This window comes from Gavia stellata, chromosome 2 (assembly GCF_030936135.1).
Source record: "Gavia stellata isolate bGavSte3 chromosome 2, bGavSte3.hap2, whole genome shotgun sequence".
In the NCBI taxonomy this organism is placed as follows: Eukaryota; Metazoa; Chordata; class Aves; order Gaviiformes; family Gaviidae; genus Gavia; species Gavia stellata.
In genome coordinates, this window is record NC_082595.1 from 67,214,529 (window position 1) to 67,345,140 (window position 130,612).

General features: G+C 40.5%; 4 protein-coding genes across 7 annotated transcripts; 3 read left to right on the forward strand and 1 right to left on the reverse strand.

Annotated features, from left to right (window-relative positions):
• The first annotated feature begins 4,764 nt into the window (after positions 1–4,764).
• Positions 4,765–21,854, forward strand: CCNC (cyclin C). The gene is made up of 12 exons (XM_059833114.1): positions 4,765–4,841; positions 5,615–5,721; positions 9,402–9,486; positions 9,730–9,799; positions 11,319–11,370; positions 14,191–14,246; positions 15,532–15,567; positions 17,381–17,472; positions 18,207–18,274; positions 18,558–18,637; positions 20,618–20,736; positions 21,375–21,854. Exons 1-12 carry the CDS (start codon positions 4,810–4,812, stop codon positions 21,427–21,429), a joined length of 852 nt encoding a protein of 283 aa, XP_059689097.1. The 5' UTR covers positions 4,765–4,809; the 3' UTR covers positions 21,430–21,854.
• Positions 21,855–26,181: 4,327 nt separating this feature from the next.
• Positions 26,182–28,574, reverse strand: TSTD3 (thiosulfate sulfurtransferase like domain containing 3). The gene is made up of 3 exons (XM_009810177.2): positions 28,313–28,574; positions 27,930–28,089; positions 26,182–26,582 (listed from the first exon to the last, which is right to left on the reverse strand). The coding sequence occupies exons 1-3, from the start codon at positions 28,572–28,574 to the stop codon at positions 26,519–26,521; spliced, it is 486 nt and encodes a 161-aa protein (XP_009808479.2). The 3' UTR covers positions 26,182–26,518.
• A 5,851-nt stretch (positions 28,575–34,425) lies between these two features.
• Positions 34,426–93,290, forward strand: USP45 (ubiquitin specific peptidase 45). 4 transcript variants are annotated; one of them, XM_059829476.1, is made up of 20 exons: positions 34,426–34,457; positions 42,952–43,061; positions 45,211–45,380; positions 47,004–47,107; positions 47,618–47,718; positions 56,886–57,031; positions 58,315–58,410; positions 60,516–60,646; positions 74,493–74,580; positions 78,278–78,359; positions 79,358–79,449; positions 80,664–80,690; positions 81,505–81,561; positions 82,901–83,044; positions 86,149–86,818; positions 88,534–88,631; positions 89,029–89,115; positions 89,579–89,732; positions 90,911–90,950; positions 91,462–93,290. In XM_059829476.1, exons 2-20 carry the CDS (start codon positions 42,962–42,964, stop codon positions 91,499–91,501), a joined length of 2,427 nt encoding a protein of 808 aa, XP_059685459.1. In that variant the 5' UTR covers positions 34,426–34,457; positions 42,952–42,961; the 3' UTR covers positions 91,502–93,290. The 4 variants fall into 4 exon arrangements, with proteins under 4 accessions (XP_059685459.1, XP_059685446.1, XP_059685453.1 ...); XM_059829463.1 differs by having other exon boundaries at positions 90,911–91,503; XM_059829470.1 differs by lacking the exon at positions 80,664–80,690 and having other exon boundaries at positions 90,911–91,503.
• A 6,095-nt stretch (positions 93,291–99,385) lies between these two features.
• Positions 99,386–127,368, forward strand: PNISR (PNN interacting serine and arginine rich protein). Its single transcript, XM_059833084.1, has 12 exons — positions 99,386–99,451; positions 111,709–111,827; positions 113,105–113,290; positions 116,298–116,521; positions 118,197–118,383; positions 118,683–118,873; positions 119,496–119,633; positions 120,684–120,783; positions 121,490–121,543; positions 122,842–123,012; positions 125,669–126,770; positions 127,014–127,368. The coding sequence occupies exons 2-12, from the start codon at positions 111,740–111,742 to the stop codon at positions 127,042–127,044; spliced, it is 2,472 nt and encodes an 823-aa protein (XP_059689067.1). The 5' UTR covers positions 99,386–99,451; positions 111,709–111,739; the 3' UTR covers positions 127,045–127,368.
• The last annotated feature ends 3,244 nt before the right edge of the window (positions 127,369–130,612 follow it).

The following is a 130,612-nucleotide window of genomic DNA, read 5'->3' on the forward strand; positions in this document are numbered from 1 at the left end:
GATGGGTTTTATTGGGGGGGCAGAGGGGGAAGAGATCAGCGAGAGCTGACAGATAATTTCATCTCACAAATATGACAAAATATAATTTTACCTGCAGGTCCTTGGCTGCGATTTTTTCATCCTATATCTGGATGTCCCTCAGAGCAGCAGCCAGGTCCAAGGCTGAGCAGGAGACATCAGCACACACAGCAGCACTGCACATCTGTTTTATGAAATCTTTGTTTGCCTGTTTTGACAGAAACACACAGAGAGGACATTGTAAATAAAGCGATCCTCCACACAGCTCCTGGAAAAGAAAGGCTGCAAAGCAATGTCAAGGGGAAAAATCTCTGCCCTGTCTGCCCCCCGCCATGCCCCTGCCCGGGAAAGCACCTCCCAGCTGGGCCTCCAGGGAGATGGAGCTGCAGTGGCATCCACGTCTTCCAAGAAACACGGGAAACCGCACATGACCATCAATCTCCCCTGCGCCGTGTAATGCGGCCCCATGGCTCCACACCAGCCACGGAACTCCTGGCCTGGCAACGGGCATCCCCAGCACTCCCCAGTCGAGAGAAGCCCTTGCCCCCTTGCGCAGGGGCTGCTGCAGGGCTGGGACAGACCGCCTGGAGCACCGGGAGCCCCCTGGGTGCCGCGCCACAGGGAGGCTCTCCAGAATGGCGGGATGTCCCGTTGGAGGGCACTGGGAGGGTGGCTGAGCGGGACAATGTGTGTCCCAGGGGGTCTTTGCTTCTCTCTGTCTCTGGGTCTGTGGGGCAGGGAGGGTGTACTCCTCCACAGCTCTGGTACTGGTGTGGTCTGCTGCAGTGCTGTGAAATGGGGTCATGCAATAAGGCCTGTCCTGCCGAGAAAAGGACACCCTGGGAGAGGGGGCTGGCAAGACCCTGCGGTGCCAGGTGCTCCCATTCCAGCAGCGTTGGACAGCCCCTGCGGTGCCAGGTGCAGGGCAAGCAGAGCTGTCCCCTGTGCCCAGTGTGCAGTGGAGCAATGGGATTTATCACAGCTATGGTAAGTCTCCTGCCCAGTCCCTACTAATTATTTCCTGCCATGCTGAGGCATGCAGAACACAAAACCCCAACATCAGGTAACAAAACACAGGTACCAAAGCAGAGCAAGAAAAGGCAAGGGGGCAGGTAGAGATGGATGGTGAAACAAAGAGATACCTGCTTGGTGTGATAAGCAGCAGCATGAGGTCTGCTGCTATTTTGGTTGCTCTAGTATGTTCAGTGAGGCAATGACAGGCTTCTCTGTTGTACAGCAGCTTCTCTCTCTGCTGGCTCCTGGGTGCTGTGCTAAGCTGGGTGTGATGCAGTTGCGGGTGGCTGTGATCCAAAGGCATGTGCTGGCAATCTGGTTCCCCTCTCGATAGCTGTGACATTGAAATAGTGGAATAAGGACTTTCTCCTTTGAGTTTTCACATGCTCAGCAAGGTCTGGACAGTTTTTTGGAAAAAAGTGTCGGGTCAGAGAGCCTCCACAGAAGTCAACCTCTGGAGTCCATCATGTCTCCTTGCACTGGGAAGGGAGAAGTAAAGGAAACACAGCCAGGGTATGCAACTTCTTTCTTCCCTACCTTGCCCCTCACTCTCACTTATAAACAGTGTCTCAAACCTAGACTCTCTCTGATATACCAAGAAAGGTGTCTCATTCCACCAGCAAAGCCATTTAAAACACCACTGTCTCCATCTTATCCCGTGCATCTTCCCTCTCTGCTTCATAGATCCTCATGCATTTCCAGCATCTTAGCTACACCATCAGCAACAGATCACTGCAGAGTCCTGTGGGACTTGGTCTGAAATGCCTTTCAGGAGTACTTGGTCAGTCTAAGGACAACCACTGGGTGCTTCTCACTGCTCCTGCCACCCAGAAATTCTTGGTTTACTGCTTCCAGTCCCCAGCCCCTGCCAGTTTGAAGGCAAAGCCCAAACTAAGCACCCCTTGTATGCTGCAGGGACAGGGAGGGACATTTACAGACCATCTCTGTCATGACAAAATCAAGAAAGCATTCAGGTTCCTCTACACAAACACATATATGAATATGTATATACACCTGTATACCTCTAGGCTCATCTTTGCCTAACACAATGCCAAATATATTAATATATAGATGAATATACGAATATCCGAAAATATACCCAGAACTACGTTAATTACATTCTCAATGAATTTGTTCATTGAATATGTAGACAGTTCCTATGTTAAGTTTTGCTGAATGGAGCCGTTTCCTTGCTTATTGGTGACGGTGGTGCTGGCTGCCTTGCAGGGTATTTACATCTGGCTCTGCAGACAGCCTCTCAGTTCAGGCTGAAGAAACTGAGGGAGATGTTTGACGTGGTGGACAGACATGGAGAGAGTTTGCCCACTGTGAGGAGAAGCCCTAGGGAGCAAGCAGGCTGCTCTTTGCACGGTACGCTGCATGCAGACGGACGAGGCATACTTAAATTTCAGAACAAATAGGTTTTGTCAAACAATGCAAAAAATAGTCCTCATGTGCTCCCAGGTCTTGCCAACTGTTAGCACCAAGCACAACCTTCCCAGCAGGATAAACCAGGAGTCACTTCACCTCGCTGAGGATCTGCCCTGGGGGAGCGCTTCTTGCTGCCGCCATGATCGCTGACAGAAACTCTCCTGACTTTTGTGGGCGCAGGGGTGGGTCTGAACCCCAGCCTGGGTTCATGGTGGAATGGGGAGGCCATGAGGGCTGCAGCTTTCCCATAGCTGCTGCTAGCTGCTGTCTGTCTTGCATCCAGGCAGCCTTCCCCTTTCAGCCCACATTCAGCCCTGAAAACTGGGCTTGCAGGGGGGATGAGTACACACACTCATCCAGGTATAAGACCACACGTGTATGTCTCTGGGCAGAGAAGGAGACGAGCTCCTGATCTAGGTTCTCCCACAGTAGGGTCCTCATTAGAGGTAACCAAGTCAGACTGTCGATTTTGCAGTAGAAGGTGTGGAAATGGGCAACGCAGCTGGGACTGACTTAATCCACTAATTTTATATATGGTGCACGTGGGAGAGGAAGAGACGAATGTAACTTCTGGCATCAGTGAACATGGGTAGAGCTTGCCTTCAAGACCCCAAGAGTTTCACCTTTTTAACATTCTTGGTTAATTAGCAAATTAGGAAATGGTTCTGGAAAGCTGGGGCAATGAAGTGCAAAACCTAATGATTTAGATAGCAGCTTTAATGCAAACATGCTTGGGTGAAATATTAAATCTCATGAAACAAACAGGTCCCTTTTACTGCATCCGTGCTGGCACACCATACACCAGCTTCACATGCCAGGGCCCCGAGGGCACCCACAGCCCTGGCTGTCCCTGCCCACCCCCCGGGGCTCCCCTCACCCTGCCTACGGCCCAGGACCCCATCTCAGCCTGCCGGGGGCCATCAGGTACTGCTACATGCTGCCAAACGGCATTAATGAGCCCCCTCCCCAAATGTGGAGCGGGATTTTAGCCAGCGTGTGACAGGAGCGTGGATACTTGGCCTGTAACGGTGTCAGTCCTGGCAGCCTTGCTCAGTGTCCCTCCTCAGTGGCCGTGCATTCCCAGCCCTGCCAAATGTCAGGCAGGCTTGCTTGCCTGGGAGGTGACGGCTAGTATTCAGCTAGACTCCTTCAGACTTTCTAAATACATCCTTTTTTACTGATCTTGCTGCAAAACTCAGGTGTACTTCCCCTAGTGAGTGCTGCTTGAACAAACGAAGGCACCATTCCTCCCTCCCTCCATACTTACCCTGATGGGAGTGCTGCACCCTGCGGCAGCGCAGGTACCGGGACCCACGGCTCCTGCCTTGATGCACCCTTCCCAGCAGTACATGGATTAATATATTTCAGATCCCACTCAGAAGTCGGGAGCTGTGAGTGTTTTGTATGCCACCGCAGGGAAGACGGTGAAAAGAAAGCTGCAGAGGATTTAGGCCCAGGTTCTTCCTGTTAAACTTAAAAAAAATTGCCTCCAGAGGCTCTTTCCAATGAGGAATATTGCAGCATGGAACAAGCTGAGCCCTGAAACCTTGGGAACAGTAAGGTAAGGGGAAATTTAGGTGAGGTGGAGACAGTGCAAGACAAGTTAAGTGGTCTGTGGTCCCAGTCGAGATCCTACTGGGGGCAGACTGGTACTGAGTTTAGACAGCAGCGGTTTTACACTGAAAGTGGGTAGATTTAGATCAGCTGTAAGGAAGAAATTCTTCACCATGAGGGCGGTGAGGCACTGGGACCGGCTGCCCAGAGAAGCTGTGGACGCTGCGTCATTCGAAGTGTTCAAGGCCAGGTCGGACGGGGCTTTGAGCAACCTGGCCCAGCGCAAGGTGCCCCTGCCCACGGCAGGGGTCTGGACCGGCCGGTCTTTGACGGTCCCTTCCAGCCCAAACCGCTCCGTGTCCCTGCGAAGCGAGCCCCGCGCAGGAAAGCCATGCTAGGCCAGCAGCATCTCACACGCCTCCCGCCACCGCGGCAGCATGGCGCTTGCAGTGTGCCCCTGGGGCCTTCGCACCTCACCACCACAGCGGATGGCTGCGCTCCGGCGGCCTGGCAGGCCGTGTGAGGGCCGAGAGGACGCAGCAGCGGCGCCGTGCCACCGGACCGCTGACGGCTGCCGCCAGCCGGGCCTGCCGGGCCTGCCGGGCCTGCCGGAACCCGCGCGCAGGGGAACGCTTCCCAGAGCGCGTGTTGCCGGCCGGCGGCGGCGGACGCGGGGCGGTGGCGGCGCCCGCGTCCTTCCTGCTGCCGGCGCGGGGGTGGCGGCGCTGGCGCGACGGGGCCGGGGCATCGCGGGCCCGGGCGCCTCCTCCCCTCTCCTCTCCTCTCCTCCCCATGGCCGGGAACTTCTGGCAGAGCTCGCACTAGTGGGTGCCGCGGCCGCGGGGTGGGGGGCGAGGGGGCTGCGGGCCGCCGCCGCGCTTTGTCCATTCATTGCCGGCCCGGGGCGGCGGGGCCGGGGGCGCGGGGCACGGCTCTGTCGGGAGGCGCGGCGGGGGCTGAGGGCAGCGCCGCGGCGCTGGGCTGCGTCTTCCAGCGGCGGCCGGGGCCTGCTCACCGCAGAGCCCTGACGGGAGCCGGGCTGGAGTGCGAGAGCGGCGGGAGCCGGAGGCGGAGCGGTGCCGTGCCAGCCGGCCGGCCTCCCTCCGCCGTGCCTTTCGAAGCGTCGGGGCTCTCCGGGAGAGAAGGCGCGTCCCGGTGTCGGTGCCCGCGCTGCCTCGGTACCGAGCGGTCGAGTGCGGGCGGTTGCAGTCCCTGGGGTGCGAGGCGTTTACCCCCAGCGGCGGGCAGCCGGGGCTGAGCTGCCTGAGAATACCTCGTGCTGAGGGCGCCGAGGTTTAAGTGGGTGCCTGTGGTGTACTGGATATAACGTCAGCCGTGCTGGTAACGGGCAGCGCGTGAGAGCTATACAGCCGGTTTAGTTCGCTGTAGGTGAGGGCTAATCTTGGTCCCTGCTAGTTAGTGCTTTTTCATACCTCTGACTTTGAAAACTCTAGTGAACATTTGCTTGAGAAGATTGTGTGTGGTTTGGTTAAAGGTCGGTAGCCCTCCAGCCCCGACCTGCAGCCTGTAGTCTGTACAGGAGTCACTCCATACAATGTTGACAAAGAGTTGCTGAAATACTTTTCCCTTCCTTTAGTTTACAATGGATTTTGGATAAACAAGATCTGTTGAAGGAACGCCAGAAAGACTTGAAATTTCTGACTGAAGAAGAATATTGGAAACTACAGATATTTTTTACTAATGGTAAAACCGTTTTATTTTTATTTCTGCCATAAGATCTGTACGGTATCTGCCATGTCTAAATGCAAGTTTGAATTGCTTAGAGAATGTAATGTTTTCACTGTGATATTACATACACTTTCACAACCTATTTTAACAAAGAACTGGAATATCAATAACATTGTCATTTGTTAGTTGTATTAACACAATTTTAGGAGAACTTACAGGCAAATTATCTGCATATATAACGTTTTAACCTGCGATGGGATGAAACATAGTACATTTTCTTATTTTCAAGAGGTTCTTACCAAAAACCATAAAAGGAGTAGAAGCAAGCAGAAACTGCTAAGCTAGCATATAAAGGCTCAGTGTCAAGCGTTAATACTCAAACTGGGCTTTTGATGGGCTTTTGGGCTGTGGTAAGTATTTTAGCTGATCCGTGCAGTCCTATTAAACAGCAAAGCTTGGAAACTTGTTATTTGTGTTCAGTACGTTCTTTGAAACCTGCACCACAGCCTGTGTCTTGCCTTGTGACTGATTCCCCACCTTCGGGTGGCTCTCAAATTGTCTGCAGTTTTCTGGGAGCTGTTGGCAGGCAGCCTGTTCTCCCAAAGAGTTTGCGGCTTGTCTGTGAAGACAGGACTTTCTTGATCCTGCAAAGCATTTAACCATATGAATGGCCGCACTGGAGCATATCAGATTACTCAGGCACTTAAACTCTTTTCTGTGCAATTGTTTGCATTTAAAAAAAAAAAATCTCCCTAAGCAAAGCATATTGCTAAGTAGTAATTTGTTTGCAGTCAGCTCCTTAAGTATTTTTCTCAGCAGTCCTTTAAAGTACAGAATGTTTATTTTTTCAGCTATCTGGCCAGATTTGAGACAGAGAAGTTAAGTGACTTTCCCAAGGCCACTGGAAGATCTTATGTCAGTGCTGGAATGATATTCGTGAAAGATACTTATCCCAGCTTCTCTCTTAGTTTAGCTATTTTTATAATAATTGCATATGCTGCAAATCTGATTGCTGTGGATACATCTGTGTTATTGCTTATACGGTACCAGGAAATCAATTCCTGAAATTCCTTGAGGTTAAAACAAAGTGTCATAGCTTCACAATGCAAAAAGAGAAAAGGGGGTGCTGATATTTCTGAAACTGTATTTCTATGCTAATTTTCACTAGTATTAATTTGAATTATGAAATACGCTTTTTTAAATGTTTCACTTCAGTATTTTTCTTGAGTAAACAAAGGCTTACAAAGTAGCCGAGGTGGTTTTAGTTTGTGGTTGTTGGGCTTCTTTTGCTTGGCACTCCTTGCCTCCCCTGAAGGTACAGTGCGTGACCTGCGGCAGCTGGAGAAGAGTTGTGCCAGCATCTCCCTTGTGCATGTAGGAACGCAGCCTACCCTGGAGGCGAGAGTGGTGCTGGGCTTCCACCCCTTCTGTGGCAAAGAGAGGCACCTTCATGGAGAGGACAGTCAGGGGCTGCTCTGTACTGGTGGGAGCTCAGGCAGAGTTTGCCATCTTCAAGCCCTTGATATGTGTTGTATCATCACCTGCCTCTGAGTAGGGACCCTGCTTTGGGTTTATAGAGCCTCCCCCTCTTCTCTCCCACCTCCTGCATTACCTGGGCAGGGATATGAGTCTCAGCCACAGCTTGTCACATTCAGCATGTGTCTGCCCAGGAGATGGTTGTTCCCTAAAGCAACCAGAAAATTGCCTGGAGAGGGGCAGTTTCCTGCTGCCTCCTCATTGGAAAACAAGTGCAATAGATCGCCAACTGATTGTGTGGCCATGCGCAGCTACTCAGAATGTTAATACTGTAGAGAAAGAAAACGATCATCTTCTAAAATAGTTTGAAAAAGGAAATTGATGTTGATTTCTCTCTTTGGATCATGAAGTCTTAATAGAGTTTTTGGTTAAAAGGTACATTAATTGATTTCCCTATCTGGTTTAGGGCAGAAGCTGTAATGTTTGTTTTACAGGCTACTTAAGATACTTGGATTTTTTAAAAAAATTATTTAAAACAAATCACTGAAACCACTTATTTTGTAAACATAAGGGAATAAATAAACCAATAGTTTCTTTTAAAATATTTAAAAAATTGATTACAAGTATTGGACTTTTTCCCAGCATATACAAGCTTCCATTTCATTAAATCTCTCTAGGCTCTTGTCCATTCTTTTTCCCCTAAACCACACTTGATTTTTCTCTGACAGCAGATGGCCTAACCGTTCCTGAAAATCCCATGGGAGTGAGAAACATATTTGGAGAATTTTGTTTAGCTTAATATTTGAATTTTTCTGATGCCCTAGTAGTAGTAGAGCTTTGTAGCCCCATGGTCAAATCAAAGGGAAAATTCCTTTCAAACCTCCCAAGATATGGTGATAAATGTTTTCATATTTGTACAGACATTGCATACTGGGCTTAACCTCCTTTCTGGCAGTATTTGCTTGTCCTACTTTGGCTGGCAAGCTAGTCTCAGTTTGGCTTTCTTCTCTTTAGGAAAAGAGTAATATGACACGGTCGGGGACTTAATGTTGCTTTGGGTAATCATAGTGGGTGACAAATTAGTTACCTTTTACTGTGGGGAAAAAAAAAAAGTTGCCAATCATCAGTGCTGTTCAGGGTGGTTTTCTCCTACGTTTAGCCCTTTTCTAGCCAACAATGTCCTTGATATTTGCATGTTTTAAAATGCTGTGATGTTCATTAAAAGTGAGAGTAGGGTGTACTCTGTTCCCAAGGGATACGGGATAAGAGCATGGAGAAGAAAATCTGGACTTGTGTGCTTAAGTGGAGACTAAGAATTTAGCAATGACTGATAACAGAATTGTTTCCTTTTCCCATCAGTGGTCGCTGTCTTGATCTTGCTGTACATATTTTAAAGTGTATTTTAAATTATTGTTTTGGAGATTTCTGGTGAGGGAGGAAAAAAAGAAGAGGGAGTCTTAACGCAGCCAAGCCTTGCTCAGAATAATGGCTGCAAAGAAGTATGGGAAAAACAACAAGAAATAACCTTATGTTTCACTGTGACATCCTCTATATCCAACTGCTCTTAATCCCAGCTTGATGCCTCTAATTTGCTTGGCACCTTTCCTTTGCCTGGGAGGCCAAACAAGAGCTACCTGCACAGATGACACCAGGGTTGTTTCTTGGCCAACTGGCAGAGGACCACCATGATGGAGCAGCTGACTGCATCCTCTGGTCTCCCACCCCCTATCCCTAGACTAAATATGTCATTTTTTTAACACCTGCTGCCTCTGCCAAATTTAATGACCATGTTTGTGTTGGCAGCTTTAGTTGTTTGAAAAAAACCCATCCATTTTGCATGGCACTGAAAAGGCATAGACATATTTTAAGTGTTTGAATTTGTTTTGTTCTAAAATGGAATACCCAAACTTTACCCTTCTGAGATTTGTGTTGTCATCTTCTTAAAGGTCATACTCACTTTGTACACAATGAAGTCAAGTTACCTTTCCCTTTTTGAAGGTGTCCACAAGCTTCAGGATGCAGTGCTGCTTCTTCACCTGCAGGTCTGTAGGTTTACAGCAACATGTTGTCTCACCAGAACAACGTATCTGAACTGAGGGAGAAGACTGTGCTGCGGCTCCTTAGAATCCCCAGCACTAGTTATGTTTTGAGATCCTTTCCTATTTGGTGTCAAATTGTTGTAAAAACTCAACTCAAGCTTTTGTTCATTTTTTTTTAAGTTATCCAGGCTTTAGGTGAACATCTTAAGTTAAGACAACAAGTTATTGCCACTGCTACAGTCTACTTCAAGAGATTCTATGCCAGGTAGGACTGTTTATTATGATGGTACAAGAATAAAACATTTGCTAGGCACATTTTGGTAGCCCTTTTAAAATGCAGTTCTGTATTAAAAACAGTGCCACTTTTGTTTTCTGGATGGTGTAAAGCTTTTATGCTAATAAAGTTAACTTAAGCTTTGCTTTTTCAAAAGGAAGTGTGGTGCTCTTAATAGATTAATCGTTCTACGTGTATGAAGCAACATATTATAATTTTGTTATAACATTTCAGATATTCCCTAAAAAGTATAGATCCAGTATTAATGGCTCCTACGTGTGTGTTTTTGGCATCCAAAGTAGAGGTATGAAGTATTACAATTTTTTAATGTAAAATTATGTGATGTATGAGAGAGAGAAAACTTTTAGGACTTTTAAATTTTTTGTCATTCTTCATGCTTTGGGGGTTGAAACCTTCTCTTTTTTGTGTAGATTTCTGTAGTGTTTAAGAAAAGGAGACGGAGAAGGCCTTCAAACATGTTATTTAGTATTTGATCTTTCACAATTTTGTCTGAATTACTAACCCTGAAGGGCCTCTGAAAATTGGAAAGAGTATTTTAAATGGCTGTTTCACTGTGATACAGTGTTTACATATTTACATACAATATATCTTAAATTGTGCAGTGTCTCCTTTCTGGTGTGTTTTTCCTTATTTATGTTTACTCAAACTTTAAAACATAATTTGAATTTTTTTCCTAGTAATCCTTTTCCCCTTCATATAGTGAGGGATCCTCAGAGTTTACCACACTTTCATTACTTGAACTAAAAGTATGTTGTAGCTCATACGCTGTCTTTGAGAAACTATCGTAAGGAACTGACCCATTAGGGATAGTGCTGAGAAGGCTCCACACCTCCACCATTAGAAGTCCACTTTGAATGTGGCCAAGAGAGAGCAGCGCCCAGCTGATGCTAATAGTCCTCTGTAATGCAAGAAGTTTTTCAGCTGTTTGAGAAGTGTCTGCATAATGGAAAAAAATCAAATTGGCCAATTTGTGATATGTCAGCACTAATGAATTTTACAGGAGGAACTCAAATACCTAGTGGATGGTAGAAGCAGTCCTACTAAACCAGTGTCTACACGTGATACTGTTGTCTGTACAAATACTGAGATACCTTTCAGTGTTTGGAAGAGATGAAGGAGAGGAGAAAGATGCAGAGTATTGGAGAGAGTGGTTTTTTTTTATCAGCTTGTTAATTAAGCCTTTAAGAAAGTACAGACATAGAGCGTATATATACAGATGTACCTTATATTTGTAGAACAAATACCAGAAGTCTGTGCAGCCTTCCTTACGCTAAAGCTTCTGCAACTTTAGAGGGCAGCTATAGCGGTAATGATGCAGCTATGCACTTCTCTGAAAGAACACTGTATACAGAAAAATTTCAGCTTGCTGACTGCCTCAGCAGAGGAGCTAAGGCTTCATGGAAACATAATTTAAAAAGGTAGTTAATGACAGCTTTCTAAAGGCAGTTTTTTCTCCAAGTGGGTTAAGGAAAAACAACATACCTTCTTGAAGCCCTCTTGTCTATTTTATATGTAGAGTGTTATTAGCTAACTGAGCTTTTGTGGCTTTAGTACCTTTCATAAATGTTTACTATTCCTCACAACTCAAACAACAAAGTAACTAATCAATGAAAAAACTCTTTACCTAAGAGTTTACCCTGGTCAGCTTAAGAAAAAGAAATAGGAAAGAAAAAGGGGTGGGGGGAAAAAAGAAATACTGCATAAAGAAGGCCAGTTTAGTAAGAAGCCGTTATTTTAATTTGATAAGTGTGAGTATATGGTATTTCAAGTGGTTCACCTCATTTACCATTCTTTTTCTTCAGGAATTTGGTGTTGTTTCAAATACAAGGTTGATTTCTGCTGCTACTTCTGTATGTAAGTATTGGTCATTTTCATTATATTGTAGTTAGGTATCTCTATAGGGAGATCAGATGTTTTCTTTGTGGGTTTTTTGTTTGCTTGTTTTTAAAACATAGCTTTTTATCAAGTCCCGGGGGGGGGTGGGGGGGCTTGCATGTTGACTGCTAGGAGCCAGTTAAAGCCATTTAGAATAAATAACTTCTGTTCCTAAATACAGAAACAGAAGGGTCCTTTCTGTATTAGTTTTGGTTGATTCTGGTTGGAGCTTATGCCAAGCATAAATAAAAACAAAGTAATAAAATTAAGCAGTTGAGGTTTATAAACAGTCTCGAGTAGTAAATTGAATTCTGAACTACTCAAAGATGGAATTGGAAACTTAGGGCTTTATTTGTCTGTTTTATAAAAGATACGGCTCCATGGAGGTACCTGTTTTCAGAATTTTTGGTAGGCTGTATACATTCTATTTTTTTTAATCCTTTTTTCCACATCATAAAATTAGTCTTTGCACATGATACTATTTCTAAAAATACATGCAATAAAATCACACTGGAGTTACTTAATTCTCTGTCTTTCCCACTTGCCTTATATTTCCCAGTTCTTGTAACTTGCATCTCATCCATGAAGGTCTTAAAGTGATGGCTTCCTTAGCTGAATGCTATAATTTGACCCAGAAGGTCCAGCTGCTCTCAATAGGCAATTCCTGGCTGTGCTCTTCAAAATGTAGGTCAGTGCTTTCAAAATCCCTCTTAACCGTTGAGGGGACAGGTGACTGGCTGCATCTGTAGCCTCCACATGCAGTAAGTATATCAGTCCATGGGGCTGGCTGTATGACAGTTCCACCACCAGGAACTGAAACACATCTTCAGTGCCAGCACGACCAAGACCAGTACTGGATTTAGCAATAAGAGTTGCTATTTTTACATCAGTAGCATCTCAAAGCACAGACCTATGTGGCAGTTTTGATGCATCAGTGAGAAAGTTAGATGGAGTCTGGTAAATATGCAGTAGACGATTTCATTTAGATTTCTAGTCCTGAGCTGTGCTGTTTCGGAAAATCCCAAGTCTCAGAATCCCACAGAAGATTTCCCCCACAGTTCTTCTTTCAGACCTAGAAGCCCTGCCTGCCCTGATAAGTACTCTGCATTTCATGGAAACGGGGACAAAAAGCAACAGGCTTTCTTCTAGGATTTAATGTATTTTATTCTACCTGGTTTTCCTTTACCAGAGTTCATTGAGTAGCACACAGCAATTTTTTTGGAGGTCTTCATACAAAAGGCAAAAAAAGATGCGCCTAGACAAGTAAAAGAAAGTTAACAAAAGGGGTGACTAGCATAATAGTTGTTGATTGAAAAGGTTTGTTTGCTTTTAGTTAGGTAGAAACAGGAAGTTAGTAATACATGCTTCCTTGAGGAAGATAATCTCAGATTGGTTTCTGGCAACCTCTTCAAAAGCTTTTCGCTCTTTTTCTGCAGCTCACTAGAAGGACAGATCCATACGGTTGTGTCTGCAGCTTGCTTTGTGGGAAAAATGTTTTGTTTTCCTATCTTCCCCCTCAAAGTGGTTTATTTTTTTGCTATGTATCTCTTCAGTTTGCATGCTTCTTGAGAAACCTGTTTTATTCATTCTTCTCTTTCTTGAGATAATTAAAATTTCCAACCAGTAGCCTAATCTTAACTGTCCTACAGCAAATTTTCTAGCAAAGTCCATCATAGGTCTAAATGTTGAAGTCTTTAGTCCAGAGGACTGACACTGTCTTTTCATCAAAATGAATGGTGTACTGATTTTCTGGAAGTAGTATCAATTCATACTATACTGTCTATCATTAATGTAAGGAATATTTCCCACTTCCAGGATGTTAAATGTTACCTGTTTTCCTTGGAGGACAGGGACTTAAAAACACATTTTTAAAGGTTTCACTTGTACAAATCTCAAATCCACATCCTCAAGTGTACTTAAGTTTTTCTTTTCATTCTAATATGAAATCACTCTGTTTTTGCAACTTAACATAATTCGTAACAGTGCACTATTTGTGCCTGTTCTTCTTGTAAAATGCATGAGAATAATTAGGTATCTAAGTCAGGGATCATCATAAGCTAGAAAACTGAGGATATATTTGAACATTCTCTTGGAGGCAAGCGTCTTGAATCATATCATATGCTTAAGCAGATGCTTAGGTGTCTCTCTCAAGGAGAGAAACACCCTTGAAATGTCTGATAATCCAGTGCCTAGGATGTTGATCTGCAGTGTGGTGAATTGACTTCTTGCTGTGAATTTGAGCCTGATTTTTGCATATCCAAAATCTTGACATTGCGGATGTACAAGATCTATCGGCTGAGCTCCCTCACCCTGCCCTTGGTCTTGCTTTTCTAAGACTTCATTACGTGATCTAAAATCTCACCTGTTGAAGGATCAAGCCTGTGTAAAAAATCCCACGTGAAAATTCCATTTGGATTCAGTGTTGGAACTGAGATCCTGAAGAGATCACCAGATTTGGAGTGACATCAGTAGCTCTGTGAATGATAACCTGTGGAAAGTTAGGTGCCCATAAGCTAGTTAGTGGTTAACCAGAAGATTTAATAGTGCCCAAAGCATCAGACAAGTGTCTGGATGAGAGTACCTGTGCAAATCTGGGTTTCAGGTGTATTTCTCTTCGCCTTTTGGGATCTTAAATCTTATAATTTAACTTTTCTCTTTCAAATACAAACCTTTTGTGTTGCAAGCAGTTGTGCTGCCAAATGGATTTGAAGGGCTATATACAGATGAATTAATAGAAAGGGAAAGAAATAGAAGTATTAATTACATAATTTTTAACATACTGATTTCTTTTTACTGTAGTGAAAACTAGGTTTTCATATGCCTTTCCGAAGGAGTTTCCTTATAGGATGAACCATGTAAGTATGCTGTTGGAAATACAACTTGATCAAATAAAAGACAAATAACTGTTAGGAGGAAATCCTATCTTTTAAATTCTAAGAAAGAAATCTTTTCATACTCATATGTCAGGTTGGTCATAATTGGTTTTGGAGAGATTATTGGGAAAGATACTTTTAAAAGTAATAAATCTTACATAATCTCCTTTCCTTAAATTGTTGATGGGAAAGCTATAAAGAGAAGTGACATGACTGGGTGACTGAAATAGTAATTTTTATATAGTGTGATGATAAAAGAGATTTAGCTTTTTTTGAATGTTCTTGTTTACAAATACATTGCTTCAGGGAAGGTAAATAGCCCTTGCACCTGGGATGCTTCCAAGCTTTGCACACAGGAGCAGTTGGCTTACAGAAAGCAGTTTTATTTTTGCCTGTAAAATGTAATGGCTTTTGAAAAATAAGTTTTATTTATTATTTAAAATTCAGATTTACCAGTGGTTTTCAAGGCATTCTCAGTCACAATGCTGAGAAATTTTGTAGTTTTTCCTGAAACCAGTTTTGACCTGTGTTGTAGTATTTTGAAAGTTAAACAGATCTCATTATTTTTAGATCGACTGTAACAAATACTGATTTTTTGTTGGTTTGCTTTTCACCTAATCTAGAAAGCCAAATGATATATCAGAATGTAAAATATCTAAGACCTTGCAACAAAACTGCACTGCTATTTTACAGATAAAGGCAAATGGAAATATATTTCGGAGTATTGCTTTCCTGTAGCTAAGGCAGTCCGGTCTTTTCCTTGATATCACTAACACGTCACTGTCTCTATGGAAAATGAGAGCTGATTTAATTGCTACAATTGGACAGAATATTTCGTATGAAATTAAATCTGAAAATAATTTAAAAGGCCATTTGGCATGTTAGTGGCCTGATAAAGAGCCTCTAATTCTACAAAAGGACTTCTTTATTGCTGTTAAGTGTTTATACACTGGGAACAATTTGCTGCTGCCAGATGTTGAAACAAATCAGACAAGTACTGCTATTGAAGTAGTCTTTAATAGTAAACTTGATCCAAAATGTTTAAATGCATTGTTACTATGACTGGAGTTAAGTTATAATGGTGGTAAGACAATGGCTAATAATAGTTTGATTTTTGTTTGGTTTTGTAGTTTCAGATGAAATGCATTTAGGACTGTTGGAAATATGCGTTGAGAATTCATGTGCATTCATGATGTTAAACTGGATGCCAGATAATTCTGCTGTCTGAAACATGCTGCTGTTTAACTGTGATTTTACTTTTTTGCAGATACTAGAATGTGAATTCTATCTCTTAGAATTAATGGTAGGTGGGTTGTTTTGGTGGTTTGCTTTTTTTTTTTTACTGTTGCCTAAGTTTACTTTTTAACTATGAAGAATATTTTGAATTTTGTGCTATGAAATATGCATTATGCTGTCTGACTGTGTCGTGTCCCCCCCCCCCCCCCCCCCCCCCCTCCAGTTTTTGAATGATGTCCATGCAGGTCTAACATTTACATTTTCAGAAAAAATACTGTAATTACTGTGCTGTCATCTAGGCTGAGTGAGGGCATTCTCGCCTCCTTGCATTGAAGCTGGACTTCTCAACAGGAGGGCAGATTGCGGGAGCAGTGGGGACAGGAGGAGTGTGGATGGCTCTGCATCCTAGTGGTTAGAACACTGTTGGGAAGGGTAAAGCATAAGTTCTGTTTCCAGAACTGCTTCTGTTTTTAAAAGAAAGGTAACTGTATATAAGTCCTGATGCAGAGACTGGGATGTCAGTGTCCTTATTTCCCCAGATGAATGGCCAGTCAAGAGCATAAAGAGTTGTATTCTTTCTATGCCCTCCTCCTCTTGACTAGAAGAATCTGGAGCTGTACCTATACGTTCCAGCTTCAGCAGAAGGTGTGGGTAGTATCCCACTCAGGCTCGTCTGTAACCTGATAATTAATGTAATCTTCTAGGAAGTCAGATGTGGGTTTGAATCCTGTGAGGAAGAAACTGAATTCAGGGCCTCCCATTTTCTGAGATGGTGCTGTAACTGTTAGGCTGTTGGATGAAAGGAGCCTAAAGTGACATTTTCTTCCAGGCACTTTCAATGAAAGGAGCTGCACCTGCTTTTTGTAAGGGTTGCTATCCCATTGCTGTGTTTTCTAGGGCAGCTGAAAGGATGCAGCCCAGGCTTCTTAGAGGGTTTAGGTAAAGTAGTGCCTAATTTCTGCATCTTGGTTGGACTTGGATGGGTTAGTCACCAAGCTTGCTGTACTAGAGTATTTCTGCTCAAGTGCAGAGAAAAGGAGAGAGAAACCAGGGAGGAGCCTAGTGAGTTAGGCAGCAACTGAGAAAGGATATGTTTTGGGAACAGGACACAGAGGAGGTCAGATCAAAGTTTTTGTTTGCGCCTACAGTTGTTATAGCCCCTTTTTAGATACGCTGTTTAGATTTAGTCCTTGATACCTCTGCTATACATGGCAGTAACTCTTGACTTTTGTATACAGGAGTTTTATCACAAGTAACTGCATTTACAAGAAATTACATTTTGGGGATTAACTTATTTTTCCAGTACACTATGCAATATATAGTATATATAATAACTGTCTCGCTTCAATGTTCAGCACGTGTAACTTAATGTGGCTTTTACCTATAGTATTCATACAGTTGGCTGCTTTCAGCAAGCGGGTTATTCCTTCTTGTTTACACCAGCCTAGGCCTGAAAAGAGGGGATTGGAGAGCAGTGAATTTTTTTCTATCTATCTTTCTGTCTGTCTGTCTTTCTCTTTCTAAACCAGTGTCAATTATTTTGGCATGCTTTCCATGTATGGTATTTAGTGACAGACTGTTTTCTGGCAGTGTTTTGTATTTCCAAGTGGGAATTACGGGTTTGTAAGCAAATGAGGTTTCAGTGTGCTGCAGATGTGGCTTTCTCTGTCTCTTAGGGGAAGGACATTGGCAGAGTGGCAACCATGCTATGTAATGGTATTCTAGAGAGAGCACTGCCCTCATTAGAGCACGGTTAGGTGTCAGAATGCTACTTGAAAAAAATAATCAGTAATTGACTTGTAAACCAAATGTTTTTAATATGAACTGACAACACATTCTGCATTGTAATCTAACTTTTATCCTGTTGACATTTTTCCTAGGACTGCTGTTTGATAGTATATCATCCTTACAGACCTTTGCTCCAATATGTGCAAGATATGGGCCAAGAAGACATGCTGCTACCTCTCGCATGGTAATGAAGACAATGATTCATAATAGTGCCTCCTTTCAGCAAGAAAGCAAGTGTTTAACAGTTATGCTTCAAAGGTAGTTAAGCAAAAGCAGGCTTAGCCATATTTGAATACAAAGGGTGCCTTAGTTAACCTGTGCAGGTATGTGTCCCTGACTTAGCTTATTCTGTCTTTAACCCTGTAATGATTTTGCTTTGCAGTGGTCTAATTTTTATTTTTAGACTAGCTCTAATAGCACTGTTTTTTACACTACTGAATGGTGACTATGAGTAGAGGTAATCTTTTTCAATCCATGTTGGCTTTCTGTTGTTTCTTGTCATAGGAGGTAGAAGCAGCATATAGGCGGTTTTTGCTGTGTTAGCAGAACTCTTATTCTTGAACTGTTTCTCAAATACAGAAAGACAGTAAAAATACTACTTTTATGCTTGCCCTTACTTATCTCTGAAACAGATGTAATTATTTTATGGTATACATCAACACCCTCTGCAGAAAGACATTTATGGTACTAAAATAGTGCTTCCAGATAAACTTCTGCTGTGGCTACAAGGAAAAAAAATGAAAAGCTTTAAGAGATTTTTACAACGGAAGAGATCTCTCCCGTTGCTGTTTTGCCCTCCAACCTCACTGCTTCTACCATCTGGGAAACTGACGAAATATTTATAAACTGACAGCAGTTTTTGAAGTCATATAGTCTAAAGGTGAATAGGATGATACTTACAAGTTCTTCTTTGCACAGGAGGATAGTGAATGACACATATAGAACTGATCTTTGTCTGCTGTACCCTCCTTTCATGATAGCTCTAGGTAAGTAACACAAGTAATGTCTCTTGTCGTGTTTAAATGGATGTCTTCTGTGCGCTGTCCCATCAACAAGCATTCCTTATAGTGCCCTCATAAGGTGCTTCAGTTTGTGTTTCATACAGTACTGCCAGTGTAGCCTTGCAACTTAAAAAGTCCTGAAGAAAAATCAGGTAATTAATCCTGTGTTTTCTCTGTTGAACTGTATAGTGTTTATAAAAAATAGAATGCTTCTAACTGTATCAAGAGTGGATCTTTGCTCAATATCCATGTCACCTGATCTTTGCAGCTTGCCTACATGTGGCCTGTGTCGTCCAGCAGAAGGATGCAAGGCAATGGTTTGCTGAGCTATCTGTTGATATGGAAAAGGTACTTTGTTTTTGCCTCATGCCACCTGTTATGGACTGAACAGAAATGGTACTCATGGTTATAAAACTACTGTCTTACATGTCTGCGGTACTGATTTGAACTTCATTCAGTGATCATATGTTAGGCACTGTTGAAATTAGGTATGTCTCTCGGGGATGGAGACAATGTCAGGCCATTCAGTTATCCCCCTGCTCTGAAAGTCAAGACAGAAGCATTGCATAATGGCAAAGTGTTGCTGGTGTTGCCATTGTTCAGATGGAAATATAAACCCAGTATCCTTTGCATTTTCTGCCAGAAAAAGAATTCCCAGTGTTTTTTTCATTCAAGATTGCCAGCATGAGTTTGAGACTTAAATTCTAGTGCATGTGATCTGTGATTTGCCTTTCAGCATTGTGCCTACATACTGTTCTTATTTTCTCCCTATAAATGTACATAGTATGGCAGAGTGTGAAATGTTCTTGACACTTTCAGGATGACCAGGAGTGTGACTTCAGTCAATGTTAAACAGGGGGATGCCAAGATCATTCAGTTGAGTTCCCTGCTATTGCAAATTCCATGTCAAATAATCCCCTTCGTAAATTTATCAGGTTCCAAGGTGCAGTTGTTCTCATACCAATAATATTCTTCATTTTCACTAGTTCCTTTTACTTTTTAGGTTGACTTCTTTAACCTTTGTTTAGCTTCAGCAAGCAAGCCAAACTAGTACTCATACTCCTTGTCACACTGTTTCACTCCGCAAAAATTTTTCAGTCTTTTTTGAAACTGAGTGTCTGGAATTAAATAGCACATTATGGGTGAGACGTACCATTGCCCTCTGTGCCTGTGGTATTGCCCTTTACCCCACTGACGATATCCTGGCATTGTATTTGTATTCCAGGATTTGTCTTCAAATTTAAGTGCAGTGTGGATGCTATGCTGCACCAAGAGCTCTGTGAATTATGTTGTCATGCATGTAAAAGCAGGGTGATAATAAATTGGCAGCAGAGGAGAGCCAACCTATATTTGACAGATAAGGTTACCATAAGCTTGATACTGAACACATTTGAACGTTTACATGTCCTGGTTCTCATGCCAGTGATACAATCTAAGCTTGATTTTTTTACATTGACACCATGGACCTCTTAGCCAACTATGACTTCTGTTTCAAGAATATATATTGTTCTAGCACTTAATCAAAGTCCATATATTAAAAAGAAGAAAGAAGTTGATTTTATTAATTTAGAGAATGATGAAACAAATTAGGAACCAAACATTATCCACCTTTTTTATAGAATATTGCGTTAGAAATTTAAAAGGAAAATTAAGGTAGTTGAGGTGCAGTAGGTAGAAAATGTCCAAACTGGTAGAGAGTGCTTATGCTTCCAGAAGTGGAATATGAAAGTTCAGCAATTCTTATTATACTTCTATAAGAATAGAATAAGAATATAATAAAAATAATAACGAGAAGAATATAATGAATAAGAAGTATTTAGATGCTCCTTGGCTCTTTATTTCTTGGAAGGAAAAAATTCAGACCAATGGTTTTGGGCTTTTATTTTTTCCCTACACTGTGCCTCTGACATGTATAGAACTTTGATAATCATCAATTACTGTATTGGTAATCCATGGTCATCTAGCTGCAATCATGCTGCCAGGTGTCCATATTTTCTCAGTAGCATAGTTACAAGCTGTGACAGTAGTTGCAAATAAATAAATAAAAAGCTATTCAGCTTGCAGGGGAGGAGAAGTGGTATATACAGTCGAACGGGAGGGAAAGTATTCTGTTCAGGCTTCCATTCACAATTAAATCAAAAAACTAATTATAGCAATGGTTCATTGCCAGACCAGATTAAATGTGAGACAGCTCTGTTTATAATATGAAAATTGTGCTGCTTAATTTCAGTTCAGGGCTTGTTTAATTAATTACACACTTAAACTGACTGCGACAAAGATAAAATCACTATTGTGTCTGACCTTAGGATCTCTTTTCTTTCTAATCAGATTTTAGAAATAATCAGGGTTATTCTGAAGCTGTATGAGCAGTGGAAGAACTTTGATGAGAGGAAAGAGATGGCTACTATTCTTAGTAAAATGCCTAAACCAAAACCACCTCCAAACAGGTACTGTACTTACTTGATACACCCGTCGTATGGAAAAACTGGACTACTATTTTAAGAATGAGCAAATGTTTAATTTGAGGTGTAGCATATGGTTTTACAGTGCAGACCTTTCTGTTATAAACAGCCAGTTGGATTGTTCAGGAGCTAGTGAGAAGCAGAACATTTGTTGTTTTATGGAGAGTGTTAATGTGATTAGAAAGTGATCAATACAGCTTAGCAAATGTGAGGAACCATGGTGTGAGGCTGGAACTGGGCCTGCTTGATGTCGTATTTAATTACTGTGATTAAATATCACTGTCGGGAATCTGCACATGCAAATTCCTGTGCACATGTTTCTGTAACGTGAACCTTGATATGTTGACTTCAGAAGTAGGTTCAGCAGGCAGCTGCATGGGGATATATTGAAATTATTATTCAAATAAATACACTAAAGTTATTTATGCACGCTGAGAATAACCTTTGCGTTTTTTATGAAACGGAGCAGAATATCTTAACCTGTTAGTGTAATGTTGAAGTGTTTTCCTTCAAAAGGTTTTTACTACTTTCAGAATACCGTATTTTTAATTAAAAAATGGACAAAAATGTAATAAGATGCTTCTTTTTTGAAGAGAGGTTTTGTTTTTTTTTCTTCCAAACAGTGAAGGAGAACAGGGTCCAAACGGTAGCCAGAACTCTAGTTATAGCCAGTCGTAAGACATTCCAAAGAATTTCTTTATGGACCACTTCGACTCAAGACATCCTGGGATCTTGCCTGTGTTCATGAAATGGACAGAAGGTTTTAGTAACATCTTTGACAAAGAACTTGAAGAATAAATAGCTTGTTTGTGTCAAGCATTTTGAAAGCTTTTTCTCTAAAACTGCATCATTTTCTCTGACGCTGGAGCAAACGTACTAAGATTTTTCAGCGTAAGGAATCAAACATTAAACCAAGCTGCAAAAGATTAACACTATCCACTCAAAACAAATAGTTCATTATTGGTTCTGTTTGCTTTGAGAAAATTGTAACTTGCCATTGAAGTGAACTATTTTTAAAGCGACAGTAACCTGAAGCCTAAGTGTAACTGTATTAATGACCTGTGTTGTCTTCATTTTGTTTGTGACTGAAGGAAGATAGTGCACTAGGTATGTTAGATCTATTCATTACCTTGAGTTTTCTTGATTTTTTTTTTTTTTTTAAGAAATATGGATTCTGTAACAAGTAACACAGCAACCCTTCAGAAACAAAGCCCAGAAGAGCCTGCAAAGAATATTGTTACTGTTTTAATGAAAGCTGCAGGAAAGAAATTAAATTCCTTTTTTGGATTAGAAAAATGCTGTTTTACTCAGTAGATATATGTGGATGTTTTTGCCATGAAGCGTAGTAGCCCAGCTTACCAGAGAAGTGCAATATGTATAGTGATTCTGCAGTTTTCTTAAACATTTCAAGTGTTAGGGATTAAAAAAACACAACATACTATGATTTTTTTTTTTTTCCAAGTAAATGTACTGTATAGTACAATCGGAATACTTCACAATCAAGTACAAATCTGGATATGATTGCTATTTTTTGTGGTGGATTTTTTTTGTACAAAAGATAGACACTGTTAGTCTGCCTTCACTGTTAGTGTGAATTTGTGTGGTTCATTAGGGAGTTTATTTAAGAGGATCAAGCTTTTGGTGAGCTTCATACTGGCTAATTTTAATTGTGATGTTAGGAGCAACTCTTTAGAATAACTGAAATGGGATTCCTTGGTTAAATATGTGCTGGAGAAAATGAGATTCCTTCAAACAGAAGGCCATATCCTGTGTTCCTTACTCAGGCAGATATCCCACTGAAGTCAGGAATTGGCCTAAATCGAATTTCTTGACTTTTTTAGATAACTTTGTTTCTAATTAAGTTCTGTACAACTTAATTTTGAACGATAATGCCGACTTGCCCAAGTATAAAAATTGAATGATAAAGTGCAGTAACATTGTTCTCCTTTTTTTTTTTCCTGAAGCAACACACTTCACTGGTCTGAAATATTGGATGGAAATTCTTGAAAACCCTTGCTCTATGATGCGTCTTGGTTCAAAAAACCTGGCCCCTTAAAAAAAAATATTTTTGCAAATACCTGTCCTTGTAATTGGCTGGTCATTCAGTGAAATAGAACTGAAGTGTCTTTGTGTGTGGCCCATTAGGCTACTAGCATTTATTTCTGTTCAGATTATTTTTGTAAAACATCAGGTGAATAAGCCCAAACCACTTTGAGATAGAAAATATATATGTTTTCGTCTCTACTACTTTTGTTGCCATTTGATCCATACCTTTTATAGACACTTGACTGAGGAAGTGGCATTTGGCTATATGCCTCTGTTTCTTAATGTCTACAACGTGCTATTTGTAATGTGGACTTGGGGAGTAGAAATAAATCAATGCAACTTGACCACTGTGTGGAGTTCTTAAACAGGAACTGTTCTTTAGGTAAACATCAGTCTTCTTGCATATACCACATAATCTGCTAAGAGAGCTAATGTTCTGAAATTAGGGATTTTACACTATTCATGAAGAATTCTGGCTGGAGTGATTAGAAGTTTTCTTGCTGCTCAAGAGCCTTTACAGACTTTATTTCACACTTAAATTACCTATGTGACCTAAACCTCAGAGCTAAAATATCACGCACTTCTTGATGGTAAATAGAAGTATCTTGAGTAATTTCTCTACTGGGGAGATGAGGATAGTTTTATCAGCTCTGATTCCAGTGTGAACAGTGAAAGGCAAAAAAGTGCAGTCAAAGGAACGGGATTCAGTGATGACAGTTATAAAAAGATGTAAATTGGAACAACAGGAGATGGAACGTAATGTGAATTCAACAGCTTTGCTACCAACCAGACAGAAAAAAACCCACCTTTACTGTGCTTCATTTCAAAGGAGAGAAATGCATGAAAATGAGGTACCTTATTAAAAGAGAGGTAGCTGAAAGTGTTCGCAGATTATATGGTTACAGGCGACAGCGGAGTGTCAAAGCAAACACAGGACATCTAAGCCAAAAAGACTTAAGGAAAAACCCAAAAGGAAGCAAACTGAACTGGATCAGACAAGTTTTTTAACTCAAAAAGCATCATTTGAAAAGCAGCTTATAGCCACATAAGGAAGATAGAGAGGAATACACAAAAAGGATCATCAACTTTGATAAGCTACAAATAGTTTGAGAAACACCCTGTAAAAAACTACCAAGGCTAATAAAAACTAATGAAAATAAAAAAAGACATATACAGTGGCTTTCCTATAAAAAAAAATCCACAACTCTTCAGCTCAGAAAAGATAGCAGGGGTCTAGAAAAATCATGAGTGGTGTGAAGACTGATGAGGGGACAACTGTTCATCACTTCTGACAGACAAAGCAGGAGCATCCGATGAAAACAATACATGGCACTTTGAGAAGCAACAAAGGGAAAGACTTCTCACAATGCATTGTTAAACCCCCTGCAGCCTGCTGTGACTGCTGGCAGTTTGTGCTGAAAATTTACAAATACTCAAATCTACCAAGACATGCAAAGCCTGAAGGAAGTATCAAAGCACTCTGAGTTGTAAATGAGAATTATCTGGGAATTGTATCACTACATACATACTTACCCGGTTTTATGCTCTTCCTCAGATGTTTATTACCAGTTGCTGCCAAACAGAAAATAATGGGCTAGACAGATCTTGGAGTGACCCAGTATAACTGTTTGTTGTTTGGTTTTTGTGGCTATTTAGTTTTAGATGTTCCCAACAAACTTTAATGTAACTGGAAAGGGAAGCATTGGCCACTTATGACTAAATTGTGACTAAGTTTAGTTGCTTTGTTCATCTGTATACTGAAGTTTGGTGGCTTGGTCAATACAGCTAGGCATGATTAATTACATGTTTAGCTAAATATTATTAGTGTGTCTCAAATTTTCTATGCATCTGACCTTAATGATCTAGATCCAAAGGCATCATTAGTCCTGGTGAGGCCTGGCATAACGCAGCCAACAGTGGGCTTCAGTTGCCCCTTTGACTATGTGCCCACAGCATTGTGAAACTGACAGTCTAGGTCATGTTAAATACGCAAAATTAATAGATCATAGGATTTGGCTAAATCCAACAAAACTGTTGGCATCTGTTACTCCTCCTGATCCAGCCTATAAAAGACCTTTCAAGAGTAAGATAGTGAGAATTGCAGAGTAATTGACCACAACAAGGTAACACCCATACTCATCCTAGCATTTTAATTTCATCTTACTCCCCTTAATTCATCAGGTAAACTAAACCAGTATTTTGGAAATTTGTCTAAATTCTGTTTAAGTTATTGGGTTTTTTTTTTTATGTATTGGAAATAAAGTATAGCAATAAGACCCCTACAAAGCCAATGATACTTTGAAGAAAAATGCACTCATTACTCACTATTATGACAGCTACACCACAAGGTCTCTAATTATTAGCAAAGATGAGAGAACAGAAACCCCCATAAGATACACCATCAGGGCAGCACAGCTAACACAGCTGGCTGTGCCAACTATGGGAGTTCTCCTCTAGAAACAAATGACTGCAGAGAGGCTGTGGGACTTACTGGAAATCAAATTCTAGTAAGATTAGTTACTTTTCCTCTTCTGTTATCTAAACTCGAAAGGGTATATTTTTTAGGGCCTCTTCTCACCATGCAGATGGCACTGTCAGAATGGAAGAGCTGTAGGATAAGGGCACGTTGCCTGCAATACTGATTAGAGCAGAACCAGAAATTTTAATTCCTTTTTCCAGACATCCTGCAAAGTCCTGAACTTTTGTGCTAGGACTTAAATTTTCTAGAGGCCAAAGCAATTCACCTTTGCTAGTTCCCCTGAACTGCTAACAACATTAAACAACAAACAAAAAAACCCTTTAAAATTATGGCTATGCAAAGTCATAGGTGGGGATGGGATGGGTTGGGTTGGGTTGTTTTTTAAAGTGTAAGACACGCAAATTAATGTACATAAAAGAAGGGAGGGAGTTTAGTAACTTCCTTGGACGCCTCAAATTTTCCAGCCTAACACGATTATATCTCTGTAATAGTAACTTCAAATATAGGCAAGTTCTCACTTAATGCTGAGCTGCTGAAGGAAGAGAAGTTGTTGACTGAATGCTATGGCATTTTGTGCTCAGAAGCAGATCTGCATATAAAAATGGATATATTATTAAAATAAGGAATCACACAACATTTTGAACAGTGAGTGTTCTAGCATCAGGTCAGTTTCCCTTTGTATTTTCTGACCAGTAGTGAAGTTTTGGCCTTACAGTCACATTATACGAACCTAAAAATTTGTACTTGTACTCTTTGATAACACAGCAACTATTTTAAAACTCCAGCTACACATGAAGTATAATAAATCTGTGCTTAGGGCAGTTACCCCAGTTCCATTAGAATATCTGCAGTTTAACTATTCTAAACAAAATACCCAACACAGTTACTTGGGAGAGGATAATTTTATTTGTTCTATCATCATTAGTTTCAACAGTCATAAACTACATCATAGAAAAATCTTAGTAAACATAATAAGGACTTAGGTTCTCTTCACATACTTCCACCAAAAAACATAGCCCAAAGTAAAGGTCGAAAAAACCTAACGTCCTCTGTTCGTGTCATAGTCTACAGATACAATTTAAGCCAAGCAGTTGATATGCATGGCTATTTGAAGGTGAATGTCCATTTACACAAGAAAATAGGAGTGGGCTGTATTCTGGAAGTGGAATGCGCGTAGTTTGAATGCTAAAACCTACAGACCATGCTGAAGCCTTGATGGGGCAAGAATTGGGGTAGTCATCTTCATTTTTTCTCTGGAGGTTCATGTTTTATCCAGTCCTCAAAGCCACCAGCATATTGCTGAACTCTGAAAATATGCAGAAGATACAATGTTAAGGACTCCTCTTGAAAAAGGTATCTAAGAGGACATAGCAAAATACCCCAAACCAACCAACAAAAAAAAAAAAATTAGAGAAAAAAAACATACAGAAATTCTCTACAATCAAATACACTTCTCCCTAGCTTCAATGAGCCAGATTGACATTCCTCGTACTCTAACGCTGCCTGCTTCCATGCAGTGTGTTCTGTAACTCTTTTCTTCCAAATGACACAATGCTGGAGATCAAACATCAAGCAAGTAGTAGTAGCTGGATCAATGAAACAGTTTGCCACTTCTTTTTAAAAAAAGAAGAGAACAGGCTCACTGCGGTGAGAGACTTACATGTTATTATGTCTAATACTTCAGATGTCATCAAATAAACGCAGCACACTGATCTTTACTTCTTGCAAACCTACATGCTCTACAGATCTGGCATAAGCCTGCACAAAACTAAACTCTGGAAAACAAAAACCTCACCATGCAAAACAATACTGACTCCTTCAATTAGACAGCATGAAAAACAGGTAATGGAGGATATTTTGCACTTATTAAAAACAATATATTTATAAAAACAAGAATGTGGTTCCATACTTTTGACTAGAATTACCAGGGATATTCCAGTTCATGAATTGCAGTTCAGCAAAAACATGATCAACCAACCAATTTTTTAAATTTTATCTGCAGTCTTCAAGTCAGCAAGGCACCTTCTGGCACAGGTGTAACAATTCTGCCAACCAAACGCTGCTTTTGCTTTCACTCTATCAATCTCATTGTTGTTGTCGCTATTGCCTTCACTGCTTTACTCCTGGCAAACAATCCAATGCTTTACCGAAAGTGAAGGCGTACTTTGTCAACTGTGACCTGTACAAGTAGAACTGCAATTTAACAAAGGGTGTGGTTTCATAAACTATTTAATCTAATTTATGATTGTACTTCTACCAAAGCAAGCAGTTCTCCACCTTTTCAATCATCCTTTGTCTCAGGAATAGCGCTTATGAAGCTGTATAAGGAAGCAATGTCTTAGCGAGGGAGCCCTAAGAGGCAGAATGACCCTTCAGTGGCAGCATGGTCTTGCAGCAGATTGCGTCACCTGCGGCACACGCGCAGAGCTGCTGAGGGGTTGCTTCACAGGGTGATACACCTCACTTTGCTGGAACACCCAACGGCTTCTTTCAAGGTTCAGTGGAGACAAGAGGACGTGTCTAACTCAAATACCAGTCGTTTCGTTCATATTCCACACATAAATTTTTACCCTCGCCCACAGAAAGCCGAGTACGAGTTCTGCTTCATGGGGGGAGACTGCATTAATCGCATCCTTAAACACACAAGTCATACCTGCTGAAACCCAAGGATGTAGCAAAACTGAGTGCTTGTTTACTTCTTGTTCCTGCCAAACAGGAGAAAACCACAGGGTCTGACTTGGATGGCATCTTTTGATTGTACTGCTCCTTGAACTCCATTGGGTCCATTTGCAGAGCTTCCACTAATTCACCCACTGGGAAATACAGGAAAAAAAAAGTCTTATTTATTCTCCATCGACAAACAGGCTTACACTGTAAGGCTTCCAGTTCCTCTGGAGGAAAAGTTTAGCCTGACAACATACTAGCTGCTGTGTAGCACAGACCCTCTTTGCTCAGTCACCGCCACTTGTCCGCAGACTTGACCATCAAGCAAAAGGGAACACCCAACGTCTCCACGTTGCAGCGTCGATAACTTACGCGGTATGTTGATGGACGCTGGGATTTTTCCAAATCTGTCGATCTCCCACCTCTCCCGCACGTCTATGTGGAGGACGTTGGTCTTCTTCAAGTCTTTGAGCTCTTGGTAGGAAAGGCTTGGCACCCCGCCGGCACAGAGGCTGCGGCTGGTGGCACCCACCGCCCCGGGACCTGACAGAGAGGCGCAGCCCGTGAGCCCAGAGCAAGCCCCCGCTCTCCCGGCCTCTCGGGGAAGGCCACGGCCCCTAATAACGTTTAACATACTCACACACGGCTCCCCTCGGGCGCCGGCAAGCGTCACCCCACCGCCCGCCTTCGGAGAGGCCCAGCCGCCACTCCGCCCCCCGCCTTACCGGGCGCTGCCGCCCTCCACCAGCTGCCGCTCGCCGCCCGCAGGGCCCGCGCCACCGACCACCAGCCCCAGCCCCCGAGCCCCATCAGCCGCCTCCGAAGATGGCGGCCGCCCGCGCCGCCCCTGCCGCTCGCCGGCAGCCTCCCCCCCCCGCCGGCGGGGGAGGAGACGGCTCCTCGGGCGGCACCGCCCTCTCCTCAGAGCGGGGGCCGGGGGGCCTTGGTGCGGCGCTGGGGCTCAGGGAGCACCGCCGGGGGAGCCAGGCTGGGTTAAAAACAATCAGTTTTAATTTATTTTTTTTTTCCCCTTTGTGAATCCACTCAGAGTAATTCCCCAAAACCCCCTCAGTGTTACACCTGAGGAGAAAGGTGATTTTAGCACTGGCCTGCACCTCTTTCACCCTTGCCACTGTCCCCTTCCAGCCACGGGAGCTGTGGTCCAAGGGTAGTAACCGCATCCCTCGCTTCCACACGCTTTTGTTTTGAAAGCTGTCAGTCTTCCAGCCCCAAGGTCTGACGGCCAAGACATGATTTAAGTGGAGAAATGAGGGTCCCGCTGTTCAGCGTGTTTTAAAGCAGTACTCTCTATCTACTACATACCTTTGTAGATATATTATGAACCAGTGGTTCCAGTCTTTAAAGGCAGGTGTGCTGGATCTTTTATCTTCATAAAAGATGCATTTTGAGGAGTATGTTGTTGAATCTTCACTAATGAGAGCTTTCCTTCCCAAAAGGAGAACAAAATATTTCTTGGTACTGTAAAGTGTGACAAATTGAACCTGGCACATATAACTGGTTCACTAGCTGCCCTTCTGCCAGCCTCTCCATATGGCCTCCTTGACTGGCATTTGCAAATTGTCTCTTTGAAGCAGTGTATCTATGTATGAGTTGAAGTTTTATCTGTTTTCCGTTTTCAAAAAGGTATGGGTAGAATGCACTACTTCTAGAAATTATCTTTTCAAGTATAATTTACTGCGGATTTTACCTGTAGTAAAGTAACAACCAGAGTTACTCTCCATTTATTGCATATATCATTGTAAGGACCATAAAGCATGTGATGAGGAGTGTCAGGATACTTTTTGTATGAAATGCATATTCACATGAAGTTGCATTTTTAGACATTAATTTATGGTTTTAGTTTGACCCTTGATCATACATATATACACACAAAGAGAGAACACACTAGCTGCCTTACAGAAATCGGACTAATGCACTAGTCATCCTGTGAAAGACTGCAAGTTTGAAGTCAGAGGAGATCAAGCTAGGAGAACTGCCCCGGTCGGTGAAAAGGTGAGACGCAGCACATTCAGTTCTCCTCTCGCCTTCATGGCCCTGTCATCCAGCACTCACTCAACCCCTCCTCAGCAGCCTTCTTCATTTCACTTCTTGGGACTCTCTCTCCATTTCACCTCTTCTTCATTTCACTCCCTCTCTATTTGTGCCCAGCCTCCCACACTCATCCCCAGTGGTGACGTTTCCCAGCTGATTACCCAGCCGCATTTACCCTTGCACATCCGTTATCCTCATCTTCTCATTTGACTGAAGCCTTCATTGATCGAAGAAATGTTTCACACACCTAGGCTTTCATCAAGTCTTACTGCCTTTCTGATTTTTTTTGTTACTGCATCTTCTTCTATCATCTGGGTTTTTTTTCCCCACAAACTTTTCAGCCTTCCCACAGTATTCTTTACCATGCTTTACTATTTGCTTTTGGCCTTCCCTCTCTGCTTTCTCTTTTCTTTCTTTCAAGCCTCTGATTGCTGATGCTCTTTGTGCGTCTTTTGTCTTTGCCCTTGACCCTTCATTTTCTCTCATTACCAAACCCCAGGCATGATTCAATCTCAACATTGGCTTTCTTTGCCTCTGCTTTTGCGTTGTTGAGTGCCTCCGGAGGAAAGCTGCGAACCTGGCTGATTTCTGTGACAAATCTCTTTTCCTAGCATGCAACTCTAGTTTATATCCCATTTTTCCCAACACAACAGGAACCTGTGCATAAAGCCTGCTGTCCTCAGTCTCTGCACAGAATTCAAACCATTTCCTTTGGGAAACATTTTCTCACCTCATCTTTTCCACCTCCTGTGCTTGCCTTCCCGTTCTGCCAGTGCCCTGATATTCCACCTTTTCCAGATATTTCTGTTCTTCTCTCCTGTGCTAAATGAATGTATTCCCCTTCACATCACACTATCCCCCTTTCATGGATGTTCACTTCTCCTTCCTTCTCTTTAACCTTTTAATCTAGTTATTGCTCTTGCAGTGCAGTAATTATCTGATCTCTCCTGTGCCAAGGAGGAAGAACCCACTTCTCAATCCAATTTCTTTCAGATTATTGTCCCATATTCTTTCTCCCTTTCACATATAGACTCCATGAACATGGCGTTCACAACCCATGTCTGGGGCTCCCCTGTTACATGGTCTGCAGTTGGCCTGCAGATCTTTGTGCTCAGTTGTTGCCACTGTCATTGAAGTGCCTAAAGAATTCCTCCTGCCTAAATCAAATCCTGCTTAATATCAACCTCCTTCAACAATACTCTTCTTGAGTACTCTTCTCCTTGAATACCGTGTTCAGTTTTGGGCCTCTCACTACAAGGTCATTGAGGTGCTGCAGCGTGTCCAGCGAAGGGCGACGAAGCTGGTGAAGAGTCTGGAGCACAAGCCTTATGAGGAGTGGTTGAGAGAGCTGGGGTTGTTTAGCCTGGAGAAGAGGAGGCTGAGGGGAGACCTTATCACTCTCTACAACTACCTGAAAGGAGGTTGTAGCAAGGTGGCTGCTGGCCTCTTCTCCCAAGTGACAAGGGATAGGACAAGAGGAAAAGGCCTCAAGTTGAACTAGGGAAGGTTTAGATTAGATATTAGGAAAAACTTCCTCACTGAAAGGGTTGTCAGGTGTTGGAACAGGCTGCCCAGGGAGGTGGTTGAGTCACCATCCCTGGAGGTATTTAAAAGACATGTGGATGAGGCACTTACGGACATGGTTTAGTAGTGGACTTCATAGTGTTAGGTTTATGGTTGGACTTGATGATCTTAAAGGTCTTTTCCAACCTAAATGATTCTATGACATCTTGTCTTTGCTTCCAATGACTTCTACACGCTTCTATAACCATTCTTTCAGCCTGTTTGTCCGCTGATCCACTACAGGTTCTCCATCCTTGGTTTCTGAGGAGTGCCACAGCAACTCCACCCTTTCCCCCTTTTTTCTCGATGCCTTATCATAGAATGGTTTGGGTTGGAAGGAACCTGGAAGATCATCTAGCTCCAACCTCCCTGCCATGGGCAGGGACACCTTCCACTAGACTAGGTTGTTCAAAGCCCCGTCCAACCCGGCCTTGAACACTTCCAGGGTTGGGGCACCCACAACTTCTCTGGGCAATCTGTTCCACTGCCTCACCACCCTCATGGTGAAGAATTTCTTCCTAATACCTAATCTAAATCTACCCTCTTTCAGTTTAAAGCCATTACCCCCTGTCCTGTCACTACATGCCCTTGTAAAAAGTCCCTCTCCAGCTTTCTTGTAGGCCCCCTTCAGGTACTGGAAGGCTGCAATAAGGTCTCCCCGGAGCCTTCTCTTCTCCAGGCTGAACAACCCCAACTCTCTCAGCCTGTCTTCATAGGAAAGGTGCTCCAGCTCTCTGATCATCTTCATGGCCCTCCTCTGGACTGGCTCCAACAGTTCCATGTCCTTCTTATGATGGGGGCCCCAGAACTGAATGCAGTACTCCACATGGGGTCTCACAAGAGTGGAGTAGAGGAGGAGAATCACCTTTCTCGACCTGCTGGTCACGCTTCTTTTGATGCAGCCCAGGATACAGTTGGCTTTCTGGGCTGCAAGCGCACACTGCTGGGTCACATTGAGCTTATCATGAACCAACACCCCCAAGTCCTTCTCCCCAGGGCTGCTCTCAACTCATTCTCCACCCAGCTTGTATTTGTGCTTGGGATTGCCCTGACCCACGTGCAGGACCTTGCAGTTGGCCTTGTTGAACTTCATGAGGTTCGCACGGGCCCACCTCTCAAGCCTGTCAAGGTCCCTCTGGATGGCATCCCTTCCCTCCAGTGTGTCGACTGCACCACACAGCTTGGTGTTGTCGGCAAACTTGCTGAGGGTGCACTCAATCCCACTGTCCACGTTGCTGACAAAGGTGTTAAACAGTGCTGGTCCCACTACCGATCCCTGAGGAACGCTGCTCATCACTGATCATCACTGCTGCTCATCACTCATCACTTGGATGTCGAGCCGCTGACCACAAGTCTTTGACTGTGACCATCCAGTTAATTCCTTATCCACTGAGTGGTCCATCTGTCAAATCCATGTCTCTCCAGTTTGGAGACAAGGATGTTGTGAGCGACAGTGTCAAATGCTTTGCACAAGTCCCGGTAGATGAAATCAGTTGCTCTTCCCATATCCACCAATGCTGTAACCCGTTGTAGAAGGCCACCAAATTTGTCAGGCACGATTTGCCCATAGTGAAGCCATGTTGGCTGGCATCATTCACCTCCTTGTTTTCCATGTGCCTTAGCATAGTTTCCAGGAGGATCTGCTCCATGATCTTGCCGGGCACAGAGGTGAGACTGGCTGGCCTGTAGTTCCCCAGGTCTTCCTTTTCTCCCTTTTTAAAAACGGGGATTATGTTTCCCCTTTTCCAGTCAGTGGGAACTTCACTGGACTGCCAGGACTTCTCAAATATGATGGATAGTGATTTAGCAACCTCATCTGCCAGTTGACTCATGACCCACGGATGCATCTCATCAGGTCCCATTGACTTGTGCATCTTCAGGTTCCTTAGATGGTCTCAAACTTGACCTTCTACAGTGGGCGGTTCTTCATTCTCCCAGTCCCTGCCTTTGCCTTCTGGACTTGGGTGGTGCAGCTTGAGCACTTGCAGGTGAAGACTGAGGCAAAAAAGTCATTGAATACCTCAGCCTTCTCCATATCCCAGGTAATTATCTTTGGATAACCTTACTGCAATAAAAGTACTATCTCTCAGCCCTTAATTCAGATTTGCCTTCTGTTCAAATAAAGTCCCCCTTGCTGTCTAGGCACATGTTGAGTTTCATCTCAGTCCCAGGTTCTGCTAGCTCCTCCCTCATGTGCTGGACACCCTTTACTCTGCCTGTCCCTCAGTTGGGATATGTACCTTTCATTCTGATCTCCCTCCAGTCCCTCCCACGGCGGATACCTTGAAAATCTACGCAGGGCCCAGACCTTCTGCGTAACCTCTGGGTATGACTATCCACACCCTGACGCACAGGCAAAACTGGTAGCTTGCTGCACAAATCCAGGGCAGTATCTCCAAGTCTTTCAGCAAGACCCCGCCAAATTCAGATGCGAAGGGAACCCCATCGTGTCTCCCTTCCCTTGCACCCCCTTCCCTTCTTTGCCTTCAGTTTCTAAGGCGCCCCGCAGCCAGACCCGCCGCTGTTGCCTCTCAGCGGGCCCAGGTACGCTCCCGCCCATCCGGCAGCCACGGGCCGCCCTGCTTCCCCACCGCCCTTCCTACCCGGGAGACGCATTTTGCCCTGGAACCGGCACCATCCGCCCGGTCCCACCCGCCCTCCACGCCACCTGCCCCCGGCCGCCCCCTCCTTGCCAGCTCGTACGGCACCGGGGGCAGCCCGCCCGCCGCCCCGGGGCCCGCGGCGAGCCGTCCGGGCTGAGGCTGGGGCGGGGAGCGGCGCGGCGAGGCCGGGGGCGGGCCGCGCCGGGCGGAGCGGAGCGGCGCGGCGCGGGCCTGGCTGCGGCCCAGCTTCCTCCGCCGCTTCCTGCCGCCGCGCTCGCCTGCCTGCCGCCCGCCGCTCCGTGAGTGCAGGGCGCTCGGGGCGGGGAGGGGGAGGCCGCCGGCCCAGCTCGGGGGGCGCCGTGTCCGCGGCGGGCTCCTCCTGCGGAGCCGGGCGGCCGCGGAGCGTCGGCGCCGACGCGCGGCGGCCGCGGCTGGAGGGCAGGGCCGGCCCGGGCCGGGCCGAGCCGAGCCGGCCCGCTCGCCATGGCGGCGGCCGGGCCCGCGGCCTGCGGAGCCGCGTCCCGCGGGGCGCCGCGCAGGTGCAGCCGGGCGGGGCGTGGGGAGAGGGCGCGACGCTTGTGCCGGGCTGGGGGCGGGCGTGGGGGCCTAGGGCGCTGCCCCGCCGCGGCCCCGGGCCGGGCGGCCCGGCCTCCCCGCTGCCGGGGGCGGCCGGAGCAGCCCTGCCCGGCCCTTCTGCCGCGGTGTTCCGAAGTGGTGGCCGAGTACGGCTGGCGTGGGCTCCTTTTGGGTAGCCGGCGACGACGAGCTGCTGGTGCCTGCCGTCCGCTGTTGGTCTATAACGGGTTAACCCTACCGTGACATGAAAACAGCAGCACCGGGCCGTCTCCGTGACCTGCAGTAAGTTTCTCGGTCTATTAAATTAGAGAGAGTCGGTAGCATCGCCTTTGGTCGGGTTTAAACATAAGCTCTGTTCACTTCGCATTAGGCAAGTTAGCAAGCGAATGGTCTTGCAGTGCTGTGTCGTGAGGCTGGCGTGATTATTTGACAGCGTGGCATATGCCGGCCTGGTGATGCCACCGCCAGCCTGCTGCCACTGCTGCGTGGCCGCGTGAACGCAGGCTGCGGGCTCCCCACACCAAGTGTTTCAGCAGGCGGTGCGTGTGGCCACAGCGCTGGTGCTTCACTACCTGAAGTTTAGTTTTCAGCGAATGCAGACCGGTATGTGCCCGGTGATTACATGACAGCCTGGTGACAGCCCTCTCGATTAATCAGAGATGTGGTATTTTAGATCCGTAACTGCAACTCTGCACGTTGTATTTGAGTTAATGTTTTGATTCTGCGATTCCTGGATTTTTTTTTTTTAGAACTTAATTCCGTCTTTTGCTGTTGATGTCCTTTAGGACTTCATCTTGCTCTTGCTATAGATAGGTTGCTACTCGCATGGTTAAACAGGATACGCACAATGGCATATTAAACACAGATGCAGAAGAATAAAGTAAGACATCAAGAATGTAGAAGCAGATGGCAATAACTCCAGGTGTAGCACTGTATTCTTGTTGCATGTTGTCTTTAACTACAGGTATTTCCCAATTCCATTAAATAATCCTCTCAGACAAGCATATAAAGCGGAGTTGTGTTTAAAGGATTCTTTCCGCTCTCATTTTCTAGCTTTTTAAATGAAAGCATAATAGTGGCACGAGCATGTGTTTACTACGGTTGTAAATATTTTGTCAGATTTCTTCATGCAGTGTTGAAGAACTGGTGCTCTGTAGTTTTGTTTCTGCGAGATTCACAGAAATGCAGCTAGTGTCTCACGGGTCCTGCTGTGAGCATCAATCGTGGATCAAGGACAAGTTGTTCCACTTTAGACGTGTCTTCAAAACAAACTGGGGCAATTTGTGTGGAGGAAGAAAATGGAATGAAGTTTTTTGCTCTCAGCAGCAAGACTTTGACTTTCAAAGAGCTCAAACTCATTTTCCGTAGTCCTTTACTGTTTTATCTGGTTTACCCCCATTAATTAGCTGACTCCCACAACACCCTTCCAGAGCAGATGGGAAGTTATGTGCAGCCGTTGTCTTCCTTCATCTGCTCCAACTTAGCCCCCTAGGCAGAGGTGCAGCGTGAGTCTCAGCTTAATGTGGGCTTCAGCCTGCTATCTCACACACTGTGCTGCAACCACAGTTCCTTTTCATTACTTGCTATTATTTTACTATTTCTTCTTCTTTTTTTTCCCCAGACTTCACAGAATTAGTGTTTCTCTGAAGTTCATCCTTTGCTCATATTGACCTTCATTTTCTCTTGCGACATCTTGAACCACTTTTTTCCCAGTTTTTGTCCACATAGTTACTTGCCAAGATACTGTGAGTTCACTGGTTATTCTCCAGCTGTTTCAGTTGTTACGCCCTCAAATTTTCTGTGATGATGGCACTGTTTACATCCGTGTTCATATCACGCGAGTGCGTAGTTGGTTAGCTCTGTCATCTGATTGCCTTTTCACGTATGAAGTTTTAACTTGCGGGCCAGCATCATTAGTTATAAGCCACGGCTCTTTTTATGGTACTTACGTGTTTTGCTTTTTAAAGGATATCCATGAATATGTAGGAAAACCCATGTTAGACCATCCACCCTGATGTTTTTCCCTCTTGGTGCATTCATATTTTTTTAAAATACTTTTAAGGTGGGATAGATAGTATAAGCAAAAGTTGCAATTTGCTTTATGAGTTTGGATATTGACAGGGTTCCCTGAAATTTTGCATGAGACACTAGCAAAACCTTTCCTATAAGATACTACCAAAAATATGTTATCAAAATACTTCTTCTTTTACCCACTCAATCCTTTTATTTACTTTAGTCATAAACCTAGTTACAGGGTCTTTTCATTCTTGTTTCTAAACACATGTGGTTTTTGTTCATCCTTAGAGGTAGGTGGATCCTGTGGCAGGTAGGTTTCAGTAGGAAATCTGAGGGGGATTGTGCAGGATGCAAACATGAATGTTGACAGACCATGTTTAGCATGGCCAGCTGGATAAAAAGGATTAAGAAAAGTGAGGAATGCTATGAGATTTTTACTGTCACTTGGAAAGTTGTATCTAGTGGTCCGAAGGCTCCATCTCACTCCTTGCTCAAAAAGTACGTCAGTGTCTCACCCTTTTAGGACTGTAATATAATGTCAGGATTGGCATTTGAGCTCCAGTGACAGTGTAGGATGTGTGATGTGCCTTTGGGCTAGGAAATCTTGGAGATGACACTTTCAGAATTTCAGATGACATTTTCCAGGGGAAGAAGTGTTGCTGCCACTACCAGTCAGCAGTTCTGGTCCTTTTACTGCTCTAGCAGGCAGCCGGGGCTTGTTTGCCGCAAAGGTTTTGGTGGCTGTCAGAGCGCTAAGCCTCCTGGCCTGCTGATGGGTGGCACTGCCCGGTTGCTAACCATGATGGATGTGGTTCTTGCTCTGATTGGGTGACATTTGATCTAGCAGCGAGCAAGCCAAAATGCCACAGGTAACGCTCGGAACAGCCGTCCAAAATATATCAACTTGCAGCTTACATCAAAACATGTAGCAATTCTGCAGAGGATCTGGCATTACTGACCCGTACAAGGCTCTTCTTTCTGTGCTCTGACAGTTACGTGGAAGTTCATAAAGACCCTTCACAGATGTGCTATGGAGCATCTTGGCCTTTAGACTTAATCTGCACATCTGTGCTGTTCCTCAGACCCTTGCTTTGGTGCTAGGCTGCTGTTGACATCTGGACAGTTCTGTTAAGTTACATGAAAGTGCTGATTTTTCACTGTATTCATTCAGTGCGTGCTATGCCTTTTCAGTGTGATGCAGGGTTTTTTTTGCATTAGCAACATAAAATGGTATCATTTTAACTTGAAAGTTTGACTACAAGTGGTGAGACAGCTGGAATTTAGGATACCTCAGATGAATTGAGGGATTTAGGTAAATGTATTTGCCCCAGCTTCTTTGAATTCAGGTGCTCGCTGATGAAATAATTAACAATATTGGTTTCACAGTTAATGGCCAGTCCTACTGGGAGAGTCTTACCCATATCCAGAATAGTACCTGGAGACTATCTGTAGTCTCATTTGGCTATATTTCATAGGGTAAGTATGCTGGTGGTTATTACACCATTTTTATCTTGTTGTTTGCATTCTAGTAATGCAAGTGTAATCCTCCTAGTTAATCAAGAGTCAGGAAAAATGTTGTGGTAGGTATTACACAGATAAGAACAAAAATGCGGCATTTACCAGAAAGAGCTGGCACCCTAATTATAAGAGGAAGGAAAAAGTGGATCTTGGCAGATGGAGGCAGTGACATAGTAGTAGTCAGCATGGCAGGTTATTCCTCTAACATACTGATGATCTGATTCAGGTTTCTTATAAGATTCATAGTGAAGGTACAGTGTGGGAAAACTCACTAAGGTGGCATGTTTCAAAATTTAGCAAGTGAGGTGTAGACATTGTAGGAGGAGGGACTCAACCTCTAAGTAAGGAGTGCAAGGTGATAAGATGGGAATAGGTTTTGGGGAGTCCAGACAGTGAAGACATAGTTTGCTTCTCCACCTCTCTTGCATAAAGATGCTGTGAAGAGGAACAACCTGTTTTGTTTTGTTTTGTTTCGGTTCTTTTCCCAAAAGAAAAGTGAATTCTAGTTCACACTAGCCTTGTAATTTTTATTGGTCCCAGCTCTACTGAGTTCCACTAGAATACAAATCTTCAAAAAATAACATTTATTTTAGGAACTACATCCAGCTCTTTTAGTTTCTGAATATATACTTGATGAAGAGGGTGCATTTCTTAATGTAGAAATATTAATGCTGTTAAATATAGACTATTTCAGGCATACCTTACATTTAAAATAGTCTACACATACCTTAGATTTAACTTAACAAATTTAGCACATTGATTTTTGGCACTTTGTCAAATTCGAAGCTTTTAAAATTAAGTAGGCAGATCATTCTGCTGCTTTTGAAGTGGTTTGATCTTTCTAGAAAGGTGGTAATGAGCAATTGTAGTGAGCAGCTTTTGATCTTAATCAGCTTTTTGTAGGCAGACTGCCATTAAGAGTCTTTTAAGAAGTAAAAAGTGAACCGAGAATAGCAAGTGATGATGATTACACTTCAAACTCTTGTATGCTGAGCTCAAAGAATCTGAACACGTTTGGCAAGGACTAGTTCTTAGTTTTGTATGAAATGATTGCTTAAAAGGAAGAGATTTAGCTCGTTCTATTTTTAGCTTTTTCCCCATGAAACTGCATAATTTCTACTTAAGATTTTTACTGTGTGCCAAATAGAGATCAGGGTGGAACTAACATAGCCTCTGAACTCAGCTTTTTCTACCACAAGAATCAGTGGTTTTTTATTTGTCAGATTCATTAGTCAAATACCATTTGCACTGTGACTTGATTTTGTGTACACAAAATGAAAAACTTACCATATTTTTTTTCCATCACAAAAAGAAACTTCCAAGCATGGATTCATGGAGACTGCTTTCTGCATAGGGAAAGAGGGAGAGTCTGTCTCCTTTAGGATACTCCACAGTTGATGGCTGTAGCCACAAATTACTCATTGAACATATTAAAAAAATAGAAGAAAGGGTTGGAAGGAGGCAAACCATGGGAATATTGACAAGGTTTTTAATCTTCATTGTATCAAGTTCATTTTGTGCAAATTGTTCGTTTCTCCTCTGCCTTCTTGTCCTGAATGGCTTGTGCCTATGGTCAACAGAAACCTAGAGAATTTCTCTCTCGCTTTTTTCTTAGCTGTATTTTATGCTTTCCTGGATCTGTGTTTGTTCAGGGTTTTAATTCTGATAAAATCTCAATCTTTTATTTTCCATAAACAGAAATATTTCTGAGAAGTAATTTCTGAAGCACCTTACGTTTCTTCCTCGTTTATCTCAACTGAATATAATAATCAAATTCCTGGCGTAAACATTTTGATTTTGAAATGTTGATCATGTTTTTAATTGTTAAATGAAATCTTTTACTTGTAATGTTTTCTGTCCCCAAATATACTGGAAAAGGGCAGAGAGTACTGCATATATACTGTGCTACTTGCATTGTAGATGCATGCTGAGTAGCTTGTTGTTCTTGCCCTTTCATCCCACTTACATGCTTTTCAAAATCAGGCACAAACCCCGGCTGGCTGGGTCCTTGATATGCTGTGGCTTTTCCAAGAGCTCACAGGTCAGTAAACATTGTCTGATGGATGCCTGCCTCTATGTGTGTTCATGAAAACTGATTAATCTAATGGTCCATGTTATCTTTTGTTCAGCCTGCTCTTGCTGAAAGAAGACTGAAAAGTCTCCGGGTTAGTTGGTGGGTTCCCAAATCTGCGGTGTGAACGCCAATTTCTTAAGCCAGCATTCATTTCTAATGCCATGTTGATTATATTGGACTAGAAATGCCACGTTTTCAGTCGTTGTGGGTACCAGCTGACACTCTGTCTTTTCCATGTGTCCTGAAGGACCCTAGAGAGTGGTTTCAGTAGTGAGCTGTGCATGCCCTGATCAGGATCGTATCACCTGGCCTGTGGGTCATAGGATTTCACAGGTGGGAAAGACTTGCTTGTATTTCAGCTGGTTGGGCCCATAATTGTTTTTTCATGAAGTTATCCGAGCTCTCAAAATGTACTGTTATGAACACGACTTTCATTTGGGTGAAATCTGTGGTTTGGACAGTATTACATAATCTGTCCAAAGACATAAAAATTGTTACGCTGAAATGAACTCGTAGATCGTTTATGTCAATGTCGAATAACCTAAACACAACTACATTCCTTTAGGGAGGACATTTTTGCTGTCGACTCTTTACGTAATTTAGTGTAAAATCATGGGTTTTCTAATAGCAGCTGTATTAGCTTTACTGTTCGATGAATGTCTTGATAAATCTTGTGCTCAGTTAAGCGGCAGTGCGACAAGTGGTGATGGGTAGTTTCACATGAAGCTTGGATATATATGATAAGGTGCCAAGGCAGAAATACGCAGTTGAAGTTGTTTGGATCTGAAGCACCTCTTCCTGTTCTAGGGATGCCATGATGCGTGGATGTTGATGTACATTAGGTGTGCTAACATTTGTTGAATATAAATAGTCAAGAGCTGGAATATTGAGATCTTTATTACTGTATGAACATGAATTGCGAACCTAGAAAATCAGCAAAGATGAATTCAGTGGCATTCTTCACTTGCACGTCTAAGCATTTGAAGCTTTATATCCTTAAGTACAGGAAAATATGAAATCTATAAGAACATCATGGTATTTAATATAGTATAAACTGATTGGTATGTAAATGTAGCATTCTGCAAAAAATGAAGTGCATTCTGAAAGGTTGAGGAGATGTGAAGCTGTCAATGCAAGGAAGCAGAGAGTAAAGGTCTCTTTTGTATTTTACAAAATTTGACTTGTCCAAAGTAAATGTCTAATTGATACGTTCATGCAGAAAACCTCCAGCACTAACAGTATGCGTGGCAGATGCAGAGGTGTCTGTCCAGATCTGTAGGAACTTGGAACAGGAGCTCTGAGGTACAGGTTGCCTGCTTCACTTTAGGGAGGGCTGTTCAGATACCAGTGGTGGTGGTGCTCTGGTATCGATATTGATGACTGTTCTGCTGATTGGCTTAATGGATAAGAAAGGAGAGGGAATACCGAGTTCAATGTACAGGTGAGTTCCTGTGTCTCTCGGAGCTTCAGTAGTACAAAGGTCTAAATGCATATACAGAGAAGATTTAAAACCTTAGGTAGGCAAACTTTTTAAACTTTGGCAAACTTACCTACTTGATCTGTAGCAAGAATGTATCTTTTTCTATTTCCAAATGTAGAGCATTTTAGAGGTTTCCTGTACATAAATGAGGTAGCACAGTTGAAAATGTTTGGTACTGGTGGCTCAGGTGACATTATTAACTTGTATGTGGTACACAGGAAGACGTCATTTTTTTTCTAAACAGAATGGCTCACAGGTTTGCAATGTATGAATATTTGACTATCTTACATTCATATGCTTTATATATGAAAACATAAATTTGTTTTTATGAAGCACATCGTTAGAAGGCAACCTGTAAACTAAGCCTCAGAAGCTGTTTGTGTGAGGCACAGCTACACTCCTTCAGTGAATTTGGATTTTGATTAAATTGATTAAATGACTGGTGTGCTGAAGTCTCTGAGGATTTTTTAAAAAGTTTATGGCAAATATTTATCCTTTAATTCTGTTCCTCGTAAGACTCCTTGATTAATGACCCAAATTTCCTATGAGAGATTTCATCCATATGCATTCTCTGATGTTTAGTAGAGAGGTCAGCTCACACTCCAGTCTGTCCTCACTCATAGGAGAGGACACTTTCATGAGATTTGGAAGACTTTCGTATTTTATTAAAGTGTTTGAAATTGCTTAAAAGCTTTTAGGGAATGTGCAAGGGTAAGTGGTGACTGAATCCTTTCCTAAGGGAGATACGTTAAGGAAGAGAAGCTTTTATTTCAATGAAGTTTTTCTGATAAGCTATGGCTGGAGCTCTGTAGTAGTTTACAATAACAGAAGTAAAGAAAATCTCTGTATCTCAAATATTTAACACAGCTGCCTGGAAGTATGTGTCCCTGTAGCTACAGATACAATTTATAATGTCATGTGATACAACTAACTGATCTTGCGGCATTTCTAAGAGTTTGTTCCTGACACGTTCGTACTCCTTGTTACACAATAGCTGACATTATTCAAAGCCTAAAGCTGTGTTTGTGAGGTTTGAATGTGTGATTTGATCTCATGCTTTTAGAGTTCAGACTCACTACATTTGATGAAGCGTTTAGACAATAAAGCAACCCCTGTTTCTCTTTCCCAGTGAGTAACAGATGCGGGTGAAAGATCCATCAAGAGCCAACCCCGAGAAACCAAAGAGAAGCAAAAGGCCTAACAGGCCGCAGGATGAAGACTCTTCAGATGATATTTCAGGTAAATACATTAGGTGATGTTTGGACCTGAGGTCGAGGGCTAATAACTTCCATGTTGACTGATGAAAAACACAGATCAGCGGTACCATCAAATACTTTTCTTGTTTGAATTTATAGCAGAAATATCCCCAGTTAGGTGTTTATGACATGATAGGTTGTTACACCACATGACTGCCCTGAAGGGCTGGAGAGGTGGTTGATCTTCAATGACAACCTCTTCAGAGCAGGAGAACGGTCCTTTCCTGTGCGTGGAAGGTCAAGCACGCATGGCGGGAGGCTACTTGGCTGAATGGGGAGCTTCCGACTAAGCTCAGAGGCAAAAGGAAGGGCAGAGAGGGTAGAGGCAGGTTTGGGCTGCCCTTGCAGGGGCCCTGAGTGTACAGGGGTGGGATGAGGTAAGCCAGCCTCAGTTAGAGTTGAATCTGATGAGGGATGTGAAGAATAAGATAGGCTTGTATGGATACTGTGATGGTAAAATGATGGCTAAGGCAAGTGCAAACCTGCTGCTTGACGGGGCAGGGGACCTAGGGACATGGGAAAAGGCTGAGGAGCTCAATCCTTCCTTTGCCTCTGTCTTCACATGGAAGCTCTGCAGTAGGTCCTCCCTGGTCCCTGAACCTAGTGTCAGACTCTGGGATTTAAGCATTGTCCAGAGTAGAAGATGACTGAGAGTTGTTAAGCAAACTGGACATGCACAAGTCCATGAGATCAGATGGGATGCATCTGCAGGTGCTGAGAATGCTGGGTGATGTCATTGTGAGGCTATGCTCTGTCATCTTCATGACGACAAATTGAGGAGAGCAATTGATAAAGCTGGAGGGGAGGTCTGCCATTCAGAGTGACCTAGACTGGCTGGAAAAATGGGCTGGCAGAAACTTCATGGAGTTCAACAAAGGCAAGTGGAGAGTTCAGCACCTGAGCCAAAATAATCACATGCAATTACAGGGTGGGAATCAATGGCTTGAAAGCAGCTTTGCAGAAAGGGTCCTGGGGGTCGTAGTGCACACGCTGAATAAAAGCAAGTGGTGTGTCTTGTGCCTGCTCTATGCTGGACTGTATTAACTAGAGTGCAGGTTGAGGTATGTGATTCTTCCCATCTTCCCAGCACTTGTGAGACTTCGTCTGGAGTACTGTGTCCAGTTATGGGCTCCCTGTTACAATTGCGACATGGACTTCTCAGAGTGAGTCCAGCAGTGGGTCATCCCCTCCACTCCACGTGGTTAATGAGAATGAGAACATGATGCCTGAAGAGGGGCTGAAGGGAATAGATTTGGTTAGCCATAGGAGTGAAAGTGTATTTTCTTTCTTTGACTGCCTGATAGGTGGTTATAGAGAAGGCAAAGCCAGACTCTTCTAGGAAGTCCACAATGAAAGGACTAAAGGCAACAGACAAAAGTTAGGGCAAGGAAAATTTGGCTAGGTATGAGGAAGTTTATTTTATTTCCACCACAAGGATGGTGAAACAGAAAGGTGATTTTCTAGTGAGGTGGTGAAACCTCTGTCCTTGAAGATATTCAACACTTAGCTGAACAAAGCCATCAGCAAACAGATCTAAATTCTTGTTTGACCCTGCTTTGAACGAGGGTTTGGGTAAGATGGCCTTCAGAGATCCCTTTATACCTAGGTTAATCTGTGATGATATAGTGGAATTTGTACAAAAAATATGACGGAGAAGAACGGTGGTTGATATTCGTGTTCAGAATGAGCAGTTGTATTAAGGATGCATGGGTATTTGGAAATCTGTCTTTATGGATGGGAAAGGAGGTCAGCTGCCTGTGTTGTTATATGCAAAAATAGGTCTATGCAGTATTTTCTGTTGACAACCCTTCCCCCCCAAAAAAAAAGCAAAATGGGGAAATTAATTTTGTACAAAAGGAGTCCTTGTACTTTTGTACAAAATAGTTTATCTGTTTTTAAGAGGTGGTGTTTATTGACTTGAAAAGGATTTTCATTATAGAAAGACTGAAATAGATCCTTCATAAAATTCAATATATGGGGAGCAGCTGGCTGATTTTTCCTATTTTAGTTCTTTGACTTTTTTTTTCCTAATGCTGAATTTGTTGAAGACTTTGCTCCGTTAGTGTACACGTGCTTCCTTTCATAGCTATTATTTTTAATGGGTGAAAGTGAGTATGTGTCATTTTCTCTAGGCTTAACCTGCCAGCATGTGAGCCAAGCAGTGGATGTGCATCATGTGAAGAGAGCGGTAGCTCAGAGCGTTTGGTCGATATGCGCAGAATGTCTGAAGGAGCGGCGGATGAGTGATGGTGAGCCTGTGGCACCTTCGGACATATGGCTGTGTCTCAAATGTGGCTCTCAGGTAAGCATACATTGGAAATTCACAGAGGTGGATAGGCCCTGATTTTCTAAAGGATGTGACCGGTATAGATCCTTGTCTCTTTGGCACCTCATTACCTTCAGTGAAACAGTGTGACGTTAAGTGCTTAGTTTTGAGAGTCCAAGCTTCAGCTTCTTCAATGGAGCGGGATGTGGCCTTACGTTCTTCATGTCTGTTTTTCGGCAGTGGTTTGGGTTGGCTTTATGTGTTATGGTGCTGTTCAGCATCACAAGTAGTAAGTGATGCTCCTGCCTTTTCTCTGTTCTTCATCTGCATGCTCTTGCCACTTACGGAGAATTGGCTCCAGGAACTGCATGGCTGCAAAATGCATCCGTTCAGCTGGCTCATCTGGCAGAAGATCCCGCAAATACAAATGAATGAAAAAATAGATATGTGTATTGCTGAATCAACTTATACTATGGACACTCAATTGCTAGATTTGATTGAAACTAGAGAGAAAGGACTGTGCAGGAGTGAGAATGCTGCTCTTTGTGGCAGCTAGCCATTAGATTGGATCAGTTCTAATGTCAGATCATGGCCTCAGAGTTTAAAATGGCAGGTCCTGACCCCAAGGGCTTGCGCAGGTTTCTGTTCTGTGAGTGAAGTAAAGCCTGATACAGAAAAATTCCCTTTACAGGCAATGTTACGCTTGATTCAGCTAATAGTTGCCTGAACAAAGCATTTCACAATTTTCTTAGACTTTCGGTAGGTCTTGCTATAGTGAGGACAGAAGCCAGCTCCTACCAGTATTATCTGAACAGATTTAATTTTGCAAAGAAACATGCTATTAGCAGGCTTCAGAAGGTAACTGGATCTGAGGAGGGCTTATATAGCTCATCTCTGAAAATTTGTAGTTAAGGTGGGCTTTTAATAGGAGTTAAATCTGTGTGCTTTTTCATGTTTATGCTGTTAATAGCCTCTAAAACTCATGCCTCATTCAGAGACCAGTCCTGAATCTTTTAGGTCCCACTCTTTAGATACTTGCAAAATTGCAAATGCTTTCTTTCGAAGTTGCTGTACATAAATGGTGTGTTCTGAGTAGCTTTGTAGTACAAAACCAATTTATGTGCCTTTTGTACTTGCTGTGTGGAATGCGTTTGGCATTCTTGAGCAGTGAGGGTTACTTTGCTGTCATTACCTTGATATTCTGTGGATTAAATATACTGCATAGTCATTTAATCCAAATTTTTTTAGAGAATTCTTACTTTTGTGAATGGCATAATTTGCTGTCTATTGATACTTATTCAAAAGCTAGGAATTAGTTCTATTAAGTTAAAATAAACTTAATAACTTTCTATACTTGTAACTGATTTTTCCAAGTAGAAAAGATGAGATTTTGGTTTTGTGTTGTCATTCATTTTCCTTTATTAGTAAAAAGAATATGTGTTCATTTAAAAAGAAACCAACTTATTCCTATCTTTATAATACTGGATTATAAAGAATATTAAACCTTCTCAAACCTTGAGAATGTTAAATGAGTATTTAGGGCATTATAGCTTTCTGCCTAATTTTGAAAAGTAAAGTTTTTGCAGTTTATTTACTTGTAATATAGTCTTTTCCTACTTCCCTTTTTTCCCCTTACTGTGTTGATGTTTCCGTTTTTAGGGATGTAGTAAGAAGTCGGAAGGCCAGCATTCTCTGAAACACTTCCAAACAGCACGCACAGAACCTCATTGCATTGTTATCAACCTCAGCACATGGATCATATGGTAAGAATGAGTACACAGGTGTTTGTGTATGCTTGTGTATAAGGACTACTCATGACTTAAAGCAGTGTCTTCTCATGATAAAGAATGATTCTGGCAGATAAAATTAATACTTTTATACAGAGGAACGGCAGGCTCCATGGAGAGAAAATGAGTTTGTCCTTAGGACTCTCAGAGGGGTCACAAATCAATACTAAGATAGAAGTTTGAGTCCATTGTGTTCTGTAGAGAGTTGGCTGGTTATACGAGTTTGTCCTTCCTGCTTGTTTCTGTATGATTATTTGCAGGACTATGAACTGGGATTATTTAAATCTGTAAGTACCACAGTGAATTGGGACTGATCTGTAGAAAAGCATATGTGGGATGAGAGAATCCAATTTTATTCCTCTTTTCAGTATGAAAAATTGTAACCTAGAGCTTAAGTAATTTGTGTAAGGTTGTTAGAAAGGTTTGTTAGAGCTGGGAGGTGCATCCAGATATCCTGAATTCCAGTTCGTTTCTTCATTTGCTTAGGTGTTATGAGTGTGATGAAGAGCTGTCAACGCATTGCAACAAAAAGGTTTTGGCTCAGATAGTTGACTTTCTTCAGAAACATGGTTCCAGGGCTGAACCAAGTAAGTTTACACAAATAGTTTTATCTGGGGACATCTGTAATATACTGTCTCTAAAAATGCGCATTTCAGATTTTGAGTCATGTTAAACATACAATTGAAAAATTATGTATGATGCGAGTATAATACAGTTTGTAATTGCACAATTACTTGGGCAAATGATGCCTGTCGAAACATAATTTCATTTTTTTTCTACAGTATGATTACATTTTAAAAATATTTTGGGCACCGTAGAACAGTTTTTCCAAATTTTGTCTTTAATGAAGCAATGTTATTGTAGAGAAGATGTTACTTTAAATAAGATACAATATAATTTAATGCACAATAACTATATAGATGCATAAATGAATTGACTTTCCTAGTGTGGATGTGTCACATCTTAAATTTTTTCTCATTTGATTTTGTTTTCCACAGTTAATTAAATTTGTTTAAGTGGATTTTCTAGTACGCTGTTGTTGGATGTAATGCTTTCTGTTAATTTATGTTATTGGGTTTTAATTGACAGAATGCTAATTTCTATTAATAGAAAATAGTATTAAATTATTTTCTTATGTTAGGAGCCTATTATATCTTCTCAATATATGTATTAGTAGGTAGAACTTTGTATGTGTGGCCCCCAACTGTCTATTCTTGATAATGTTGATGTTATTCATCCCTACTGTAACACACTTGGAAGCTTTTCTGGCTTGTGACTTAGAGAGTGCATTGGATTCCAGATCTTCTTCACAAAAAACAGCTTATGTAAGCTTTTAAAACAATTGGTTGCAGTTTTTAGCAGAGATAATCAACTGCTTAGAAGTAAGAACGGAGAAGGATTGCCTTACTGAATTAGACTTGGTATTCCTCTAGCTGCATGTGCATAAATCCTACTGGTTTTAAGAGTTGTTACATATTTTTGAGGGCAAAAAAATGAAGGGCCACTCAGAAATACATACTTTATATTTTGATCTAGTCACAACTTGTATGTTAAATTATTCAATTGCAATAAATTGATTAATTGCTACTTTTTGCACCTTTTCACTTGGAGCAATGAAAATACAGTATGTGATTTCACTTTTGTTCACAGCTTCACTTTCAAGTTTACATGTAATAAATGGGTGTTGCATCTTGCAGATGAAAATGCTGTAGTGTTTGTTTCAGTTAATTTAATGGAAACAATTTCATTCCATTTTTGTACTGCTGGATAAGACTTTCTGAGTGATACGACTGTGCTTCATGGTTTAGATTCTTAATTTGTGAAACTTCAAAATATCTAAAGTTTTCAGAGTATGGCGCTTAGAAGTTTTATGTGAAATATCTTAAATTAAGCAACTGAAATGCCAAAATAACTCAGGAAAAGTAAGCTTAAATTAGGCCCAGGATTTCTTAAAAATCAGGTGTTTATAGCAGAGCAGGACGGAATATATTTCTGTTGTATATGTATTTGTGTTTCATTTGATACTCTGTTTTGAAAACAGATGTATTTCATTTAAGTATTTGCCTGATATAACTGGAAACTCTTTTCTGTAACTGGAAACAAAGTTGTATTGTTTTTGTTTGGGACATAAACATTTTTTTTCCTTTTTCTTTTTCCTGTTTTATTTAAACCTGTTTTCCCTTCAGTTTCAGAAACCAGGCATTGAAATGAAAAACTAGCTATCATCCAGCTTCAGTTTGCGGTCGCACATTTTGTGTTAGCAGTGCATTGAGTTGGCCCTGCTTGCTTTGGTGCCTTGGAAAAAGAGTTTCACGTCGGTGGTGTAAAACGTAGAGTCAGGTTCCAGCGGTGACGTCAGGCAAGCAGTGTGTTGTGGGCAGCGTGAGAGTCCTCCCACAAGGCAGTGGGAGGTGCAAGGCAGTTTTAAATGGGTGGCAGACTGCGGAGTCTGCTTTCCCAGTGTTTTGGACCGTGTGTTACCAGTCTGCATGGTTATGCTTCATCCTTCAAATTCATGCACGCACCCGGTTTTGAGCATGCGAAGTCACGCTGGCATCCTTCAGAGCTAAAGAAGTCATGCGCAAGCCTTGCAGGGTGGCCGCCTCCGCGGCAAGAGGTCTCAGCATGCGGAGGTTGCTCCTGCAAGGCAGTCGTGTCTCCTGCTCCATGCTGGGAAAGGGCTAAGGCTCAGGTGCAAGCCTGTGTTCATGTAAAAACCAAGTGTGTGTGTATATACTTTGAGTAATGTTTTAAAGGTAGAAGTCAGCGACCCTCTCTATGAGGCAGAGAGTATGGCTGTGCTGAGCAGTTTGGATCCCGTTCTTGAGAGCTCTGGGAACATTGGCCCAAAGATGATTTGTTGGGTTTTCTTAAGTGGCAAGGAAAAGAGGAGGCAGCTGTTTGCCTGGCATGGTCCCTTGCTTTGGGCTCCTCGCTGGAAGAGGCTGGGAAACAGCCGTGTATTGATAAATAAGTAGTATGCGTGAGAGGGAATTCTCAACCAGAGCTGGCATGCTTGTTTCACTTTGAGAGATGTAACAGCAATGCCTTTTCTCTTTTATGTCAAATACTTGGGCTGACATACTTGGTACGTCCCGTAAAGAAATGTAACTTGAGTAAGATCTTTTCTTTTCTTTAAATGAGACTACCTTTAAGGATTTTTTTAAAAATAAAATCTGAAATTGAAATGTAATTCGTGCTGTTGTCCAGAACATAGAGAAGACAAAGTATAACAGTGAAAATTAACTCTGCTATTGATAACTTATCTTTTGGGGTTTTTAAGTGTAGCATTTTATTTCATGTTACAGTGGTATTTTCAGTGTAACTGTCAGCCTTTAAATTATTATTATTTTGTATATTCAGCCATTAAAACATAAACTAATTTTAAATAAATGAAAAATAACTTGTGAGAAGCAAGCAGTGTAAACCTGACAATTAATAATTCATATTTCTCACTTAAAAATCAATCTTGTGCTTTTTTTCCTGTTGCTTTTCCATTTCTTCCTAAAAAAGCAGCCAAAGTGAAGGCACTTAATTTTCATATCAGAATGTGGCACTGTAACAACAATTCATCTTATGTCTGGATTTCTTTCTGTTGTAACAATTGGTTGAATGGTGCATCATTAAAATTCAAATAGCATTGCGTAGAAATTTCTGTGGAAATGCAGTATGAACACGGGTATAAGTAACAGATGAGGGCTGCTAGGTTTTTTCCGGTTCTCGAAAGTGCGGGAGTCATTTAAAGATAAAATAATCAGCTTAAACATGTAAGGGAGGGTTATATGGATTTCCTAATTAATGCATCTTGGAAAATAAACAAAAGCAAAATGCTTGTCATTTGGTACTAATGTGGTGGAATAGTGTGGCAGCAGGATCCCTGCTTTTCACTCGGCCTCTCATAAAGATTCAACTTCACTTCAGCTGTAAAAATGTGCAAATTACATTACTACTACATGACTGACTTTCGTAATTACATTAAGCGATTGAGATAAATCCCAGTGCTGGGTTCCCAAAAGAATGCTTGCAGCTGTGTGATTTTTCGCATCTGATCCTATGGTTTGTTGTACCCAGCAATGCCTGCCTTTTTTTTTTTTTTTCCCCTTGTTTTTTTTAGAGGAGTCTGTTTGGTTAAGAGGTCATCTTGGGCACAAGATGGAAGAATAAAGCAAGATTGCTTTCTAGGGTGTACCACCCAGAAATTTGTTTTGTGGAAAAGGTTAGCAGGCCATGATGATTTTCACAGAAAGGCAGGTGCAGTATTGTCCGTGTGGCACACTTGTGAGCTTCACATGGACATAATGCACATGTAGTACACAGAAACCATGCTGAGACATTGCGATCTGCGTGTCTGCTCATTTGCTGGAGAGAATAAATTGTTTGGCAGTCTTAAAAGTGAGTGTTACATGTATTTTCCTTCACAAAAGCCAAATTAGATGTCGGTGGAGACATAAGATTGCATATTTTTTGACAGAGCAGTTAATTAAATTGGTTTGTGTGGCAATAGCATGGGAGGAAGAATATTTATTCTCAAATTTTGTAGTTAAATTTATTGTTGGGAAGGTCAAGCAGAAGAATGAGATTTTGCTAGTAAGTTCAGCTGCCCGTATTTGCCAATAGGTGAAAGTTAGAAACTTGATTTCTATTTTAATGGATGTAACTGAAGTAAAACGAAGATTAAAAAAATATATAATTTTACAATATAAGTAATAAGTGTTAACTTGTATGGAAACAAATAGCATGAAGTATAACTTTTCAGATTTGCATTCGTCTGGAGATATTAGCAGTTGACAAAGGATTGCACTGAAAAAAATAATTGTATTCTTTCATAAACCATATTCACTATGTGCAGTTTGGAGCCTGAAGTCATATAAGTCCATTCTATCTACTTAAAAAGAAAATTAACTAGCAAAATAAAGCAGAATATGTTGGTTCTCCAAATCTGAGATACTTCAACAAAAAGACATTTCTGTCATCAGTCATAAATTTTCTTTCAAGTTTACTTACTTGTTAGGGGCTGCTGTTAATTACAAATGTTGCAAAGAAATGAAAACTGAATCATTGCCAAAGCCTTTTAGCCATTCTCTCATTTTTATCCACGGATTCTTCCCTTTCCTGTCCACGTACTTACTTACTTGTGAGGTGTAGCACAAGTCATCTGAGTGTAGAGGATCAAAACTGGTGCTTGAATAGCTTGCTCTTTCACGCTGTGCAGACGTGTTTTTTAGTTCATAGCATTCTGGCAGAATCGGAGAAACAAAATTGCAGTTTGTAGGCTTTAATTTGGTAGGATTGTAACACTGCAAGATAAATTGGGCTTTTAAAATGTAAAGCTAGTGACCATTTCAGAAAAGAACTCTGCTGTTTCTCTAAGTGTTAGATTCTTGTTGTACGGTGTTGGAAAAAAACTTAGATTTTTTAAATAAAAAAGGAGTGCCAGACAATTTAGTAGCATTTCATAATACAGCATGATGAGAACTTGGTAAAAGAAAGACAATCTATTAACCTTGCTTTTACTGTGAAGACCTTCAGCTGAAGTACCAGAGTTGTATACAATAGAAAAGGCTTGACCTTGGAGTAAAAGTGCATATTCCTGGAACCCTTATTTTTAATTAAAAAAAAAGTTGCATTGAAAAGATGAGCAAAAATGCTTACTCCCCTGGCTGAAAGAAAAATTGGATGCTATGTATCTTTTTGCTTGCATACCATCTGCACCCCCAGGCATGGCTCCGTTTCAGCAAGGGTGGTACAGAAGTCCATGTGTGCTGCAAATGTTTGAAATACTGGCAAAGCAAATTGTTAGGGAACCTGCGATAAGTTTTCTGCACGTCTTTTGCAAGTGGATGTGTCAGCACCGTGTGTGTTTGTACACCTGCTCTGGTGACTTGCTCTGATTCATGGACTGAATCATTTGTCTATGTTAACGTTGGGCTTAGGAATCTCAGTCACGTACCCATGAGGCTGGTGCTGTGCTGCTGTGGGACAAAACCATGTTACCTGCCTCCAGAGAGCTTACGAGACAAGACTACAGGTGACCAGAAGTAGGTAAAAAAAAGCTGAAGAGCGGCAAGAAAAGGGTGCATTGCAGGCAAGAGCTGTAGCAGAGGAGCAGTTTCTGACTGCTGTCATCTTTCCTGTGGGTCTGGTGGGAGGGGGGCTTGCTAGCATGGAGTAGAGCAGGGTGATGTCAGGAAGCTTTGCTGAGCATGAAGGCTGTGCCTTTGCACAAATGCAGCTGTCCGAGAGCCGAAGGAGTGAACGCTGGGGGTGGACATCATGGTGGGACCAGAAGCAGGCACTGACCCAATGCCTAGGAAGAGGTGGTCAGTAGGGTGTGACAACTTGGATGGAGAGCTGGGCAGTGGGTCTTGGCAGAGTGCTCCGTAGGGCATCTCTGCAGCCGGGTACGCTTTGTCAAGGGAAAAGGAGGTTGTGGTGATCAAGGTGCAGCTTGTGTGAGAGTTTTCCCTGTGTAAGTGGATTAGAAAGGCCACCTCTACAACCAAACTGCAGGAGTCTGACAGAGGGGCGTAGTCGGAATGTGTGAGCCCCAGAACAGTCGCAGTGGGATATGCTGTTCCCGCTGTGGAAGGACAGGCCTGTCTGGGGCTGGTGTCCACAGTCCCTGAGAAGGGCAGAGGGGTTGAGGGTCACCATGTCAACTCTCTAAAAAATGTAATAGTGAACTACGGGCAGAAATAGATCTATGAATTTAATTCCTTTTGTGCTTTTTGCCCACCTTGCTGTCATTAACGTTAACAAGGTCCTCTATTACAAGTACTACTGCCCACGGACGGATGGCTTGGACTACTTCTTTTCTCCTGTTTGGCCAGGAGCTGAAGGCCCTTGTGGGCAGCAGCAGATGACAGCCATTTCGATGGAATCCTTCTGCGGGGGTTCTTGTTGTGTCTATACTGGCTTAAAAGTTGCTTTTCATATCCAAAAGCATGCCTGTTAAAACTTTCCAGGGTTGTGATATTCAGTCAGCAAGATTCCGTGAAACAGTTCAGTGCAAATTCACTTTAAAAAATTACATATTAGCCTTTTGATTAATAACATGCTTGTAGCCTTGGGTTAATCTTGCAGAAGGACCCTCCAGCCCCAATCTGTAGAAGTATTAGCTATCACAGTCATTACCAGCATCTTCTATTAAGGCTGACCAACTCTTCACATGTCAACTAAACATTCAGCTTCAGGCCTGTCTGTCATTTATCACTGAGCTGGGGACACTGAGCAGAGTTAAATTAAAAACTGCTGTCCCTCCTCTGGCTCTGTATATGTCCTTAAAAATATCTGCGTGGAGTAAGTGAGGCAGCAGATAATGTTTGTAATGGCAGAGCAACACTTTTCTGTCAAGACTTTTTCACGGATACAAAAAACCTGGTAAAATGTCATATGGATTGTGTTTGTAAAATTATTAAAAAATCAAGAGGCAGTAATAGTTCCTAGGCTTCAGTAACAACATACAGGCCTTTTCTTAATTTACTATTACTTCTCCTTATCCCTATACTAATTATCCAGCTTTGTGACAATCGGATGTCTGGTTCTCATTTATTGTGTTTCATAATTGCGTATTCATCCAGCTCCTATTGCAAAGCTGAATGCTTTGGCTTTGTTTTCCCTCCCTTAAATAATTTATATGTAAGGTTCAGCAAATGGAACCTTGCTACTTGTGTGAAGCTGCCATTTAACCATGAAGTGAAATGCTTTTATCGAGTTTGCCCTGCAGATATGGTCCGCTGTGGCAGGGCTGTCCATATTTGGTGGCTGTGCAAGGAGAGCCAGGTGGTGCTGCAAAGCATAGCACAGTGAAGCGTGGACAGATCTAGGTTTGACATTTGTCATCCTCTACTGCTAAAGGGAAGAGAAAAATCTGCTTTTCCATATGCTTATGCTTTAATTTTTGCCCGCAGTTTTGTCCAGATGGCCTTGTGAACATTGTTTACTTTAAGATGCTGTCCCAGATGTTTTTGAATGCCGATGGATAAATGCAACAACTGTGGTATACTAATACACAAATTACTTACACAATTTTGGCTTTTTTTTTTTTTCCCCCTCCTTTTTTTTCTTTTTAACCGTCTCTTCTCCCCAGCATTACTCTGTATGGCACACTTTTCTGAGGGGAAGACATCTCCACTTACATTATTAAATTTCTGAGAGTGAGCAGTGCCTTCAAGTTGCAGACACTTGGAGCTCCCATTCTCCCGCTACGATTCTTTTGGAGCTCTGTGCAGGTGGACGAGTCTCAGACACTGTAGCATGCCCCTTCTAAGCATGTCAATTAAAAGGTGTTGCTGCACGTAAAACATAAAACAGTGACTGTTTCAGGGTGTGAGCAGCTCCCAAGCAGTTTGTCATTCGTTGCACTGAAAAACATTTCATCTGCCTTTTCAGGGAGAACTTGGTCTCTTACTTTGCCCTTGTACTGTCTTAATTTTCCACATGAGTGGAAAGGAGAGTATTTTAAAGCTGTGTAAGCAGTGTTACAAGAACATTTAAAAATATTTTTAAACAGCAAAGCACCTCTAACTGCATTTTGACAAACTTGGATACAATTTGGAAAAATAGTTACGCCTTGATGGCACTATAGGGTGCAGACAGACTGCGTCAGAAGCTTGTTGCCAGATAGAGTAGGTATTTTAATGACTTCTTTTTTATTTAATTATATTTTTTCATCTTCTAAGCAAGAAGCTACCTAGGAGTGTACATAAAAGAACCTTTTGGCATGAGCATTTCATTAGCATAAATAGATCTGTTAGTTATTTCTCAAGAACTCTTTAATGAGACTTCAATGTGAAACTCATTAGAACAAATATATGAGTTCATATGTCAAGGCAGAGATTGCAGCATCACAATGCTTGGCATCTATTAAGTCCATAACTCGTTTACATTGACATGCATTGTTAATCAATATTTAAGACACTGCAGATGTCAGTAATGCTCATATTTAGTCCTGCACCCGTGACAATATGAAAGTTGCTAGTAGAATTCGAGGCTAAATATTGTTATCTCAAGTCTTTCCATTACCTCTAGGCTACAAGTTAATGACTGTCTAACTTTGCTGCCCCTCATCTATTTAAATAATAAGGGAAATAAGGAAATATGTGGACGTTATACTGGTAGCATATTCCATTGCAGTTTTATCAAATTTTTGTTGTTTGAAATTAAAACACTAGCATTGTATGTATTTGGGTTGTGTTAGCAATTCCTCAGGTGTGACAAAGGGACGTGGGTGGAGGAGCAAATGTAGAGTTTGGAGAAACTGATAACAACTCCGCTTCGGCTGTTGGCTGAGTTGTGCGAGGCAGTTCAGACAGAATGCGATAACTGATAAAGATTTGTAGCATTCAGGTGGTAACTTTTGGTTACCTCTCTTCAAATGCACCAAAAAGCAGCCTTTGTGTGGTGTTTCTAGTGTGTCTAATGAACGTACATCTTAACTGCCTGTTGTTAATAAACTAACAGAGCCTGTTTTACTTTATTTATTGCTTAGATAATTGAAGAAGTAACAGTCTTACGGGACAGTATGATTATTGTGGAAGGTTTTGTTGGATAGATGTAGTTGTTGGGGGGATATTTTTTTCCCAGGAGATTAACTGCTGATATATCTTTTTTTTAAAGATTACATAAAGCAGCTTGGAGTACCATCAAGGTATCTTTCCGCATATGTTAAAAATTATAAGCGTAATCCATGGAAGGACTGAACTGGTTGAACTATGTAATTATATAGTAATATTAATCTATAGTTTAATTATAGGTTCATCAAAAATTATACGACTCTGTGAAGAAAACAGTGAAACCAGTGAAATATTGAAAGGAAAAAGTTCTGGTAATGGTGCATCAGTTCCAGTTAAAGGAATAAATAATTTAGGAAATACGTGCTTTTTTAATGCTGTCATGCAGGTAAGATGGAAAGATCATACAAATTTCTCTTTATAGATTTCAGATATACTTAATCTGTATAAACCGTGGGCTTTTGAAAAGATTCTGACTGTTACCATTCTTCATTCTGCTTTCTGAAGGTCCTTTTCAAATTATTTTTACTCCTTGCTATCCAAGCCATATTTCCTGTTATAACAAAACCGAATTCCTGGATCAGTAGCATTTTTCACAATAATGAGACAAATGAAAATGTCAAGTGTTTTACACACTGCATATGTGTGTGGGTTGTACTCTAGCATATGGTTTTATCTGTAGCTCAGCATTAGGCAGTCATGAGTAATGCACAGTATTTACCATACTGGTGGGTGTGAAAAGTGGTACTTTGTGCATAATGTAAATGTCTGCACAGTGCATTGTGATGATTTTAAGCCCCTACAATGGATGCAGTTATAAAAGTACTTTTATTGATTATGGTTTTTTTTCTGACCAGAATAAGAGGCATGAGTTATACTAATACACTTTTATTGATGTTGACTGTACAACTAATCCAACATCCTCAAAAAAAGCAGCAACCTCAGTGGGCTTTATATTGGACCATCCTAATGCTTGTCAGTTGAGCAGAGACATCTGTAGGTCTGCAGACAGGAGTGAACAAATGAGAGAAAACCGCTACAAAGGTGTTCTGAACTGGCTCTCTTTACCCTGTGTTTATGGTGGTGATTACAAAACTCAGCAAACAAACAGTAAATTTTTAAGGAGTAGAATTACTTCAAATTGTTCTTTGTCCATACTCAGGGTATTGTAGAAACCCTAAGTGATCTGCAGTCAAAGTTAACCAAAAATAAAGAAACAAAACTGACATAGTTGAGTTGGTTTCTCTCTTATATTCAGAGAGGTAATGCTTTTCAGTGTGCCAAAGCCTTTGTGCTTCCTGGGACACGATGAGGGGGACCACAGAGTTTAAAAGAAACAAATGGTTTCTTATACTAATGTCCTCACCATAAAAAAACCCAATGAAACAAATTTTGTTGTTCAACAAAAATAACAAAGTTATTACTAGGAAACTATTTTGGAATTACAGAAACAGAAGTGGGTACAATTTTAGAAACAGCCTGAGATCAATTGATCTTGGCTTTTATAACGCTGATACCTACTTTTTCTAGTGGTCTGATTTAAACCTCAGTTATGCATTATAAAATATGTCTGGTTTTGTCTATCCCTGAAGCTAGAATTTATAACTAAAGAAAAACATATAGTGGAAAGATCAGCATGTGTTTCTTCGTTTTTGTTCTTTTTTCTTTAAGAACTTGGCACAGACGCATGTGCTAAATGAACTGATGTATGAAATGAAGGAGAAAGGAACAAAGTTAAAAATCTGTCATACTTCAGACTCCCAATTGGTAAGTATGCAGTGAGAAATACAAATTTGGGGAAATGTGGGAAGAAGCCGGAGGATGGGAAATCACATCTCCGTTAAAGACACTCTTACTTGCCCATTTCTTTTGCCTTTTAATTGTTTAGTCGCTTTATGATATCTGTGAACTCACTCCTCTTACAAAACTAAATATTCAGTCTGGAGGAGGAGGAATAATCACTTCCTTTCACATTTTGTGACACTGAAGTAGCAAATAATGCCTGACCTTAAGAAAGAGTGGCTGGCTTATTTTTGTTTCCCACTGCATTTCTTCAGTATGAACGTATATTACAGGAAATAGTATATTTGGCTCCAGAAAGTGTTCACGGAATACTTTACTCCAGTCTGTTCCAGCCCTTCATTGATAAGGCTTGTAAAATTTATTACGTGCTTCACGGGCCAGAGGCTTAAACTGAGAGAAGCAGAATTTCAGTGAAGGCCAAATTTCTTGTCCTCAAGCTCATTGCAGGCATATGGGAAAGAGACTCTTGTGGTTGCTGTTCGTGGTCATGTCTTAGAGACTTGGGTTTTCATAATATGTTGCTGACAATAAAGATAATACCTATATCCCTCTGCTAGCTAAAGAAAGCAGTTTACAGAGGATTTTTTATTCTTTTTTTTCTTTTTTTCTTTTTCTGCTGTTTGTTGGGAGCTTTCTGGTGGCAGTGAGGGTTGAGGGGTGGGATTCTGTTTCAGATATATCTGAAATGATGAAGATTTCCCTGTGTTGCTGTTGGTGATGTTCATAGCTTCTCCAGGCAAGAACAGTGTGAAATTCACTGCATTGCTGTCTGTATTTCCTCCAGTGGCAATTCTGAGCAGCAACATGTTTCACTAAGTTATCCTGAGCCACAACGGAGGTCTGGAGCTTGGTTGTGCCCGGAGGCTTAGAAAGTGAGGGGTACGTTGGCTTATGCTTGATGCAAAACTTGCACAGCCATAAGGTTGAAAGATTTATTTTTTGTTTAATGACAGTCCTTACAATGTAAATCAGATCTTTGGAGCAAAGACTACGTTTTCTTGCCTTTGTATGTCAACACAGGATTAGAGGGCTGCAATAGTCTAAGTAATAGTAATGTAGAAACTCTCAGCTTCCCACTTGGTAAAGGGCATTTTTCTACCTTTTGATAGTGTGTATAATGCCAATACTTTATATTTGTGTGTATCCATAGCGCTTATGTTTTGTGTGGATCTGCTTTCTGGACGAGGAAGCCTCCCTGATTGTTTGTCCGACAGCTGTAATCTGTTTTTGTGAGAGTCAGGCCAGCTAGTAGGAAGCACTGTGGTCGTGTATGAACCTGGGAGCCTGTTAGGGAGAGCTGGCGATCTGTGACCATTGAGACACACATGGCATGTAAGCAGTGCAGGAGTGTCTCCTGCTCTAAGACTGGCTCAGGTGGCTGCTGGCCGGCTCCTTCTAGCCCCAGGACCTGCTGGCTGTGGCAAATCTCACACCAGGAGGGGCTGTGTGGGATGCACCCTGTACCTGTCCTCCGCTGCCATGGGGGACCTGTACGGTCTGCTGTCGGCTCCTGCTGTGAACCAGTGCTGGTGCTTTCTCGGCGCCTGGTTCCTGGAGGAACAGGGTATGTTTCTGTGGCTGCCAGATGTGTGGAAATTTTGGTGTGCGGCTCACAGGTCAGAGAAGCTGGCCACCCCTTTCCTAAGGTTGAGTAGACGAAGTGCCACTGAGCTCCGTCTTACGCTGGCCCACAGAGGAGGTTGCCCTCATTGTCTCTCTAACTGAATTTCAGTGCACATGGGAGTAAGAGTAAAGCAGGTAATACAGGAGGTAGTCTGTTTTTGTGGGAATCAGACTGGCTCATTGACATGCCTGTTTCCAAAACTATTGGTTACCAACAAATTTGCTGGACGAGAATTGTTTGGTTTTGCAACTGTTACTGCTTAAATAACAAGCTTTGTCTTCAACTGTTTCAATCATGTAGGTGACATCAACGTTTTAAAAAAAAACCCTAAAACAGTCTAAGACTGAAAGTTACATTGTTCTTTGTCGTAAGTGTACTAACTTGAAGTAAGTCTTGTGTGTCATTAACTTTGAAATCTGATGTGCACTTTACCTTTGCTTTGAAGGATCCTTTGGTGGTAAACCTCTCCAGCCCGGGACCTTTGACGTCAGCGATGTTCTTGTTCCTTCACAGCATGAGGGAGGCTGGAAAAGGTCCTCTTTCTCCCAAAGTGCTGTTCAGCCAGCTTTGTCAAAAGTATGTATTGTCAGTATCTTTTATTTATTTATTTATTTTTAATTTCCGGTTATTTGTTTCTAAGTGTGCCATGTCTGTTGTTCTTTCTAAGGTGCCATTAGGTTTTTACCAGGCAGTCCAGAAAACACCTTCTTCATGTTTTAAAGTTGCAGGGCTCCTTGTTATGTGCCAGGGTTGTACCTGCTCTTCATGAAGTGCATGGCCCACTACATAACCACTAACTTTGAGTGGGCTTTGAACTGAGTGTGAGGGAGAAGAAGAGGGTGTGGTAAAATGAAGAAAATAGAATTACCTTTCAGGTTTTGCTGCATATTAGCATAAAGCTGTGCTAAAACTGCAAAGTGTATGGAGATATTTTGAAAAAAAGGGTAAGCTTTTAAATGGGAAACCTCTGCTATGATGCCTGACCTTGGCATCAATTCAAAATTAAAAAGGGTCTAACAAGTAAGGAATTGAAGCAGTACTGAAATGGCATATGGCTCCAGATTGCAAAGAGCTTACAAGCCCTAGAGAAACTCCTGTTTCTTGGCGTGGAAAATGTTTACAGTGGTGCTTTGTAGGTGCCTTCAACTATGATGCAAACAATCTTGCTTTTTAAAACACCTGTAGAAGACCTATTTAAAAGTTTATACAAATATATAAATATTGACTTCACAGGTAAAAGAAGCTGTAGAAGCAGAGTAACTGGAGGATGATAGAGCTGAATCTCACATTTAAAAAGATAAATAATGCATGTTAATTTATTTGCTATAATATTATTGCATGGAATTTTAAGTGTTCTGCAGCAAGAGAGTTAGGAGGAAAGTTGCAGCCTCCTACCATGGCATTCCAGGGCAACCTCACTGTGCAAGCTTGGATTTAAAATAGGGTATAAAGGAACATAGGCATTTAGACTAGAGCAGGGACAATTTAATTCTGATAAAGAAATCAGTTACTACTTTTTTCTTTATCCTAAAAATTCAACTTTAGAAACTTAATATTATATTTTTTTCTATTGTACCTGACTTCCTTTTGATTCTTTGGAGCTGTAAAAGGAAATGTGTATAAAGTGTCCTTATAGTGATTTTGAGTCAAACAGCAGTGCTCTCTGTTTAGCATTATCTACCTGGAAGAAAAATATATAGGGAAGAAAAATATGTTGTTTCCTCACTCCTCCTCCTGTTTCGGGGCTGACTCAAAAATGTGGTTATAAGTACAAAATTTAGCCGAGAGATGGAAGGGAAATGATTGAATAGGAATAGTAGTTTTTTCTCTGTAAGTATTAAGGATAGAAGAAATAGATGATACAAAACATGTTTTGAAACCCACCTTAGCAAACCCGTTGTAAAATAATCACGATGCAGTGCACTTCAGATGGCATTCTATTTTTGAAGTGATAGCTATTTTGTATCTGCTCTGTGTGTGTGTTTGTATTTGTGTAGTCATCAAGTGATGGCTACACAATATATTGGTATTAAATCTCAGAAACCTAGTCGTTCTTTTTTTATTTGTTGTTTTTTGATCTTTAAGATGGGCATATACTTTAAATACCAGCTAAAACTGAAACATATTTTAACCTGGGCAGCAGACTTGCTGTTTAGACATGTACCTGTCAGCTTCTGCCATCTCTTGCCTTCATCCCTACTTCTTACTTTTGTTAACCTTGCAGAACACAACTTAGATATAAATCCTTTACTAGCTCTATTATAAATAACAAAAGTGTCAGCCACATCCTGTTAGCAAGCCATTAGGTGTTCTGGGGCAGTAAGTGGCTGCACAGGTATGACAGAAGATTTTTGGCCTTTTGACTATTTTGTTATTGGTGGTGACGTAAGCAAGAAAGAGGAAAGGGAGAATTTTAGCAAATTCAGCCGTCTGCAGTGGTGGAAGTAGGAGAACGGGAAATCTTTATCTTTGCAAACTGAATACATTTACTATACATTGACTTAAACAGTATGAATGCAGTGTTCTGTCATGCCATTTTTACAAAGCCTTTTTTCATCTTTTAAAGTTGGCTTTCTATTCCTTAGCAAAGCTGAAATGAAAGAGAGAGCATGGCAAGATTGCAGGAGTCCCAGCAAGGAAGAAGTCTGTGTTGCTGCAGCATTCCCCGTAAACTGCTTTTTGAATCCCGCCAAGAAGTTGTGTTAATAAAGTAGTCTTAAAGGCATGCACTACGTGTGGTCTTCACATGGGTTAGCACAAACTCTTTTTACTTAACAAGTAAAGTTCAAACAGCATTTTTCCTAAAGAGATAACAGGATGAATGTGCAAAAGGAAGTATACTGAGAAAAAATGTTCGTATTTCAGAGAGATAACGTCAGAGAAAGACAAGTCAGTTAACTACTGGGGGAGAAGGGCATGGGGAAGGACTTCGAATAATAGTGTTTTGGTTTTATATATTTTACATAAAAGTTTGCTGACTCCAGTTGTAACCTCGTTTCTGTTTTTTTAGTTCATCCTTTCCCCATCACAGATCTTGCTGTCTCAGTCCCAGCCTACAGTAATGACCATACCTTTCTTCAATAAAGAATTTATGAAGCAGATTGTATAAATAGTATAGGACGTACTTGCCTGTGATATCAAGAGTTGGACTCAGTGACCCAGCAGTTGTCTTCCCAGTCCGTCTTTACTGTAACATTGTTCTGAGTAGTTGCTTGTAGCTTGCAAAACAGGGGCATGCACACTGAGTGGCCATGCAGAATATAGACGTTTTTCTTAGTATTTAGTATAGTCACTTCCAAATCTTACTAGGTTTCTTACAAACGTGAATGGTTGAAATGCTGAAGCTGTCCGCAGGTGATGCTATGCTGCTGTTCTTCATACGCTTAGATATATCTACTTGTCAGGACTGTTACAGTATGCTCTCTAGCCAAAAAGTAACACAGCATTTTCCTAATAACATTTTTCTCATGTGTAGCAGAAGGCTGATCCTTTAAAAATAGTTACTTTTCCTTGACGACACAATTGGATTATATGTATAAAAATATATATAAATTTTGATTAAATTGGTATTGATGAGTTTGGGTGTTTTTAAATCTCCTAGCTGAATGGTGACATATTTTCATGTTGGATCAGTTGATGCAAGATACAGTAAAGGTGGCTGTATAATTTAACACCTGACACTCGCACTCATTTCCAGTTCAATGCTGGAATAACACTTCTGAATTTGATGTCGGAGTTGCTTTTTTTGATGTTCTTGTAGGACTTCAGGACTCCACCTGCTTCAGATGTTGCAGTATGAGTTTGAATGCTCACATTTGAGCTGGGCATCCTTACTCAAAAATTGAAAAGTGCTCAGTGAAAGAAGACCTAAGAAGAGCAAAAAAGGAGCGGCCGAAGGCACATAGGAATGAAGTTAGGTGTGGGTAGAGAGACTGTAAAGAAAGGCATCAGGCGTTGCCTTGCTCAGCTGCAGCTCTGTCGTGGCACCAGGTGGGATCCCAAAACCTGCAAGAAACTCTGCGAGCGGATGTACGTTTGCTGCTCAAAAGCAGTAAGAGAACTGGGACACAGTCCTTTCAACTGCATGCTGTGTCTTTAAGAGTCTAGGGAGACCACAGCGTGAAGTTTGTTGTCTTGTGTATGAAAGGGTATTTGTGGTGCTTTTTTTTATTAAATAGCAAAAGAAAAAAATGATACTGAGTGTTAATTTTATCAAGTGGTGGGGTAGCCAGGTTGAAGAAGGGGAGAAGAAGAAAAGAAATGGATGAGTCTTTCTATAGCAACTGTTTAGCGTCTGGTACTAATTCATCCACTGTTAATTTTGTTAGTGTTGCAGCTGTCAGATGTTTTGCAAGGACAGATTGTGAGCATAGCTACAGGGCCCTTCTGTTGGTTTTCCACTATGCTGAATATCAGGACTGCAGACTTCTGACTTATCTGGAGACTTAGTAACTAATGCAACACTGATACATTAAGAGGATACAAATTTTATTTTATTTGTTATGACAGGATAATTTTATTGGTGGAAAAAAGCTTAGATTTGTGTAGTAAGTAAATGTTGCAGCATATAAGTGATGAATCTAGAAAGTAGCTACAGAATTTAGCTGCTTCAAACCTATACAAATAATTATTTATAGGCGTATTATATCGCTACATTAACATGCAAGAAAAAATACTTGCCTAACAAAGATTTTATTGGTGGTCACAAAATATACATAGGTCTTCCCTCCCCAAGGAGTATTCATCCTTCCTTCTCAGGTGCAGAAAGTAGAACTCAAGACAGAGGTTTATGTGGGGCAGACAGAACAGAGATTGTAGGCAGTTAGTTTTGGAGGGAAACCTTAACAATGCTTGGAGCATTCCACATTTATCACTTCTGAGAGGAAATGCTAAGGGAAACTGAGGTAGTGTTGTACAAGATTTAAGGGGTGAAGGAATCAGGATTTTTCTCATTAATTAGGAGTCTTCTTGAGCCTTTTCTTTTAAAATAATATTGCTATAGAGAAAAATCTCTTTTTAGAAAAGAATTCTAACTTGCTTATTTTTCCCATTTGACTTTTAGCATTTAAAGATAATAGCAGCAGAACACACAGTTGAAGTTTCCTTAACCAGTTGTGAAGGATTATTTTGGGTCCCTGTCGAGCCTCCGTGTGCCTTGCTGACGGTGCTGTGTCATGTTCAGGAGCCCTCTGACAGAGGAGACTGAATCTTCGCCATTCAGCAGCAGTTGAGAGATTGCATGTCTTTATTTCAGTTAACTTTGTCAGAGTTTCCTTAATTTTAGGAACAAGGTAACAAAGCTGGATGGATGAGATTTATGAGTGCAAAGTAGATTAAATGCATATATAAGTAGCGTGCATTGGCAGGAATCGTCTGCACTTGTTCCTGAGTTTTGTGTTCACTTCTTCCACTCAGGAGGAAGACCTGTGCAGCATTCTGGACAACACAAGTATTTGCAATGTGTGTGGTATTGGTGAACTAAGTAAGCAATGTTTGTAGATACAATGAAGGAGGAAAACAATAATTTCATTAGGTACAGCAGAGGTGTATCCTCAGTAGCAATGTTCAGGTTAACCTGAATAGAGCATTACAAGGTAAAGCCAATTGGGAGCTTTAGGGAGAGGTAACAAAAATAGGAAGCCTTCATGTCAAGAGGGACTTGAATATTGGGAGTTTACAAAGGAGAGGACACGAAAAGGAGGCATGACAGCGAGAGAAGACAATAAATGATAGAAGATAAATTAGCTGTGCTTATTGAACTGCCCTCATAAGAGGAGGAGCTGTGTGTGGAGCTGAAAGGCAACAGATTTAGAGCCGGGGGAAAAAAAGGCTTTTTTTAACATTCTATAGAGCTAACCTGTGAAACTTGCTGTCACAGAGCACTGTTGAAAACATTAGCAGGACTTAAAGGAAGAAAGAAGAATTAGACATCCATATAAAGAGAAAACTTTTTTTATAGGGACACAAGACCTCATGCATAAAGGCCTTTACTTGGCTACCAGCTGGTAGTCAGGAAGAAATTTCCCCAGACAGGTATTTCCATTACTTGGTAAAAAGAGCCGCATTTTCCCTCTGATGGTCAAGTGGGAAATGTCTCTGTTGTAAGCATGTCAGCTATTATGTCCATTCAGAGCTACTTCTAACAAGTGGTTTTTGCTCATGTACCAGAGATCTGGTGCATTGCAAGAAAGTGATGGTGCGTCATTTTCGCTTTTTGGGGAAGGTGAGGCAGAAAAAGATGAAAGAAATCAGCCAGCACGTCCAAAGGAGAGCTAAGTCCTGTCTATCCATGCCATCGAGGTAGGACAGGCATGCCTGTTCTTATTTATTAGAGTTACATATGGGGACTAGCCTGTGTTTGGTCAGGTTTTTTACTACCAAGCACCTCGTGATTGCAGAACTCTTCTGTCTGTGTGGGGGGCAGGTTTGAGATAAGATTAATCATGGGGATTAATCATGCTGTAGGATTTGCTCTCTTTTCTGTTATAGTGCTGCATATGACTTGAGATCACTAATGAGAACGCTTGCTTTAGGAAGAACAAAACTTTTCATTCTAGCTGTTCTATAATGACAATGAGTAGATATTTTATCATATCACTGAGAAAGGTAAGTCCTGTGAATTGTGGAAACTTTTATAAAGTGGCCCTTTGCATGCTTCTTTGTAACTTTCATTGATCAGTCTTGAGAGATTTAACATCATCTGCAGATAAGCAGAATTTCTTCTCTGAGGCTAACATTAAACACTTTACTTTGCTTCTCTATAATATTAGTATTAAAGGGGTTCCTCTGCATTTTGCACGACTGGAAAAAATGAAATAATATGTTCTGTTTTCTGTTTCCAAGCACTTAATATTGTTTCTGAAGTTTTCCAAGCTATTAGGCTGTCTTCTGCTCAGAGATAGTACTTATTGAAAGGATGATTTTGGAGAGGATTTTTATTAGAGACAGTAAAGGTATGGCAGTTCTGCGCAGTGTGATTGAATGACTGTAATTGTATCCCAGTTTTGCTTTTGAAGGACAGCTTAATTTCCTCAAATGAATATAAGATAGGAATTAAAAGTATTAATGCTTAGAGGACTGGTTTTTTTTCTTTTAAAAATTATTATGTAGTTTTTGTTATTAAAACACTCTAGGAAGTGGATCATTATGAAAAGTATTTCTTTAACTGACAGTCAAGCAATTATAACTGGTCTCCAGATGAGTAATGAGAGGCTAGATAAGCAGTACGCATATAGATGTCACAGTTGTCCTTCACCACTTATGGCCATTAGCAGGAGTTCAACCTGTTCTGTCATTATCCTGCTGACACTGTACAACAGGTTGTATCGCATTGGCACTGGCTTCCATATGTCAGCACATCTGTGAGCGGTCAACTCAACCAACCATCTTCAAGTCCCCCACTTTTGCCAAGGATCTTGCTTGAAGCATATTTTCAAGGAGACAAGAATGCACATCTTTTAGTTGTCAGATTTCTGTGTATCAGCATGGATTAATTCCTTTTTTTTTTCCCCTTATACTGGTTTATAAGTGTAGGAAGTTTCCAGTAAATGCATTGTGTGATGTGAAATTCCCTCCCTCCTTTTTTTTATTTATTGTTGTTTTTTGGTTTTCTTTTGTGGCTTCCCCCCAAAACCAAATGCACTGAACACCAGATATTTAGAATTATATACTCCATTACATAGCATGCTATGGACATGAATGACAGATTAACTATATGTTAAGCAGTGTTGCCAATGACATCATTTGTCAGTCCAAGTAAATGACTCAAACCTTACATGGCATCTTTACAAGTCACTTTTCCTGCCACTTCCCTTTTAAAGTGATAGCTGTTAACATTCCCATCATCCTTGTGTCCATTAAAATTCAAGTATGTAGGTTTATGTGAGGTTGGAAGAGGATTTAGTACAAGCACCGAGAAGCCTAAATAATCTTGTCCTCTTAGATGCACTATGTGCTAGTAAAATGAAAGACTAAGAAAAATGAAAAACTGCCATGACTGAGTTAATTTTCCCCTTCTTTCACTGAAGCTAATAAAATGGTGTGGAACACACGGGTAAACTATTTTCCCTTGAAATATCGTTTAGTAAATTAATTTTCATCTGAAATCATTATTGTATGTTCATCAGTGGGAGGTTACACTGCAAACCATAAACAGTAACGAAAGGTATGTGTGGGGCTTTTTTCTGATTTGCATTGAAGATCTAGTTCTGCGAGGTGTGCCTACAATGAAAAAAACCTCCTGTAACAGTGACAGAGTTTTTGCTTGCTTCTTTGTGAAGTAATTATTCATTTTTCTTCCTTTTTACTATAATGTCTTTTGCAGTGGCCCTGCTTCTGTGGCCAAAAAAAAAAAAAAATTCCTATTAGTACAAGGATCCAGGTTGTGTAAATGTAAGTTTTTGTTTTCTCGTGATATACTGGACCTATTAATGTGCGTGAATTGAAGGAGATAGGCTGAATATACTCATTGATTCTCACTGTCTCGGGAAAACAAGAAATTTCTCATCAATACAACTAATGATAATACTGTGGCTAACTAACTAGGTTTCTCAGAATTGAACTGATTTTGGCATCTGGGTTTAAAAAAAAAAGATTCTTTCAGATTCCTGGCCATTCAATGAAAGAAACAATGAGAAACTGTTTTAGCAAATTGAAAAGTGAAAATGTGTGTTCACATTCCTGTAAACATGTGCACGCAGGTACATATGTTATTTATTTTTTTCATGTATATTGAGTGTTTTATTGGATCCAGAATAAGGGCCTAGTGCTTTTCAAAATGCATTCGTTTTTTAGAATAAAATTAATTGGAAATAAACCATTGTATATTAATAGAAGCAAACCCCCGCATTTTTATAATATTAAACGAAAATGTTTTTTAAGAGGAGTATTTCAAGTTTGAATTTATTGCTTTTTTTTTTAAAAAATTAATTTCAGTTTTGTAGGTTGACCTGCACATGCAAAAAAAAGCTTTAGAAAGAATGCTAAAAAAAATCACCCACTTTCCTGATTCCAGATTTTATAGTAAGCCTCATAATTGAGCAGCATCATTAAATCATTTTTAACTAGGGATATTGTCAACTTTGTCTCAAAAAGTAGATACGAAGTATGAATGTGAAAGTATCATATTTGTAAATGTGAAATGTTGTTTTGCATATGCAAGTCCAGATTTATTCCACTTAATTTTAGGCACTGACCTTAGATGCCTCATCACCTTAGATCCTTCTCCAGTTACATCCCAAAGTGCCTCCAGCGAGCAGTTCAAAACTGAGACCCTTGTGTCACTGTCCTGCCTGTAACACAGGGCTGCTGTGCCCTAGCTTGGCATCTCGACATTTTGCCCAGCTTTAAGTTTTACTGTTGTAGGCACGTTGCACGTCTGATTAATTTTCTGATTGCCTTTAATTTCTCTTATCCATGAGCACAAATCTCTGAAGCAAACTTGAGCAGCTTTAGTATGCGAGTGGGAAAGAAATCTCACCTTCAGGAACCCTAGAACAGCTGAAGAGCATGGCTGGGCAAGTAAGATCATTGTGCCTTGGAAAAAATACTGATACATATTTACAGCTCGATGCACTGGTTAGCCAGAGCACGCAATCTGAGGCTGAAAATGGAAACTGGCTCAACACGCGCTTAATAAAATTGGGTGACTGAGTAAGTGGTTGGTTTTTCTGGCTGCTCTGCCAGTTTGATAAAATTCCTATTTGAGCCCTGCTCAGCCAGTTGTCTCCTGTGCTAGATTTTGGAAGGGGTGCACAGGGCAACGCCTGCTTCTGCTCTTCCCATTGTGCAGCGAGAGCCACAGGTGCCGTTTGGTGGCATTACTGGAGATGCAAAGACCCCACCCTTTCAAATCCCATTTTAGATTAATTGGTCCAAGACTTTAATTAAAGACCTAAGGGTGACTTGTCTGGAAAGACAGGCATGGTTTGGCCAGTTACAGTTAATGTGAATAGAAGTATGTTAATAGTGAATATTTACACAGTCTCATTTGGGGTTGCAAGAAGCTGGAGATCTAAATTGTTTACGAGAAACCTTCTAGCTATGGTTGTCTTAGGAAGGGTAACACCTTAAGGATCTATCCACATATTCACAAGTGTATTTTGTAATTTCTGTGTAATCTGTGCCTGCAAAATATGATATTTATAGTATGTTGAGATGCTGTGAGTAGTACAAAAGGGATCAATGGTTTTTGAATAGCAGAACTGAGACTATTGAATGCCTGGCTTATGAACAGATGCAACGTTACCTCTGTACAGCTGACTAAAACATGACTGGTGTAAATGGTATCATAGCCTGAAACAGAGGTTTTTCCTCTCTTGGTTTATGAGGCTGATGTGGATGTTGCTGGTGGTCTTTCTATGAGAACTGCCTTTCCTGTGGAGCCTTCGGTTTTTGTTTGTCCTGCATAGTAAAGTGTAACGGTACAAACTCAGCCAGTGCCAGTGTCCCTTCTGCGTCCTTGGGCTGACTTGCAAGCTGGCTCGTCTTTGCTGGTGCTGTGGCCAGACACCACAGAGGAGGACAGCTCGAAGGGTGATGTAGTCTGAGAGGTCAAGGGTGACACCAGATGTCTATTTTCCAAGGCATGTAGACCCTTTCCTTCAAGACTTTTAGTTTCTAGAAATGAAAAGTTTGGAAGTATGCAGATTTATTTTTTTAAGAAGCTGTTGCAGTCTTTGGTGACTTAGATCTCTGTTTAACCTGAGGAGCCAGTATGTATTATTCTAGAAGGTGGGTTTGTAATCTGGGAATTTCAGACAGTCATTCAGTATCACACATCCAAAAGGTAGTGATGTTATTTTTTATGTAGAAGCAGTATCTTTTTCAGTTGCAGGTCTAATGCTTTTTAGCTCGCTAGGGATCTGAAACCCAAAGCAGAACAAAAAAACCCTCCTTCATTCAACTTTATTGTAAAAAGGATGGCTGTGGCACACGGTTATACAGGAAGTGCTTATCACTTACCTCATGAACAAAATCACAGGACAGCTGGAGAGCTGCAGCCCCGTGGCTTTCTCCTGCAGGCTACTTCACACGCTCAGCCTGAGATGCTGCTCGCCGCTGTTTTGGGGATGGCCAGGGAAATCCTCGTGGGGGGCTGCCATGCAGGAACTGATTCTGGTGAGCTTGGGGCTGGTGTATCTGCCACGCGTGCTTACGGATGTGGCATGGAACTGAGACCTCAAAAAGTTTTACCAAGGGTTATAAAGTTTGGATGGGATGGACGACACTATCCCCTGTCTTCTAAACGTGATTAGTGTGAGAAAGGAGCATTGTATCAGGATTTTCTTTTTAATGCTGGCTATCCAGATTAGTAAAGTAAGCTAATGGTGATAGGAAATGTAGCGATATTAAGTCACAGTAACAGTGTGGACGCTTTACGATATTCCATGAGTTGTCCAGGTAACTTGTTTTGGTGCACTCAGTAATTGCAAAAAAGCAAAAATACGTAATGTTTTTGTATTCAATATGCAGTGGGAGTGAAATACTTGATATACTTGGTTGTTATGATGGGTGAGTCAGGAAGGTTTCTTTGAATTTGTGCAGAAGACTTGTGAAATTTCAACCTCTGTCATCTCAGATTTTTTTTTTTTTCTCAAAACCAGTTGCGTATACAATACCCGTAACCAGCTTTGTGGGAAAAAAAATCAGATTATCTGTAGCTGATTTATTACCTGCTTTTGCAGACCTGCTAGTTTTTGGAATCTGGATTCAGATGTATTGTCAGAATAAAAACAACTGTGAATAGATTGTCTCATCAGTTTTGGGCTCTTTCCATTTTAGGTATGAAGCTGTGTTTTGTTTGCTTCTGGTAATACTATATGTTTTATTATGAATGTCAGATGTGAAGTACTGCAGTTTGTTAGACTGCAGAACAGGAGGTTGGATGTGGATATGGTGTGAGTTGATAATTCACAATACTAAAAGGTCCTTTTAAAGCTTCTGGGAAGCAAGTATAAGAGTAACTCTTACCTGATAACGTAAGAGTGATTAACTCTTCCTACCAAAAAAACCCTCCCCAAACCCTGGCTTTTCTTATTGGCAATACTCTTAGAATGGAAATCCTGTTTAGAGCATTTATCTCCAATATCTGTAAGATTAATTGAAGAAATTTAGCGTAAATAAAAGACCAATCACAGAATCACTATGGTTGGAAAAGACCTGTAAGATCATCAAGTCCAACCATCAACCAACACCACCATGCCCACTAAACCATGTCCTGCAATGCCACGTCCACACATTCCTTGAACACCTCCAGGGAGGGTGACTCCACCACCTCCCTGGGCAGCTTATTCCAGTGTCTCACCACTCTCTCAGTAAAGAACTTTTTCCTAATATCCAGCCTGAACCTCCCCTGGCGCAACTTGAGGCCATTTCCTCTTGTCCTGTCACTCGTCACTTGGGAGAAGAGACCAACACCCACCTCTCTCCAACCTCCTTTCAGGTAATTGTAGAGAGCGATGAGGTCTCCCCTCAGCCTCCTCTTCTCCAGGCTGAACAACCCCAGCTCCCTCAGCTGCTCCTCATAAGACGTGTGCTCCAGACCCCTCACCAGCTTCGTCGCCCTTCTCTGGACACACTCCAGCACCTCCATGTCCTTCTTGTAGTGAGGGGCCCAAAACTGAACACAGTATTCGAGGTGCGGCCTCACCAGCGCCGAGTACAGGGGGACAATCACCTCCCTGCTCCTGCTGGCCACACTGTTTCTGATGCAAGCCAGGATGCTGTTGGCCTTCTTGGCCACCTGGACACACTGCTGGCTCATATTCAGCCGGCTGTCAATCAACACCCCCAGGTCCTTTTCTGCGGGGCAGCTTTCCAGCCACTCATCCCCAAGCCCATAGTGTTGCCTGGGGTTGTTGTGACCCAAGTGCAGGACCCGGCACTTGGCCTTGTTAAACCTCATACAATTGGCCTGGGCCCATCAATCCAGCCTGTCCAGATCCCTCTGCAGAGCCTTCCTACTCTCCAGCAGATCAACACTCCCGCCCAACTTGGTGTTGTCTGCAGACTTGCTGAGGGTGCACTCAATCCCCTCATCCAGATCGTCAATAAAGATATTAAACAAGGCAGGCCCCAATACTGAGCCCTGGGGGACTCCGCTTGTGACCGGCCGCCAATTCACCACAACTCTCTGGGCTCGGCCATCCAGCCAGTTTTTTACCCAGCGAAGAGTGCACCTGTCTGAGCCACAAGTCGTCAGCTTCTCCAGGAGAATACTGTGGGGAACAGTGTCGAAGGCTTTACTAAAGTCCAGGTAGCCAACATCCACAGCCTTCCCCTCATCCCCTAGGCGGGTCACCTGGTCATAGAAGGAGATCAGGTTGGTCAAGCAGGACCTGCCTTTCATGAACCCGTGCTGGCTGGGCCTGATCCCTTGGTTGTCCTGCATGTGCCCTGTGAGTGCCCTCAGGATGAACCTCTCCATAATCTTCCCTGGCACCGAGGTCAGGCTGACAGGCCTGTAGTTCCCCGGATCCTCCTTCCGGCCCTTCCTGTAGATGGGCGTCACATTGGCAAGCGTCCAGTCATCCGGGACCTCCCCTGTTAACCAGGACTGTTGATAAATGATGGAGAGCAGTTTGGCAAGCTCCTCCGCCAGCTCCCTCAGCACCCTTGGGTGGATGCCATCAGGCCCCAACTGAATACAATTGAATACAATTGAATTGAATACAATATAAATTACATATGTCAGGGTATCATATTAATACAATTTTCTCTTATGTTTTCTTATTAGCATTTGAAATCCATATGCTTATGTGATGCTACTTACTCTTTGCATGTTTCCCATCTTACTCATTGACTCAGTTCTGTAAGCTGCACATTACTGGATTGATTGACTGCGGAGCCATTGGGAAGAGATGGTTATACATAGTTTTGTTTAAGAAGTTAAGAAATTCTCATTTGGATTCTCACCCTCAGTTTTTCTTTGTTTGATGCACAACCTTGTGACTTCCCTTCCATTTCAAGATCATATTTTTCCAATTCAGACTATAATACTGTCTCTGGTTTACTATGTACGGACTGTTTTATGCACGTTTCAGATTTCTTCTTGGTAGAGAGAAGGGTGAGATAACAAGGGAGGTTAAGCACTTTGAAAATCTCCTGCATGACATTGGGACAGTTTGGCAATACAGAAGTACTGTGTGGTCTGTCAGCAAAGTGCTGCTGGCATGGGTGAAACTCTACTGGCAAAGTGGTAGTTTTGTCAAGCCATCCCCAATAGGGTCAAAATGCTACCCAGCTGAAAGTGCAGCCTTGTTGGTGTAATTGCAACCACACCAAGAGCTTCCTAAAGCCCCATTAGGTCCAGCAGGGATTGCACCTATTTGTACCCCTGGCATCCAACAAGAGTCCGATGTAGACGCTGTCTCATTAAGAACCTCTCAATGTAAATTTAAATTCCTTACCACTTCTTTTCTAGAGCTCCTCGATTTAAGGGCTTCCAGCAGCAGGACAGCCAGGAGCTTCTGCACTATCTGTTGGATGCGATGAGGATTGAAGAAACAAAGGTAAGGTCTTTGTGTGTGTTTTTAAAGAACTTATTTGACTGTATGGTGAACTACTATTCATTGCTTCAATGTTCTTCATGTTCCCAAAGTTTTAAAGATGTTTTAATGAAATAAGAGTGGCCATTTTTGTTATCTTGAGAAAAATGACAACTTTTTTTTAAAGACAATTTAATTATGTTCATTTTGATATGTTAAAATTGCTGATTGAAATGAAAGTTTCAGTCAGCACTAGAAAGAGTATCTTTAGTAGATCGTGATAACTTTACGAATCTGAATTGTTTGCCTTTATTTAAAAAAAATAAAAGGATCCAAAAAAAAAAGGACTTCTGGGGAGTCAAGAAAGTAGAAGCAGCACTTCTGATTTAACTGACAAAGTGCATTTTAAAGCTTTGGGACAGAAATTAGCAGCTCGTAGCTGTGGGCCTGCCCACAATTTTCACTGAAATCTAGTTCAATGAAAAAAAAAAAGGACAAAAATAAAATCTTGGAAAGTTTCTTGTATCTCTTGAAAGTGTGAAGAACTACCTTATAAATAACATGCTGCTTTTCATTACTTAAAATCTACATCTAAGTCTGCTAAGTATATAAGCAGTTATATTATATTAAAAGTGTCCCTGTGTGGGTTTGTTTGTTTCTTTTCCTTCGTTATTTCTGCCTCCTGCATTGCTGAATGCAAGAAAGTGTGTGTTTGCTTGCTTTTGACCATATCAGATTTCATCTGCTTGACTTAGTCTTGGACCCTTCTTTTCAGATGATACTTTGGTAAATAGCCTTTGCTAAGTCTCCTCGAAAGGAGGGCCTGAAATCTCGTACTGACCAGCGCATTTCCTCTTCCCTCTCATTTAGTAATGTGATGAATGTCATGATCCTGAGCTGAATTATCTTGCAGATAAGAAATAAAGCTGTGTCTGAGCTCAGTTCCTGGCACTAGAGTAGAGCTGAAGAAATCCCCATCCCACCAGAATATTAATATATATTGGTCTTGTCAGCAGTACACTTGATCATAAACAGAACTGAACTACAGGGAGAAACCTTGTCATTGCCACGCTTACAAAATAAGGTGTTGAAAAGGGCACACAACAGAAGCAGCTGACTTCAGTGAGAAAACAGTTGTCACGTTTTTGCAGTAGAGGGAAACTTTATTATTTGGTCATTGACTTTCATGTAGTAAAAGGTGGAAACTGTATGTGCTTCACAAATGAGGATTCACTGAAAGCACGATTACTACAACTAAGCTTTTTCTCCAGTAGGTGACTGCGCTTTCCCCTCAAGTCAATCTCCTGTTTCACCAGTGAATGTGCTATCATTATGATAACCTGCATTCGTATTTGCCTTTTGAATCATTCATTATTAGAGAGCAGTGACAGCTACTGTAACTACCACAACAGAGTAATGGAAGATGGTGAGAATTCTAAGTGACCTTTTGGGCAGTAGAGTATTTCTGCTGCCCCCATCACTGGGCAGGGAGAGGTTGGTCCCACCCTGCCCTGCAGTTACACCCCTCCGCTGCCCTAATGGTCCATTACTGCAAACACCTCTTTATCACCTTGGGCTGCTCCGCCAGCGTCAGTACTAGTAAAAGCGCTCTCTCTTTTTTTAAAAAAAATTTATTTAATTTTCCCACGTTTCGGGTCTGTAGATGGCGTGACAAATGGCGAACGTCAGGCCCGTGGTGAGCGCTGGCTGCCATGCCGGCCGGACACAGGCAGGAGCAGCTCTGCCTGCCGCGGGAGCCCGGCAGCTGCCCCCTTGGCCTCCCCACCAAGCGGGCTCCGGATGGGGACGGCCTGCCTGCAGCAACGTGTCTGCCACCAGAATCGGGAGCAGGGGTTATGGCCGCTAACCTTTCTCTTTCACACCGCTTTTAAACTTTACTCTTGGAAGAGGGAACAGCCCTGCTGAAAGGGCAGCCGGCTGCTTTGCCATCCACCTGCGAGAGAGCTGAACGCGGCCATCCCTGCTTCCCTTTCCTTACTGGGATTAATTTTTTTTAAGCCCTAAGAGTTTTGATGAGAAACACATATGATATATAACATGGCAGTAGTTATAGGAACTAACAAAAAATCACATTACACTTTTGCCTCTTCTCTGTGGTTTTGTATCTGATAGCCGACACCAGCATTGAACTCTTTCCTGTCCCTTTAAAAAAAGTTAGAAAGTGTGTATGTACACAAGTGGATTTTTAAGATAAAAGCTTGTCGATACTACAATAAAGATGACATAGTGTCTGCCATTTCCAGCAATGTGGGCTGGAGATGGTTTCACACCAGGGCCTGACGTGACTGAACCCTGCTGCTAATTGATTAATGTCTGCTGCCATTGTCCGCAGCACCCTGCCCATTCAAAGACTATGTCTTTCTTTGACCTAAATAAATGGTTCAACGCGCTAATCCCAACAAAAGGGTTGCTTATGGCCCTAAACCCATTTATGGTGCTCAACTTCGTGAATTACCTATTGATTAGTCCTTTTAGTATATTGTTGGCTTTAAGATGAACAAAGCTGAGCTTGGGGCAGCGGGAGTTAATTCACAAGCCAGGTCACATACTCATAAGGTAGGAGTATGACTTGGTCTGATGGGTGCCTGAACTGGAAACCAAACCTCCGACACTGTCTGTCGTCGTAACACTTTTGTAATATATGGCTTGAAAGTACACTTTGCTGCCTGCAAACAAGAGCTATTTATTATTCTTTTCCTGTTAGGACATAGGGTTTGAGTTACTTGCAGAAGGTTTGGTATCACTCTTTGTCTCTGGAATGGTACTTTTCTCCAAGTGTGACTTCAGTGACACATGTAATTGTAAATGTCATTTGCACACCGACTTGATAGACTTGTACCTGTTACTAGAGTTTGTGGATTGGAGAGCCAGTACGTTTGCCAGGAAAAAGGGAAACACGGGTCATGCACGCTGCAGTGTTCCCTGGCCACGGACCTGATGCAGCCTCCAGCTTCCCTCTTTGCAGCGCATCGGAGCTTGGGCTGAGCCGCCTCTTGTACCAGCCTGTGCGGTTCTGCTGCCAGGGCACGCGTCTCAGGAATACAGCATCTCCTTATCCCAGGGCAGCTGAGAAAAAGGGGGGGGAAGCACCCCCTGTTTTGAGGTGCAGCTACAGCTCACCTGCATGAATTTGCTTATTTCTGATTCTACTGTCAAAAACGTGGGTTTTAGGATTGTTTTGAGCAAATGTTGATGATGTTTATAGGGTTTCATAAAAAGTTTTATGTCTCTCCTAAGGTTTTCGAACATAACTTTGAAATGTGCAGTGTTAGAAAGTAAACAGAAGTAATAGAAAACCTGCCCAAACACAGTCGTTGAAGTCTGGCTATTGAAAGATACTTATCTGCCTTCAAGTATTTTGTATCCTAGTCAATCAGTAATAGTCCATTTTTCTTCAGCATTTCCCCCCCCCAACAGTGGAAGTGGAAAATCTTACAGTTTCTTGCTAACCTCTCGGGTGCTCTACAACGGCTCTCTTTTTAAGGGGAGGAAATTTATGGATGGTTACCTGCTGAAGTTAAGCTCATGTAGCTTTGACGCTGTTGGTGAATAACAACAGTAGCTTTAAAATATTAAATTATGCTTATTTTATGGAAATAAGAGTAGATAAAATCTAATCATATGTTAATAGTTTTTAGAATGTTTACACTTAAAATACTTGCTAAACGTTTGTTTGGTGGGTTTTTTTTTTAAATTATAGCGTATACAAACTGGTATCTTAAAAGCATTTAATAATCCAACTACTAAGACGGCAGATGAAGAAACTAGAAGAAAAGTCAAAGGTATGCAACTCTTTATTGAATACTTTTAAAAATGCGTAAGTTTTTAAATACCATTTTCTTCAAAACTGACTGTTGCAAACAGCAATCCCGAAGTACTGCAGTTAGAAGACTTTTATTATGTATTATTCTAGTGCCACCTAGTGTGTATCTAAAGGATAGAGAGCTTAGTATGTGCTGACTTGCATCTTTGTATCCAGGATAAAGTCTTCCCCTGTATTAATAATGCCTCTTGTAATGACAGGTAGAATTTAATTTGGTTTTCTAAAATAGTTTGCTGCATCTTCAGGTTTGTTACATAGCCACAATTACTGTATCACTCAGAGAGGCCACGTTCCATAAATAAAACTGATTTCTGTCAGCTGACTGATACTGAGAGCACTCTAAATATGACTACAAAGGCAAGATAGGAAGCTGCTTCAAAAGAAGGCATGTTTTTTCAAAACATGAGTTTTTTAATTAGGTTTTGTGTGTGTTTATGCAAAAGTTCTAATTTTGGGGATTTTGTTTCAATTAAAGTCTTTATAATGATTAAGTGGTTTTGAAAGTCACCCTTCCCAAATCTGCAACAGTTAAGGCATAGAGACATGTTAGAACAGGCTTTTGTCTCGTTTTTTAGAGTTTTATAGTTTCAAAAACCATTTAGAAAGGGTGACAACCTGTCTGCTACCCTAGTGTCTATATTAAGGCAATACGATATTATATATTCAAAAGAAAACTGAGATTTTATTTAAAAGGCTTCTTCTTGAGAGATACAGTATTATTATTCTGTTACAGTAGGTGGGGAAGGGAAGGATAAAAGGGAATCGTATGACTAAAATATTTTTAAATGTTCAGATAGTACAGTATATGATGTGTTAGTTATTGTATTGTGTTCAAAACATTTTGAATATGTTTAAAATTGTGCTTTCACAATAAATCTTAGAAAGAATTTTGTTGTACTTATAGTGTGGCATTGGATCTGTTATTTTTCACATTTAAAAAAGGCAATGTTTTTTCAGCATATGGAAGAGAGGGTGTGAAGATGAACTTCATAGATAGGATCTTTGTTGGTGAATTGACTAGCACTGTCATGTGTGAGGAATGTGAAAATGTAGGTATTCTGGAATTTGGTTTGATGTGGAATAGATCACATACTGGTTTGATTACGCTGTCTTGAAAGTATAAAATTGTATCGCCAATTTTATACTTGTTTGTCTGTTTGTAAAAACAAGACTTTATTGAAAGTTTCTCATTTAAAATTATTTATTCCTTCTTTAAAGCATTATCCTCCCAAACCTAAGAAGAGGGGTCCTTTGAATTCAAAAAGGATTCAAGCACTGGGCTTGAATTTACATCTGACTTAAGGCTGGAGGTTCCAAATTCTATAATCATCTGTCTTACCCCCCAATTTTGTCTGATATTTTTAAAACACCTATCTTTAAAACGTAAATCCTCCTGCCTACTCTTCTGGGATATACCTGAAAATTGGGAATTACTTACTTTGAATGTGTATGAGTGGGGAAATGCTAAATTTTTTTTCTTGAAGTATGTTTGATAATTAATGTAATAAACCTAATAAACAGCATCCTTTCATAATTAATATTACTGACATTTCATCATAAATGCTTTCCATGATCCTTATAATTTTCTTTAACTTTGGAAGAGAAAAATCTTATTTGCATGACTTTTCTAATTGAATGTTACATTTGTGTTTGGTTTAAAACATTATATTTCATATTATAGACATTAAGTAAATCAATCAGTCTGAATAATTAAGCACAGTCCTGCAGTGCCGGGTAAACTTCCCTGTGTGGGATGTGCAGATTACACTTCAGTGTGCTACTAGTATCAATGAAGAACTTTGACTATATACAAAATAGAGATTGTACGTATTTTGCATGTCTCATTTATTTTTGCTGGATTCTTATACTCTGCCTGCAAAGGACGTGGGAATTTGCTAGCTGTAGCCCTTTGAGGAAGAGTTTAGCATTCACTTTCCTTTGCCTGCATTGGCAAAGATATTTTTGACTAACGTTCGTTCATGCAAACTCATACTTTAGAGGAACCCCTGTTTGAACATTGCTCATCAGGCAGGCAGTCATCGTAGTTACAATAGTTTTGATCTCATTTATTGCTTTACCGGAACCTAAACCATGCCTAGTTCCTTGCACAACAGGCAAAAATAGGCTTACAGTCTGTCTCAAATGTCGCAGGTGGAAGATAGGGTCACAAATGTAAGAGAAGGGCAACGATGACAGTAATTGAGGGCATGACTTTGTTCAGTAACTTACATGTACAACATGATTTTTGTTTTTTTTTTTTAAGGCCTTGTTTTTCACAGTCTTTCCAGAGGTAAGATAAGTCAGTTTTGGAAGGAATTTGATAACGGCAAGGGAGAGAGCGTAAGGAACAGGCTTGGACGAGATGTTCTAGTTATAAAGGCAGATGGAAAGTCCTGAGAGAGGATGTCTTTAGGTATGATTTGCCAGACATTTCCAGTTTCAGCTTAGATTTTATATGGCTTATAGATGGCAAAATAAAACTTCAGAACAGAAAAGAAAGTTGGGTTTTTTTCAGTCCTGTTTTCCCCAGTAATTGGATTTATTTTAACAATTACTGGCGTATGTTATGGTGTGAAAATTTCTACTAAAGCTTTTAGCTGTAATCACTAAGCCTGACTTAATCTTTTCTGAGAGCGTCAGGTTAGAACCTGTCATATAACTGTCATTAACCAGTCCTTGCTGCTTAACACTGTATGAGGTCAAACACCTGCCCAGAAGCGTCCAGGGACAGGAAACTCTACAAGTTAGCTTTCTGCAGAATTGTACCATCTAGAAAACCCACATGACTTGAAAATCTGTCTGGAGTTCAGAGAACCTGAGCACCACACTGCTTTTAGGTCCAGCTTGTGCCCAGATGAATGGCCTTGCCCTTTGTGTCTGTATGCTGAAATTCTGTGCAGTGTTAGAAAGAAAATCAGAGCTAACTTAAAATTAATAAAAAAAAAATGTTTGTGGGAAGTTCTTCATTGTAGTTTGATACATCTTGTAACTAATTAGCTTTTTGTATAGTTTCTGATAACAATTTGATTTTAAAAAGGCAGCTATGTGTTAAACCCATATATTGTGTTCTTTGCATTTAATAGCATTTTCTCTTTTTCTTCAAGATTTCAACAGTAAAAGAACCTTTCATTGATCTTTCACTTCCTATAATAGAGGAGAGGGTAAGAAACAGAATATGTAATAAATAACTATTGCTTCCAGTGGATTATTTTTACATACCTTTATGAAGACATTTATGGATATACACACAGTTTTGATTTCAAGCCTAAAGATGTGTGCTTGTCCATAAATACGTGTACTGTCATACATCTGATCATCATATGATTCTGTTTATACATATATAGACATACAATGTTATAAGTCCAAACTTGGAAAAAATGACCATAGTAATCTACAGTATATGTAGGTCTGAGATTAGCTTAATTTAGTAGTATTGTTAGTATATACTTATATGAATAGAATGATTATAAACTTTTTTTTTTTGGAAGGTCCAGAAAGTTAAATTCTAGCCTATTGGTTTGCATCTAGAGAACCTGAGTCCCTTGGGCTGAAGTGCACCTATGGGATGAGACAGTGTAAAAATGAATAGACTTTGAATATATTTATTCTGATGTTTTCGGCATTTCACAGAATGCCTCCATTAGCTGCAGGGGAACCGTGTTGCTTTAAAGGCATATACTCTGGTTTTGCGGGGTTTTCATTTGAGAGTAGGGGGGATTGCGTTGGGAGTGGTTCTTCCCCCATCCTGTGTATATTCATGTGTATTTAAGGGAGAGTATTTAATATAATTTTTAATCCTGTATAAAATGTACTTGTCTACAAACACCAGTTTCGTTCATAATAATTTTTCCATCTTTGTTGCTGCACAGAGTGCAGATGTCTGTGGGAATTAAAGCTTTAAGAACATTTTGAGTATCTGGGCCCCTCTGCTTCCTGGCTCAGATGCGCAACATGGGAACTTCATGGGTTCTGTTTGAGAGAGAGATGTGGTGGCTTTTAGCAATTGCTGCACTTACTTGAGGATGTGCATTACTTTACAGTCGTCTCTTTCCTTTATAGTCTAGATACGCTGCTACCATTAATGTGATGTGGGACGTGCAGCAGCTCCTTCATCACATCATAAGGTGGTAGGCTGCACTGGAGACTGACTTACGGGGAGCTATGTCCCCTTTGATAAAGTCACATCTCATACAGCTACGCATGGGCTTATGCAATACTAGAATAGATTATTTGGTATGTATTCTGTACAGGAATTTTTTATCATTCCTATTTCTTGTGGTTCTCAGTTGATCTTTCCAAAATGTTGACAGTGAGTTTATGATAAATAAAATTAGAAAGTAGTCCCACACCACAATTCAGGGGCCAGTTAATTGGTTTTATGGAGGTTACGATTTTCTAAAGTAAAGGAAAAAATCCCACCTACATTCATCTTTTCTGTAGCTTGCAAAGGAATACAAAATTGGCATATTTCCTTGCCTAATTTCCTGTCTAATTTCTTAGGTTGCAAAACCCGTGCCTTTGGGAAGAACAGGTAAAGGTAAAAGTGTACAAGAGGCAGATCTTGGTCAGTATAACTGTTCTTCTATCAGTACACTGAATAATCAACCCAAAATTGTCAAGAAACACGCTTTAACAAAAGATAAGGTAAGAACTTACATACTCGCCTAACCAGTCATCTTGAGTTTATTCTGAAGTTTCTAGGGTTACAGGGGTGGGAGTTTTGACACCTATCAATGGGGGGTTTTTTGTATACATATAGCTGAGATAGGCTTATTTTAAAATAGTTAGGTCATTATTAGCAGTATGAGAAATGACAGCCATTGGGAACCATTTAGTGTTCAGTTACAGGGTTTCGTTTGTAAGGGAAAAAATAATCTGCAAGTTAGTTTCAATTCATGTTGTTTTCGGTTTTGTTGACTGCTTTTCTTTTGGTGTCCTTGTAGCTTGTTTCTGGTTGCAGTCACAAGAACTGTAATGCTGGCTAAGAGAGCAGGCAAGGCTGCATTAGTGCCATCCGAGGGATTAGTTGGCAGTGGGTACAACAAAAATAGCACAGCCAGCAGAGACTCTTGGAGACTGAGAGCACAGTTTGCGTGATCCACTTGGCCTTCAGCAGCCCGAGGGCTGGAGAGTTCGGTTCAGCCTGTCTCCAGTGCAGCCTCCTAGTACAGTTCTTTCTGATGGTAGCAGAAGGGTTCTGCAAATATGCCAGCCTAACAGAATTGATTATTTGTTTATATTAGTGCACATATATTATTGTTAGTGAAATGTGACAAAGGCTCTCATTGTCATTATTGTCATATAATGTCATTATATGTCATATACTGTCGTTATTAACAGTCGTCTTTTTAATAAGCCTTATCATCCATATAGGGTTATGTGGCCAGTTAGAATCTTAATAATAGTGTTGATACTGATACATAAAACACAATTACTGAAATGTTTTCAAAATTAAGAAAATAAAATACAGTATGGATTCAATAAATTAGATTAGATAGACTAACATAAAGGAAGCAATAACTCTGCTTTCAGTAAGAATGGATAAAGTGACATAGAAGTATGTCTGAGAGACTTTGTGATTCTCTGCTCCCCCTTCCTCTTTTCAGACATGTATTTATCATTATTTTAGACTTTTTTTGAATGATTTTCAGTGTAATATATCTGTTCTGCAGTAAAACTTCTAATGCAAAACAAACAATTGTTGAATTCAGTCAGTGTTTGTTGATGTTCTGTGACTTCAATTCATCAGCTCGTAAGTTTGCTTGTGAAAACGGGGGGTGTCCTCTGGGTGGTTTTGTAGGCAACAGAGTACCTGAACACTGGTTGTTAGGCTTTTCTTCTGAAATGGGGAGCTTCACAATTTTAAGAATTTTTTGACTGCTGTTTGCATAATACTCCTGAACACTAGCAGTAGTTTCAGACAAGTTCCTCTCCCTCTTCTCTATTTGTAAAGCAAGCAAGCTTAACTGAGACAGGAGATGATCCTAATAGAAAACAGTTTTTGGGGTTTCTAATGATTTTTATTGGGATTTTATTCTTTTTTTTTGCTAAACTGTTCACTTGCTTTTGAGTTTATGAACTGGAATTATGAAGTCGTACATTTAGTGCATGTTTAAACCCTGTTTAAGAATATATTCAGGAATAATTTTTGTCTTTCACGTGGACTTCATTTGGACTTAAGGTCTTGATTGAAGTTTAAAACTGAATATGTGCTTGAGGATTTTTCATTAATTGAGTCTATGGTATATATTTAAGGGATAGACTGAACAAAGTTCAGTGTCTGCAAGCTAGGCAGTTACCTGTAGTGCCTAACATTTTGGTACGCATGACCTGGAGTGGGATCCAAAACAAAAACACTCCAGAAACCGTCTCTACCAAATGAGAAGCTACCTAAAGATAGTCAGTAGGAAATACTAAACAGAAAGACATGTCTAAAATTACACTTCGCTGCAGTTTAGGCACATGACCAGGTGTGCAGAAGGGTATTTCCCTCCACTCAGGTTCTCTGTTACAGAAGCAACCCATGGAAGTTAGTTTCTGTAGTTTGTTCTGTGAAAGCACTGATGTGAGCTTAACTCGTGCTGTGTGTCACTTTGTTTCTGTGTTTAAAAGGTATTTTCTTATTAACGCTAGGAAGCGGAAGGTGCAAGTGCAGGGCTTCTGACACTCAGAGGGAATTTCGAGCCTTATTTTAGGAATGTGCCTAGGCTATAGGTTATGAGGTCATGACAGTTTTAGATTCTTCTACCTCGTATCTCAGTGAGGCCTACTGGAAGGGTCTGTGCCCTGTTGGGGACCACAAATACTCTCCTGAAACAGGTCCTAACACACTAAATACATGTGAAGAAAAAATGTAACAGTATAACCTTATAAAAAACTGATAGGAGAAGAGAACGAGACAGAAGTAGCAAAAGGACGTGTGGTAGAAACAAAGGAAGGAATGGAAAGAAGAAGGTGCGGACACTGATTGTTAAAGGAGAAAAGGCCTAAAACTCAAACTGTTGAGGTTAATGGAAAGATTCCCACTGGCATCACTGGAATTTTGATCCAGCTCAGATAAAGGAAAAAGCAAAAGGGAAGGAAATTTGCTCATTCCTTTTGGAAAGAAGCCAAACAAAAGAAAGAAAAGAATAATGAACACTTATAAATCACTTAAAATTATGGCAGCTTTAAGTTCTGGAGGCTTTTTTTAATCTATAGTAGTACATTTCTGTGGCAGCAAAGTTTTTTTTTCTTCTTGCAATCTTGATAAAATAAAAAAATCAACTCTAGATAATCTGCAAATTAGGAAACATATGACTAGGGATGTTTTATTTAATTCTAAGACAAATGCCAACAAGGTGAGTTGAATTTTCTTCTGGAGCTGTTCACCAGCTAAGGCCTCTGATGGGAGGCTAGTGCCCACCTACTACTTGAGAACCTTTTAGAAGCCAAAGTTAGGCTAAGTGAATACCACTTCAGATGTGCCATCCACAGCTGTCACAAAGTGAATGTAATTAGTGGTGGGAAGTATTGATCTCACAGTAAGTATAATGCTCTTAGCTGACTGGGATGTAAGTTTCTAATCCTAAATTGGTTTAAAAAGATCTTAAGGAGATCAACTAGCTTAAACACGTGAGAGATGGCGAATATAAAATAGCAGGTTTAATTTGCTTTGAATTTGTCATGTTTCAAAAGCTATGTTAGATCAGAGATCTGTTTTCTTTTTCTCCCCTCTATTACTGAAATAATACTACCATAATTTACAGAATCAATTGAACCAGGAGAGACGGCTTGCCAGAAAAGCCCCCTCTAATGAAGAAGAAAAAAGTCCCGTTATCATGCAGGAAAAACCCAAAAAGCTTGAGCTGGAAGGTAGCTCTGGCGTCCTGTACTCCAAAGACACGAGTGCTGACTCCGCTGTAAATGGAAGTCAGACGGACGGCAGTGAGAAGGAAGCCAGCCGCTCTGAAAGCAGCTTTGATGCAGACAGTGAAGCCTCAGAAAGCGAAAGTGCTTCTAAGCAAACAGCTTTCAGCCCGTCCAGCAACATGTCTGGTTTGCACGTCAACCACATAAATGTTAAAATGCCGCACAACAAACAAAGTGACAGTAATGATGAGATGATTTCCAGTGCCATATCCAAACTCAGCCTCTGTGGTACTATAAATGAAGATAAAAAATCGAGCCGTGGGGATCCTGCATTAGGTTTATCGAATAATTCCATGTTCTCAGTAGAGAAATCCCCGCTATCCCAAAACCCTCAAAATGCTTTCCAGACGCTTTCCCAAAGCTACATAACTAGCTCAAAGGAATGTTCTGTTCAGTCCTGCCTTTACCAGTTCACCTCGGTAGAGCTCCTAATGGGGAACAACAAGCTTTTATGCGAGAGCTGCACAGAAAGGAAACAGAAGTATCAGAAGAGAACCAGCTCCACAGGTAAAGTGCTTATACCTGTCTGGACACTACAAAATTGCCTCTCAAAACCTGTGCGCTCGCTGCTGTTCGTTGCTCCAGCATCGGCCTCCCTCCCCCTTGTGGCTAGGTAGGAAATGTCTCCTCCAGCAGAACTTGCTTGTGACAACTTAAAACTTCATCCTGCGAAGGCAGCAACACTAAATTTTATATGAGAACATAGTTGTAGGTGTAACTTAGAATTTATTTTGCATCTTTCTTTTACCCAAGATAAGTAATTTAAAGATGACCATAAACTGAATAGGCTCATCGTTCGATACTGATCTTTGCTGCTGTTTCTGTCCTTTACAATCCTAGAAGCTTTGAAATAAATGCTGTAATATTCAGCTCTAGCAACTTACATACTCAGGGAAGTAATGTAATTGAGTATGTAAGTGGGGCGAAAAAAGACACTTGTAATGAAGAGGGAAAAAAAAACTTAAAAAGATTTGTAAGAATGGAGATGAGAGAGAACTACCTTCTTGTGACAATGTTTTCCTCGATGTTTATATAGCCCAAGCAGACCATCAGGGTTCACTGAGTAAGAAAAACAATTTAAATATAATGAAAAATAAACTTTTAAAAAGGACTGGAGGATTTTTTTTGATGTATAGTAATTCAGAAGGATAAAAAAATTAAGCTCTTCTGATTATTTGTAAATAAAATCTAAAGGGAAGTCTTACAGTAACAAAGAATTGCCCGTTTGCTGTGCATTTATAGATATCTGGAGAGAGACAAGTTAAGCATGAGTAAATTCAGAAAAATTAATCTAGAAATAGTATTTTATGATCATTCATTTATCATTATTGGACTGAGAGTAAGTGCTATATAAATAATATTTTGGTGCCACGGGCACAGTGAAAAATGAAAAAGGAAAATCAGTTCACAACTAATCATTATTAATTTTTTTCCTTCTAAAACGAAAGATTTAAGAAGTCACCTACTTTTACATGAAATGCTCCATTCTACCTCAAATGAAATATTTTCCTTTGGACATGTATAAAACCAGTAAATTAATTATTTTTTTCAGAAAAAAAAAAAGCTGGTGGCATGTTCCCTTTTACTGTATAGCTAACCAGTGAGCTAGTTTTGGTAAGAGCCCCGGGTTCAATTCCCTCTGCACCATAGGAGGACTGGAGTTCACATATCCAGGTCTTGTGTGCTCAAGCCAGCAGGTTATGAGGCATCCTGAAGCAGCCACCCCTCCTCAGACCTTTCTCTTAAATAAGCACAAAGTATGTAGTCAGTCAGAAAGAACTGAAAAATGGAAAATTAATTTCTATCTTAGTGGTTAGGACATTACCATAGCTAGAGAGACCTGTGCCTTCCATTTCTTATTCCAGTGATCATCCGTGTATTTCAGGTGAAATGGTTTTAACAGGAAAGTTGGGTGCTATAGTAGCAGACAATGTAGGTATCTCAGTGTGCAAGCTGACCTAGATAGTGTACATGCTTCCAACTTTCGATCTGATTTGCACAGGACAGGCTAAAATAATGCTAAGATTTGGCAGACTATGTTCATTAAAAACTAGAGAAATGAGAAAATATTTTTCTGTTACTCCACAAAATTTCCCTTGCATTTTTTATAACACATACAAAATCATTGCAACATAGATCTATTCTGTCAGATGTTTAAAAAATGCTTAAATTCTTTGTGACTGCCTTCACTTCACAAATTATTCTGATATTCATAAATACAGAAAAGAAAATGGAAGGTGTCTACACCAATGCTCGGAAACAGCTGCTGATTTCTTCAGTTCCTGCTATTCTTATTCTCCATCTGAAAAGATTCCACCAGGTAAAAGGCTAAAACCCTCTTATATATTCCTCTGCCCCACTGATGGACAAGCAATTCTTTGTGGTGTTGTGCATACCAGTATTTGCTTTTTGTATGGAGAACCATGGTTCTCCTGGTAGAACCACGATTTGAAACATGCTTATGGGTTTTTGACTGTCTAATACCTTCAGAGTGCATTTAGTCATTCAGATGTATCCAGGGAAACCTCTTACATGTCCATTATGCTTATGTGTAGCAGGCACTGTATTAAAAACATAACAAAGACTGTTTAAATTGGTTACAATCTTATTCTTGGTTTTGGTTTATTTTAATAGTATAGTAATACACCTTAGCTTTAAAAAGCTTCCTAGTAAAAATATTTATTTTACAGTCTTTTTTTTTTTCTTTTCTTTTGAAGGCTGGTTTGAGTCTACGGAAAGTAAATAGGCATGTGGATTTCCCACTGATTTTAGACTTAGCACCATTTTGTTCTGCATCTTGCAAGGTACGCATTTCAAATCTTTATTTTTATTGTACTTCAACAGTTGTTGTCCTGAGCACAAGTTAAGTGGGATTGATGATGATGATGATGATGTTTATTATTCCTTCCTTTCCTACACAAATTATAGAGTGAATGTTTTCAAAGAGCACCCCGAGATCAGAATTGTAATTCATTGAAATTCCATTCATATCAAGAATATGAAGGATGTTAACTAGTATTAGTTAAGCTATGGTGCCGATAGTGTTAGCGTATCTAACAGCATTAAAGACAAGTATTGCTGCTTCCATGGTAACTAAATTCAATTAATAAACTAGTGAGTATTTTTAACAGATGTATTTCACCCTTGGAAATGCTGTCGATATCTGTTTGCTTCTTTTAAAGTAATACTGTTGACAGCTAGTTAAGATATCTGTAAAATGCATAGTGAAATAATTTATCTTTGTTTTCTGTGTTTCTGGGAATGCAGAATGTTACGGATGGTGCAAGAGTGCTATATAGTCTTTACGGAATAGTGGAGCACAGTGGGTCAATGAGAGGTGGTCATTATGCGGCGTATGTGAAAGTCAGGACACCCTCCAAGAAATTACTAGAGCATATTTCTACCACTAAAAATGTTCTGGGTATGTACAAACAGAGCCTCCTTTCTCTGTGAGTAAAACCAAAAGCAACCACTGGCTACAGCTCCTTATCCTTAAGGGGATTTATAGCAAATAATTGTTTTAGCTCAGAATATTCTGTTATTTTCAGGGCCACATAAGTCAGTTCTTTTTCTTCTGTTACACCTAGTACATGACTGACTTCTGTATTAACCCCACATATTGCTGAGTGAATAATGGAATTTTGGTTCAGTTATTAAACAGGGAATTGATGGAAAACTCTCCTCTCTTTCCCGGTCAAAATAATATGTCCAGATGAATAGTTGTGTCTGGTAAAATGCAATTATTTGGCATATTCGGTATTTGAAAATGTTCTAGTACAAGAGCTGAATCCATGACAATTTAAATTAAATTTTCCATATATTTGAGCATTTTACCTGTCTTAGGATTGGAAATTTTTTAATGCTTAAAAATCTGGAATACTCTGATTTAATGTGAACAGCAAGAAACTTTTTCATGGAGGATACAAGGTTTGCTGTAGGATTTCTGTTGGTATTTTGAGAACAGCACACTAGTTCTTATTAGTATGTTTTGGATACGCAGGATAGAGTCTGTTAGTGGAGGTTAGAATCTATTTGTGGAGGCAAGAATGTTGAGCTGTCAGAGTAAAGTAAATATATTTTCTGTTTCCCTTCATGGGGGAAGTGAGAACCAAGCACTGTATTGTCTATCCTGTGTAGTATCACTTCGCATTTGAAGCTCATTTCCCAGAAGGGCAATTTTTTATATTATTTTTGAAATGGAAGTCTCCCTCGGTCATATGCTTCCCTTGCCATGATTATTAGAACAAATAAGATCTTCTTGTGTTCTTAATTTCATGCTGGTCAGCTTTTGAAATATGATTTTTTCTATGTCAGAACTGGTTGTGTGCTAGTATAACTGCTGTACTTGAAACATCTTAGGCTTTTTGAAAAAATATGAAAAAAGCGATGGCAGTGTACATTTGTAAGCAGTGTCTTTCACCAATTTCTCTTACAGTAGTCCTTGACATGTAAATTTCAAACTACAAATACTGGATTGCATCTAAGTCATGAGTTCTTCTTGTGGGTTAGAAGCTTCTCTTGCTTTTTGAAATATCCACTGTATTTGTTTGATGATGACGGGAAAGACAAGAAACAACTTCTTTTGCTTTTGCATTTCAGGTTTAAAAGAAGCCATGGGAGCGTCAGGAGGACAGTGGGTGTATGTTAGTGATGCCCATGTTCAGATGGTTCCAGAATCAAGAGTACTAAATGCACAAGCATATCTACTTTTTTATGAAAGATTATTACTATAATTCTCAACAGTGTAATTTAAAAGATGGTAGTGGTTATCTATCTATCTAGTTTATCTTATTTAAAGCTGCAGTGGTAAGAGTACCTGTAAATATTGTGCCTTTATCTTGTTGAGAATTTATCATATGTTGACTCTGAAGTTCAGTCAAGCTATTATAAATACCTGAATGGTTCTCTTAAAGTACGCACTTTGCCAAACATTTAAAATTCCTGGATTCATTAAAATACAGTACTGTTAGAATGTAAGATGATATCTTATCCTACTGAGGTCCATGGAAAGTTTTTTCTTGATTTTAATAAAGATAAGCTTTCACCTATAGTTCTAGAACAGTTGAGAATAAAAATACTGATAGCGTTAAGTGCCTGGATTTGCTGGTGTACATTAACGATATAAAGCATTTCAACTTTTTGTGATCTAGTCCAGATCCTCCCATCACTGGATTGGATGTCAGCTGTTAAGATTTCTGCAAACAAGAACCTGTCAAATTGTGTTGCTTCCACATGTAGTAATTGCAAAGCACAGTGCTTCCAGAATGGAGTAAGAACAGGTGTCTCTGGGTAATGCTGCAGTGCACCTTCCTGATAGAGCTGGGAAATGGATTGCAAAAATACAGCTTCTACAAAGTGACAGTGAATACTCAGATACCCAGTACCCTTTGAGCTGTCTCCAATTGTCACCGGTATAGCAATGTACTCCTGTTTTAATACAAATACATACTTGGTGTGCGTATGTATATCCTCTGATATATAGGTATACATGTGTGCGTGAATATATATATGCACACCATAAATCCATCAATATATATTGTTATTTTACCTACTAGAAAAGAGAATTACAAATACTTCTGTATTTAGTAAATTTTCAACTTCATAATTATGACAAAGTACAGCATATAAGCTTGTATATGGATATGTATGGGGTTTAAGTGTAACTGACTGGGTAATTGTTACTTTTGGTTCTAAACATGAATTTGTTTATCTGTTCCTGAATACTTTTCTCACAGGAGTAATAAACTATAAATTATTTTTGCACTGTGGGTGTGAGTTGGACAGTAAATGATGACTTTTGCCCTCTGATACATGTCTGGACTTCCCTTTGTCATGAGTGGAGGACAGCACATGTCCTGGTGGCAGAACTTGTTTCTGTATTCTGTTTGACTGCCCTGTTTAGAGTTGTTACTGCTTTTGGTAATTTCTCATTTCCATCGCACAGAGTAATACATTTTAAGGTCAAAATCTGATGACTACTTTGAAGCTATGTGGTAATTCATGTATTTAATAAGCAGTTACTTAAATACAAATTACTTCTGTAACAGTTTCATCCTGTCCAACTTACTCTTTGGTAGAGAAAAGTCTATGTTTATTTCTACTTACTATTTTCATGGTTTTTGGTGAAAAAAGGTGCTGTCCCTGTTATGATCTCTACCATGTGTTTTCATACCTACTTGCATGACTTTCCTATTCTCTAGTTCTGTTTCAGAGCTTCATCCCACCTGCATTCACTCTTCTGCATAAGGAAATAGCAGAACCTGCCATAGTTGCATTTGCTCAAACTGCTGAGGTATAATTTATAGCCACATTACTTGTACATACTTGTGCAGGCACTACGGATTGTTAGGCCACGCAACTGATTGTTATGACAGAGTAAGTCCCTGGTCACACAGGATTTTATTTTACAAAGGAAAACTCCGCTGTTTAGGTCAAAAATAGGCTATGCATTTTGGCCAACGCAATCAGTTTTTCCCTCTGCAGATAAAAATTGTCTCAGTCTACCAAAAGTAGTAAAACTCAGAGAAACCAAGCAGTTAACTTTAGCCATCTGGGCAAGAATCGGAGCACATAGCAATTAAGTTTCACTTCTGTGACACAATTTTGCTAGGAGACCACAGATGGAGTATATTTCATCCACCTTAAAGCAGACAGACTAGATGAGGCCTGAATGAAGTTCCTAGTTTTGATGACTTCTGTTAAAACTACTGAAATTAACGGGTACTTAATTTCCTACTTTTTAGCCTAGAACTACCTCCCTAGAGTACAAAACTAGGAGAGAAACAGAACAAGGTTCTTAACCTGTTATTTCTTATTTTTAATGCTATTTTCAGGAAACTCTTGAACTGGTCTTCGCTTCTCTTTAACCAGAGTTAAAACACAGTTAAACACAGTTTGGACCTCTGAAATCTTCCTAAGTGGACATACTGACTAGGATGCCATGAAAGATGCTGGCAGGATTATTTCCTCATTAACAGCCAGGGAACATTTCCTTGCTATTAAGGTATTTTATAGAACATGGAGAGAAAATGTCATGGAAAAATCCAATGCCTTTATCCAAGATAGCCATCACTGTTGCTCCTGGATGAGGCTTCCTGAGTTGAAATAAAAAGCAGTGTTAGCAGCAACTCTAGTAAGTTCAGAGTCAGGAACAGGTATGAAAATACTATAGAAGGAAACATTCTCTAAAAAGGAGGGCAACAGGTGAAGTTACGGCTTTAGAATGAAGAAATTATGACTAACATGAGATGTCATACACAATTTTAGATGCAAGTCACACTTAGCCTGTCCTTTAAGACGTAGGGGGTTTTTTTGTGGCAAGTTTTGGCTCCAAAGCAAGTAATTGTACATAAATATGCATACTGAAGACCTGTTATAGTTCCTTGTCAGGAATTGCAAGAGGTCAGAGTGCAGCTGGAAAACGGGGAAAACATCCTGTATTTGCTAAAATGTTAAACGTGATTCTAAAGGTTATTTGCAAGTCTAGGAACTTGTAGTTTCCTGCAGCTGCCAGATGCATGCACATTATTGAAAAGGTATGTGTTTTCAGAACTTAACTGAAGGGCTCTAAAGTTTAAGACTCTCCTTAAAACATCTTGTTACCAGATCAAAAATCTTTTCAGGCCTACAGCATCTACTCTTTATAGAGCTACACCATACCTTTGTGGTCCCCCTCCACCCCAAGAAAGTGCAGTAGCCTGCTTCTTCATGTGGAATAGCTTAGAAAGGGCTTTCGCTTCATCCTACCCTTCTCTTCCCACAAGGGCACCGCTGTTTTCTTCATCAGCCTCATCTGTTTTTATGTCGGGTTCTTCATAAGCCTCTGTGTCAGTGTCTTTTCTTTCATTGATCCTTAACCATAACATAATGTTTCCCAGTTCCATCACTTGCGTTCTATGAACTAGCAAAACTCTTACCAGAAGAGCTACTGTAACCATAGTCTTGCCTCTCCCTACCACCACAGTGGCTCTACCTACAGATTGCAATACAGGTATCTGAGAGAAGCGGTGACTCCTGAGCAGCTCTCTGCCAACCAGTCACAAGACAGTGCCTTTAAAACAATAAGAAAGCAAAGTAAATAGTTCCTCACTCTTCAGTAAGTAAACCTAATTTATGATAAGTAAGTTCTCGATTTGCATGTGGACAACTGGAACCCCCTACAAAAGTTTCTCCAGAGCAGAGGCATCAACAAAGGTGGCTGTATCAGCTAAGGAGTTAGTCCGGATTATGGAGTTTGTCTCCTCAGAAAGATCTTTGTTATCTTTGGATTTATATATCATTTATGCTAAATATGGCAGAAAGTGATGAGGAGAAGATTTATTGTACTAACCTATCTATACCAATACATGTACAGATATCATGTTTGTGCAAGTCTGTTCTCCTAAGAGAGCTACAAATACCTAGTGGTGAAGGAAAAACAAACAAGCCAACCCTAAACTTCTCTGCCCAAAATGTACAGACTGTAATCATCTTTGTTAGAAAATGAAACTCATGCAATCTGCCAAACCTTCCTCCCCTATTATCATCTGCACCCTCTGTGTGTATCAGTGAAGTGCTCTTGCTCATGGATTTCAAGTGGTAGCAGGTGAGAGTGGTTTATAAATTCATTAAAAAGCTGAAATGTCTTAACTTCACCATTTGCTTCTCTTTGGACTTCTTTTTTATACTAACACAAACCAAATCATAAAGGGACATGAAAGTAATGCATCTACGTTCTCAACCCATTATAAAAATCTTATCTGAACATATTAGTAACAAACTAAGATTTGGAAAGGAATAATTTCTTGAGGAGAAACTTAAAGATGTATTAAAATGGGAACAAAGAAAGCCTTTGAATACAACTCTTACGTTAGCAAAAATTAGCAAATCCATTTTTAATTAAAAAGTGGTAGTATACTTCACAAAACAGCTTCACAGCAGCCCCGATTATACAAAAATTTGATATTCCTCAGTTTTCATCAGCTGGAAACTTTTTTGCTGTGCCCTGTACACATTTATGCATTTGTACAAAGATTTATGTATTTGTACAAAGATTTATGTATCTACATGAAAGAGATGCCACTAATTTTCAGTAGAACCATTTCAGTCTAATTATTTTAGAATGGATTATTTTTGCTTCTGTATCTATTTACTGTGTCTTAGGATGTCATTTTGCAGCTGTTTTAGCTATTTGTACCTCTCCCATTGCTGTATAAATAAACTGCAGAAACAGTGGGAAAGTGATTTTTCAAAATTATTCAAAATCTATTTTTTTTCTAAACTGAGATTATAAAATATATTTTCAGACAGAAGTCTGTTAGTGCAAGTCAAAACACTTCCTTTGCACAACATAAAGAGTCTGTTAAGTTTAACTTTTAACAATTGCAATGCGTTGTACCTACTTTAAGACTACTTAGTATATATTCCATTTATAGAAAGTTATAAATACTTCTGTCTTCATTGATATGAGTAGAAAAACTATGTTTCTTACATCTATCGCAGCTTCCAGCATTTTTCTAGTACAAAATAGAAAGGTGCAGTACTGCTTTTAAAAGAAAATGGAAAAGCATTTATTTTGAGTAGGTTTATGACTTCTTAACACTTACCTCATTGCTTTCCTGGGTTAGTTTTTTGGTTTTGAGCTGTGTAACCTGGGGATCATTACAGTGCACTCTGCAATGAAACCACCATGTCAATGGCAGCCATTCCCTATTTAGCCATTTCACAGAGTTGAGTTCTGATTCTACTGTCATTTATGCATGGGGATAATCCCTGATATGTTCATATGTGCTTGCACTTACACAAAAGACAATCCAAGTAATCAAAAAAACTCATTGCTAAGTCCAAAATACTTGTGAGCAATAAATCAAGCACATTAAAACTTTCATCTTGATTTCATTCATTTACTTTTTTCATGTGTTTGAACTAATAGTCTAATGCTACTCTGCAGGTATTTAAATAACAAATAATATTTTTAGAATTTTACTACAGTACTGATACATTTTACATTTTATTTGTAGATTTCCAATTCCAAATATTACCAAGTAAACATGGCCTTAGACACAGACTGTATTTAAAAAACAAACAAAAGTCTGATCAGTTTTCCAATCTATCCTAGGTGCTTTAACAAGTTTCTCAGAATAAAGCTGCCATTTGTCTTCTATTAATTTTGTCTTTTCATCTGTGTTATATATTATTTGACAAATGTATAAATAAAACACCCAACCATTTAGAAAACTATATTATTTAAATATAAGCTGTATGTTGTACAATTGAGTTCACAAAGCTTCCATTTTTCTCCCAACTAAAGAGAGAATATTTTTTCCTTTCATCTTGTGTCACAACTTCACTGTGCTTGGAAGAGCTACCCAGAGATGAATCCATATGCTTGAACACTTAAGTTACACCACTTGTTTCCCCCGTCTTACCATCTGTGGCATAGGTCATAGATTATTAAGAGACAGTTCATTCCCTTTACAAGAACCGAGTTCTGTAATTCTGTGATAAGACCAGGACCAAGAGTGCCTCCTTTTCACATCCCTAGTTTCAGTAGTAGCTTAAAGTGTGCCCATCCAGAAGTACCACTCCAGGGTTCCAGCTGTGCGTCACTTGGACAGACTTAAAACTTCCAGAACACTTCTGTCCATGGAAAGCATTCTTGGTCCAGCCACTGCAACACAAAAAGGTAGAAGTCTACAACGCTTCAGTTAACAGTAATATGTAGCATGAGTGGCACCAACAAATCCTACAATGAAATCATTACATGAAGTAAAGCACAAGTTTCTTGAAGCTTTCAGTTTTCTATAGGTTTACAAAAACTAATTTATTCTGTTACTCTGTGTGGGTATTAACGTTACTTTATCCAATGATCGAAGAGATTATGGATGTTTTAGGCATTTTGTATTGGGTTTGCGTGGCAGCGCTTTGGTAGCAGGGGGGGCTACAGGGGTGGCTTCTGTGAGAAGCTGCTAGAAGCTTCCCCTATGTCTGATAGAGCCAATGCCAGCCGACTCCAAGACGGATCTGCCACTGGCTAAGGCTGAGCTAATCAGCAACAGTGGTAGCGCCTCTGTGATAACATATTTAAGAAGGGGGGAAAAACCAGGGAAGAGGCAGCCGGAGAAGAGAGGAGTGAGAATATGTGAGAGAAACAACTCTGCAGACACGAAGGTCAGTGAAGAAGGAGGGGGAGGAGAGGCTCCAGACGCCGGAGCAGAGATTCCCCTGCAGCCCGTGGTGAAGACCATGGTGAGGCAGGCTGTGCCCCTGCAGCCCATGGAGGTCCACGGTGGAGCAGATATCCACCTGCAGCCCGTGGAGGACCCCACGCTGGAGCAGGTGGATGCCCGAAGGAGGCTGTGATCCTGTGGGAAGCCCATGCTGGAGCAGGCTCCTGGCAGGACCTGTGGAGCCGTGGAGAGAGGAGCCCACGCTGGAGCAGGTTTGCTGGCAGGACTTGCGATCCCGCGGGGGACCCACATTGGAGCAGTCTGTTCCTGAAGGACTGCACCCCGTGGAACGGACCCATGCTGGAGCAGTTCGTGAAGAACTGCAGCCCGTGGGAAGAACCCACGTTGGAGAAGTTCGTGGAGAACTGTCTCCTGTGGGAGGGACCCCACGCTGGAGCAGGGGAAGAGTGTGAGGAGGAAGGAGCGGCAGAAACAACGTGTGATGAACTGACCGCAACCCCCATTCCCCATCCCCCTGCGCCGCTCGGGGGGAGAAGAGGTTCGGGAGTGAAGTTGAGCCCGGGAAGAAGAGAGGGGTGGGGGGAAGGTGTTGGTTTTTTTTAAGATTTGGTTTTACTTCTCATTATCCTACTCTATTTTTGATTGATAATAAATTAAACTAATTTCCCCAAGTCGAGCCTGTTTTGCCCATGATGGTAATTGGTGAGTGATCTCCCTATATCCTTATCTCGACCTACGAGCCTTTTCCTCATATTTTCTCTCCTGTCCAGCTGAGGAAGGGGAGTGAGTGAGCAGCTGTGTGGTGATTAGTCCGGCTGGGCTTAAACCACGACACATTTACAACAGATGACACTAAAGGAAGGAAAGGAAGTGATCCCAGCAGTAAGTAATGTGCTAGCTAATGAAAATCTCTGTTCCACAAAAAGCAATGCAACCATTAAGTCCTTGCCTACAGAATCAACCCCACTGTTGATACAAGAAGAGCTATTTACCAAGGATGATTTTGGTTTATCTTCATACATTAAAATACAATGATAATTTCAAGGTAAATCTCACGATAACTTAAAAGTTAATTTGGATATTCTAAATAAATTACTTAAGGAATTGTCCTGCTCCACGAATGCTCCAGATATGCATATACTGACCTGACTTATTTAGAATGCCGACACCCTGCAGCTATGCAACATGTAAGTTACTTACATATTTCAGCGCAGTATCATTGCCCAGAGTTACATCCACTTAACGAAGTAGCTTTATACACTTCTTCATGCAGGCTCCACCCTCCACACTGGAACCTGTGATCATACTCTCTGGCTAGCAGTTACCTGTGGAGGCCACAGAGCTGACGAGCTTCCCATGGGTCTCCTCACACTAACGCACGCAGGCGGGAAGGTGAATCCCGGTTGCTTCCCACCGCTCCCAGCTGCGCTTCGGACCCGCGGCGTCCTGCGCCGGTAAGGGGATGTGGGCCGAGCGAAGGCCCTCACGGCGGGCCCCGCCGGCGGCACACGGCTACCGGGCCGGGCGGGGCCCCGCCGCCCCTCAGCGACGGCCGTTGGCGGGGCGGCGCTGCCGGCCGGGGTCTCTCCCCCCGCGCAGGGGCAGGCTGGCGGGAGCGCGGCCCCGCCTTTCTCCCCCGCCGCGGCTGCCATGGAGAGCGGCGAGCGACAGGAACTTGTGTGGCTGCCCATAGTAAAGATGGCGGCGACGAGGCGTTGCCCGCGGCCGGCCGCTTCCCGCCGAGGGAGGGGGGAAGGGAGGCACCGCCCGCCCACCAGCCCTTAGCAAAGATGGTGGCGAGAGGCGTTCGTGTGTTTCAGGCAAGGGTCAACACCGTGACGCGTTTTACTTCCGGGTGAGCGCCAGTAGGCGCCATATTGTCTTGTTCGGGAAGACGAGGAGCGAAAGAGGGGAGAAAGCGGCCGCGGAGCGGTAGCAGCGGCAACGCCTGCGGCGGGAGGCGGGGGAGAGTGTAAGTAGCGAGGCAGGCTGCGCTCGCCAGCGCTCCCGGGGGGCCGGCGGGTGTCGAGCTGACCCGGTCTTCCCCTTCGCTCCTCCTCGTCCTCTCCCAGCCGAGCCGAGCCGGGAGGCGTTGTAGGGCGCCGCGCGCTGTGGCGGCAGCTCCTCGCCGGGCGTGAGGAGCCGGCGGCGCCGCGCTGCCGCGAGCGGAAACCGCCGGCCTGGACGAGAAGGGACGACTCGAGCTCCTCGCCCTCCCCCGCCGCCCAGGGGGCCCGCTGCGCATGCGCGGCGGGGGCGCGGGGGGACGAGGGGCGGCCGGCGCCGGGGAGCCCTCGGGACCCCGTCCCGCCCAGCGCGCATGCGCCGCTGCCCCGCCTGGGGGGTCCCCGGTGGCCGCCGGGGACGGGTCCCGTTATCCGCCAGTGCGCATGTCCCAGGGCCAGGCGGGGGGCCCGGGGCCGCCCGGCGCCGCCTCTGCCGGGGGTGAAGCCGCCGTGGGTGCTGTTGGCCCTGCGGGATGACCGGGAGAGGCCCGTGCGGGGCGCGCGTAAGCAGGCCTGCGGGGGGAGTGCGCAGCTGGCCCTGGACGTGCCGAGGGAACGCTGCTCGTTGCTAGTAAAGTAACGCCCCTCCATGCGCAGGGGAGAGTATCTACTTGTTTAGCCAGTAGCCTCGTTAGGAAGCAACACGTGCACCAGGATTTGGTAGTTGACTGTGTCAACAGCCTGGATCCTGCAGATCAAGTGTCTCTGTGGAAGATTTGTGCTGTTTTATAGGTTTCATGGTTATTTTAATGAGCTCATTCCACTGGAGGGCTCCAGAAAATTGAAATTAACAATATCATCAGATGCAGCAACATTTGTAAGATACCGGAACCTGGTTCAGTAGCTTGGCAAATGCCCAATGTTTCTAAATCGATCCTTAAATGGACCACAGGTTTGCAAGCCTTTTTGCATTAAGCACTTAGCCAGACAGATTCTCAGTACTTTTTTAGGCAATCCCCACAAAGTGGTTGAACTAAACTTGGATGAGATGTGGCAGGCTTTACAGTTAAGGATGGGGCCACAAAAATGGCCAGAGTGCTGGAACACCTCTCCTCTGAAGAAAGGCTGGGAGAGTTGGGGTTGTTCAGCCTGGAGAATAGAAGGCTCTAGGGAGACCTTATTGCAGCCTTTTACTACATAAAGGGGGCTTATAAGAAAGATAGAGAAAGACTTATTACCAGGGCCTGTAGTAACAGGACAAGGGGCAACGGTTTTACACTGAAAGAGGGTAGCTTTAGACTGGACGTAGGGAAGAAATTTTTTACGATAAGGGTGGTGAGACACTGGGACAGGTTGCCCAGAGAAGTTGTGGATGCCCCATCATTGGAATTGTTCAAGGTCAGGTTGGACAGAGCTTTGAGGAATCTGGTCTAGTGAAAGAGGTCCCTGTCCATGGCAGGGGGGTTGAACTGTATGGTCTTTGAAGGTCCCTTCCAGCCCAAACCATTGGATGATTCTATGATGTGCCACCCCAGGTGAAATTTACCAAGCTTCTAAAACAAATTACTGTACAGAGTATTCAACCACCTTGGTTATTGTTCATTTCTTCTCTTACAGTCATACCTGTAAATATTTGTATGCAAACAATCTTTATTGAAAGGTGTGGGATACAGGGAGCAAGAGATGCTCTTAAAGGATTTGTTTTAAGGCAAAGGGTCAGCCACCTTTTAAAGATGAGGAATGGTAGTCTTCAAAGTATAAGGCATGTCTACCAGCAGACAATATTCAAACATCATTTTACAAAGACAGGGTTACAAATAACAGTCCAGTCCAGCTGAATAGCTGTATCGTGTGTAGGAGTAAGAAACCCCTTTTGAATTCTAAAGAGAGGCTGTGCTGAGAGATGGTGCCTCTCACGGAGGTGACAGATGCTGCGGCTCCCCTGACTGTAGAACACAGGAGGAACTGGGAGCCTTGGCTTTGTCCAGGGACAAGTCGTTAGCATTACTGACAATTCAGTGACAAATCAGAAGACAAGCTACTGATTCTTAATTTGTCTGGGGCAGCAGCAAACCTTGTGTCATTTCTGCTATTATGAGACTTCCTGTATTGTCTTTGTCACATGTGACATGCAAACTCCTGCTCTGAAAGAGTGGTTTCTCCACTTTTGGGCTCGGAGGTATATTGCAGGGCTTAAAAGATCACAAATTTAGCACAGTTCCACAAATTTTTAGTGGACAACTTGTCATATAACCTGTAGTGGTAGAGAGGAGTCTTAACCATGTTTGATTTTCAGTTAGGTGCAGGATTATGCAAAGATACTATGGAGACAGGAGTGTCCAGTCTCCTTTTCATGACTGAGGTGCATGATAATCGTAAGTCTGCCTTTGGCAACAAATAATGCTGTGGGCAGGTTTTATTAAACGTTCTTACTTAGATCTCTAGCTGATCTCTCTTCCTTGAGTAATAACTATTTATCATTGAGGGTAATATCTGCTCATGAGCAGCGAGGAATAGTTGTTTGTTTATTTAGCTATTGGTACTACTCATGTTTTGTACAGAGCATATTAATCAAGGAGGAAGTTGCAGATGGACAATTCAGAAAAAAATAATGCTGTGTTACATGGCTAATTAAAAATCTAGCATCAGGTCTTCTAGTGGAACGATACGTGCAAAAATAATCAGATCAGACTTTTTTTTTTCCCAAACCCAGTAGAGTTTTGACTCAAACTGCTTAAGTTACTATGAAGTTTCTGTGATAGTGAATGTTTCAGCAGTGGGTTTGGTGCTTTATGATAGTCAAAATGTATATTTGTCCTTATGTCTTCAAAATACAAAAAATAAGTAAATGATACCTAAGTTGCCAACATCTGGTCCTTTTGTTCTTTTAAAAGGGTTGGCTTCAGATCAGTTGATATGTGGATTTAAGTTTAAAATAGCAGACCTTGGAAGCTACACTGCTTGAATGACTCATTGAAGAAGTTTTCATAGTACTTTTTTTTTTTTCAATTTGGCCTTTGTTCAGCATACTTCATCTTGGTAGCACTGTAAATATTAGTCAGACATGCTGACGTGTGAACTAGGTTCTGGAAAACTTTGTAGATACCGAACAAGCTGTTTTCTTCAGTTCTTTTTTCTGGTTCTGTATTTTGGATCTTGGTTATGCATTTGGAAAGCCTCTATTCTACAATCTGAGAAAGAATATTTCTGATGTTAAAAAATGCAATAGAGTAACTGAAGTTGACTTCCAGCATTCTAGTGATACACAACTGTAAGTGGGCTGGAAGAATTTTATACGTTGTTTGAGTGGACATCTTGCTAACAGATCTCAGCAGGCACAGTGGTGTAGCTTCTGGTTCTCAGGAAAAGATGCACAGTATCTGGGCATTAAATACCTGCAACAACTTAGGGTGATGCCCTGGGTGATGTAGAGAAGTCTTTGGCCAACTAAAAGTGGGATGGGTGAAACACAGTAGCAATCAAGCCAGTTATTTTTTATCTGATTTTTTGCATACTTAACTCACCCCATAAATGTTTCATTTTCTAATCAGCAGCTGAGTAAATACTAGTTTTCCCAAATAAAATGGAAGCTAGTACGTTTTTGTTTGAGTGATGGTATGTATTTGTTCTGTCTGTGAGTGAATGTGTATCTGCAGCCCTTCTGTAGTAACTCCTAGAGTTCGTTCCTATGTGGGTGCATAGGGTGCAGTGCTTTTCCATACTCCCAGATCTTTTCTGCTGCAGAGCTGTTCTGACTTGGCTGGGTCTCCCACATTAAGACCACCACCTGATGATTCTTGTGGTACCCCTTCTGCATTAAATTTTTCTTCTTGGTAGAGGGGCTCCTCCAGGTGTGCAAGGCCGTTTTTCCTTTGCATCTCTCTTTTCAGTCGCACCTGTTGTGTACAGATTCTTGCATTAAAGTATTCTTTATTCCAGTGACACAGTCATAGAAGTGCTCAGTTCATGTTTTCTTCCAGTTTGGAGCACATTGAGATAGATATTCTTGGAGTTTATACAGTCTGTGTCCTTTATTGACTTTGGACTCCATCTCGATTGGATATCGATAATACCATGGATGAGCTGCTCTCAAGGTGTGACGTGGGTGACTCCCTGCCGCCCAGGAATTCCACAAAGAGCATCAAACAGAGGCTGATGTACCTTTGCTGCTTGTGTTGTCTTGAGCTCATGCCAAAAGATTACCTAGCTAATGACACTGATTATTTAATAGTAATTTGTTTCAAAAACAGTACTTGTAACTTATTACAAACCAGGACTCTTACCTCTTGAGGTCCTTCCCTTCAGCTACTCTGTAGACCTAAAGATAGTCAAAAAGTCATGGCTGCAATGGCAGGTTATCTTAGAGGAGATGGAACATCTGGGTTTTTACCTAGATATCTGACCTGTGAATGGAATATCAAAAAGAGTGTGTTATCTTTAAACTCTGGGGTCCAAAGACTAGCTATGTAGTAGGGGTTCTCAAAGTATGCATGACAGCCTGTGATTTCAGCTTCTTTGTTTATTTACATAATGGATACTTATTTGCTAAAATGCAGTGCTGTTGGGAAGGCCTGCAAGACAAGATCTTTAGTCACCAGAACTTCCGCAGCTATGTATTAGAGCTCAGATTGCAAGTAAAACTTGTTAGGCCATCTCATGTTACATATGGACCTGCCACTTGGGTACGATGAGTAACATTATCAAAAAGGTGATGCAACAGCCCCTCTTCTGCATCAGAATGCACTTGATTATTGGCTCTGGTTCTGTAGGCTCCAAAATCATCTGTCATTTGTCTACCTGTCTACAGGGTTGAATAAACCAGACTGCCAGATTGTGTCCTGGAGATCTGGTCAAATGATGTTAATGTCTGATGTAGGAATTTCCAAACCTAATCTCTTCAGCTCATGACACAGCAGAAGGTGCCTGCTACTTTCCTCCTAGGGACAGCCCGAGTCCTAGGCTGTCTCCTGAGTTCTTGGAGTTGAGGTAATCTTGCTTCTAACAAACATCCTATTTAATTTCATCTTCCAAAGAATACTTGTTTTTAATTTCCAAGACATTTCACTTCCACAAATTTCCTGGAATCTCCAGATCTCTTCTGAAGAAGCTGTTGATGTGTAGGGTGTTCTGTGTAGTTCGGATGGTATGTAACATGCATATTGGGGAGAAGCATATTGTCACAATGACGGGAGGTTCTTAGAAGGAGTAAGAAAGTCTGCTAGATGTACTCATCTGGCCAACTAGGTATGGTTAGTTATCTTCCTGATGCTTTTCTGAAGCTGAGCTAACTTCATAAGTCTCTGTGCTTCTTGTCTTGGACTAATTGCATGAATTGGAGCAATTCAGATTATCCATTAGCTGTATTAATTTTTATTTAGGGGCAGGTCTTGCTTATCTTTCCAGGGGAAATTTCTTGGTATTTTTCGTTTCTGCTGTAGCCAATGTCATAAGGCATATAAGGAAGATAGACAAGTGGGCTTTGTCTTTTGACATTCGCAGGACTGAGCCTCACTCCCTAAGACTGCTCCTCTCCATTGATAAGAGGTCTGAGCAGTCATCTCTGCAGAAGTGCTGTTGAACTGGATAACAGATTTTATGAGGTTACACTATGAAGCTGCTGAGGTAGAGTTGTCCAAGGAATCTAAGTGAGTCCGTTAGAGCTCAAGTTGTGTTGGTGGCCTTGTCTGAAAAATGGACCCATCTTTGGCATCAGTGGGCAACTAACTACGGGAGCCTTCACCAAGCACTGAGCCATTGGGAAATCACCAGGAAACCATGCTGCACTTGACAGGGTGGCATTCCCATTGGTGTGAAAGTCTATAATTTGCTTCAAGGAGACTGTGTTTTGTGGGGAGTGCTGGGGGAAGTCTCCCAGAATTAAAGGTGAGCATATGAATTATCACTCAAAACTCTGCTTACTGGTAAGTAGCTTCTAATTGTATGCTTTTCAGTGTGTGTGGTGTGTCTGGACACATCATACAACCGTATTGGAGAATATCTTATTTTGCGGACAAATAGGCAGCTTGAAGGAGGTGCCTTTTTTCCTAAAAGAACAGGTTAACACTGAGGTGTAATCTATAGCTGAGATGCACATCACAATTGAGGAGAGGAGTGGAAAGGTGCCTTTTGAAATATCTGTTCTTTCTCTGTCTTAACCTAGCTTTTTGTTGGGTAAAATACTAAAGTATAGTAGAGAGTGTGACACCAACCTTAAGTTTTTCTGGGTGCTGTTGGCTCTCAGAGATTGTTGTCTGCTGGGGATCAAGGTAAGTCCTATCTATGCCACTGTATCAGCTTTTATCGCCAGCAGGGGAGCCTTCACCAGCAGTCGTCTCAAAGGGGGCACGTTTTAGTATGAGTAATTTGCTATAATAAAACTTCAGCAGATCCTGCCTTTGAATAAAGTTCCAGTGGGTCCAGCCCTTGAATAGGAATAACTTTTTTTTTTAAACATACAACAGAACATATTTCAGAACATGTCTGCTCTTAAAAGTTCTAGCAAAATTTTGAGATACCATGTTAACTTTTCATAATCTGTTAAGTACATGTAACTGAAATTGAACGTGAATTGACGGGGTGTTTTTCCTTCATGTGATTGTGTTTCTGTATAGAACCAAAAGAATCTTGAATTGGCTTCTGTTTCTTCATTGGTAAACAGATTTTTAATAGATTCAGGTTCCTGTTCCATGATCTGACATCAGGGAACGGCTCTTGAAGGACCAATAAATGTTCTTTTGTTTATTCGTGTTTGCTAGAGAGAGAGAAAGCAAGCAGAAGGGCTGTATCCAATTGAATTGGAGGGTAGAGCAGCAAAGTAAAAGAACCTTAACTCGTCATTGTAAGGGAGGGTAGTATCTGCATTTTCCTTTGCAAGTAGGTACCTGTAAAATGGATCCATTCTTTGAACCTGTTTGCTTTTCAAAACCTGTTGTACACACTGATGACATTGGAACCAGACTGTCTTAATGTCGATGTATCCCTCTGTTAGTAAGAAAGCGTCTTGCTAATGTTTGAATTTAGTAGATATTAGCCAGTATTCATCTTCCCCCCCTTTCAGTGGAAAATAAAGCTAGTTTCACTGCGATTTGGATACTCTGCTATGTATTTGGCCTTGTGTCACTAGTGGGAAGTAGGCTTAGAGCTGTCCATTGTGTTAGGTGAAGCCTCTTTCAGGTGATGCTGATTTGGGACCTTCATAAGAAATTAAAACATGTTTATAATTCGTGTGGCAGCATCCTAAGTTAGTTTTGGCAATGCAGTTCTTAATTAGGTGGGAGTGGACTTTGGTTCTCTTTTCTCCATTATTACTACTTGATGTATCTCACGAAAATAATGTTTGCTTCTTGTTGTATACATTAGTGCAAGAGGTTTCAGTTGTTTCAGTCCTTTAAGTTACTGGTTTGGTGGGGGAGAAGCATTGTTTGTTGGTTTTGTGTTTTTGGTTTTTTCCCCATCAGTATTGGGGATGAATCCCTTGCAGTAAATTTAAAATTACTGAGAACAGGCTACATTTTCTTCGCTGTGTTTTGTGAGTTCTTTTAGAAGTAGTTTGTGCCCTTGCCAGGTTATGGCACTGAGATTCAAAAGTGTTATTTTGGCAACTCTCACATCTGGTTTGTTCATTGTGGTAAGACTTGCCTTGGTCTGTTTTTATTTTTGACATCTTTAAAATAGCATCACTAGCAAAGGAAAATGTCAGTGGTATTTAATAGAACAATATTGAGCTTCTGTTGAAAAGTTCTTATACTCTTCTCAGTAAAGTTTCGCAAGCGGTGTATAAAGTTACATTACTTTTGTGTGTAAAAAAAAAAAGTAACTAAGAGTAAAGTAAAGAATATGTAATTACGTGCATGTAATTTAACAGATTTGTGTGTATGTAAGATTTATTTAGTTACCTTTTAGAATATAACTTAAAATGAAGACCTAAAGCCAGTTTGCCTCTGGAACTTAAAAGCATATGAAACTATTAAACACTGCAGTGCTTAGCAAAACAATTTGTGAAGACAATGAACCACCTTTAAATGCCTGTAGCCTCCCTGTAGTAAGTGGGAAGATTTTACATCAAGTACCTTTTTCATGTTTACCTTATACCAGTTAGTGAAAACTTGGAAAAAGTGCAGGAAACCAAGCAGGGTGTAAAAAAAGGGAAGTCTGTTTCTCAGAAAGTGATGGTATCCTGCTGTTTCAGGTCGCCATATAGATGGACGCCTTAGAACAAACCTCTTCTGTTCACTGGCTCTGACTAGTGCATATTAAAATACATAATTTAGTTTTCAATACTAAAAGAATTAGAATACATGTGGTTTTCTCTTTTAGCCAATATATCTTAAGGTTAGTTTTACAAACATTTCAAGATGCTAATTTTGTTCCTTCCTTATCCATTTCCTGTTTCTGTGCAAAAAATAGCACAACAAAGATGAGTTGAAATAAATACAAAATTAGAAATAGTTTTGGCCAATTTTCACATGATATTTCAAAATGGGCTTTTGCATATACAGATGCATAAAGAAAGTGAAGTAATTGCTTAAGTGTTTGTGTAGTACATCTTTTTAATTAAAGTTTTACACTAAATTCGGTAGTAAATCTGTGTACTTGAAAGCCAGCATGTTTTATAGTTGCCAACCTGTGAAAATCAACATTTTGTCAGGAAAACAGTGAAAGTACAAATGCAGTACAGAACTAAAAGCTTTCAAATACAGCTCACAAACTAAAATTAGCAGTTTCAAATGGCGGTTATTTTAAATCAGTCTTCTCTGGATGGCATAAATTGAATTAACCAAATGTTGAAGTTCTTCAAGGTTTTACACAGTTGTTGCTGTCTTTTCATACTGTTGTGCATCAAAATAGAAATCAGCTCCATGTCTTGACCTCTTGCTTTGCCCTTCCCCACCTGATTTCTCTCCTCAAAATAGGTGAAATAATCTCTCTGGGGAAAGTTGAAGACTCTAGGCCATATTACATTGCAGAGTGATGGAGAAGTAGCTACGCATGCTATCAACTAAAACCCGAGTGGGATTTTTTTCTCTGGCCCTGAAGCCAGCTGGCACTGAATGAAAGTCTCTGACCTTCCAAAGCAGAACAGACTCGTCCCAACTGCCCACTGGGTCCCCGGTGTGTGCCAACACCTGAAATGTCTTGGTGCAGCCCGCAGGCGTGCTCGGTGGCCTGGGTCAGTGCTGCTCTCTGACCGGGAGATGGTGGAGTCCTTCGGCACCGCTCCCCTTAGGAGTGCGGACTTGGCCTTGGCTGCCTAGGGCATGATAACTTGCTGAGAGGGAAGCCAGGAGGGGAATGAATGCTGCTACTGCTACCTAAAGTCACTATCTTCTGTGTCTCTTGGTCACCTTTTCAGATGCTGATTGATATAGCTGCAGAATAATTTATCTCCCCCACAAAAAAGTTGGAACTTTGAACACCTTGTAAAATAGTAAGATAGTTGCTATCTCGGGGACAGGTTATACAGAGGAGATCTGGAGGCATTTGTTACCTTAGGCCTTCTTACACTCTAAACTAGTGCTTCCGTTTGTCCACAGTGAGGATAAAGAAAAAAAAGGCTAGAATACTAAACATCCTTTTCAGCGCAGAATCCATGAGAAACAGATAACTGATAAGCATTTTATCAGGTACAAAAGTTTATTACAAGCTAATTCTGTTAGCTGGAACATGTAAAAAATCCAGAATGTCCAAGATTTTTAGGACAGAGGTATAGCCAGTCCAGTAAAAATAAATATCACCTGATCCTATCAAGTAAAAACTGTGTGTTGTAGGTTCCAATTCCGTTGAATTTGTAGAGGTGCTCTTAATATTGCTACACTTCCATAAGATAAATTGATACTTCTTTAACTCTTTGAAAATTTTATTTTTTTGGCATTCAATTGTATACAAACCTGCCTCTTAAGTTATTGGTGGAACAATTTAATCTTCTGAATCTTTTGCTGAGTTTTAGTGAAATTTCACAAACTTTTTCCAAGGTATTATGTATTTAGGTAAAAAAGTGCTACCAGAATTACTGAAATATGTTTTTATTATTGCTAGTGTGATTTAACAGCTGGCAACAAAGGGAGAGCAGCACCATGAGGCTGTGCAGTGCTTTGAAGACTCATCGTTATCTTGATCCACGATTGTTACAACTTTGTTTTAAGATGGAAACAAGTTTATTTTGACAGTTGAAAGAATTTGGATTGTGGATGGAAGGATGAACTGAGGGGAGGAAGAAGTAGTTACTTACCTTTTTCTTACTTTAGGGTGAAAATAGTACGTGAGGTTACTTCTTCATACTTAGTGTATGAAATATGTATATATGAATACTCAGAGAGCTAAGTATGGCAGGGCCAGTTTAAATGTTGCATTAAGTGCATTATTAGCCATTCTTACACTCAACTGGTGTAAGAAAGTTAATTTCCTAGGTACAGATCAAACTGTAAAAAAAAAAAGACAAAAAAAGACACTGTCTTCACCTACTAAAGGTTTGAATATCATAAAGATATCATTGAAATGGAAAAAACCCTGTACTTAATTTGGCAAGAAAAGATAGTGAAAATAGTAAAGTAGGTTTTGCCCAATACTCCCCCCTGTTCTCAAAGTTGATCTGGTCTTGTTTAAAGCCCCCCAAAAAAGGCATTTGCAACTGAATTTTTCCGAGCCATACATGTGTAATTTTTATACTGGCTTGAATGTAAGTGGTCTCAAAACAAAGGTGATCTACAGTTTTTCAGATTAAAAATAAAATTTGACAGAAGTATGCAAAATAAGAGCTTGCATTCATCTCTGCATGACCCAACACCCTACGATGGTTATGTACAGCTTTTTTTGTTGTGCATTTTTGTAGTTTGATGCTCTCTTCCATGCAATTATTTGTATGAATGTGTAGGCACTAAGCACGAGAACCCTTTGCAAGCAGGATCCACTCTAATTGCTCTTCTTCTGTCTGCCAAAAGCCAGCTCTGTCTGTGGGGCTGCGTGCATCCTGCTCTGTAAGAACAGTTGGGGTTATATTCCTGGCTCGCCACCCGAGTGGCACTGGCTGCTTTGAGCTAGTTTCCTCTGAAGCAGACAGGCTGCATTCATCTATTCTGTATCGCACTTGACTGTGAGCCATGACTAGGTCTTGTGTGCTGCTCCTGTGACCTCGGGGAATGAATTTTTCTCTGTTTCTCTTAAGTTTGGAGTGTTTGAAGCAGCCTATGTGGGTGATGCTTTTATAGCATGACATCAAGGATTGAGTGTTGAATGGCGTCAGGATATATATTCATTGAGAGTGGAAAGCCTGTTGAGAAGTTGTTAACGGAGTGGGAAGGGCAGAAGGAGTCACACTTACTGCAGTCTTACCCATACTTGTGTTTGGGAACAGTTCCTGGAGTGAAGTGTTCCCAAACCTGTGCCCAGGCTTTGTCTTCAGAAAAGCTGTTTGGAGCAGTGTATGTGGCCACTCTCTGGTCCTCCATGTGTAGCAGGTTAGGTGTACACAGGAGGTACAAATGACTGGGAGGAACTGTATGCCATTATAGGCATACTTACCTGGTAGACTGCTGTGCCTCCCCAAATTCTTGCAAAGCTGGTCCTGGAGCTTCACTTACAGCAGGTTGTGGAGCTCCCATGCCATCAGGTCCTAGGGCTGCTGCTGCCTGGTCAGTGAGGATATACAATGTGGCACCAAAAAATGTTTCGTGTGATTTGAAGGGACCATGTGGTAAATGTGCAGTTATGCAGTGATTTTTTTTTTTTTCCTTTCTCAGATTTGAAGGCATATATTATTTAGAAATTATAATGGGCCTGCACAACGCATAAAATGCATGTGGACCCCATCTTGTACCTGTGCAGTTCTCCAGTGCAGTCGTTAATCATGTGGTTTACCATTTGGTGACTTCCCTTTGTCTCGCTTAACAGCCTTGCGTGACACTTGTATAGAAAAATACACATCTTTTTCCTAAAGAAACAGGCAAGGATATAATTTAAGTAATATCTTTTATATTTTGACTTACTTTAAATTGCATTTATTGTCAGATGAGTTCTTGTCTTACAAACTTGTCATATCTCTCCTTGAACGTCATTTTGTAGTTAATTTCTTTGCAAAAATACAGAGAAAGCATACTAGGCTTCTGAAATCTTACAGTAATATTTTCAGATATTACTCTAAAGGATGAACCATTTCCTCCAGCTTAAAATATTAAGCCAGCATTGCTTCAGCTTGCTTTGCAAGGCTTAACTGTATCTGCAGTTATGTAAGTTTCAGTTATGTGATATTTCATGGGCATCTATTTAAACATACAACTATTATTTTTAGTTGAAATATAGACTATATAAAGACTTAAAAGATGTGGGATCAAGGTGGACAACCTTGGCAGCAATGGCCTTTGAACCAACAGCAGTGGATGCAGTCATTTCAGCACCAGCAAGATCCAAGTAAGTATATAGAAAGCTTTGTGGATTAATTTTTCTTTTTTAATCTGTTGTCATTTGAATTTTTGAATCTTTGTTACAGAGCATGACTGATAGTTGCTTTTTTTTGTAGCTGCTCTCAAGAGAATACGTTTATTGTGCTTTTCTGAACAACTAGAAAAAATAGAAAACATACGTAGATTCCGAATGTTTTGACATAGTTAATATTTAATGTGCAAAATACAGGCAAGCAACCTGAGTTATCCTGGACAAATTATCAACATTTTGCCAGTCATACAGCTCAACATTTAGACCTCATGTACTTTTACAGAATCTGTATCCCTGTCAGTTCTTTAGCCAAGCTGAATCATTTATTTGAGAAAACTGGCTTTCTACTCAGTGCTTGTCTGGCAGAAGTACTAATGCAGATGTATACACAGAAAAACTCTCACTGGAAGATTAGTATCATATATGTTTTAGGTTACAGTGGTGATCATTGTGATCTCTTGTTTGGATTTTTTTCCCCACAAAAAAAAACAACCCAAAAAACAAACAAACAAAAAATTTTAAACAATAGAACGTAATATAACTTAAATTGAGAGTGAGGTCACAACAATTCAAATTATCAAGAGAAATACAGAAATGGATAAAGAGACTGGAGGTGTGTATTTAATACTCGGGCAGAGGGATCAGGCACACTGGTTTTACATTGCTTTCTGTCACTTCAATTTCTGTAACTTCACTAGAGAGACTTCCTGACTTGGCAATGAGCAGAAGACATACTAGTGTCCTCATCTGACAGTGCAATTTATTTACATACTGGTAGCAATGGTAGTAAAGAAGGGGGGAGAGAACTGTAACATAAAAGAGCATTCCAGAAATCAGGGGTTATATGAAAAGTATACACTGCAAAATGTAGTTTTCTAACTATGTATCTTTCTTGAATATTCGTGAATTTAGAATTTAAGGCTATATATATTTATTTCTTATATCAAAATTAGTTCACTTATGAAAAAAGTGTATTACTACCACCCATTCAGTGCTAATGTGAACCTAAAATAATCTGCCTCATGGCATTTTGAAAATATGCGGAGAAACTCTACTTCAGCAAGAATGTACACTGACACTTGCTTTCAGTTTGTTTTACTGTACACTGTGAATAAGTTTTAATGGTGCTCATGGTACTTGCTGAAGGTAAACGTTGCCTGTTTCTCTTGAACAATGAGACATGTAATTGAGAAACAGTGTTAAACTTCAGACATGTGAATACTAACCTTTTAAATTCCCTCTGTTTATTTTAGGCCAGATTGACTGGGCTGCATTAGCTCAAGCATGGATTGCTCAGCGGGAAGCCTCAGGGCAACAGAGTGTAGTGGAACAACAAGGAATGATGCCAAACGGACAGGATATTTCAGGAATAGAGTCTGGTCCAAACAACCATAATAATTTTCAGGGGGATCCCAACTTCAACAGAATGTGGCAGCCAGGTTTGTTTTCCTTCCCATTAATTCCTTTTTTTTCGTGTAGTTAAATTTTATTTTTGTCAGACATTTTTGGGTGTGAATATGCCCTGTCCCTCAGGTTTCAAGATGCAAACCTACCAGTAGCATCAACTAATTAACTGAATATCACAGCTGCTACTTTCCAGTCAGGTGTTCCACAAAATGGGTAACAGTACAGACACAAAGGTCTGATAATACAACTCAGTATTTATAATATACATATGCAAAAGATTTGTTCTGTCTCTGAATGTTGTAGAAAGATAAAGTGTGAATTGCAGTTACAATTTCCCTGCATCTTATTCTTACATCTTAGGTGTTGCTTATCCCACTGCACTAGGAACAGCAGCATTGAAGGCAACAGGATGCCTCAGAGTTAAAGAGCATCCGTTGCCCTCTCCTATAGTGTAATACCTGCTTCTGGCATGATTTGACATGTAGAATGAATTCACAATATAACTGGCAGAGGCTGGCTTTAGGTGTCTTTAAAATCTTGAAAAAGGAGATAAGTGAAATTCTGTGTGTAAAATATGGTTTCATTACATGTTTCATATACTTAGTATTTGCCCTTTTTGACTTACGTATCTGATTGTCTTCTGTGTAATTTTTCAGTTATTGTAAGTTAAAGTTGGTTGAACTTCTGTTAGTATTGATTATTTTCAGTCCTTTATAACTTCCTCAAAACTTCAGTTTTGGCAAAAAAATTAATTTTCTTTTTAAAACTTAATAAAACAACACTGGCAATAAGCATGGGGTAGAGATTGGGTATTTTCCGCTAAGAATTTTTCTGAAGCTGTTTTCTGAAAGGTTTGTTATGTCACTACACTATAATGCAATTTGAAATGTGTGAGCAAGGTAGTTAGTAAGCCTGCATGCATGCCTTCTATTGTCTTGGTGAAAATTGCACGTCATGCTTGATTCTGTTAATGATTGAAAGAATAACACCTACCATTTTCACCGTGACTATTCAAATTTGTTTAAGAGCAACGTTTAATAAAAATAGGCTTAAAATGTCTTTGGCGGTTCTTACATGTGCATAACAAAAGGGAGGTAGCCATCAGGTTTCACTTAAGTTTCACCTACCTGCCCTGGGCTATAAGTTATTGTAGCCACATGTAAGAATTTTAACTTTACTATATGGCAGTACATAGAGCATATTCTTGTTGTAGTTCTGTATAGTAGGTAGAGGTTTTCACAGAAATACTGTTGTCGTTATTGGACAACTTTGTTTCTCATATGATCCTGTGGTGGTGAGGTCTTCCTCCTATGCTTATTCATCTGTGAGGTGAAAGAGAATAATATCTTAAGTGGTAGTTTTTGCAAATAGTCACAGAATGGTAAAAGTGAGGAAGACTTTTCGCTGATAATTATAAATGTTTGGCGCCCGAGCTCACTCAGAAATTGCAGAACAGGAAAACATCTTAGATCTAGGAGTGAGAATAATGTAACGCCTTTTGTTAACAGGAAACAATGTGCCAATGGATTTTGTTATCATTGGGTATATCATTCAAAGAATACATTGTTTTCCCAGTTTTTTGGGACACTGATAAAGACTGTGCTGATGCAGATATGACCCAGCTTGCCTTAATTTAGGCAATGTCATTCTTAACCTGTAAAAGTGGTCACAGCAGATAAACTCAATCATAGCATGCATGGCTAGCCAAAGTTCTCTTATTTACTCTGTTTCTACAAAGCTTCATCTTTCTCCATCTTTCCAAGTTTCTTTTTGGATCCAAAAGTCCTTTACATGCTACTAATAAAAGAGCAAAATGGCAATCTGAAAACCAGCTGCATTAACTAGCAGACAATTCATTTTGAAGGGATTCATGTTCCACAAGTGAAAACGGCATCTGTCATATGGAACTTGCAAGCTTTTCAGTCAGTTGACTTGAAGTAAACTGGGCATTTAAATAGTGTCAAATGTTAACACGTACATTTATGAACAATAACTCTTGTAAGCTGTACTTAAAGGATAAAGGATTCTGTCCCTTAGAATAGTTCAGGAGTATTGACCCTGGAAAAAGATTTGATTAATCAGCTAAACATGACCTACCAGGACGACAGTGAGAGGGAAAGGAGTGATACAATCTTTGAACATACAAAAAAAAGAACAACCAAGTAGAAAAGCTATGTTAACCCTTTTTAGTTGCTACAGTAATGGATCCAATTATGATGCAGATGGGAAGGACAGTAAAAATGAGAAAAATGGAAAGAATTACTAAAGGGCTGGATGGAAGGTAGGAGTTAACCTGAGAGGCTAGGTATTAATTCTGTTACTGGTGAAAGTTACAAGGTAGTTCTGTCACAGTCTATAAATATCTGTATAGTGGACATAATTTTTAGACTGATTTCCTAAGAAAACAAAGCTTATGGCCATGTGAGCTATTCATTCATTCCTTAAACCCTTTTCACTCTGTTAGCCAATTGAAACTTATGTTTGAGGACTTATGACTGTAGCTTATGCTGGGACCTCTGCTAGATATTGGAGAATCCAGGGAATCATCCATTATCAAGACACAAGACTTTGGAAAGCAGGTTTCAGTGGTTCTGCTGCTCACAAAACTATTTGCTTTCCATAATAGGTCTTTTAAGTCTATTATGCAAAGGCATAAAATAGCTCATTACTTTGAAAACTGAAACAACATAGAAATAGAGAAGTAGGAGCAGTTCTTTGACAGTTTACACAATTTGTAAGTGCTATGGTGGATTCAATATCACTGGTAATTTATAAAGAAAAATTTACAGCGTCTCTGTGTCTGTCCAGTTCTGCCCCCACCCCATGTTTTAGTTCAGCTACAGCTATTTGTATTTCCTTCATTTAGTTGAAGAAATTATTGAGACAGTATAATACAGTCTGTAGATTGATGATTCTTCATAACTTTATCATCTATGTTGCTTTGAGGAACCTCGTGATAAATACAACAACACTGAGTGACTGGTGACTTATATAAATCGTACTAACTTGGTATTGAATTGTATTCTAAATCCTAAACAGAATGGGGAATGCCTCACCAACCCCCTCATCCACCTCCAGATCAGCAGTGGATGGCTCCAACCCCAGGTCAAATGGAAATTGTTCCTCCATCTGAAGACAGCAACAGTCAGGACAGTGGGGAATTTGCTCCTGACAACAGGCATATATTTAACCAGAACAATCACAACTTTGGGGGACCTCCCGATAACTTTGCAATGGGGCCAGTGAACCAGTTTGACTATCAGGTGAAACATATTTGTTGCTTTAATATTGTAGACGCGCAGAGTCCCTTCCGTGGATGTGTTCCTCTAATATCATCTAGCGGCGACTTTCATTCTACAGTTCTACAAACATCTACAGAATCTGTTATCTGCTAAGATACATTTTTATCAAATACTTTACAGAAGAGACTTTTAGAGTTTTCAGTTCTGTTCTGAGGCCAAAGATTTTTTTTTCTATACTAGTAATGAGAAGTGACTGTTGTCTGCAGTATTAAAATGAATCACTGTGTTCCAGTATATAAATTAACATTTTATGTAGTTTTGTGTTTAAAAAAAAAAGAACAACAGGAGGGGGAAAAAAAAGTTCAGAAATACATACTTAAATACATTAGATAATGTACCATAGGGAACAGTCCTGTATTTCCAGGGAGATAGACTGGATGATCCATTGATCTTTTCCATATCTATCTACTGTGATTCTTTGAATAAACCATGGTATTTCTAAAAAATCCACATCCAATATTTTCTTCATTCTGGCATATAAGTTGCATAGCATAATAAATCTGTAGGTGGTTTTAGCACTAATAATAGCAGGGGGCATTGCACAAGTCTTTAAACACAAGTTTTGGATCTTTCCCCTATTTTCAGTATTTTTCTTTCAAAACTCTTGGTATAAATGACAAACTGTACCTGTTAAAACACCTACCTCCAGTTCATAAGCAAGCCCAAGGGAAGACAGGCAGAAATGTGTTTCTGTCTTCTGACCTACTTTTCCTTATTATTGAATTCTCTTGTTCAGCAATATTGTTAGGAAGTGAACCAATATTTTCAAATACACTAATTTATTATCATTTCCTTTGTTTACTGTTGTGGGACCAACTCTTAAAATTAATTTCTCTAAGTACTACAGAAAACTTGTTTTACAGTGAATAACAGAGGGATGATTGGCCTGAAACTGTAGTGGAATAATGCTTCTAGTACTAGTGACTTAAATAGATAATTAATAAAATATAATAAAAAAAATTGATGCTATAACTTTCTTCATAAACACTGTCCTCTTAAATAGTTTCATTAGGCATTTCTGGGCAGCAAATATTAAAACAAAAAACCCTTCATGTATGCCTCAAGACTTGCGAATTTTGGGTTGTATACAGCTTGCTCAGAACCCAGGGTCTGTACTAAATTTGCATATTTATGCATTTAATATTTTAATCAGCCATACTAATAACATGCGTGAATGATTACTGGAAAGTGCACAGTGCAAAATTCTTCTGTAATAAAAGCTTGAACTTTTCATTTTTGTCCTCATGTTGTAGTTACAAGGAAAGACTGCTAACATACCTAGGCTTTTAAATCTTAATTTTGTATACTGTTCATTTAACTGCATGCTCTGATGATAAGCTGGCAAGGAACTGCTGGAGATAGATGGTGATTATAGGGCTTAATGTTTAGCACAATATGAAAGGAGATTGGTTGAAGCCCTTTCAGCTTCGTTAGTATCCCTGCTTAAATCATTAAGTTTACTCATTAAATATTTAAGGAAAACTTGTTTCTTGGGGACCACAGAAAAAGAGATTGAGAGATCTCAGTAGCCTAGAAATCGTGGATTCCTACTTGCATGGTTTTCTGTAGACCGACTTGCGCACATGCTGTATTTAGTGTTACATGTGAAGAAAAATAAACTGCATTACTCTTTCAGCATGGGGCTGCTTTTGGTCCACCTCAAGGTGGATTTCATCCACCTTATTGGCAGCCAGGACCACCAGGGCCGCCAGGTCCACCAGCACCTCCTGCACCTCCTCAAAATCGAAGGGAAAGACCCTCATTCAGAGACCGACAGCGTTCACCTATTGCGATGCCTGTGAAGCAGGAGCCTCCACAGATTGGTACATGTTAACCACTCCTTAATGAAAAAACATAAAAGTTGTTTTTTAAAAAGAATTGCAAAATTTGAAGACTTTGTTTTTACTTTATGGGAAAAAAAAAATGTGAAAGAAAAAGCTATTATATATGGGGTTTTTTCCCCACAATCAGATGTGTGGCTTGTTTGGATTGGGGTGGAGGGTTTGCTTGTTTGCTTCTTTGTTTTGTGTTTTGGGATTGTGTTTTTTTTTTTTCCAGGGTGGGGTGGGGGTGGGGGAAGGTTTTTTCCCATCTTACAAAACTGTAAACCTTGCTTATGTAGATGCTGTGAAGCGTAGAACTCTGCCTGCCTGGATTCGTGAGGGCCTAGAAAAGATGGAACGAGAAAAACAGAAAAAATTGGAAAAAGAGAGGATGGAGCAGCAACGTTCACAAATGTCTAAAAAAGAAAAAAAGGAAAGTGAGGAGGCTGAAGAAGGGGATGGCCCACGGTTACCTCAGAAAAGTAAATTTGTAAGTAGAAGGGTTTGCTTTTTGCTCAGGTTTGTATTTCCTGAAAGGTATCAACTTTTTGGTCTCTTCAAAAGAGAGACTGTATTCCTGGTTATCTCTTTGTTTCTGTTGCATGAAGTAAGGTTAAGCTGCTGCTTTGTTGACATTTACTTGGTGTTTTGAAGTTGTTAATGTCTGAGAGGTAAAAGTATATTATTTGATCTGTAGTAGCAAAGAAACAATGATGAAATTGGGCTCTTTTCTGTATTTTGGGAACATACATGGTCTTTGAAGGTTTGAGTTCTAAATTGGTAGCTGAACAAACTCAGATACTCGTATTTGCTAAACTGAGCCCATTTAAGAAGCCTTGTGTTGCCTTCACTTTAGCAGTTACCTCATTTGTTTGCAGTTCTAAGTACCTGTCTGGCAGTGAACTGACAACTGTGCATTTTCTTATCTTGTGTGGGTAGAGAGGTACCTGCAGAGGTACCTGCATGTTTATTAGGAGGGCAGAAAAGAAAGAGTTTTATGATAACTGTAATACAGATTTCAGTACAAAGTAAATCAAGTTGACTATCACAAATAGAAACTAATGAGCTTGATATCTAATTTTTTCCTGAAATGTATGATGCTGTTTTTGTAGGACAGTGATGAGGAAGATGAAGATGCTGAAAACACAGAAGCTGTAAGTGTTGGGAAAATCAGCAGGAGTCCATCCCCGGTTCCTCAAGAGGAGCAAAGTGAACCAGAAATGACAGAAGAAGAAAAGGAGTATCAGATGGTATTAATAATGTAGTTCTCACTAAGTATTTCTGTGTATTTGCTTGTATTTTTCGGGCATGTCAAAGTCTAACACTTTTTCTCTGCCTGATACTGTCAATAGAGGTGTCATCCATATCATACAGTAAAGCAGGGTTATATTTGCATGTCTCTTTTATAATGCTGTCTTTCTCATCTAGACAGGGATATAGGGTTATATAACTCATATTTAGCACAATAGTGAAAGAAGGTAATGACTGTAATCTTTACACTGATTGTTTTTAATTCTATGGTTTGGCTTACCTTGTCAAATTCCTGAAAACTTCTAATGATTAAATGCACCCTTCTGAAATCTATGCTTCAACCTCAGTTCCTGTGAAAGGGAATTTAAGAAACGTATTCTTGCAAGGAAGCGCTAGAAACCTAAGTCCTCGACCAGCAACCATCTCTGTGTCTGCAGCAACTTCGTACTTTGAAATCATAGTTGTATGCTAATTGTACAACTGAAACCTTGTCAATGAAGGCCCTGAATTCTAAAAAGTTTGATGAATGTATTTTTGTAAAGCACATGACCAGACTGAGCAGCTTGGAGAACTAGCTACCAACATTTCAATTTTTGTAGTAAATATGTAATAATAAAATCCTACCTAAGTAACCTCTGATGATTTTTGTAGGATTGGGGTCAGAGAGGCAGCATACCAGACAGAAATGTGCTCTTTAATTTTTAAAAGAATAAATGGAATCAGTCTAAGTACATTTCTGATTTACGTATTCTTTTGTTGTATCATCTTTGACATTAGGAATCAGCGCCCTGGATAGGTGTGTGTAATGCATGTGGATACAGTTCACAGTCAAAATACAAACTGTTCTGAAAGTTTTGAAATCAGGTCAAATTTAAAACAATTTTGGACTTAAGTTTTTAAGTCATGTCTGTTGATAGAAATCATTAAATAAAATGTGCAGGAGAGTACTTTCATAGCCATCAAAAGAAGTGAAGTTCTACGGATATAATGTGAATGCAGCATTTATTCAAGAGGTTTTAGCCTTTAATTGTATATACAATTTTCTTCAGATGATGCTGACAAAAATGCTACTGACAGAGATTCTCTTAGATGTCACAAATGAAGAAATTTATTATGTGGCCAAAGATGTTCACCGTAAAGCAACTAAAGGTATGCCTTTTTTTTTTTTTTAGTTTCTTCTGTGAATATTCTATATTTGCATGTCTCTAGAACATTTAACCTCCATAGTTATCCCCCAAGAACAATTCCAGTATAATGCATCCAACTTGGTAGAGTTCAAATCCAGTAATCATGTACTGTTGTCCTGTGCAGTGTATTGTGAGTTACTTCAGTTATTCCATTTCTTTCATACAATTCATTTATTTAGTTAAAATGGTACCTGTGTGTCAATGGCTCTTGAGTTGTAGCTGTTTATTAATGCTATCATCTTTATCTCAAGTTCTTAGCTGTTCAGATGTGAAAAGAGACGAACTTTGAGTCCTCAATTAATAACTCATTTGTATTCACTATTAACATGTATTGTACTTATATAACAGATTTTTTAAATATAACTGAGTTAATCTAAACATGTAACTACTGAAAGTTGAAAATTATGTGCAGATGCTGTAACTTGGAAAGTGATTTATGAGTACATATTTGTTTTTTTTCTGTTCACTATTAATTTGCAGTTAAATTCTAAATCTTCGTGGTCAGAAAATCTAGAAGTGGTTTTAAATGGATGATGCGTTTTTAATGTTTCTTCTCTCCCTCCAAAGAACAGCAATAGTAGTAGATTTAACAATACCATAGACTCATGACTATGAAATCGTGGCTATTTGTGTTAACATGTTGTTCCTGTTGTTGATGTGATACAAAGCTCCTGCAAAACAGCTGGCACAGTCCAGTGCACTGGCTTCTCTCACTGGACTCGGTAAGTATGCTCCTTATTTTTGAGAGGGCTTAAAGGGGGAGTTTCACTCTTGCCTTGCGTTTCTAGAAATTGCATTTTGAAACTAGATTTTAATTGGCCAGGAGTATGGGTCACTTTCTGATAACTTTATCATTATCAGCACCTTTGTTTGTTCCACAGGTGATCCTACTGATATAAGTGGGATGGTTTTTGGCGTAAAGGACTAGTCAGTGTGAGCTAGTGTGTGAGAAACTTGCCCTAATTTTGAAAATACATAAAAACTTTAGATGAATTTACTTTTCAAAGTATGATTGTTTCAGAAGCACACTGCAGTCTTCAGAGAGAGGAATACTGTTTTATATTTTTCGCCTATTTTGATCCATCCAAACAAGGAGGGAAAGTTGATAGAAGAGTAATGTGAAAATCTATTAATAAAAATATTACAATCTTTGGAATTATTATTTTATTGAAAAGCTACATAAGCACAGAGGCTCCCATATCATATATTACCAGAAACAACACAGGAAAAAGAGATTGAAATTCCAGCTTGAGACACAACAGCAAAAGATGTTTCCCAACATGCTTTTTATCATCTAATACGTACTACAGCAGTGTCAGTGATCGGTTGTGTGTTCGTTATGTGGAATTCCGATGAATTAGATTGAATGTTATCCCAAGTATTCATGTGTTTTAAAACTAACTTAATAAAGATCGTAAGACCCTCAGACTGAAAGAAAGTAAAATATCTCCATGTCAGATGTTTAAATTGACTTTATCTTTCTTATCAGTCCAGTAGTTATTAATACCTCTAGGGAAGAAGAAAGTCCATTTCTGTTTCATCTCCGTACCTGTCAAAGTGCAGTGTTTTCTAAATCAATATAGAAAAATTGATAATGGCATTCAGAATTTCTGTAGCCTTGGACTACGGAGGCGGCTGAAGTCATTTCAGAGATGTCTTCTGGGAAAGGTCCCAGGCATTTTCTGTCCGGTTGCTGATACAGAGGCAGGCACTGTTACGATCTCTGCAGGGAGCTTTTTTGCCCTTCCATACAATGGAAAAAGTACCGTGATCACAGTGGTTGCTTGCCGAAAATAGACGAGCTGTTCCAGAAGGAGTAGAACCAGACAGTGAGCATCAATGCAGATATGGGGGCCTTGATCACACCAGTCAAACAACATTGGCACTTACCAGAATAAAGTGACTTCTTCAGAGAAGAGGAAGTGAAGGAAGGGCAATGTTACTCTCCTCTTTGCCCCACAGAAATATTAAGAACAAAGCTTAATCTTTCCTCGTGATAGACTGGGCTTTATGCACGCAGGTGGACTGGGTGGTTATGGATCAGGAGACAGTGAAGATGAGAGGAGTGACAGAGGCTCTGAATCATCTGATACTGATGATGAGGAATTACGACACAGAATCAGGCAAAAACAGGAAGCGTTTTGGAGAAAAGAGAGAGAACAGCAACTACTACTAGAAAAACAGCTAGAAGGTAAATCATATAATATCTTCTTACCATGCTGCTCTATATGGAGTTTACTACTTAGTATATGTAAATTGGTCGGAGAAGGAACGCATTTTAAGCCAAAAACTATGAAGCCAAATTTAGAAATAATGTTCTTTAATGAAAAAGTTTTAACAAAAAAGATGTTTGAGCTACTTGATCAGAATGGGGTTTGCTTTTTTTCCTTCTAGTAAGAAACAAATCCATACAGTGTTTTCCATAAATTATTGTACTTCAGTATTAAAAGAGCAGACATGGTGCATATATGTCTATATGCTATAGATATTGTACTATATAAATAATAGTATCACTTTATAAAAATGCATATGTGTGCATAGTGTGTTTTTTAAAAATTATTAGTATCTCAGTTGTGACTGGGCGATAAACTTCACCTTTCTGTACCAGACTGCAGTTTATACAAACTTGATTCCTTAAAGTTGTATACTCTAAGTATATGAAGCACATTTCACATCATCTGAAAAACTTGCCTTTCTGTTACATAATCTTGAGCAGTGCAACTTTCAGAATGTACAGTGGGAGGCTGCAGTTTCTTTGAACTAGCTGTTCTCAGTTGTAGTTGACGTTTGCTTCCATATGCTGCATCTTCGTAACTGGGTTTTTATACCTAATACTGGGGAAGGATTTTTGAACCAGTCAGTTCACACTTAGGCTCTGAGGAGGTGGTAGGCTTGATTTAAAAAAAAAAGAAAAAAATAAAATCTGTGATTTACTTCTGCTTCTCCATACAAGGTAAGGTTTGTCCTTTTGTACCAATAATGTAGGTCAAAAGGGTATCACAGTCACCTTGCACTGCTGATGAGCAGTCTGGATGAACAGATGAATGCAGTGTTAAGAAGTCGTGCTCTAAGTTCATAAGCTGGAGGAGAAAGAAAATGCTCTTATGGTAGCATACTTTTTTCTTATTTTAAGATGGATGATTTCCTCCTTTTACTTTTTGTTTTAAAGGCCTAGAAATAAGACATATGGATCTCTTAATAAAAGGCTGAACTAGCTGAACTTTTGGTTTCCTTAATATTCCTGTCTCTCTCTGAGTGTTTTAAGATGTGTGCATAAAAGGATAGCTGTATGGAGAGTAACGTGAGTAGTGGCCTATGACCTCTGTTTTCCTAGTGCAGGAAGCCAGATGTTGGTTTGGGGACATCTCCATGGGACTATTTACAGAAATATAAACCTAGAGTAAAGAAGCTGATTCTATACATGCAAAATACCAAAGAATACTAAATGCAGGGTCTCTTTTGTAGCGGCATTTAGGAAAGGCAGAAAATTTCTAATATACAATACAGCATCTTCTAACATACACTGGCTTCTGTCTGTATTACCTAACAACTCAGGGACCAGATGGAGTTGTTTTCTGGGTTAGATTTGACCATCAGTTGCCATTTGAATCACTGTGGGTTTCCGGATGCAGTTTTACTCCCTAAGTTAATTCAGGAACGGATGGCCCACATCAAAAGGCTATTTTTTGGCTAAAAATATTGTCTGCCAGTTATTTTTTCTGGGTTCAATTTAAAATGGAAGGGGAGATAAACTTGACCAGTGATGCAAAGGATCCTAGGTTGAATAGAAATAAGTAAAACTTTTTTAGAGATGGAAACCTCTGGAAAATGCTCTGAGGGTCTGAATTTCTTATTTTGCTCTATGAAAATCTTGGCCTGATACTCATTATGTTAATTTCAAGAAATGTATTTTTAATTCTTCTGTTGTCTTCTTACCATGTTTATAGTATTTGCTGACTACCAAGCTTACATGTAATCTTAGCTGACATTAACTTTTTGTTTTGTAAGAGCTTCACCATCTATCTGCATTAAATGCTGTGGTCTTAACTTTTGAGCTGAGTCTTAAGCAAAGAATTATCTACAAGTCTCCTTTTTATGCTATTCCTCCCTTCCTGGGAATTCATTGGCTATAAAACCTGTTAAAAACAAGAAAAAATGTAAATTGCTTGTACTAGCTAGCATTTAGGACTAATCTAAGTTATCCTTGGAAAACACCATAAACCTGGTATTGTTTTTCAAAAAACAAACATGCGTCACTATAGCAGAAGGTACTCTAAGACTTTTTTGGGTAATGAGGCCTACAAAACATACAGGTACAGCCAGCATTGTTCTGAAGCTGACAGGCTACTGACGCACTGTGTGGAAATACAACTTTTTCAGACCAGACAGTGATTACTCAAACCCAGATGAACAGGGCTGGAAGGAAGGCAGGAAGCATAGGTACCACTAGAGGAGTGTTGTAGGAAGGAGAAGGGAAGAATCAGGTGTGTAGAAAGGTTGCAGGAGGAAAAAGTATGTGTGTGTAGATGAATTTGGGAGTTCTGGTGCTCCAGGATGTTCGTTTGAGAACTTTGTCTTAAACCACTGAAACACGAAATAACATCAAAGACTTCTAAAAGTGTCTGGGTTGTGCGCTTTTTCTAAACCCGGAGGACAACTCTTCTAGAATTATACAAAAAGAAAATAAGTTGTTTGGTAGGTAGTGGTTATGATGGCAGACAGTGTATTAATTGTAAGTATTATGAAAGGTGCTTGGAACTTTGGTTTTGCCAAAAGTAACACTATGGAAATTACTGACATATGACTCCAAATAAATTGCATTTTTCTTTTGTATACTTCTTTTTCAGAAGAAAAGCTACAAAATGAAAAAGTTTCAAAAGAGATGAATGAATTTATCAAGAAAGAACAAAACAGTAACTCAGCATCACAGGAGGCAAAAGAAATTGAAGCAGACATGGTTCATGAAAAGAAAAGATCTCCAAATGCAATCGCACCTGATACAGAACTCAAAAAAGAGGGTAAAGAGAGGACAGGAAGGAGTGGATCAAGAACCTCTAGCAGTGGTAGCACTAGCAGCAATAGCAGAAGCAGTAGCAGTAGCAGCACTGTGTCTAGTTCCTCCTATAGCACTAGCTCAGGTAGTAGTCACAGCTCTTCACGTTCTTCCTCTCCTAAAAGGAAGAAGAGACACAGTCGCAGTAGGACACCTTCACATAAAGTTAGGCGCAGTAGAAGCAGGAGTTACTCCCACAGAAATAGGAGAGAGAGGAGTCGGAGCAGGGAGAAAATAAGAGAAAGGAGAAGATCTAGTAGAAATCGCAGTGGTGAAAGAGGAGAGAGGCGAAGAAATCGGAGTCCTTCTCGAGAGAGAAGCTGGGATAGACGTAGAAGTAGTAGCTGTTCAAGAGACAGGCGAGCTAACCGTGCAAGCCGCAGCAGAAGCAGGGACAGACGTAAAACTGAAGACCAGCGTAGAAGCCCTACTGGAAATAGGCACAAACATAAAAGTGAGGGTAAAGATCAAGAAAGGAAGAAGGAGCAGGGCGGAGGTGTAGATAAAGACAGAAAAAAGAACAGAGAAAGGGAGCGAGATCAGGAAAAACGAAAAGATAAGCCCAAAAAAGAGGAAAAAGAAAGCAAGGCTGGCAATCATGATGACAGTAGACTAAAGAGAAAAAGAGACAGCGAAAGAACTTTCTCTCGCGGTGATTCAATATGTGTGAAAATAATAAGACAGGATTCCAGACAAGAAAGCAAAAAAATTTCTACCAAAGATAGCAAAAAACGGTCAGGCTCCGAATCTAGTGTGAGGAGTAGTTCTGAATCACCAGGAAGCAGCAAAGAAAAGAAGGCTAAGAAATCGAAGCATATTCGGTCATGCTCCATGGAGAAATCTCAAAGGTCTGGTAAGAAGGCAAGCCGCAAACACAAGTCTAAGTCACGATCAAGGTAGTATACTTTTTAAGTATTTTGTCTGACTTTTTTTTATTTTTGTGCTATTCGTCTTCATGTGTACGGCATATGAACTTTTTTTAATAAAGTATGGTGTTTATTAAATTTTTTGTCTTAGGCAAAAGTAACTTTGGAAAATCTTTTAAAACTATTAAAATTACTGAGCCTAAAGTGTGTGTGGGTTTGGGGGTCTTTTATTTTTTCCAATTAACTTTTCCCCCCTTTTCCTTTATTTTTCAGATCAACGACTCCTCTTCGTCGTAAACGCTGAGGAATTTATGGCACCAGTGCTATGACGTTTAAAAATTCCATGAGTTATAAAAGGCTTGTCTCATTATAGAGGCACATTGTGGCTATGTAGGTGAAACCAGAATCCTTTTTTTTATCTGTAAATAGGTGTATTTTTTCCAAATGCTGCTCAGAATTAAATACCTAATAGGATTTCTTTGTATTACATTTTTTCAAGAACGGTAGTGCTTATTAAGAATATAAAACATGCCATTCTCTTTCAGCTGTAATGTTCTTAAAATTACTATTGAATGTACTGTGATGTCAATAAAGCTCTTTAGTTCATTTTTTGTTTAAAATTCTTGCACCTGAATTTTGTGTTAAATTGTAGAAAGTACTTTTTTAAAAAAAAAAAAAGGAAAGAAAAAGGCAGCTTTTTTGGTATAACAAATTTTTCAAGTACTTGAAAAAGATTTTAACGTAAAACGCTTGTCAAAATATGTAATCCATGGACCTGATGAGATTAATCTGTTGGGGGGGCGTGGAAGAACAAAGAAAAGACATCATATTTTTTCCTGTTGATATCTGTAATAGATTTTTAATATCCTTTCTATTTGGACTAGCAAGTGATATACGCTGTGTGTGTAAAATATGGGTCACTGTAATACAAGCTATACCTAAACAGACTGAACCCCATTAGGAATATGTGCGACTGACTGATCTTGTGTGACAGTGTTAAGCTCTGGAACTATATTCCTCACCCAGTTTTCAGAGAGAACTTTCTGGACGTTCAGGGATATTACAGGAACAAGACTCAGTATTTTAGATGTTTTTATGGAATATATTTATAAATGGCACTCAGTACACATTAGAAAACCGATAATAGGTTAACTTTACTTTTTGGCACGTGCATTAAATGTGTAGTAAACATTGAAGCTGGTTATTTTTGTTAGTGATATGAGAATTGTGATTCCTGTAAAGCTAATACATTAGACAGCAACGTAACTAAACTTTTGGTTTTAGTATCACCATAATGTGAAAGAGGTCACTGATTACCTCCTTCTTCAGGAAATGAACTACTGCTGCTAGTAACAAGAGTGTGAAATAATACTAGTTGAAAAAAAACAGTACACAACCCTAGGCCAGTGACTGCTACAGAAGAACATTAATTCAGGAAAAGATTGGAGATCTGTGCCTAGAAGGTCTGGTATGATACCAATTGTGAAAAAGAGAAATGGCTTAACATCAAAGTAAGATCTCTTTGATGGCTGTATCTTCTAAGAAAAAAATGTACAGGCAACTTGCAGAGCATGTCTTCATGGACAGATTAATCCATTTAACTAAAATTAGAATTCAGCTATGCAGCATTTTTGCCAGTGTAGTTTTTTTCATAAATTAAATGCAGAAGTAAACTGCTTCAGTGCAAAGATTCACATTTTACCTATATGTTTATTAAGCAAGCTAATGGCTGGCGAATACATGCATGTTTATCAAAACACTGTTACAGAGAATTAATTAGTTAATCAGTTATAAATAACATAGCCCCCCCCTCAATTAAGTCCTTTTACATAGAGTAAGCAGTCATACCTATTAGCAAAATAAGGCATAATTTGCAACACACTGATTTTACTTGCATTGGTATGGATTTAAATAATGATACATTGATCCAATCTCACTACACTATTGGTAAAAGTGAGGATTTTTTGAAGAATAGGTAGCATAACACTTCAGATGTCTTAGAAGGATGGCTTGAGAGAGACAGAAACTAGAATTAAGTTTAAGAAAAGCTATTGAGGAATACAGTTTCCATGATGCATTGAATTTGATTTTCAGTTCAGATTTTATACTCTCTGTCTAATAATAAAAAGATTGTGTATGAAAAGCTTTATATACTCTGCCAACAACTGGAATTCTGTCACTTCCTGTAAATATGAAAATTATTTTTTGACACAAATGCACTTATATGGGTAGTGACTGTATGCCAATAAAAAAGCATACGATCTCTGTATTTAACTGTTTCAGAAATCTTACTAAACAGCATACTCAGCACACCAGTAATTAAAAATACATCGGTACTATGTCAGCTTCATATACATGAGACTTCTTTGTGTTTTAGTAACTCCCTTATGAATGTTTTTCAATAGTAAAGACTAAAATAACATCCAGTCTTTAACTCCATACATCTGAAGTGATCTAAAATTAGAACATGTGCAAATATATAGAAAAACATGTGCAAATATATAGAAAAAAGTGGATGAATCATTTCAGAAAAGAGTAAATGGGGTTGTTGCTCTATTCTTTTACATTTTTAAATAACCAGTTGAAAATATTTCAGTACTCGTGCACTGTAGGAGAGTGAGACATAAAATTGTGAATGTCTGAGGCATTTCCCTTGAAAATTTTTTTTTAATACATAAGGGATGGTGTGGAATCAAGTGAAAAGTGTTTTCCATGCAAATGCTGTTTTGAAGATGATGACAACAAAACCCATGTGAGTATGTACCCCAAGGTACACCTTATACCATCTAAGAAGAGGAACTGGCTGCGGCCATGGATAGGCCAAACGAGTAGTTGAGTAGAATATTCTAACTTTAAAGACTGAGCAACTATACTTTTTGAAACATGGCATGATTACTGGTTTGGAAAAAAAAAATTGTGATTTGTGTCTTTGAGGCCCTGTCTTGTGGGAGAGGTTACAGTCAAGGCTTCTGCTTTTAACTGCTGTTATTTTAAAATCTGTGTTTAATAATAGAAAAATGGAATAGCTACCTCTAGTTTAAAACCAGCCTATCCTATTAAGTAAGATACTTGCCAATGTGCATGTATTTAATTGCTTGCTACTTTTTAAAATTGCAATTTTTAAAATTGCAAACATAAGAGCAGTGGCAATGTAAGGATTGGCTCTCCAGATTTTGCCTTTGTTTTGCTAAAGAAGTGAAAAGTTACCAGTTAATTTGCATAAGTAATATGCAGAAGCACACTTTTAAGGAATGCTTAGTTTTGTATCTTAAGGAGACTGGGTGTCTTAGCATGAGGGACTTCGTTGAGCTCTGGTTCTTCGGTAGGTCTGAGGTGTTATTAATGACTCATAAGTCCTCTGCACTGTGAGATTTGCTGGATGGAAAGTAGGTGAGTAGGGAAGCGGTGCACGTACACGCTAAGCAGGTTTGCCATATATTTAATTGCTGCCTAGACAAGCTTCTTTGAGACCTTGCAGTAGTCCTTATTTAGGGTTGGGGTTTTTTTTTAAATAATCCAAACTGACTACTAGGTGAATTATCCTTTATTTACAGCAGACCTGTAAACGGGCAGATTTCAAGCAGCGAGTGTTGTACCACTGAGCAAGGTCAGTCAATAAAACAGATTGGCATTAGATAGAGGGATGAGTAAGTCAAACCATGACTGGTTATACTACTCCAAACCTCCTGCTGCCTGGAGCGTGCTTCTGCCCCTGGCTTTGTGCAGGCTGTGCCTCCTGCTTGCGGATGCCAGCGTCTGCGCGGCCGGGCAGGGAACCTGGCCACTGCCATCATCTGCCCAGAGAACATGGAAGCGCTGCCAGCTGCTGCTTCCATGGCTGACCCCTGCCTTGCTCGGCACCGCTCCCCTCC

Excerpts from the sequence above, each read along its gene's own strand:
- CCNC (XM_059833114.1), top strand. The coding sequence starts at position 4,810 with ATGGCCGGGAACTTCTGGCAGAGCTCGCACTA. Across the intron at positions 5,722-9,401 it reads ACAGATATTTTTTACTAATG|TTATCCAGGCTTTAGGTGAA; the intron begins GTAAAACCGTTT and ends TTTTTTTTTAAG. Across the intron at positions 18,275-18,557 it reads TCCTTTCATGATAGCTCTAG|CTTGCCTACATGTGGCCTGT; the intron begins GTAAGTAACACA and ends TGATCTTTGCAG.
- TSTD3 (XM_009810177.2), bottom strand. The coding sequence starts at position 28,574 with ATGTTAAACGTTATTAGGGGCCGTGGCCTTCCCCGAGAGGCCGGGAGA. Across the intron at positions 28,090-28,312 it reads AGCGTCCATCAACATACCGC|TGGGTGAATTAGTGGAAGCT; the intron begins GTAAGTTATCGA and ends TGTATTTCCCAG. Across the intron at positions 26,583-27,929 it reads ACATCCTTGGGTTTCAGCAG|AGTTCAGCAATATGCTGGTG; the intron begins GTATGACTTGTG and ends GCATATTTTCAG.
- USP45 (XM_059829463.1), top strand. The coding sequence starts at position 42,962 with ATGCGGGTGAAAGATCCATCAAGAGCCAACCCCGAGAAACCAAAGAGA. Across the intron at positions 43,062-45,210 it reads CTCTTCAGATGATATTTCAG|GCTTAACCTGCCAGCATGTG; the intron begins GTAAATACATTA and ends CATTTTCTCTAG. Across the intron at positions 89,116-89,578 it reads TTTGTTCTGCATCTTGCAAG|AATGTTACGGATGGTGCAAG; the intron begins GTACGCATTTCA and ends CTGGGAATGCAG.
- PNISR (XM_059833084.1), top strand. The coding sequence starts at position 111,740 with ATGTGGGATCAAGGTGGACAACCTTGGCAGCAATGGCCTTTGAACCAA. Across the intron at positions 113,291-116,297 it reads CAACAGAATGTGGCAGCCAG|AATGGGGAATGCCTCACCAA; the intron begins GTTTGTTTTCCT and ends AATCCTAAACAG. Across the intron at positions 116,522-118,196 it reads TGAACCAGTTTGACTATCAG|CATGGGGCTGCTTTTGGTCC; the intron begins GTGAAACATATT and ends TTACTCTTTCAG.